The sequence below is a fragment of the Sorghum bicolor genome, chromosome 10 (assembly GCF_000003195.3).
Source record: "Sorghum bicolor cultivar BTx623 chromosome 10, Sorghum_bicolor_NCBIv3, whole genome shotgun sequence".
Lineage (NCBI taxonomy): Eukaryota > Viridiplantae > Streptophyta > Magnoliopsida > Poales > Poaceae > Sorghum > Sorghum bicolor.
This window is the reverse complement of record NC_012879.2, coordinates 2,534,831-2,671,710: the sequence shown is the minus strand read 5'-3', so window position 1 is coordinate 2,671,710 and position 136,880 is coordinate 2,534,831. Positions and strand designations below refer to the sequence as shown.

The 136,880-nt window shown below is 43.9% G+C and overlaps 19 protein-coding genes and 1 long non-coding RNA gene across 39 annotated transcripts in view; 10 read left to right on the top strand and 10 right to left on the bottom strand.

Moving 5' to 3' along the window:
• Window positions 23,013-26,563, bottom strand: LOC8070722 (pre-mRNA splicing factor SR-like 1). Of its 2 annotated transcripts, none has more exons than XR_002448670.1 (5): window positions 26,363-26,563; window positions 25,971-26,271; window positions 25,532-25,612; window positions 24,568-24,896; window positions 23,013-23,958 (listed from the first exon to the last, which is right to left on the bottom strand). XR_002448670.1 is itself a non-coding variant. In XM_002436413.2 (5 exons), exons 2-5 carry the CDS (start codon window positions 26,256-26,258, stop codon window positions 23,221-23,223), a joined length of 1,179 nt encoding a protein of 392 aa, XP_002436458.1. In that variant the 5' UTR covers window positions 26,259-26,271; window positions 26,363-26,557; the 3' UTR covers window positions 23,013-23,220. The 2 variants fall into 2 exon arrangements, 1 of the variants encoding a protein (XP_002436458.1); XM_002436413.2 differs by having other exon boundaries at window positions 24,825-24,896; window positions 26,363-26,557.
• Window positions 30,252-35,233, bottom strand: LOC8070721 (palmitoyl-acyl carrier protein thioesterase, chloroplastic). Its single transcript, XM_002436412.2, has 7 exons — window positions 34,956-35,233; window positions 33,449-34,018; window positions 33,210-33,343; window positions 31,797-31,910; window positions 31,514-31,700; window positions 31,362-31,430; window positions 30,252-31,087 (listed from the first exon to the last, which is right to left on the bottom strand). The coding sequence occupies exons 2-7, from the start codon at window positions 33,959-33,961 to the stop codon at window positions 30,818-30,820; spliced, it is 1,287 nt and encodes a 428-aa protein (XP_002436457.1). The 5' UTR covers window positions 33,962-34,018; window positions 34,956-35,233; the 3' UTR covers window positions 30,252-30,817.
• On the bottom strand, window positions 49,891-53,319 carry LOC8068761 (superoxide dismutase [Fe] 2, chloroplastic). Its single transcript, XM_002436411.2, has 9 exons — window positions 53,151-53,319; window positions 52,418-52,501; window positions 52,120-52,308; window positions 51,797-51,968; window positions 51,597-51,670; window positions 51,477-51,503; window positions 51,388-51,411; window positions 51,109-51,265; window positions 49,891-50,385 (listed from the first exon to the last, which is right to left on the bottom strand). Exons 1-8 carry the CDS (start codon window positions 53,238-53,240, stop codon window positions 51,140-51,142), a joined length of 786 nt encoding a protein of 261 aa, XP_002436456.2. The 5' UTR covers window positions 53,241-53,319; the 3' UTR covers window positions 49,891-50,385; window positions 51,109-51,139.
• Window positions 54,720-59,847, top strand: LOC8070720 (probable 1-deoxy-D-xylulose-5-phosphate synthase, chloroplastic). Of its 2 annotated transcripts, XM_002437765.2 has the most exons (11): window positions 54,720-54,979; window positions 55,114-55,312; window positions 55,450-55,569; window positions 55,666-55,830; window positions 55,932-56,082; window positions 56,580-56,848; window positions 57,033-57,312; window positions 57,709-58,013; window positions 58,133-58,411; window positions 58,764-59,048; window positions 59,276-59,847. In XM_002437765.2, the coding sequence occupies exons 2-11, from the start codon at window positions 55,148-55,150 to the stop codon at window positions 59,423-59,425; spliced, it is 2,169 nt and encodes a 722-aa protein (XP_002437810.1). In that variant the 5' UTR covers window positions 54,720-54,979; window positions 55,114-55,147; the 3' UTR covers window positions 59,426-59,847. The 2 variants fall into 2 exon arrangements, with proteins under 2 accessions (XP_002437810.1, XP_021305269.1); XM_021449594.1 differs by lacking the exons at window positions 54,720-54,979; window positions 55,114-55,312 and having other exon boundaries at window positions 55,450-55,564; window positions 59,276-59,843.
• On the bottom strand, window positions 60,674-64,422 carry LOC8070719. Of its 2 annotated transcripts, XM_021449648.1 has the most exons (3): window positions 62,217-64,416; window positions 61,832-62,084; window positions 60,674-61,052 (listed from the first exon to the last, which is right to left on the bottom strand). In XM_021449648.1, the coding sequence occupies exons 1-3, from the start codon at window positions 63,852-63,854 to the stop codon at window positions 60,796-60,798; spliced, it is 2,148 nt and encodes a 715-aa protein (XP_021305323.1). In that variant the 5' UTR covers window positions 63,855-64,416; the 3' UTR covers window positions 60,674-60,795. The 2 variants fall into 2 exon arrangements, with proteins under 2 accessions (XP_021305323.1, XP_021305324.1); XM_021449649.1 differs by lacking the exons at window positions 60,674-61,052; window positions 61,832-62,084 and having other exon boundaries at window positions 62,593-62,797; window positions 62,875-64,422.
• LOC8070718 (baicalein 7-O-glucuronosyltransferase) lies at window positions 63,967-65,604 on the bottom strand. Its single transcript, XM_002436409.2, has 3 exons — window positions 65,444-65,604; window positions 65,155-65,234; window positions 63,967-64,430 (listed from the first exon to the last, which is right to left on the bottom strand). Exons 1-3 carry the CDS (start codon window positions 65,602-65,604, stop codon window positions 63,967-63,969), a joined length of 705 nt encoding a protein of 234 aa, XP_002436454.2.
• LOC8068760 (protein arginine N-methyltransferase PRMT10) lies at window positions 65,203-68,347 on the bottom strand. Its single transcript, XM_002436408.2, has 8 exons — window positions 68,085-68,347; window positions 67,793-67,985; window positions 67,457-67,562; window positions 67,170-67,359; window positions 66,504-66,686; window positions 66,328-66,411; window positions 65,719-65,900; window positions 65,203-65,546 (listed from the first exon to the last, which is right to left on the bottom strand). Exons 1-7 carry the CDS (start codon window positions 68,289-68,291, stop codon window positions 65,724-65,726), a joined length of 1,140 nt encoding a protein of 379 aa, XP_002436453.1. The 5' UTR covers window positions 68,292-68,347; the 3' UTR covers window positions 65,203-65,546; window positions 65,719-65,723.
• Window positions 70,873-73,609, top strand: LOC8068759 (putative cytochrome c oxidase subunit 5b-like). Its single transcript, XM_002437764.2, has 6 exons — window positions 70,873-71,078; window positions 71,163-71,248; window positions 71,354-71,404; window positions 72,804-72,870; window positions 73,073-73,152; window positions 73,243-73,609. Exons 1-6 carry the CDS (start codon window positions 70,940-70,942, stop codon window positions 73,315-73,317), a joined length of 498 nt encoding a protein of 165 aa, XP_002437809.1. The 5' UTR covers window positions 70,873-70,939; the 3' UTR covers window positions 73,318-73,609.
• On the top strand, window positions 73,757-76,039 carry LOC8070717 (probable receptor-like protein kinase At5g20050). Its single transcript, XM_002437763.2, has one exon. It carries the CDS (start codon window positions 74,399-74,401, stop codon window positions 75,770-75,772), a length of 1,374 nt encoding a protein of 457 aa, XP_002437808.1. The 5' UTR covers window positions 73,757-74,398; the 3' UTR covers window positions 75,773-76,039.
• Window positions 77,272-82,889, bottom strand: LOC8070716 (mitotic checkpoint protein BUB3.1). Its single transcript, XM_002436407.2, has 9 exons — window positions 82,515-82,889; window positions 82,265-82,395; window positions 81,357-81,439; window positions 80,377-80,643; window positions 78,977-79,052; window positions 78,167-78,247; window positions 78,008-78,086; window positions 77,820-77,920; window positions 77,272-77,728 (listed from the first exon to the last, which is right to left on the bottom strand). Exons 1-9 carry the CDS (start codon window positions 82,641-82,643, stop codon window positions 77,644-77,646), a joined length of 1,032 nt encoding a protein of 343 aa, XP_002436452.1. The 5' UTR covers window positions 82,644-82,889; the 3' UTR covers window positions 77,272-77,643.
• On the bottom strand, window positions 85,295-91,067 carry LOC8070715 (putative pentatricopeptide repeat-containing protein At1g77010, mitochondrial). Of its 17 annotated transcripts, none has more exons than XM_021449677.1 (5): window positions 87,815-91,067; window positions 86,231-86,297; window positions 86,006-86,072; window positions 85,745-85,825; window positions 85,295-85,613 (listed from the first exon to the last, which is right to left on the bottom strand). In XM_021449677.1, the coding sequence occupies exon 1, from the start codon at window positions 90,888-90,890 to the stop codon at window positions 88,830-88,832; it is 2,061 nt and encodes a 686-aa protein (XP_021305352.1). In that variant the 5' UTR covers window positions 90,891-91,067; the 3' UTR covers window positions 85,295-85,613; window positions 85,745-85,825; window positions 86,006-86,072; window positions 86,231-86,297; window positions 87,815-88,829. The 17 variants fall into 17 exon arrangements, with proteins under 17 accessions (XP_021305352.1, XP_021305358.1, XP_021305349.1 ...); XM_021449683.1 differs by having other exon boundaries at window positions 87,989-91,067; XM_021449674.1 differs by having other exon boundaries at window positions 86,006-87,891; window positions 87,989-88,057; window positions 88,442-91,067.
• On the top strand, window positions 92,241-93,132 carry LOC110431057 (probable ribosome production factor 1). Its single transcript, XM_021449686.1, has one exon. The coding sequence runs from the start codon at window positions 92,263-92,265 to the stop codon at window positions 92,752-92,754; it is 492 nt and encodes a 163-aa protein (XP_021305361.1). The 5' UTR covers window positions 92,241-92,262; the 3' UTR covers window positions 92,755-93,132.
• LOC8070713 (early nodulin-93) lies at window positions 95,032-96,167 on the bottom strand. Its single transcript, XM_002436404.2, has 3 exons — window positions 95,789-96,167; window positions 95,623-95,684; window positions 95,032-95,484 (listed from the first exon to the last, which is right to left on the bottom strand). The coding sequence occupies exons 1-3, from the start codon at window positions 95,850-95,852 to the stop codon at window positions 95,263-95,265; spliced, it is 348 nt and encodes a 115-aa protein (XP_002436449.1). The 5' UTR covers window positions 95,853-96,167; the 3' UTR covers window positions 95,032-95,262.
• Window positions 97,361-98,258, bottom strand: LOC8068758 (early nodulin-93). Its single transcript, XM_002436403.2, has 3 exons — window positions 98,068-98,258; window positions 97,919-97,980; window positions 97,361-97,827 (listed from the first exon to the last, which is right to left on the bottom strand). Exons 1-3 carry the CDS (start codon window positions 98,129-98,131, stop codon window positions 97,606-97,608), a joined length of 348 nt encoding a protein of 115 aa, XP_002436448.1. The 5' UTR covers window positions 98,132-98,258; the 3' UTR covers window positions 97,361-97,605.
• LOC8068757 (early nodulin-93) lies at window positions 104,948-105,916 on the top strand. The gene is made up of 3 exons (XM_002437762.2): window positions 104,948-105,175; window positions 105,261-105,322; window positions 105,460-105,916. Exons 1-3 carry the CDS (start codon window positions 105,112-105,114, stop codon window positions 105,679-105,681), a joined length of 348 nt encoding a protein of 115 aa, XP_002437807.1. The 5' UTR covers window positions 104,948-105,111; the 3' UTR covers window positions 105,682-105,916.
• Window positions 106,888-107,826, top strand: LOC110430963 (dapper homolog 3-like). The gene has a single exon (XM_021449267.1). The coding sequence runs from the start codon at window positions 106,888-106,890 to the stop codon at window positions 107,824-107,826; it is 939 nt and encodes a 312-aa protein (XP_021304942.1).
• On the top strand, window positions 110,617-112,109 carry LOC8068756 (thaumatin-like protein 1b). Its single transcript, XM_002437761.2, has 2 exons — window positions 110,617-111,537; window positions 111,637-112,109. Exons 1-2 carry the CDS (start codon window positions 110,741-110,743, stop codon window positions 111,788-111,790), a joined length of 951 nt encoding a protein of 316 aa, XP_002437806.1. The 5' UTR covers window positions 110,617-110,740; the 3' UTR covers window positions 111,791-112,109.
• Window positions 114,518-115,516, top strand: LOC8068755 (early nodulin-93). Its single transcript, XM_002437760.2, has 4 exons — window positions 114,518-114,746; window positions 114,899-114,960; window positions 115,056-115,131; window positions 115,260-115,516. Exons 1-4 carry the CDS (start codon window positions 114,677-114,679, stop codon window positions 115,403-115,405), a joined length of 354 nt encoding a protein of 117 aa, XP_002437805.1. The 5' UTR covers window positions 114,518-114,676; the 3' UTR covers window positions 115,406-115,516.
• Window positions 117,121-118,469, top strand: LOC110430754. Its single transcript, XR_002448117.1, has 2 exons — window positions 117,121-117,737; window positions 118,244-118,469. It is a non-coding gene; the product is annotated as an uncharacterized LOC110430754 (long non-coding RNA).
• LOC8068434 (early nodulin-93) overlaps window positions 136,453-136,880 on the top strand; it is a 1,098-nt gene continuing 670 nt past the window's right edge. Inside the window, exons 1-2 of the mRNA XM_002437759.2 lie at window positions 136,453-136,631; window positions 136,788-136,849. Coding sequence (XP_002437804.1) covers window positions 136,562-136,631; window positions 136,788-136,849 — 132 coding nt within the window. The 5' untranslated portion in view covers window positions 136,453-136,561. The remainder of the gene's footprint in view (window positions 136,632-136,787; window positions 136,850-136,880) is intronic.

The window sequence follows — 136,880 nt, the reverse complement described above, 5'->3', positions numbered from 1 at the left end:
CTTGGATCCAGAATGAAGATTCCTAAACCTGCATGTCTTTCTTCCAGAGATTCGTCATCAGAAACAAGGGACGCATTTGTGTAGCATTTTGCCCCTTCAAGCAAGGAGGGGAGTTGCTGTTCAACTTGGCCGCTCTCAGATGTCACCATATTGTGATTCTCGAGTGCACCTACACCATTATGGTTACCTGCAGAACACAAATTCTTTACCTGCGATGGGGTGCTCGTTTGTGCCACAACCTCATGTATTTGCTTATGCTGATCGCCTTCATTTTTGAAAGCAGAGATCATGGTGTTGATATGAGCTTGAACTGCATAGTGGACCTACATAACTGACCATGTTTTGGGGGTACAGCTGCACCCCATGCACCTAGGCCTTGTTTAGTTTCCAAAAAGAATTTGCAAAATTTTTCAGAATTCTCGTCACATCGTATCTTGCGGCACATGCATAAAGCATTAAATATAGATAAAAGAAATAACTAATTACATATGAATCTTTTGAGCCTAGTTAATCCATAATTGGATAATATTTATCAAATACAAAAAAAATACTACAGTGTCCATTTTACCAAATGCACCCAAATCTTCGTTGCTTTCATCCATGTGCTAGCAGCTAGCTATTTAGAAAGAAGAAACGGAAAGGAAATGAAAGCACAAAAAAATAGGTGTGAGAAAGAAGATTTTCACATATGTAGCGACACTAAATAAATTTGATCTATTGGAACAAAGTATATATATACTGCCATCAATTGAATTACATCATACTAGTACGTGTTAACTAGTTTGCTTATGTTGGCCAGCACCGTTGGTTGGCGCCAAATTTGTACAGTAGAATTGGAAGCAAGTAATAATTTCCTCTATGTTGTTCAACCACGCGTCAACACAAGCCCTCCTAGCCCGCTTAATTCATTCCCTGCTGCCAGTCTGCCACCGTCCACCATGCTCACTCTCTCGCTAGCGTTGGCGCCAACCAACGGTGCTGGCTAAAATTCAACTGTACAAATTTGGCCCGTACCACACGTTTATACCAGTGGATCTTGTTTTCCTTGCTTCCACATGCACTCATGAAATCGCATTGTGCTCTCTTTGTCAACTGGATTCTGATGAAACTCTCTTACATTTTTCTTCCATTGCCCTTTTGCAATGAGTTGCTGGAAACACCTTTGGTCTTGCTCCATTTGTGCAGAATCATTTACTTCAAACCGTTTCTGTACTCAGAGACCTCATTCATAAGCCTTTCTACATGGAGATCATTATATCTATGATGTGCTGGTCAATTTGGTCTACTACTCGAAATGACCAATGTTGGATTTATGGCTAGAAAACTTTAATTTGTTTAATACTCCTGGTTTTCTTTGTTACATTCTTTGTGTTATGAATCTGTATTACCCCAGACCTGTATGTTTTTTTTTTCAAAATTTTAATAAGGACCAGCCTCCTGTTTACTCAAAAAAATAATAATAATTGAGTCTTCTCCCAAGCAAGCTAAACTGAGATGGCATGAACTCATTATCATTCAAATTTGGGCCTACTACTCGATCATGAATAGCAAAATATTATAATCACATGTACACATACAGATGCACGAAAACCGTTTTCTTTTTCTTCTTATTTATACATGGTGGTGAATATCATCAAGCCACTATTACTTCTTAGAATTAGAAAAAGGAATTCTTTTCTGTTATCTGCATATGTTATGTGTACGACCATTTGTTATTTTTACCATTTGTTATTTTTAGATCCCGCCTCCGGCTTCGATTCTAAAGCAAGCTTTCAAAAACAAATTCTAAGAATAGACGAGCAACTTAATGGCTAACCTATATTCCTGTAAATGGCAACCATCCTCCATCCATCGACTATCTATGGATCGGAGCATGTGCGCTCTGTATGCTACATGTCTCCACCATTGTTTGCTGCAGGGTACGTCACGATCTCTCCCTCACCCTTTATTCTGCCTTTGATCTATAGAAGAAGCAAGCCTTTGCGGGCGGCTGCAACTGCAAGCATGCACACTGTCCAGAAGGGGATCCAATAATGCAGACTGTTGCCCGGCCCCTGTTATCTGGACGGACTTGCCGGCTCAATCGTACAAGTGTAAACTACAGTTGCAGTGTTGCATGTGCGCGGCTGCAGCAGAAAAATGGATTTCTTTGTATCCTTACAACTTTTAAACTCCTTACTTATTGCTTTACGGTGGCTAAAGAACATCAACAAACAGAAACGGGAAGCAGCAATTTTCACTTTGATGCAAGAATAGGATGCCCATGGCATAGTTACCGGCCTCTTTACGGTTGCTAAAGAACATCATTCTGACACTGATTTTTTTTTCCAATTTTTTGGTTCTTGTTAATGGACATTGGACACACAGGATCCATGCAATTAGGTCGAATGATGTTTCAGCAATATGTGCGCATATATATCTAGAAGATGCTATTGTTAGAAGATCCATGCAATTGGCTATATACTAGCAGCTCATGAGAAGATTCTGGGTATCTAGAAGCACACAGATGGCCACAGAGATGGTGTGTGCAGTTTATCATCGGGTCGTGTAATCATGTATACTAACCTGCTTGTAACCGAGACCTGCTGGAGTGCTAGTAAATATTATATGTTACTGTGTTGATCGATAACGTTTTGAGAAGAAAAAAAGATTCATCTTCAAAGCAAACCATTCCTGCTGATCGTTGTAGAAGTTTGAAAAGTCGGTGTTTACTTTATTTGTCCTCGGTTGGCATTGAATGCATCACTCTCTAATTTTTTTTGACAATAGCAACTTTATTAGTTCAGCAGCAGATTGCTGCAGTAACAGTACAGTCATTACATAGGGCAGTGAGAACTGCTTTGAGGGGGCAAGTCGGTACATGATTCATGTTTGAGCACGATAATACAGGTTGGCCCCGCATCAGATTTGAAGCCGAGAAAGCGCTTTTAGCTAAAGCATGAGCTTTGTAGTTGAGCTTTCTATCTATTTTATGGACCGTGGCCGACACCCTGTCTCTGTTATTGAAAAAAATTTGGGCAAGAGGCCTGATTCTCCAATCCGGAGACCCGTCTATATTGGCTCTTTGTAGTAGATCCGCCAGGGTTTGATTATCTGTGAAAAATTTAACTTGGTTGAGCTGAAGCGCAGCAGCAATGGATGAGGCTATGGATAGTCCTGCAGTTTCAGCCATAAGGACTGATGAACAGTTCCTTATTTGGGCCGAAATTGTGATCAAGGTATTCTGAGAGTTGTCTTTGAATAGGATTCCAACACCTGCTGTCTCCGGTGCTTCAGGTCTTGCTACTGCCTTGATAGCTGCATCAGTGAAGCAGACAACCCCTCGGTCTTCAATTCCTGCAAGATCAAGCTGATTTTGGGTAGAACCCAAATTCTTTTGAGTTTTTCCATTCACACCTGTTTGCATTGACACTAGATCATTTGTGCGTCTGTGTGCCTGCGCTGCAAAGTGTACCTGCAAAATAGACCATTTCTTTTGTCTAAAGCGAAGCTCATTCCGAGCTTTCCAAATAAACCAAAGAGTTGTGATGATCATGATCATAATGTTGTCCTGAGTATTTGGAGTTATTAAAGCAGTGAGTGCTTCTTGAACTCCGTCCTGTTCGCTTGGGAGATTTGACGTTAGCAGAGGCGGGTTTGCTGAAAACCAGACAGCCCTGGAGAAGTTACAATGGAAAAAAAGGTGGGAATCATTTTCAGTCATACCGAAGTAGTCACAATTCCTACTGATTTTGCTGGAAAGGCTTCCAGCACGTTCACCGGTGGCTAAGCAGTTACGCAACATTTTCCACATGAAAGTCTTGAGAACCGGGGCGATCATTTTGTTCTTCCAAATCCTGCAGAGGATATTCAGAGCCTGCATTGAAATACTCCTTGGCCCATTAGTGGGCATTGTCACCTGCACTTGGTTATTAAGAAATCTGAAGGCTTCTTTAGCAGTACACTCTCCTTTGTTTGAAGGAGTCCAAATGACTATGTCATTTTTATCAGAATGGACAACAGTTATGTTTGAGATTTCTGTGGATGCTGACGAATCAAAGATGTTAGAGATAAGTTCTTTGTTCCAGTTTTTATTAGGTTCCCACAAGTCAGAAACATAACTTGGAAGCCTGGGAATCATTAAAGGCAGTTTTATGTGATCGTGGATCTCTTCCCAGATGGAACACCATGGAGAAGACGAAATGCTAGAGTTTCCTTTGTGAATTTGTATCGAACAGTTTTTGATCAAGGTATCTTTAACAGACATAATAGATGACCAGAAGACTGATTTGCATTGAGAGTTTCCAGCTTTCCAGAAAGAAGTGTTGGGGTGATATTTAGCTTTTAGAATATCGGAGAGGAATTCGTTCTTACCTGTAGCTACCTTCCAGGCTGCATTTGTTTACTGTGCCTAAATCTCTGATTCCAAGACCACCCTCTTTTTTTTGGCCTGCATATGTCCTTCCATGCCCTTAGGTTGAGACCTGCACTTTCATTGTTATCTGGAACTCCAGCCCACCAAAATTTCCGCATGATAGAGTTGATTTTGGTTATAAATTTATTTGAGAAGAGAATGGTGGACATGTAATAAATAGGAATGGGAGCAAGAACAGAATTTATGTAAACCAATCTTCCTGCATGATTAAGTTTTGCTGCCTTTAATTTTGTGAGTTTAGCTCTGAATTTATTTATGATGAAATTGTACGCTTGAGCTCTATCAGAGTGACGAAAGAGCAAAGGGTGACCTAGATAAATAGAGTTGTGAGACATTTGTGGAACAGGAAAGACCTCTTTAACTTCTTTAATACTAAAAGGGTCAGTGCATTTGCTGAAAACAATGGATGATTTAGAAAGGTTAGGAGTTTGACCCGAGGCAGCACAAAAGGAATGTAAAATATGATTTATTCTAGACGCTTCAGATTTAGTAGCCTGACCACAAATAATGAGATCATCCGCAAAAAGAAGAGCATGAATTTTAGGGCATCCAGGGCCAAGAGAAATACCTTGAATCTCATGAAGATCCGAATTAAGCTGTAAACAGGTGGCCAGTTTATTAACAGCAAGAATGAAGAGGTAAGGAGAAAGGGGGCAACCCTGTCTGATACCTCTGCTAGGGTGAAAAGTAGGCCCAGGTTGACCATTTATTACCACAGCCATCGAGGTGGAGGAAATACACTTATAAATGAGATCCACAAACTTATCCTTGAGTCCCTGCCTTTTGAGAGCCGAGACTATGAAATGCCACTCAATTCTATCAAAAGCTTTAGCAAGATCAACTTTAAGGAGAAAAGCTTTATGTTTCCAGTTTTTTAGGTTAAAGCTGTGAAGGATTTCTTGAGCAATAATGATGTTTGAAGCTATGTGTCTACCTTTTATGAAAGCAGTTTGAGATGGGTGAATAATATGAGGCAAATGAGATTTGATTCTTTCAGCAAGCGATTTTGCAATAATCTTGTAAACAACATTGCATAGGCTAATGGGTCGGTAATCTTTGGGAGTCATTGGATTATTGATCTTAGGAATCATAGCAATGTGAGTCATGTTGAGTTCAGGTTGCAGGTGCGCATTATTATAAAAATCGGAGACAAGTTTAATCACATCTTTACCTGTCCAATCCCAGGAGGATTTGTAGAACTCCGCGTTCAATCCATCAGGACCTGGGGCTGCATTGCTTCTCATATTCTTGACAATGGCAAATAATTCCGTCGAATCTGGCACGGAGTCTGTGAATGAGCTATCCTGGATTCCTGCATCAAAATGATTCTGGGTTGTCCAGCAGGACTCATTTAATCTGCTATCTGCATCAGAGGCAAAAATTTCCTGGAAATAGTTGTTAGCAACTTCAGCAAGTTGGTTCTGGGTTGTGGCATAGGATCCATCAGGCTTTTTAAAATGGGAAATGATATTTTTCCTAGCTCTTTTGAGAATAACCTGGTGGAAAAATTTGGTGTTTCTGTCACCAGCACTGGCCCAGTTTTTTTTGTATCTTTGTCTATGGTAGGCTTCTTCTTTGGCTAGAATTTCTTCATGCTGAGCAGCTAGGAATTTTTGGAGGGAAATGTTGCTTTGGGTGGGCGGTTGAGATTGGGCTTTGAGAAGTTTTTCCTCAATCCATTTGAGTCTGGAGGAGTTGCTAGGCTTGGACTTACTCCATTTTCGAAGGTCATTAGCAAGGTAGTGGGTTTTTAGGTGGAAAGGCCTCGCAGCAGATTTGGACCAGCTTGCCTTAGCAATTTGGCTGTAATCATCAGTTAGCAACCACCAATTTTCGAACCTGAAAGGCTTGCTTATTTTCCTGCACACAGAGTTAGTAACTGCCAGAATAGGAGCATGATCACTGTAAAGCATGGGGAGGTGATAAACAGAAGTATTCGGAAAATTTGAGCACCAATCCGTATTTGCAAAGAATCTATCGAGTCTCTCATAAGTAGGAGAAGAATTGAATCTCTTGTTAGACCAAGTATAAGCCGGGCCTTGGTAACCAAGATCAAAGAAACCACAATCTTTAACTAAACAACAAAAATTAGATATTAGGCGCTCGTTGGCTGGTCTGGGACCCAGCTTTTCAGTTACATGCATAATGTTGTTCATATCCCCCATACAGATAATTGGAAGATCTTGGTTGTCTGTTACAAAATGCCTGATTTGTTTCCAAATCCAGGCGGTGAGGCGACGGTGAGGGTCCCCATAGACACACACAAGACCAAACTTTTTCATAACATGCTTATGATAACAAACTGCTAAGAAATAGAAATTACATGAATCGACAACCGAAACTTCTACTTGATCCCTAGATAGAAGCCACAGACCACCCGAAAGACCTTCAGCTGAAATAGTATAGGCATTGTCAAGATTAAATTTATTAAGTAATTCAGTCCTGGTTATCTTAGAGTTCCTGGTTTCAGAAATAAAGATTACATGAGCATTGGTGGACATGATGAGCCTGGCGAGATGGCGCATTTTTGGACTGTCAAGGCTCCCGCCGACGCCCTGACAATTCCACGCCAGGAGACTCATGGCGCCCGTGGCGCCTTGAGGGCTGGCGCCTTAGCCCCTTGAGCATGTTGTAGAACTCCTGTGTCTTGTAGTAGATGAAGGGGAAGAAGGACACCCCCGGTGTGTAGATCACTGACGGGAGTGGAAGCTTGAAGCTCCAGAACAGGGCCTCCCCCTTTTCCCTTTCCATTGCTGCCAGAGCCAGTATTGCTATCCATTTCCCGGTGCACCACATCCTGATGAAGAATCTGAGAAACACACAGGTTCAGTACTGAGCTATCCACCTCCATTTCACCATCACCTGCGCACTGAGCTTCTCCTGACTGATGTATTGGCCCTTTGACAGAATCGCATATGGCCTTGTTAGCAGGAACAGCCACACTGTCTCCCAGATCCCCCCTATAAACAGAGCAGTTGCTAAGTGGAGAAACGTGTTGGTCGGATTGCTGAACCATTGCCTCACGTTCGGAGCAGCGAAGAAAGAGTAGAGGCTCCCCTTGCGCGGTGGGTTCACAAACTCCACTCGGCCGTTGGTCCCACCTTGAACGGCGCGACCTAACCCTAAACCTTCCTTCATCTTCTTCTTCATGTCCTCTGGCAATGGAGGTGGCGTAGGAGAGATTCTCTTCTGAGGAGGGTGAACGAGGGCGGCGAGTACCAACATTTTTACCTTGACCTTCCTCCAAGCTGAGCCCGACTTCTCCTGTTGCTTGTCCTCTGGGGTTGCTTCTTCCTCCTCTGCCTCTTCCAGTTCGTCCTCTGGTGATTATTCTTCCTCTTGAGAAATCCCCATCTCGAGGTCCGCCGGGTTCTGAGAAACCTGAGCTTCTTCCTCTATCTCCGTCAGATCCGGCAAGTCTGGGGAAGAAGCCAGCAGATCGGCTATCCCCATTTCCGGGTCCTCCAGAGCTTCGAGGATGCCCTCCATGGCTGGTGGTGTTGTGCTGGGGGAGCTGGTCGAGGAGATTGCAGCTCCGGTTGGTGAGAGGTGGAGAATGGAGCGGAGAGCAAGGGTTCTGAGGAGCAGGGGGCGGAGTGGATGGGTTATGGGGAGGGGTGGTGGAAACATTTGCGGTGGCCGTAGTTTGTTTGTTGCCATCAAATATCGTCGTTGATTCATAGGCAGCGATTGATGGAGCATCCGCAGGCCTGCCATGAGAGAGAAGAGCTCGCTGAGGTTGCGTGACGGCAGGGGTGTACAGAAGCTCAGCAGCCTTGTGTCCAAGGGGCCTCACAAGGGTGCTGTTCACACTAGCCTTCTCAGGAGCCCTGGGGTGGAGCTCAAGAACAGCAGGAGAAGAGTTAGAACCCCCTCCTAAATTTTTGAGATGGGAGGTGGAAGAAGAACAGGGATAGATAGAAGGCCCCAAGCAAGAATGAGGACTTCCCACAGAAAGAGGATTTACTTGGGAAATGCGGCCAACCAACTCTTGGGGCAGGTTAACTTCACCAGGGTTATGGGAACCCCGGTTGCCCTTGGCATCCAAGGACTGGGGTGGGTCGTCACCCACGTGAGCATCATTGAGGCCCGAGGGAACCTGTGTAGTAGGTGCAGGATGTGACGGTATAGAGGCAGTGTTTCCTCGGGCAGGTTCCTCCTGACCCGTTGCTTGACTTAGCTGAGGACCCGTTGCTTTGGCAAGCATGTTAGTGGCTACAGCGGTGGGAACAGTGGTTGGAAAAGGTAAACAAAGTCGGCTCCTATCACCGGCGCAAATAGGGCCGTCAGCAGTAGCACAGTGAGGCCCAAAAGATGAATGAATAGTGGGTTGGCCGTCATGCAAAGCCTTGTTTTCAGGCATGAGAGCAGCGAACTTCTGCCGGACATGATGAAGCAAGGAGGGAACAGTGGTGGCCCTAGCAGCCGCGGCATTGACCTGGGAATTGACCTGATCAAAGAGATTTGGGTCATCCAAGGCCCATGAACAATGAAAGGGATTTCAGCAGCAGTGTCTTTAGGGGTGGAGAGCAGTTTCCTCTCTCTAGCAAGGCAGCTGGAGGCATTGTGGAAGAATGCTGCGCAGAAGGTACAGATTTTCGGGATTTTTTCGTAATGAACAAAGATGTTGACAGAAGCATCGGAAGAAATAGCAATCTTAACTCTGTCAACAGCTTTTTTGGCAACGTCAATCTTGGCTCTCACCGGGACGAATAGGGGATCGCGGTTGAGAGGGCCATTGGTGAGTTGATCATAATCAGAGGGAAGAGCCACCTTGGAAAGGATAGTGTTAATGAGGGGAACAGTTCTAAGGTCGGAAGGGACACCATAGAGCCTAATGGTAGCATGGATGAACTGGAAGGTATAGCTTGAGATTGGTTTGGTGGGATCAAACCATTCAAAAATAAGAATGTCCCTTCTACCAACTATCCAAGGTTGGCGTTTGAGCACATTCAGCATTTTACTGTGAGTCTGGAAGGAAGCAAGGAAGAGGTTGCTGTGTACCTCGTTAATGGCCAAATAGTTGTCACCCCAAGCTTTCCTCATATCCTCTCTTATAGCATGGAGAGGAACTCGCCTAGCTGGAACCGAGGGAGCAACTTGCACCAGCAACGAGAACTCAGATTGAACTTCATCTTCGAACTTTGTTTGGGAGGATATCTGAAGGGACTGCATAGCACTGGAGAGGTCAATTTCTGGCGAGTCATCAGGCGGGGCGAAAATGGCTGGGTCAGGAGGATTGGGAGGGGGAGGGGGGTTGCTGTTTGAGTTGGAGGGAATCAAGTCCATGATATTAGTTTGTGTACCTAGAACAACTAGCATCCAAAAAAAAAGGTCCAGTTACTTGTTCTTTCTCCCTGCATGTTTGCAATTTGTATCACATAGGTATTATTTAGAGCTGTGTGGTACAGCGTGTCCTTTAGCTTTTTATTACTCCAGTATCATAGACGATATATAAGGGTATGTACAACGATGGATGTCACACCACATAGAGACATACAGCCTTTTCATGCGTTTTACCCTTATTTTATTATGATAATGTGTTGTTACCCCTCTTTTAGTTACTTCAGTCGCGCGTACTACTATTCTACTGCAATGACGTACGTATCATTTCTCTTGATCAACCGCTTGATGGAACAATAGTATCATCTGCAATGTTAAGATAGCAGTGCTAGTAGCATTGCATTACAAGCTGAAGCAGCACACAGGGGACAGGAAGCACAAAAGAAAACACAACACGCAAGGGAACGAAGACGCCGCCGAAAACAAGGACAACAAGCTAGATGCAGAATGAACTCAGACGAAGAAGAACATGATGAAGCCCGCGACCATGACCACCCACACGCCGCCACGGGCCGACGCGCCGCCTGGGACAAGGTGGAGCACCGGCGGCTCCACTTTGCCCTTGGACCCGGGCACCGGCGGCGGCAGCGTCGCGCGGCGATGTGCCGGTGACGGAGCAAGAGCAGGGTGGGCAGTGGCGAGCGTCGGCTTCGGGAACGTGACCGGCAGGGTGGGCAGGGCGGAAACGTTGAGCGCCGTGGCCATCCCACTGTCGAAGACGAACTGCTCGCCGCCGGCAGCCGACGCCGCAGGCAGCAGCCCGCCGAGGCCGAGGAAGAGAAGCAAGACGAGGTGCAGGTGCAGCGGCATGGCTGTGCTAGTGGGAGTGGGACTGATGCTGCTGAGCCTTGGAGCTTGGACGTCGTCAGGGCTCCCGGTGGCCTCTTTATATTGGTTAACGCGGGCGGCCGCCGTATGCGTCTTTAGCTTTTGGGGTCCTTTGGCAGTGTCAAGTGCTGACCAGATTCGCACGTCATCAGAGAGTAATAACCAATCCTTGTAGTGAAAAAGTCAGAATATTTGCATTGATAGAGAGACCAGAAGGTGTCTTAGAGGAAGAATCTGTACTACTCGTCAACTTAAATTGAGCACGTACACACCTATAATTAAATAATCGAAGAAACTGTAACCGTGAACTAAAACTGCAACAGCAACCGATGATTCAGGCCTTGTTTAGTTCCTGAGGTGAAATTTCAAGTTGTCGACCCTGAGGAGGATTACACAACATCGACTAGGAGGCGGACCACGAGGACTAGGAGCCACATGAAGACTTACGGATTTGCTGGAAGAAGTCACTAAGACATAAGGTTTCGACTGCGGTTAATAAGCTTGCGTGTGGATTAGAGTATCACTACACTGTCTGTTGTAGTATCTACCACCCTATTGTAATAAATTGCCGCTTCGCAGTAGTAGAACCTCGCTAGTTATATAATGTCTATGGCTATGATATTTGAATCTTAACTATTGTAAGACCGTACTTTTAATATCAATAAGCTCAGTATTTTACATTAAATATGTGTGCCATTTCTGTTATTTTTATGCGTACGTATTTGTGCTTGGTCATGGTGCAAATACAAGTGCACTTGGACTCTCAAATGAGGGCCCGACACCCACCATTCCCCTAGGGTGGCTCTGCCCCTGCCCTAGTGAAGGGCGACAAATCCGACAAAGGGCGGCAGTGTTTGGTGGCGGCAAGAGTGAGTGTTCTGGCCTGTTCTCCACTTAAAAATTTTTCATTCATCCCATCGAATCTTTGGACACATGCATAGAATATTAAATGTAGATAAAAAAATAAACTAATTACACAGTTTGGTTAAAAATCGCGAGACGAATCTTTTAAGCCTAGTTACTTCATGATTAGCCTTAAGTGCTACAGTAACCCAACATGTGCTAATGACAGATTAATTATACTTAATAGATTTGTGAAACAGTTTTCTGACGAGCTATATAATTTGTTTTTTATTAGTTTCAAAAAATCTCTTCCGACATCCTTCCGATGTGACACCCAAAAAAAATTTTCATCCTCAATCTAAACAGGGCCTAGACATTACATAACTAGCATTAGGATCGGGTATGGTACAACTAGAATGTTATTAAGAATAAGAAGAGGAAAGAAAAAGATAGATAATAAAGAGAGTGAATTGAGTCTTTGATTTTATATGCGCAATGAAGCGAAAGTTGGAGTGCCACTTGCCTTTCCTCCATCTTCTAGTAAATTTATGGTAAAGCTTTTATCATATTCACTCACTTTTAAAAAAAAGTATAGATCATTTTTTTTCTAGAGTTGATTAATATTAATTTATTTGAGTTTATAGATAAATAGTACCATCCTAAATATGTTTATATTATATTAATGTGAGGATATATCGATGCATTGACCGAGTGAGTACTTGCTTTATTTCTAAAGAAAAATTAGCAACGTCCAGTGTTTTTGGCTTGGACATGCTGACTGGCCAGAGGGGTTGATGAAAAACTCAACCCGTGGCAAGTTCAGCTGGAGATAGGGCGTAGTAGGATTGCGGAGGTGAGACAAAACAGGAGTACTAGGGCAATCGATGACGAGCAGGGTCATCCCTCAAAACCGTTGCGATGGTGGCTCTAGCTAGCTCCCATCCGAGCTGCACTGTGTGCCAGTGCCACAGAGAACAAATATAATATTAAATATAGACTAAAAATAACTAACGACACTGATTGCAACTATTTTGTGAGACATATCTTTAAACCTAATTAGTCTGTGATTTAATAATATGTTGCTACAGTAAATTTACAATAGACATGTGCTAACTCGTGGAGTACTGAGGATTTATGTAATTTATTTTATTATTACTATCTAAACACTACCATGTGACACTCTGATGTGACAGCTTGTATAACGCCCTCAAACTTTACACCCTAAATTTAAACAAGCGCTAGACTAGCAATTGTAGACTAGCAATTGTAGCCGTGCCCTGCCCTGTCCAAACGAGAAGTACTATGCAACTAAGTGTTGCGAAAAATAGTTCATGTTTAACCAAATTTTTAGTAAGTACTATTCATATTTATGACTCTTTAAATTAATTTATTTATAAAATATATTTTTAATCAATCTAATGGTATTTATTTCATATCATAAATATTAATATTTCTTATGTATAACTAATCAAACTTGAGATACTGAATCATGACATTGTGCTACAATTACATGTTTTTCTAGATGGAGGGAGTACTACATTACGTGCTTGGCTTTTTGAATTTCCCCGGCCAACACCAAAATCTCATCCTCCCATTTCTTGTTATTTTGGATCCAAATAAATCTATTCGCCGCATATAAACCAAGAGAAGAAGAAAAAAACAGAGAAAGGGCACACAAGTGATGCATGTTGCCACTCTTGGCATAATAGCTATTTTGGCCCTGAATGATTGTTTGGGGCTCAATTTCATTCTTGAATTTTTAAAATGGCCATTTGAATTCTCAAACTTTACTTCTGGACTCTACTTCTTTTACAAAACGACTAAGTGCATTTTAGTCCCCAAACTTTATTTTTAGCTCAACTTCGCCTCTTATCGCACTGTTGTGCCTGGTTAGATCCAACACAACTAGCGGTTGGAGATAGAAAGATAATAAATCCTACTATATTTTTTTAGTGGGGCATAGATAAATTAAAACAACAGCAATCTATAGTTTCTTCCCTTATTTACTTCTAACGTTAGGCTCAACTAATGACCAACTGTGGATACAAATAATGTTTTGGTCCGTCCGTCCGTAGCCTTAACAATAATTCAAGAATATTGATGTCTATATTTATATTCATTTTAAAATATATAAATGTTGAAAGTGTCCTATGTAACTAGGTAGCTACAATAACGCCAGGAACAATGGTAACTAACCCTAACTAACCTCTAACCATGCACGACCGTCCATTTCAAATCGCCGAAGATGCTAGAGCTGACGAGGTGTAACAACTCAAGGGACAAAACTGAGGTAAAAAGAAAAGTTTAAGGACTAAACATACTTTGACAGTTTATAGATGAAATTGTGCCTAAAATGCAAAGTTTGGAAAAAAAAAAGAATCTGTCTATTGTAAATCGGTCACTTTATAGTGGTTCTAGGATGAAACTGAGGCCTTGTTTAGTTTCCAAAAAATTTTGCAAAATTTTTCAGATTCCTCGTCACATCGAATCTTTAGACACATGTATGAAGTATTAAATATAGATAAAAATAAAAACTAATTATACAGTTTGGTCGAAATTGACGAGACGAATCTTTTAAACCTAGTTAGTTCATAATTGGACAATATTTGTCAAATACAAACGAAAAAGCTACAGTGTCGATTTTGCAAAATATTTTGGAACTAAACAAGGCCTGAGTCTAAAACAAAAATTTCGAAGACAGAAATAACCATTTAAAAATTTTAGAGACCAAAGTTAGCTTTAAAGATCGAAATGAAAACTTGTGTTTGACTTTCGTCAACTAAATCCAAGGTGCTGGAGTCAATTAAAAAAACGTTGATATGACCCTGCTGCCTGCTGTGGTCATCGATTGCCCTACTACTCTTTTCTGTCTCACCTGTTTCTATAGCTTGCCCTAGCTCCGGACGAATAATAAAACGTCGTATATGCAGACGAGATGTGTTTTGTTGAAATTGTTAAAGTCTAATAGTTACCGTAGCTCTTTTATTTTATTTGACAATTAATATTCGATTATAGACTAATTAGGTTTAAAGAATTCGTCTTATAAATTACTCTCTAACGATATTTTTAGTTTCGTAAATAATCTATATTTAATACTCCTAAATATATCTAAACGGGAGTTAGGCCTTGTTTAGTTCGCAAAAATTTTTAAGATTTCCTGTCACATCGAATCTTTGGTCGCATGCATGGAGCTTTAAATATAGACAAAAATAAAAACTAATTGCACAGTTTACCTGTAATTTGTGAGATGAATCTTTTGAGTCTAGTTACTCTATGATTAGACAATGTTTGTCAAATAAAAACGAAAGTGCTACACTAGCCAAAAACCTAAAATTTTGCCAACTAAACAAGATGGAATATTCCGTTCCCATCATCATTTTGCCCTTAAGGGGACGGCCAATACAGCACTCTCCCCACTCACTGAGCTCCCCAGCAACACAGCACTTCTCTCCCGAGAACACTCTCTCCGTGGGTCGCTCTCTCCCCAGTCCCCACTCCCTGAGTCTCTATCCAGTACAGCAACCGACGTCAGTTTCGTTGTGCGTGAGGAGCATATTGATTTTTGGTGTAAATTTCCTTTCTTTTGCTTATGGGGAGGAATTTGAACCTATATATTTGGCTCTTTGAGACATTGGACATTGCAACTTCATATATCTTGCATGTGTGTTGTAGTTTTTCATCATAAATATCTAAATGGGATGAGAACTTTGATCTTGCTTTAAACTAAAGGGCTGGCTTATGTTTTTTCTTTCCCAGCTGCGTGCAGATGGCGAGCGCGTTCCAGAAGGCCGCCGAGGAGCTCTACGACCTCTGCATGTACCACGCGGGCCTCTTCATCGTGGGGCTCGCGCTCACCATGGCGCCCCAGAAGGCGCTCAAGCCGACGACCGGTCCGTGCGCCGAGTACCTCTACATCCACTACGAGCTGGTGGTGCGTCTCACCTTTTTCTTTGTTTTTGCGACGTTTTGCACGGCAGCTATCACCAGCCACGTCAAGCGCCGCGTGCCCGACGCCGGTCTCCAAGGCGTCGCCACCGCCAGGGTGAGGGCGCTGCTGCGCCTCAATGCAGCGCTCGGCTGTGTGCTCAGCGCCGCCGCGTCGGCCCTCTCCACGGCGGCCTGCACCTTCCCGGTTCAGGTCAAGACCGGCGCGTGGCAGTGCCTTCCGACGCCGGTGCGCTCCGGGGCATCTACGTTACCTACGTCGTAATCATCTACGTGATGGCGACGGTCTACTACCACACCGGCAGGTCCATCCTCCTGGCCAACTAGCTAGGGGCGTTAGTTTGTGGGTGTGACTGACCTCGTCATCTTCTCGATCGGCTTTGGATAGCATATGCTTACCAGCTAGTACGTTCCCGTTGATCGCATCCCTAGATGTTGGCTTGTCTTTAATTTGTGTACTGAGCAGTCGTCGGACCTAGCTTGTGTTCTTAGTTGTTTCTTTTGCTAGCTGTTCCAAGTGCATGCAGTGTTGCATGTCGTTCCAGTTGTGTAATAAGCAGGCAGGGTGTATATATATATTTAGTGCATTTTCCGTATTCTCTACTACCATCTTCAATACAAGTGTAAACTGCAGTTGCAGTGTTGCATGTGCGCTGCTGCAGCTGAAAAAGGATTTCTTTGTATCTTTATAACTGTTAATCTCCTTACCCATTGTCTTACTTTACGGTTGCTAAAGAACATCAACAGAATCAACAAAAAACAGAAATGGAAACCAGCAGTTTTCGCTTTGATGCAAGAATAGGATGCCTGGCATAGCTACCCTCTTTGTTTAAGAAAGGATCCTCCACACGTTTTACGATCAGATGGTCAATTTGTGCTCTCGTGTAGTGAAACAAACTGAAGGCAAGTAAATATGAGACAAACCAACTTGTGCAGAGTAAAACAGGCACTTAACTGAGAATTCTTGTCATCATGAAATTTGTGGTTCTTGTGAATGGACATTGGACACACTCACACACAACACAGGATCCATGCAATTAGGAGTTGCTCAGTAGTTCGATTATTGATTTCCTACTCTAAAAGGTAGTTTTACATGCTATTATTTCTTGCTATGGATTTAAGAGGAAAGTATGGTGTACATAGAAGGAAATGGGTGTTTGGTTAATAAAGATAGAGGACAGAGAAGCTGAGGACGTCGAACAGCTTATATTTTAGTACAAATTTTGAACTCTCGATTTCTTATATTTTATTTAGGATAGAGTGAGTATTCTATTCTTATTACTAGGAGTATTATTAAATATAAGTATGATTACCAAAGACGCTGGCTTGGTGGGCCATCAAGCATTAAGCCCCCCATGGAAGAGCGAAGTGGGTACGGAAGCCGTTTGTCCAAGGCCAGAAACAAAGCCCAGGCTTTTCCAGCGAAGCCCCGACGAAAAGAAATGGATCGCCAAGGCAAGGCAAGGCCCATTTCAGTTACCTAGTCTTTACGCCTGGCTCGGTCGTGACGTTTCGGCTAAGAATGGAACAGCCTGTCATTTGAGCCTGGTACCTTAAATTGCGAGGCACCTGAGCGAGCCTAGATGCATTTTTTTCTTTCTCAGAAAACAAAAAATAAATAAAAATAAAGTGTCAAGTCCAGTTAAGTCTCGGCCCATCCAGCAGCGAAGAATACCAGCTAGACTGATATGGAGCAAAGTATAACGGCACAATCTAGTCTAGCGACAATAACACGAACAATCTAATTTCATTCGTGTTGGCCCAAAATAATAAGCACCACGAATGAATAATGAATTCAATCAATTAGTTTTGTATTTCTTAATTGATGTTATCGACCAATGAGCCAATCCTCCAATCAACGACTTGTGGCGTCTCATCTCATCTCACACCTCGAAAGAAGCAAAAGACCAGATCGTCACAAATGGACTCTAGCGAGAACGCATGCATGCATAGCAATAGTTAAGATGGCTTAGTGGTTATAATATTATACTTTTAGTGGTAGACGATTCTTTTATCGACAACGAGGTAGAGAATCTAACCATCCTACTTCCTCCGCGATACGAGCATGAACATCATCTCCAGTTCAGAGGCTTACAAGCTCTGCGTGTGCCCTCAAAAGCAAATTTGACGATGTTCCTTCCATATCGCAGTTTGCATTAGTAGTCGGTGCAGCATTTGTTCTTTGTGTCTCTCCTCATGAAAGGTGTTCAGTTGATCACACACTGAGGATGATGGCTGAACAAGAAAACTGTGTGATGGAACGATGAGGAGCTCTCACCAGCTGACCAGCCTCCCACAGGCCCATCTCACAGCCCAAGAAGGCTTTACCTTCGTCTTCCTCGTTTGGAGCCGGCCGACGCGATGCCCAGCCGGAGGTGGCGAGAGTGGTGGGCAACATATAGGGATACGACGAATCGCACAGGTGGCGTCCGTGCGCGTAGCGAGTGGCCGGCACGGGCTGGGGTTGTGACGAATTGCACGTGCGGCGTCACCACTGCGTACGCGAAATGCTACTTGGAGCGATAGCGATGCCTCTCTTCCTGATGATTGTGGCTCCAAGCCAAACATGGCTTGAGCGACGGCAGCAGCAGGAGCTCACCGTACGTGGCTAAGAAGCAAGACGCGGCGACGACAGTGTGTCTTGCCGGAGGCGGTGCCGCAAAGCGCGCCAACGGCCGTATAATATTAATGGAGCAAGTAGTCCTCTACTGTATTTGCTCGGGGAGCAAGGATTTGGTACTGGTAGAAATGAAGCTGGATACGCAGGATGCCAGCAACGACCATGCAATCGAGCATTCTCTATCGCATTAGCTTCGGGAGCAGCAACCAAATAAAATCGGAAGAAATAAAACGGCGCTCGACGGCGCAGGGCCACGGCAGCCTGCACGCGGTGATCTGGAGGGCGAGCAGCTGTTAGCGCTCGATGGAGCAGGGCCGCAGCCGCTTGCATGCGCCCAGCTAGAGGGCCGCGCGGACGTCAGCGCTCGACGAACAGGGCCACGGCCGCCGCGATATCGATGGAGTAAGGTCCGCGACAGCTAGCGAGAGTCTCTGACCACGATGGCTATCTCAGCGTTACAGCCTTGCCACGAGACGATAGAGGAGTGGCAACACCAAAAGAGCGGATCGACCCTGCAGCACCGAAAGAGGAGGTCCCGGCACCAGCGACGGCGACGGCGACCAACTGCAGTGAAGACGGCGCAGGAAAGGACTCGACTTGCACATAGCTATTGTTTTCCAAACGGGCGGTCCAGCGAGGCATGGCATGGGTACGACAAGCACGGCGGCATGCCTGATAGTGCTAGCGCGTGCCGAAGTAACGGCCCAGGCACTGCACTATCAGCCAACAGCCGTGCTGTGCCGTGCCACCAAGCACGATGGCACGTCAGTGCTCGTGCCAGCCCAGACACTAAACCGATTCGACAAGTGACACAAACAATAAGTAAACAATAAGTAAATATTCATGATCTGATCCCAGAAGCAATAATCAAGGTATGTAAAAGCTAAATTGGACACAAAGACACAATATTTAACATGAAATGATTAAATTGGGAGCTTGTGCAATGGCTGCATCATTAAAAACCCACCTAGTTAAAACTCACCCTTGTGACATAAAACCCTAGGTAGGAAAAAAGTACAACTAAGCTCCATATGTTCTTATTCTTACATCATTCATCACAGTTTCACAGTCCAAAGTTGTCATATCACAAACCCAAAGTTCTAGCAGAAAGTAAACCAGGAACTCAAATGTGATACAATACTAGTCCCAGGAGGCTAGTAACACATTTATTACATCAGATAAGTTTCATCGCAGTAGTCTCGATAAGCGTGGACAATGAAGGCACGCTATAATAATAAAACACCAAAATACAACATAGGTCCAAAGGACCCAGAAACAAACGATATCACAACCGAACATCTGACAAGTAAGTCCCAATGCCACAGGCTTAGTTGGGTGCAGACACGACCTTACTCGAACGCCACTTCAGGATCGAAGTCTGGATCTTCCTCTGTTTAATAAAGCAAGTGTGAGTACAAAGTACTCAGCAAATCCAACCTTACCCTACGGAAGGGGATAACAATATATATACATATGGATAAATCAAGGATGATGCTTAGTTTTATTTGCATAAAGCTATCTTTTTACACATGCAAGGTTTCATTTTACAAATATTGTTGTAAAAGAACTCTTTTTCCACATATTTCTGAAAATGGAGGTTTGATCACAATTTTAAGTGTTGTTGAACCTTTGTTCCCACAACACAATGGCAGTTAACCATTTATTTCCAAAATCACACTCACTCTCATGTTTTCACTCATCCCAACCCATCTAGTTGTTGAAACCAAACCATAACCCGTCTGAGACCGTGGACACGACTATCCAGATAGGTTTACACTCTGCAGAGGTTGTACACTTTTCCCACAAGTAGGATACCATAACTTACACCGTCGTGCAAGCACAGATCCATCAAAGTCATTACCCTCCATAGCTAAGTAATGGCGCTCACCACAGGAACACTAAGACCACATCTCATGATACCACAATAATTCAAAAAAGCAAGCTCTGGTCAAGGGCGCTCGATCGTCGCCTTTGACAGTGTGGTTTTGTCAGTGGCGGACCTTAGCTGGCCCAGCTGCAGTCATAGCATTAACATGGTATACGTAAAAAAAAGAAAAAGAAATATGCCAATCAGGCAATCAGCTGTGTAGCTCGGACGCTCGGTGATTGGATGCCTCTTCAGAAACGGCCGCAGCCCGCAATCCCGCATGGCTGCATGCACTGTTACGATTAGTGATCAACCGTTTTTTAGAATACACCTCTTAAAAAATGTCTTTTCATATATATATAAAGCTAAAAGAGTGGATATTATCTTTTTAAGAGTGGATATTATCTTTTTAATGCGACAATCGCTACATCGTCCTGTCTGCCTTACTCCTCCGATCCTGCCTCCCCTAAGAAAGTTACGACCAGCACTCCTTCATTCCTTCTATCCTGCGAAACAAAATTTGAAAACATCGTTGTCAATCGCAGTCAATCGCCCTACTCCTTCTATCCTTTTTTCCACCGCGGTCCTTCCCTCCCCTACCCCTGCATCTCTGGGCGTGCAGCCACTCCGGCGAACTCCTTGCGCCAGTACACTCTCACAAGCGGAGGTTGGGGAGGGAGGATTGTGGATGGGACTCTAGTGATAACAGTGATATCAATGTGGAAGAAGACAATGTTTACAGTAATGATCTTTATATCGATATTTCGTAGTAGTATTGGATTTCTTAGGGTTCCATCCAAGCAAAGAGATTGCTTTCTTGGGCAACCACTTCGATGGGTTTGCTTACTACCTGGGTACCTCCAAGTTGCAGTACCTAGGGAAATTTACACCAGTTGGATGCTGCCATATGCAGGTCGCAGCTACACATGAGTCTTTCATATACACTCCATGCATGGATGATCTGCTTCCAGCACACAATACAAACTCAAAACATGATGAGTCAGCTCTTTGTCCATTATCTTCCATTATTAATCATGTAATGCGCTAGGATGATTTTTATATGAAATCAAAATGTGTACACGGTTGTTTCTTGTCTTCTGCTAGGTAGTATTTTGTTCTTTTCTGTATATATATTTGCCCTTAGATGATGCTATCATAATGAACTTTTTTTACAAACTAATAATAACTTCCTAATAATAACTTCTAACCACCTAGAGCTATAGGCTTTTGATCGTGATGAATGCTTAGATGATGAAGACAAAAAAAAACATGTTATTGCAGGAGGAGTGTCGGTGTTTTGCCCCCGGGGGCTAGCACCAACGAGTGAATTTATATGTGTGCTCCCTCTTCCGCACGGTGATGTAAAAAGAACACGGTCGTTTTATCCTAGTTCAGGCAAAGAAGGCCCTACGTCCTGGGGGGAGAGATCTTGTATTATCTTGCACCGAAGTGCTTGTACAGGGGCAAATACAAGCAGATGAAAGTGGGGTTGCGAGGAGAAGGGCTTGGACTTGGTACCCAGCTCCTCAGGGATCAAACAGTATGCGGCTAGGGGTTTTGTTGTATGAGATGTGTATCCGAGCTTGCCCCCTCCCCTGTTCTACGTCCTGGCGTCCCCTTTTATAGGCAAAGGGGAGGCTCAAGGGTACATGGCGTTTAGGGCTAACTTGGACAATGACATGGGAGCGGATGTCGCTCAAGTCGAGGCCGTCGTATCGGTATGGCTTGACGGGTCTTGTAGCAATGTACTTGGTGATGATGGGACCGTCCTTTCCGTATTCGTAGCATCATGGTTGATGGTTGACAGGAGACAAGCGCCCAGACGTGTGTGTACGTATCTTCGCCTGCATCGCATCGGGAGTCATTGAAGCGCTGACCGATCCCGTAGGATCCTTACCTGGGAAGGCGATCTATGGTCTCGAGGCCTGAATGGATTAGGTCGTACCCCCACAAAAGGCGGAAAGAGCGTTGACCAATGCGTCTCGAGGGGGTGCCTAACGGGGCCCTATACCAGGCATGAAAAAGCTGGCCTGTACCTCTCTCTCTCTCTCTCTCTCTCTCTCTCTCTCTCTCTCTCTCTCTCTCTCTCTCTCTCTCTCTCTCTCTCTCTCGATTGTAGGAGGAGTGGTTGTGGAGGACACGGGCGATGATGAGGACCTTGAGGTGGAGGATGGAGATTTTGAATACTTGGAGGAGGAAGATACTGATGAATACGTGGGCTCTTGATGCTAGCTATATAGAAAAAAAAATACCTAAAGTCTACTGTTAGTTACTTAGCCAATTGTCAAAGCCTTTTGTTTAATGGTTTCGTGAATGCTCATTTGTACCACCATAATGTTAATCATACTAAAAAGGAAAACCAATCAGGGGATTTAGGGATGCAAGCGGACTTGTCTACAAACCTGCGAAATATTTTTTTCATAAAAAAGTCTACATAACCCCTCAAAGTATCTGGGGTGAAATACTTTATCCCCAAACTATAAAACTAGATATTCTACCCCTTGAACTTTCAAAACCGGTCAAATAACCGCTTCAGTGGTTTTAGAGGGTCGTTTTGTCTTTTTCTTTTTTATTTATTTCTGCTAAATCTTTGAAAAATCATAATAAATCACAAAAAAATCATAAAATAAAAAAATTAATTTTGTTGGACTCCTGATAATTAGATCTACATAGTGAATATATAATATGATATACTTTAGTACAAAAATTTTATTGTAGCTTTAAATCTATGTTTTTCTATAATTAATTCGAATAATCCATATATGTAGTTCCTATGTTTCAATTGTGATAAACTTTTTATGGTGGGCTCATTATTGTATACTTGAACTATGGTAAAAATTTTATACTCATTGGATCACGTATAACTTAGTTATAAATAAAGCATAGATTTAACAAGAATAAAGCCAAAAATTTCATACTCATTGGATCACGTATAAATCTATAACTTAGTTATCTTGTAAAATGACATAGCTCCAAAAATGAACCCGTACATTTTCCAGTTTGAGCTAGTCAGCCAGAAAGGCTACATTGTGCTTTTTTTCAGAAGGAACATAAGTTGAAAATATACACATGGTTATTGCGTCATTCTGGCGTGGTTATCACAAATATAATGTGATGAAAGATACAGCAATACATAAGACAGTGAATGGCAATAATGTCAGAGCACATTCTGTAGCACCAACCATTGGCAGATAAGCAACAGAACTTCAACATAAAAAAGATTGACAGCATAATAATGGGGGAACTTCAGAGTAAATATTTGAAATTACAAGTTCAAGTTAAGACATACAGCCCATCATTTCTTGGGTAATTTCTGACACTAATGATGTTTGGATTCATGGACCTGCCATAACATGAGATTCACCTCCACCTTGCCCCTCCCAGTCGGATTACCTCTTCTGTTCCAGAATCCCTGTGAGCTCTATCATCACCAGCATCATTCTTTGTGTTTGTTGCATCACCATACAGATCCTTCAGCTTTGCCAGGTTGGATGATTCTGGTGCCCTACCAAATGGACTGGAGCGATGTTTGTCACCGTCAGTTCTGCCACGGACTGGACTCCTGCTCCTGCTCCTGCGGGAGCTTGAATGTCTATTTCGGTCAGAATCCCTGTCCCTCTTTTCACGGCCCCGTCTTTCATCATCCCTATCTGAATAACTCGACCGATGATGATCACGGTCTCTGTGATCACGAGCATAACGATCATGCTCCCTATCCTTATACCTGCCACGATCACGATCTGAACGGTCCCTCTCAGAGTCATGATCACGCTCAGAACTCCGACTTCGGCGTTTCCTTGGTGGCGATTTTGCACGGTCGCCATCATAACTTCTTTCCTTGTCCTGTTTGGAAGGTAATGTTCTTCGGACTGGGGAAGAATCCCTTGTGGATGCACGGTGTGGAGCACGCTGACCAAAAGAGACAGACAAAGAAGCCTTTACAGAAGGAGGTCTTCTGGCAGTATCATTTGATTCAAGCCTATTGGAGTCCCCAGTCATTCCTGACTGCTTTGTTGGAAGCTTCAGCTTCTCAAGATGGCTAGTGACCTGTCGGAGAATTGGGAGAGGCACTCGTGGAAGAAGACTATCGAAATAGTACTGCAAAAAAATAACAAATATCATTGACACTTTGTTTTAACATGTGACAAATAATAATCTCAACTGAAACTTATCTACTAGAGTAATATATTAAAAAAGAAAGAAAACACTGAGGAATTGCATCAGAATTGTAATACAATATATCAGAGCACCTGCCTGGGAACAAATGTGGTGTCAAGCAGCAAAAAAGAAAAATTGGTTTTACAGTTAACTATCAAATCCGTATCAGGAGTACTCATCTTTCTTTTTTTTTAGTAGCATTTCCCAAAAAAAATCCAACTATAAGATATTTAACGCACTGGAACCCTTTCACTTTTCTCTAGAGAAAACAGACCTATTTCCTCGATAACATATCACACTCCTTCAGCAAAGAATCATGTCTGGATGAAAAAGAAAATACTAGTAACTCTTGCCACAAGAAACCAATATGGGCAAAAGCCCCATGGGCATACATGTTCCATATGATATAATCCTCAACAAGTAAAAAAAGGAGTAAATTATCTTGCAAACAATTTCAAATGTTATGAATCCTTCAACCACTTGAAACATAGGTTAGACTAGCGAAAAAACAGTGAAAAAGGTACTTTTGAGCAACACATCATGACAAACCTTATACAGTGATGTTACTGGCGGAAGAGATGATGTCTCCTCTTAAAAGCAACTCCACAATTGAAATTTCCCCTCAGTATGCCAAATCAACAGGTGAGTGATTCAAGAAAGACTAATGGCATTTAGGTTCAGAAAAGAATACGGTTAATGATCTCTGCCCTCGGATGCAGTTGGGTAACTAAGGAGACACTGTGATAGCAGCTCAGGATACTTTTTTGTTATATGGAAGAATTGTGAAATAACTTCAAGAGATATACCTGACCAAGGAGAAGATCACGCACATAAACGCCCATTGTAGTCGATTTACCATTTGAGCCAGGGGCAAACTCCTGAAAGTGTAGGGCATTAGATTAAAGACATGGACACTGGAAAGAACTGTAACCAGGTTTTTTTTAATTACATCGTAAAGAAGCATAAATATTTTACAGCTATAAACATGGGCAAATCAATGTTAGTATAGGCATGAAAAGATTTTTTTTCACAGATAGATCCACATGGCTAAGCAGTTAGTTCATAAGTGTGGACATCGTTGTGTTCCAAAGAAGTAAAAGCTAGGACAGGAATGGCGGATTCCAGGGAAACACCAATTTTGCTTTGAAGATTGCACATTTCAGTATATCCTTCAGTACATGTTTCAAACATCGGTTCTTTTCTGATTGTAGACTAGGATACATACATAGGAACCAACTATTGTCCCGCCTTCAGTTTTTTACAACTATATCTGATTCTTTCTAGAAGCACTGCTCTTGGTACATAGCAGGTGCCAATATCAAAAGATGATCTTTGCTTATATTACACAAGTTTATCATAGTACCATTTAAGTGGAAACAATGCAGCAGAAACTTGATGATATAATTCAGAAACTTATGGTTGAACACGTGAACTGCAGTTGTTCTTTTGCTGCTTAATTTAATGCGAAACAAATACAACAGGCGCAGAAATGCTAATGCAATAGAAACAATACCTCGCCATCCTTGATATAGGGTTCGTACCAAGACCACAGCGTCTTCGGTTCTGCAACATATCGCAGGTAGAGGAATCCAATCTGAAATAAACAAATTATTATTAGACTCTGATAGCCAAATTCATTTGTTTGATAAACTGAAGATTTGAGACACCGACAAGCTAGTGCCATGTGTGGATGGGCATATATGTATCACTTGGCCGGTTCCATGTAAATACAGCCAACTAAGTCTATCACTACTACTGACTACTACATGTACTACTACCGGAGAAGCTTTAGCTAATGACAGGACAGTGAGGGCCATTTCTAGTCCGATTCCCTAACTAAATCCTCCAAAATTGTAACAGTCCGCATGCAACAACTTGTTCTAAACCCAGAAACAGCAAACAGATCATTGAAATAGAAAACCAAATACTAGGGAGGCCAGAGATTCACATACAGCTCTGATGTAGGGTGAGTCCTGGTGCTTGAGCAGGCCGTGCATCTGCTTGACGGTGAGCTTCATGGTGAATAACTTGTAGAGGAGGCAGAAGGCGGAGGAAGGGCCGCGGCAGTTGCCGGTCATCCAGGGCTCGACGTGGTCCACCTGGTTGTAGATCTCGTCGACCACCTCGTGGTAGGTCTTGTACTTGAAGAGCTCCTTGAAGTAGTCCGAGGAGAGGATGTTCACAGACAGCACCTTCTCCATCAGCCCCTCGATGGACCGGCCAGACGACTGGATCTCCATCCCCTCACCTCCTCTGGAATGGAATCAACAGGAATCAAATTCGAACCACGCCGCAGGCCGTAAGGCGCATGCGCGGGTAGCAGAGAGGAGATTCGAAAGTTTACCTCGTCTCTGTTCCACCGGAACGCGAGCTGAGCTAAGGGCGCACGGGGAGACGCCGCCCCGGCGGCGCGGCGCGGCGTGGCGTGATCGGGACGGCGGCGGGCCGGAGGAATCGCTTTGGATTGGGAGGGTTCGGTCGGAGAGGGGACCTAGCAGACGAGAGGCGGAGGAAAGGAGTCGAGCCCGTGTGCGTGCGTAGGTTGGGTTGGGTCAGGCGTCAACGCGTCAAGCCAGAAGCCACCCGGGGTGACGCGCCTAGTTCTCAATCACATCAGGGCCGTCGGCTCGATGATCTACGGACGGATCGTACTGGGCCACAGGGGGCGTGCGGCCTCGGGTTGAGTCGGTTTGCTCTGTCACGGGCTGTGCCAAGGGCTACAGTGGAAACATGAAACCCATTCGGAAAACCGTATTTACTTGGCTCAAAACAATTGAAAATTAAGTTAAAAAAAGCAATTGAAAATTGAATATTCATCGCACATCCATACATGTACTCACATGAAAAGATTAAGGTACAAAATCATTTCAAAAAGTAATTAACAAATTTTGAGTGCATGTGCCTCATCAGGAATTTTTATTCCGTTCGTTTATCTTCTAAGTCATTCTTCTATCGTAATAAATCAGCAAACATTATTCTTAGTCATGACTTTTCAGAAAGGTGAACAGACTCTTTGTCTTCTAGCAAACAATAGCTCCAAAATTTAGTCTTTTTCTTATGATTTTTTTCAGTTTCAGTTTACATTTCAACCTTTGCGTTTGGCATATGAGGATGCACTACGAATACGTCAAGTTTTAAAAAAATTTTGACCGAAATAGGGTTTTGAATTGCTTTCTTGGTAGTGTCATAATATTTTTCAGCTCGGTACCAATCTTCTATCTTGAGTCCAACTGAAAATATGGAGATAGAAAAATAAAACTTTATTTCGTATACTGTTGTTTCAAGCACCAGCTGTGAAATCAAGCTTTATACAAATTCATCACAAGTTTCTTCGGGGCAGAGGTGTTGTTTCTGAATTCTCAATGCGTCGTTTATTTGTCCATGGTGTTGCCTGCCTTATGCGGTGCCGAGCTATGCACTAGCGTTACAGTTCAATTTGACTGTATAGTGCTACTACGGTGAACAAATGTGTCGGAGGAAATATCTTTTCTATTTTTTGCTTGTGGTTTTCAATTTACACGGTATCCGTAACTCTTCTTTCACTAGGCTTACCGTTGACTAGTGCTCGTAGTTGACAAGAGGCCAAGAGTAGGGTAGGGGTTTCTTTTTTTGCAATTGTATACCTGTGGTTCGCAATCGCACGAGTTCAGTCTTCAGTGCAGACGTGCACTTTCTTTTTTTTTTTTTTTTGAATCTAAGCGGGGGCAGACGTGCACGTTTGTCCTGTGGAACACGCTTTTTTTTTTTTTTCTTTCTTTAGCAACTCCTGTGGAACACCGATGACCTGCCGATACATTCTCATCCGGCCTGTGACGAAAATTGCGCTAAGGCAAAGTGTGCAGGGCCGTTGGGCCGCGGTTGTCAAGCAACAGAAGCCCACTCCGTTCCACCCACTACCAGTCACCCCACTCACTTCCTCAGTCTTTAGCACCACCTCGCCAGTCCACCCTCCACAACACCAGCTTAAATATCCGTTGGGACCGCCCGCACTCGCCGAGCTCTGTAGCGGGAGCTTGTGACCCGAGCGGGGGCAACAAGGTGGTGTGGATGCTGTGCGACGGTTTCTCTGGGCCTGGGCCTGTGGTGTGCCTTTGCTTGCTGGCCTGCCCGTCCCAAGTTGGTAGTGGTTGGCGGGGCTCTTGCGAAGGCTTGGGCCTCTCCGAACCTAAAGCGGCAGGAATGGCGTGAGGCTGGCTTCACAGAGCAGCGATCACTGCCCGCTTCCAACGGTGGGAGGATAACAGGCCGCTGCACCATTAGCCCAACTTAGGGCCCAGAGCCTCACTATAGCAGACCACCATCTTTTTTTTTTTCTTGGATTGCTGTGTCATTTGGCTAGAGCCCAACTTTGGCCCAATAGCGGAATCTCTCTAGACTCGAGTCCATAGCAGCATCGCTATCTTTTTTTTTTTCTTTCGCCCAGTCTGTCGCACTGCTGGCTCTTGTCCAAGGAAAAAAGAAAAAACTGTTCTCTGCAGCCGATACAGGACGGGCAGCTGGGTGAGTAGGTAGGCAGGCATATGCGCAGGATGAATGCGCGAAACCACCCATTGCTGTGCGGCGCGGCAGGCGGCATGGGGGCAAACAGTAGGCCGGCGCCCGGGCGATCCGATCGTACTGGTGCGTCGCATCCACAGCACGGCCCTGGCCCCGGCGGTAAGGGAAGCAATGAATGCGCTCTCGCTCGGTCCCCGGCCGCGCCATCTAGCTGGCTACCTCCGCGCGGCCCATGCATGTGGCGCGCGCAGGGACGACGACGACGGCCCGGGGATCGACATACATCCGGCCGGCACGCGCGGCCGCTGGGTCACCGGAAAAGGCAGCTAGCGTCGCGCCATCACTGGCCGGGGCTCCCGCAGCGGCCGGGCGGCTCAACTGAACGAACCAGAGCGTCGCCATCAGAGGCCCCCCGGCCGCGGAGTAGTCGTGGTCATGCGTGCCCATCTTGGCTGGCATGGCAAGTAGCAACGTCTCCTATTATGTCTCCGCGTATATATATGCTTGCTCATGCTCCCAATCGCGTGAGATTTTTGTGTAATAATGCTGAAAATGGGCAAATGGCCATGTTAACCCTGTTCGCTTCACTGACTCGCTCGTTGCCTCAGTCCTCACGATTCCCCCCCCCCCCCCCCCCCCCCCCCCCAAAACGGAAGTGTTATACTGTGTGCGGAGATATGATGGAACCCATTTCCGACGGCGACGTCGCGCGCATGGCTGGGCTGGTGTTGTCACGGGGCCCTTGCTCCAGCTCCAGCTCGAGAAGGAAATGCAGGTAGCTGGTTCGGTTCGGTCCAGCAGCCCCTTCCGTCCTCCCGCCGGGCCCTTCCCGTCGTCGTCCTGCTTGCCACCACCCACCGCCAGCCAGCCAAACTTTTGCGTTGCCTGACGCGTGACGACACCTCACCGCGCTGAGGCCTGTTTAGTTCAAAAACTATTCGCCGTAACATCAAATCTTGCGACACATGCATAGAGTATTAAATATAGACGAAAACAAAAATTAATTACATAGTTTGACTGTAAATCGTGCGATGAATTTTTTTGAGTTCTACTTAGTTTATAATTAGACAATATTTATCAAATAAAAACGAAAATACTAAAATACCGAAACCAAAGAAAAATCGGAACTAAACAAGCCCTGCTGTGGCGTTAATATTCGCGTGGCCGCATCTCACCAACACCGCCAGGCAGCTACTGCATTCACGCACTCGTCATCTTCGTCCTCGAGAGGCCAAAGCAATGGTTCCCGTCTCCCTCTCCCACCTTGTTGCTCGAAGCTTCCAAGGACTGCAACTTTCGTTTTCGCAATCGGCCAAGGCTGGGCCAGCACAGCAAAGCAAGCCGCCAAGGCAAGGCAGTTCCAAGAATTCGGAGCTGGTTGACCGTCGCTGTGCCTTGTTCCAAAGCACAAGCACGGCCGTCTTGAATATGCTTCACGGTTGAACCTTCCGTGGACAGAAAAAGGACAGCAAGATTTACCACTTGACAGGGCAAACTTCTTGCATCAGGAGGGAAGGAATTCCTGCTCCTTGTAAAAGATTCTGAATGGTTGGATATTGCAGATTTAGCACTGCATGAAAAAGGCCCCACTGCAGAACAAGACATATATATATATATATGGTCCCAGAAGGTTTGCACTGCACCGGCCAGTAACAGACGTCAGGACTGCTGCCGGCCTCCGGAGGTCCCAAAGCTTCCGATTCCACAAATCACATAACAACATATAATACCTGTCCTTGGATGGATGCAAACGCAGGAGGTCTGCGATTCATTCGATCAATCAATAAGACAAAGATGGTAAGAATGTACAAATTAGGCTGTTACAAAGGGGAATGCCTCCTACACACCCAACCTGGCCTAACCTACTACATCATCGTCATCATCCCCTGCAGAATCTTCCACTCCGGCCTCCTCAATCAGCTCCTGTACGCGTCCTTGTCCAGCAACCCACAACACAGACTCATCCATCCTCCGTCCTGGGACCCTTAGAGCAGCACTCACTGCGTTCCTCTCTTCACAACAACTCAGATCGGCTCTGCTTCCTCAATCCTGGCCTCCTCCTGGGCTCCCCCCACCATACATGCCAGTGCCTCCAAGCCTCCCGTCAAACACGTCTTGGCCAATTCCCCAGGTTGGGTGGGTAATGCGGCGTTCCCCCATGTGCCAAACTTCTCGCGACCAACCAAAACCACTCACTCAGTTGCGTTAGTGTACCCCCATAACATAGGATTTGTGCTTCGCAGGAGCTGCCCCTCCACGATTTTCTTTGCTCGGCCAGTTCAGCTTCAGGGGGGAGGGGGGTTCATGCGCTCTCCGCCGGGAAAAAGCCCATGTTCCCTTCACCACCGTGCGCCCGCTTCGGGCGCCACTCTGTGTGCGCCTTCACGATGTCGGCTCCTGATTCCAGCTGCAGCAGGTGGTCACACTGGATGGTGGAGTCTGCGTGGCCGTCCACACATTCGCCTGCGACGGTGGTGAGCGACTGCAGCACGCTGTCACGGCCACACTCCTTCCTGTAATCCAGTGTCATGCTTGCAAGCTCATGCTTTTCCAGGATTGAAATCGGAGCACTCTGGAAAAAGATAACAAAAAAGGATTCAGGCATTTTGAGCAGCTTTATACTATTCAAAGATTAAGAAGCTCAATAGATATCACTGTACTAGCAGTGTTTGCTTTCCAAAGACAGATCACCAATTGATCATTCATTAGAAAGGAGTTATACAAACACAAGTACACAAAGCTTTATAAACTTTTAAGTCATGCCAATGAGATCTCCAACCACCACCACATGGCCAGATCAGCGGCCATTGAATAAGATGAAAAGAGGCAGGCCCTCAAGAAATTACCTCAAGAATCCAACCAATATACTTGACATTATTCACATGCTGGTTGACATCAAGGTCGCCCCACCTAGGCTGTTCAATGAAATGGAGCCCCATGAGAAATTTATATTTGACAACCATGGTACTAAGAAACAAAGCATGGTTATCCTACTTACAGTGAGACCCTTTCTTATGAACTGTTTCATAGTATCACCATCAGAAGTGCTCCCTGGCTTAGCCAACTTCTCACTTTGCTCATCTGTTATGGCTGAGCGGCCATTGAAATACGGGCCTATCTCAGCCCTAACTTCATCTGGCATTTTTGAAAGCCTTCTAGTGTTCTTATTCATCATCACCCAAACACTGCAAGCAAAAATTGAAAAGGTATGCAAATAATAAGCAAAGATCACACATCAAAGAGACAAAAACAATAAATACAAAAGCAGATGAAATCCAAACCTTGTAGCTCTCAAGATTGTACGTCCAGAGTTATAGTCACGAACATGCCAGTCTCGACGCATGCCATTTTTTCCAGCAGCAGCTACCCATGTGTCCACTTGAACCATATCTCCCCTAAATTATAGCAAGTTTTTCAACAGATATTCAGTCAACTTTTCAGCCCATAAGCAAATGTCACAACTATATCTGAACCCAAAAAACAAAAAAAAAAACAGTTCAATTTGTTCTCCTTTTCTCCAACAAGGTATACTCCCGAATTGGACAACTTGCAAAGTTGTAACTTTACGAAACGAAAATTGTAGCAGGTGTTGATTTCTGAGCACTCAAGTTATTTGCTCAATAAACAAATTAAATGTAGTGAGCTGACGAATCCAGATCAAAGACATCTTCGTATGGCAGCCCACACCATTTATTTCTTACGATGAAATCATTTATTCCAACAATAAAGGCCAGCTCTGATCTCTTGAGGTGTACAGCCTGTCAGATCTTTGTGATTCAAGCATTCAACGAATGCATGGACAAACGCCACTTAATTCAGCAGTTCTAAGCTATTAATATATTGTCTTACCAAATAAATAACTTCCAATACTTTGGTCACTCTATACTCGACTATGAACATAACAAATAGTGACACTAAACCAAGGCGCATATCAGTGTTTTTTAACTCCGCTTATCCGTGTTTTGGTTGGGTGCAACCATCCATATTAAGGTGTTGCCTGCTGAAACTGTCCAGGCTATGGAGTCCCACTCAAAGGGGATATAGGCAATAAACTTGTTCTCTGTGCAGAATAACAAAATCAGAAAATTGGCAGGGAGGTTGTTTTCTTGTGCTTCTGATTGATAGTTAGAACTATTTTATATTCCAGTGTTATTTAAGCCTGCACCGCTGATACACATTTTTCATCTTTGAGAGCTAAAGTAAAGACTGAATCCTTAAACCATAGAAGCACTGCTCCTAAAGGCGTGAGTCCTGTTCTTTTTACCAAGACATCACAGCTCAACAGACTTTAGACAAAGATGTCTAAATGTTTTGCTTGTGCCAAGGCTGGATCATGCGGACTGTTTGTTGCTAATCTTCAAGTAATACTAAGTGCATACCTAAAGACTTATACAGGACGTTTTCATGCTATACAGCACAAGCCAGTTAGATTATAAAGCTTCATTATCCATAAATGGCATGCACAAACTATCAGTCAAAATCAGATGCTAGTAAATTAGTGAAATGACCAAAATTTAGCTAGTAACACTTCTAGTGCATGCAATACTCAATTTTTGAAAACGCATGTCCCAAGGGGCAAAACAGCCAATTCCACAAAGAGTGGAAAGAGTAACAGTTATAAATTTGATTCAACGCGAGAAGGATGGCATTTTCCAAGAAATGGATAAGGGTTGTTACTGTTTGCAGAAACATACCACGAGGGATATTGCTCAACAAGAAGCTGAATTTTGCTGACAACCCAAATCAGGTTTCGCTTGCTCATCTCTGGCGTGGCGCCAAAACCATCTCCAAGAAGGCCAGCTGTCTTCACATGGTTAAGAGCTGTTTCCTGAAAATTTCAAAATAAAGTGAGCCACAATGAAACAAGATGGACCAATAGTAAATAGAGCAAAAAAGGATGAGAAACTTAAGTTTTGTAGTATCATTGTGTCACCTGTAAATGGTTCATTAATGTCTCTATAGAAGCCGTACGATCAGCACCAATCTCATAGGACCTAATCAAGAAGTTCTGCCTAAACACCAGCCCATCCTGGATGATCCTACCAAAACCAAATGTATCAACAAGCATGTCGGGTTTCTTCGGCTTCCAGTCAAGCAGTGTCCACTGCTTCTCTGCTGCCAGGAAGATGGTAGTGACAGCTGCAAGAAGCATGCTCCAATCTGGCAGTTGGTTGTAGAATGTTTTAGGAGCAGTGTAGGGTATCGCCTCCTCTTTGTCTGTGCTTGCACTCTTGAGGTTAACCTTGGTGCCATTAACCTTGGGAAGAGCCTGTGCTTGAGCCTTCACTTGCATGTTGCCCGAAGGGGCGTTAGGTTTTGCAACAATACCACGGACGCTCAAATTATCCGGTAATTCACCAGCCAAGTTCTTTGATGTTTTGGCGGATGCTGCCGGAGAAGCCCCTGGACCAGGGAAGAAGGCTGAGGCAGCAAGGGAGCCAGCCATGGCTCAACCGTGCTTCAGGATTCAGAGAAGCCGAGGCCTCACACTCCAAATGCCAACCTGAAGAAAGAACCAACGAAAACAGAAGGTTTTGTGAGAAGGTGTATATATTCACCATTTATTTAGACAACAAAGCGCCACTGTTTTCCCCTATTTTCCATCGCATTCTCGTGAGTAAGACCTCGAAAGGAACATGGCTATTGTGTGACTGTGATGGTTAAAATTCCAAGTTTGGGGCTTCCAGAATCGTGATAGCTACAGTACAGAAAGGATAAATGAACATTTCCATTTTTTATACAGAAAATATGAGAACCGCAAACAATTTTCTGAAATTAATTAGGAGTCTGGCATAGGCCACCGGATCCAGGCATCCAGCAGCTAAAAGATGTAACCTTTTCAGGCAGAGGAAGGCCACCACCAAAGAATACTGAAACCAGTTGAGCCCCTACGAATCAATTCGCAAGCGAGGGTCACTGCCCCACCATCAGAAAGCATCTCAACTACGGCCACACCACATGTTTCGGGGGGCGGCAAACAAATGCATGCCTACTAGCCCAGAGAAATCCAACCAGCCTTCTCTCTGGATACAGCTCAAGCCAGTTGGACCATGTTTCCAACCGAATAAGACGAATCACATCCCTAGAAAAGCTCCAATTTTTCAGCGATGAACAGAAACACATTGCCGGCAAATCCACAGCAACCCAACACCCAAACCTGCGCCATTGTTGATGCCCAATTCAGGCCAGGCACAACACCACCTTAAAATCCATACATTTCACCCGTGACCCCCCGTTAATTTCCGCAAATTTAAACACAAAAAGCCGACGGATTAAAAAAAATCCCCCAGGCATTAGGGCACCGACAGAACTCCGCACGAAACCGCCAGATCTACCCCGCGAAACCGGAATGCAGCCCGAAATCCACCACCCGAGCCCCCCGCCGCCCCCACGCCCTAGAAACTCGCACCACGCAGATCACCGGGAAGGCGGGCACTCACCGTGCGTGCGCCCCCGCGAGGAACGGATGAGCCCGAATCAAGCCCGACCGCGCCGCTGCCCCCTCTTCCTCCTCCTCGTCGCGGCGCAAGAACGGATTAGATACGGGCGGATTGGACTTGTGGCCTCCGCTCCCTCAGGCTCGCCACCTCACACACAAGAGAGAGAGAGAGGGAGGTGGGGGGAGAGAGAGAGAGAGATGAGTTTTTTTTTGCGTTTCCTCCCTCTGTTTCTTCTCTGAAAGGCGGCCACGGAGCAGAGCCGTTAGGCAACCGCGTGGAGATAATATATATATATACAGACGCGGGTACGGCTCACGGGGTACGTATGCCGGTATGCGTAGAGCATACGGGGCAGTGAAAGGACGAGAGTGCCCCTAGGGCCGGTTTGGTCAGTTCAGGGCAGCGGAACCTGTGGGCCCGGGTTGCATTATTTAGACCAGTTTTTTTCCTGTTCCTTTTTTCCTTGTTCTAGCTGTCCGACGGTTCTACACGAAATTTGGTTCGACCACACGTACTGCCGTACTGGTGGATGGTAAAGCAAAGAAAGAAAGCGATGTATCTCGAGCGTGACACGGCTATAAGAGCGTTTGGTGATTGTTGTGGATTGTAGAAGTAATTAGTTAGTTTATTTGTACATCATTAACTCATTATTTTATTTAGAAGGTATTCATCTTTAAATTACGATATAGATCGCTTTAGATTTGTCTATGTATTTTTCTTATTTTTATCTGCCTTACTATTAATGTGACAAAATTTTCATCGTATTTTTTCTATCTATCCCTATAAGTTACTTGTTTTCTACTCGTCATCAAATTTGTTTTTGTTCTGCCTCTCCCTTCTTGTTCGGCTTATGGGTTCATCCTTGTTTTTTTCTTGGTAAGTACGAGCGACCACCTATACATATTCAGAAGTTCTAGTGACCATTCACACACATGTGAAAATAAAATGCTAAAAACAAAAGCTAAGCAGGGATCGAATCCAAATCTTTCAATGTTTTTGTTCTGCCTCTCTCTTCTTGTCTAGCTTTCATGTTCGTCCTCATTTTTTTCATGGAAAGTCCCAACGACCACCCACACACATTCGGAAGTCCCAGCTACCACAGTAAAAGATAGATGTTAACATGTTTTGCCAAGAACCTTTAATCTAAGTTAGAGATGGCAAAGTTAAAGAGAGCTTATAGTTTAGAGAAATTTGGGATCAAAAATATTTGCATCTATCTTATACAGTGGCCTATTCTAGGAGTTCCTTTTCGTATGATGGAATACGAAACTCGTAGAGAAACCAAACCTTTCTTAGGAGTAGGTTTCCTTGGGACAAGCTGAAGATGCTCTCTCGGCTTGTGCTATTTGCTATTTGCTGGTAGTTTTGGATAATTTTCGAATACATCAAATAGTAGGGACATATCTCTAAGCATATAATCACCAATGACTATCCAATTCTAGGATAATCATGCCATAGCCTAATTATCTATGGTTGTTTATCTAACATGTGGGTCTAATCATTAGTCAATGCAGGATATTGCATATATGCGACCAGTGTGTAGCCCACATGTTTACATGTGCTTAGCTCCTAATTCTAAGGTATAAAATGTGTATGCAAGAAGTAACAAGAAAATAATAGAATTGATACGTAATATATATGTAACTTTGAACTTTCACAACACAAAGAGGGAGAGAGGTCGTATAGTAGTTCCTGATTGGCAACCATACTTCTCCAACTCTTACTTGTCTTGTAGCCACCAATATTTAGATTTGCTCATGTCTCCGTGGATATGTTACTCATCACATACCACGTCTTTATTTAAACACCCGCAAAACCTTAGTTCAAATGTTTTACAATTTTCTATTCGATCTTCATAGAAATCTGATCGACGTTCCATCTTCTTCTAGATATAAAGCACGTCTTTATTTAGAATGCAAGGATGGATAAGGAATGTCTTTGTTTAGAATGTGAAGATAGAAACACAAAAAATAAATGTTTCATGTAAATCATGTAAAGAAAAGGAGGATTCACGAACTAAGACAAAAATAGGCATTTTGATTTAATTTACTCAAAAAAATCAAAGAAAACTTTAATTTGTCTTAGAATCCAACACATCATGCTGCCCTGAACTTCTTTTTTCTAAGGGTGAGGATGTGTGTGCAGGGGTGGTGGTGGTGGGGGGTGATAATAAAGCCTTGTAGATTGGTGCTAACTGCTAATAGCTAGAATCCTTCAAGAAATGCTGAAAATGGATATTTTCTTAGACTCTGAAGCATTTTCTTCCAAAAAAAAAAGAAAAACAAAAATGTCTAGAGAAAACAAATATTTTATTTTTGAAACAAAAAAACAAAACAAATAAATGGTCTACTCCCTCGGCTAAAAAGAGGGTGCACATCTGTGTCAAAGTTGCGTCGCAATGTACTAGTATGTATATATCTGCTCTCTAGAAAGTAGCAACACACATATTTAGTGACGTAAAAGCGTATATACTCCACTGGAGAGTATTTACCGTGTGTGTACATATATATATATATATATAAAATAATTTATTTGAGTAGGGATGTTCCACTAGAAGAAGGAGAACATTAGGATGCAATTATTCAAATGTACTCTTTGTTCGCTTAAATTTATCAGCTGAATCTATTGGTTATTCAACAGTATTTTTCTCTCATAATAAATTAATCAATAATATTTTTTTTTTGTCATGGCTTATCCGCCGAAGCAACCAGGATTACTACACGTACGTAGTGACGTCAGGATCGGTCGAAGGTGCGTGACCAACCAGCAGACGCCGCTAGCTGCACACTGTTGACTGTTGAACACGATCGTCCGCGCGCTTCATCTGACGTCATCACGATCGTCCGCGCGGCGCACCGATGGAAAATGGAAACGGAACGAATCCGTTACCGGCGATCTGCGTCATTCATAGGCCTCGGGACCGTCCGAGATGACGGGCGGGCGACTTGACCCGCTCCGCTCCGCTCCGCTCGTGGTCGTGGCGCTTCTGGTCGGCACGGCGCCACCGCGGCCAGCCAGCCCAGCTGCCCGGCCGCTGGCTGACACTTGGTAGGGGCAGTTTGGGAACGCGTGGTAGCTTCGCGAAGCTGGTGGTGGGTGTTGGAGGGGAAGAGAACGGAAACGGAAACGGAGGACCTCATGGCTGGCTGCGGCAGGTGGCCACGTGCACGGCGCCCCGGGCCGGTGGGCCGCCCGTCTTTCAGGTAGGGCCCAACTACCTGCACCAAACCGTGCTACAAGACCACGGTCGATCGACGGAGCTGGTGCATCTCTTTCCTTCTCGAGAAAACTCGCTGTCTATTGATTTATTATAAAATAAAAATCTGTTTGTTGAAATAGTTAACAAATTCGACCGAACGTCGTCACATTTCATTCACGATGAAACGTTGGATTTGGATTGTTTTTGTTTTTTTTTTTTGAAACTGAAACCGGACGATCGATCGTGTCATGCGAATATGCGATCGATTAGCCGCATCGGATTCGGATTCATCAGAATGCGCTGGGCGAGCCAGAGTTGATCGGCCTTGTTTAGTTCGCAAAATTTTCTGTTTTTGGATACGGTAGTATTTCGTTTTTATTTAACAAATATTGTCCAATCATGGAGTAACTAGGCTCAAAAGATTCATCTCACAAATTACAGGTAAACTGTGCGGTTAGTTTTTATTTTTGTCTATATTTAATACTCCATGTATACGACCAAAGATTCGATGTGACGAGAAATCTTGAAAATTTTTGCAAACAAGTCCGGCAATCGAGAGCCGCCCATGCAGCAGGACGCAGCGTCACGCTTTTTTTTTTTTGTTTTGTTTTGTGTGTGGCTGAAATACTTGTTATTTTGTTGAGGCTCATACGACAACATCGATCGGTCGCAGCTCGATCTGTCCATGTACAATTATCCACCAGATGACAGAGTGTTATAGTTCTTCTTTCGAGCTGATTCTTCTTAATATTTTAATTATGCATCGAAATTCGCGACAAGCTAGTGTCTATGGTTGCCTCACAAGGATAGTCTAACTGTTTTCTTTTTCAATATTACAGTTAGATTGTGACGAGCTTTTCATATCTAGCGTCATCAATCAATACAAACCGTAGCATGCACATGGGGGAAAAACTTGGCAGCCTTTGAAACTTGAAAGGCGACCAGAACAGAACACACCCGACTCTACGCTTGAATTCTGCCAACTTTGACGATGCTGGATTTGTCAGCGCCGTGCACAGGCCTTGTTTACTTCCCATCAAAATTCAAAAAGTTTTCAAGATCTCCGTCATATCGAATCTTGCGTCACATGCATGAAGCACTAAATATAGACAAAAACGAAAACTAATTATACAGTTTGACTATAAATCGTGAGACGAATCCTGTAACTCTAGTTAATTTATGATTAGATAATATTTACCACAAACAAATAAAAGTGCTACAGTAACAAAATCCAAAAAGATTTCGCATGCCATAGGCACACGGTCGAGCTTTTGTCATGATCATGGTCGTATATATCCTTCTGTAGCCAGGCAAAAGCCAAGTCAATTGGATCCGGCCCATGGGGAGGATTAAGTAAGAATCGATGAAATGAAACTTTGGTCCGGTACTGCTGCGTGCTGCCTGTCCACTCTGAAAACTGAAATAAACGATGCCACGAGTGCGACCGTGCCCTCAATTGTCAATTCACTGGTGCCATGAGAAGGCGGAAAGTACATACAGTGCGACTTGTTGATAACGATGGCATGCACGGATGGGAGCGCTCCCGTATATCTAATTCCTTTTTAAATAAAAAAAATGCACCAAAGAAATATACATACACAGTACATACTTCATAGTGTACCTAACAAATCTTGTTTGATACGAGACATATGTTTATATGTATTTTTTAAGTCTTGTATATACACACCAAAACATGCATGTAAAAATATGATCAATTAATTAAAACAATTTACAATTTGATGAAACTGGAGAGTAGTTACGTAGGTCGTTGACACGCAGGAGGTTTGTTCTTAGGATTATTATATTACAATTATTAAAATACTCATTCAGTTCGGAGGTGGGTACTACTACTTTGGGTTGTTTGGCCGGCCGCGATCGGTTTATGGAACAGCATGAATGAAATGGTCCAAATAGGAAGGCTGGAAACAATTGTTAATTGAGTGGCCTTTCAGTTATTTTTTGGTCTAAATCGACGGGATTACTCCTGCATTACATGCATGTATGGAAGTCTAATTAAATTAGTACGGAGTAATAAGTAGCGTTGGATAGAAATGCATGCAGCCAGGCTTGAACTATCCGGGGACTCTCTAGGTACTTTGGTCAATTCTTGCGCGGATTCTTCTGCGGTCTTGGTATAGTTTTTCTTTTCTTTTTTTGTTCGTGAGAAATGGAAAACACGTTTTATAGTCGATCCATTACTCCGCTAGGTACGTACCGACTATTTACATAGAGCGCTTGTTTCTTTTTTTTTTTCGAATTACACAAGTACGCATAACTCTCACCCGGTCACCCCTACGAACACGTACATAGACCCTATCTCTATGTATATATGCTTTATACACAAGTTTATGTATAAAAATTAAGTGATTAACAAACATACCAAACTTATAAGCTATAGTTAAATTTGATTATATAATCCAACAGGGCAAACAATAGAATCAGGACCTTTGTGCACAGGACTTGTCGTTTCCCGGCGACAAGTAGGTGAATGCATATGTGCTGTTACACTGTGAACTCTGCTCGTCACTCGTGGCTCCCAGCCGCAGCCGGTCCCATGGTTTATTGGCGGCAATGCAAGTAGGTAAAAAAAAAATGAAAGGGACCATACTGATGATAGTTAGGAAAGTAAGTAGTAGTAATGAACATTTTGTACTGCACACGTGGCACAGCTGTGTATGTGTTGTGTAACAGCAGTAACTCCTTTACTAGCGATCGAGGAAAGGAACAAATAAAGAGAGAGAGAGAGAGAGAGGACAATTGCTATTGCTATCACAGAATTCTAGTTTACATAGAATTTAATTTGTTTACATATACGGAAAAGGGAACCCAAAAAAAAAAAAAGACGCAGTGGGGCACTTGTTAGCAAGGTCGTGGGAGCTGGCTTTGTTGTACATGTATATGCATGTATACGTTTGTACTTGTACCCTACCTCCGGATATCGTCGACGTACATAGCGAGAAGTCTGAAGAAGAAATGCCAAAATGCATGCCTGTGTGCCTCGTCATTGTCGTTGTCGACGACGATTACTAGACGACAAGCCTTGTGAATTTGCATTGGTGTGATGGACAACGCAACAATGCCGAGTTTGTGCAGGCATGGCAATGGGCAATTGGCATGGGTAGGTCATAGGTGGTGGCCTTGAATTGATGTGCTGCTGGAACGGCATGGAGTTCATCGATCGATCGATCGATCGATATGGAAAAATGGAACACTGTGGCTATGTACAACAACAACTGTACTGTACTCTCTGAAATCTGAATGTCACAGACAGTATTATGGGTAGTGGTATGGAGGCGGAGTGGAGACCGACCAAACAGGGCAGTCATCAGTGTGCTCTGCTCGTCTGCAGTTCCGAGGACGACGAATCTTGTTCTGCTGTGCCCGGCCGGCGTGCGTCTCCTGCCGGGCCGCCTCCTCGCATGCAGATGCAAGTGCAACGCAGCAGCAGCAGCAGCAGCAGGCTCAGGCTCCTGGGCTCCTGGCACGCAAGGAGTCGCGCCGCCCCGCCCAAACTGGAGAGCCCAGACCAGACCAGCAGGCCCAACTGCTTCGGAAGACAGGCACCGCACGCGCCTGTTTGATGTGGCCCAGAGAGACTCTCTAGCGGCAATGGCAGCGTCAAGGAAAAGAAACTCCAGCTTTCCTCCCGGCCCAACGTCACGTGCCTCGCAATGTCTAATCAAACATTCCAGGATCCTCCTTGAGGTGGGTCCCACTCCGCAACGTCACGTGCCTTCTATGCACGCCATCTTCTCTAGTTTTTTTTTTAGTTTGATAAAGTGTATCTGTATTTCTAGATAAGAAAAACGTACACAAACATGAAATAAGGATACGTATAAGGATACATGGACAGCTGTCCCACCCATCTTGCATAAAGGCCCCTAACAAAAACAAAAATTACATAAAAGACCCAGGGACCTGTGCTTCTCGAAGCCTCACGAACACCCCGACTCTAGCCGCCGCCGTCTCACCACCGGTTGTCGTCGTGGAAGCAGAGGCGGATCCAGATCTAGAGCAGAGGAGCCCCTTTCGCACAAAGGCTTTGATGTGAGGCGCAAAGAGATGGAGTCACCGCCGGATGAACCTCGGCCGAGGACACACCCTAAGCCCCTCTGTTCCCGGATCGAAGCTCGCCGTCGCCACCATAGCATCCTTCAAAGACAGAGCCGCTAGATCCATTGCCTCACTGAGACAACAAAAGACTGTTGGGCTCAATCTCGTGTACAAGATCCGACCAAAGCGGACCTTACCTCCATGCGCTCGTCGCCAACACCGGAGAAGAATGTTGCCGAGACGAGGAAAAGCACAAGAGGATCTTATTCCAACTGGGCGCCACCGTCTCGCCGCCGCCGCCCCTGGAAACCTAACCCTAGATCTACTACTACTAGGACCTACTCCGACCGGTGAGAGCGCGACGGTCTCCACCACCTCCCCGGGGCCCGAAGGCCAGCGGAGGCAAGGAAGACCGCCGACGGAGACCGGAGCGCCCGCGACCGCCTCTCTCAACTGTTGGTGGGAGAGGAGAAAGGAATTTGTTGCCATCTTCTCTAATTGGAGAGACTACTATGTAATAATAATAATAATAATAATACACTTGAAATGTGCTAATATGTGGCTTGTGTTTGGAGAATGTGGAGGGAGAACGGTAACTTTGGTGGAGAAGGAAGAACAGCAGAGGACGAATCTCAGAGGAATGATTAGGGAGTATTTAGAAGAGTTTACAATTTCCTGGTTACCCTCTTCCTCACTTCTCATCTGTAGAATAAGTATCCTCTCTCACACACAGAGACACTCCAGGGCCGTGTACCAACGGGTTGGGCCTTCGGTTCGTCTTGGGCCTGAACTGAATGCAGCGGACGGCTGAAAGGGGCGCGCTCTGGTTCTTCAGCGTCCGCCTGTGCTTCTTCTCAATTGACGGAGACAGAGAGAGTTGGAGCAGGGTTGCTGACAATTTCTTTATTTGGTTTGTGGCGTGCTCGTCGTGCCTTGTTGATAATGGTCGCCAGACGCTCGAAATCAATAGCATGGTGCCAACACAAGCAGACTGAATTCAAGGCACACACACAACACATCAAGCATTTTTTGGTCGTCTCTGTCATTGTCGAAGACGATTACGTATTAATTAAACAAGTATAGTACAGTATTCTTGGTGACTGTCTACCTTCCATTTCAGATGCAATGGTCACGACGTCGGTCAATAATGGACCACTGGACGTCTGGACCCTGTCCATGTCGATGCTGATGAAAGAAAGCACGTCGACTGGATGGTCACGGTCAGCAACGGACGGAGACGAGAATCCTTACAGTTGCAATGACCGGGAGTCCGCGTTCCGCTGCCTCTTCTAGTATCCTACTGGCTACTATCTCTACGGTCTACGCAGCCTTAATTAGGAGGAGTACTCTTCTCTCATCTCTTAGCCACTAAGCAAAATCACTCATTCATTCATTCATTCATTCATTCATTCATTCATTGAGATGAGACGATGACAACACTCTATCTCTATCTCTTGGAGATATCATCTGACCAGTCAACTGTCACGTCCGTTGTCCGTCAGCACACAGTAAAATATATCGAAACAACGACTCCATTTTTTCGAATGGAAATACTTGTACAAGGATTCAGCGACATTTACTTTATTTATATAATTTTGGCCCCCTTGATGATTGCAGACAATCAGTTCGTGGCAAGCCGTCTACCAACCTAACACGTTTGTAAGTTGCAGAGGATGGATGCACTGCATCGATTTCCATCACACGATTACAATTCAAATGTGGCAGTTGCAACCAGATTACCAATTAAAACCAGGGGTCTGTCTATTCAATCCTTTTCATTTCAGGATACGTATACGGTACACGATCACTATCTGAAACCTTCGATCTATCACTGACCAGCCCGATCCTATGAATGAATGCACCCACCTTGATCAGGGATATTGTATCTTCAGCTCACAGAAACCTCTGACGAGATACCCTGACAATGAATCCTCTGCAACTTCACAAAAGAGTCCCATACGTATGTTTAGAAGAAAATTAACAGAGCTTATTGACATCATGTCTGATACTCCTAATAAATATTGCACCTTATTATCCAGGCATATCTTGAGCCCACAGAAATCTCACTCAAGATGTGCACATTAATTAATAACACCGAATCTACTTACTGTAAGATTGGCAAAATTAATGGCCCCATGCATAACAGAGGAAAGAGCAAATGACATCATGAGATGAGCACGTATAAAGTGAAAAATGTGAGTTGAAACCTGGAACACATGCTACTATATAAATGCAATCGCATCCTTTTCTTTGCTGACCCGGGACACACATCCATTACGCCAGACCTTGAGTGTTGTCTCCATCTCTTATATAGATAGATATACATATCTTATAGATATATCAAAATGACCTTGGCGTGCAAAATCTTATAGATACTGTGTGTAGTATCAAAATGGATTGATTAGCAATAAATGACCATCTATCGCGTACTACAAACCTTCGATGCTAAGGAATGCCTATGCCTGCAGAAATACCGTAGAAACAAAACCAAAACCAAAACCACCTCTCCCAGTAGGGGTGAAAGTGGTGTGGATAATTCTCCGAACCGATTCGATTCGAATCCGAATTTTGAGGATATGGAGAAGAACTTTTAACATCCGTACGGATACGGATAATCCGAATCCGATTGTCTGCGGATACGGGATAGGATATGGAATAGGTAAAATCCGGCGGATATGGATTATCCGCAAATTTTATACGGATTATCCGATGTTTAAAATAGGATATTCGAAGGTTTCTCTTCCAAGACTAAAGAATTTAGGATTTTAAAAAGTTTGTTAGCTAAGGAATTTTATTTTATGATGTGGTTGTTTAATGTTCTAATTTTTAAATTAAGAAATTTGCTAGATGCTATTATTTATTGGCTAACAACTTATTATTTTTATTGAAGATATCATGTTAAGTGTTAATTATTAGTGTGAGAGCAGCAATATGGAATGCAATGCAAGATTATTATCTATTGTCTATTTCTTGTTCTGTACTAAATAAATTCTTGACAAGCATATAATTCTCTATGTATGCACATGTTACTCGACTATTAAAATCCGTCTCCGATCCGTTTCCGCTCCATATCCGTACCAATTCCGACTACCGAAAAAAACCGTATCCACATCCGCATCCGTGTATTATCCGCTCCGCACCGAATCCGATAAAGAAAAGCGGATTAGGATATGGAAAAGACATTATCCGCACCGATCCGATCCGTTTTCATCCCTATCTCCCAGCCACCTTTTTCTTGTCGCATGTGAACTGTGATAGATGCAACCAAGGACTCTTCCAAGGTGACGCGCCTGGCATTGACGAATGGTGGCCTCGCTGCTGCCTTCTGTCTATAAATAGTACAACCGCGCCTCTCTGCATCCATTGCTGTGCACAAGGTAGGAAGACAACTGAAGCAGAAGCTGAGGTCGGTGAACACCTGCTGCTGCTTCACCACCGTGCCTGAAGAGGAGAGGAGAAGCCAGCCAGGCAGCGAGCCAAGATGTATAACGCGCCGCCGCCGCCGCAGGACATGTCCTACTACGAGCACTGCCAGAAGCGCCACGAGGAGAAGGGCTGCCTCTACGGATGGTGAGTGACAACCATCTTCTTCTTCTTCTTCTCCTTTTCCTCCGTTCAGTTCAGTTCAGTCATGTTGCCATGCTGGATTGCTGGGGGGTCGGGAATGGGGACGCCAGACGCGGTGTGTTTTTTTTTCATGCTTGGTGGTTTCGTTTCTGAGTGAGCTAGGGAACTGCGTGCAGTTCAGTCTGAATCAGAACACTGGTAGTTCGCCAGCAAGTTGAGCACAAGGGTTAGATTTAAATTCAGTAAAAAGCATGCATCTGCATATCCTTTTTTTCATGTTTCGTCAGACGAAGGATTGGGATTGGCCCATGTCATGGCATCAAACAGTAGGAGAGAATCTTAAGTAGCTCGCCAGTAGATAGATGGCGACATGGCGAGTTGGAGTTGTTGGTGGCCTTTGCCAGCATCATTTTCCTGGTGGACAGGCAAAGGGGGAAGAAGAAGGATCTTGCACAGTTGCACCTGATTTTACCCACTCTCTCTCACACACACACAGGAGTAGAGGACGCGCAAGCGCAATGACTGAAACGGCTGGCCGGCTACCAATTGCAACTTTTTGTTTATGTGCTACTGCTAGCAGAGTGCTTCTTTCTGCACTCTTTCCCAGACTACCAGGAATTCCGAATTAGCTATATATTCCCTATTCACGTAAGACCAGTCCTAATAGAGTTTCATCAAAGGTTTATAAATATTAATTATAAATACTGTATTAATAAAGAAAGAGATGATAAGAGTTTTACGATGATAAAACTTTTCTATATTGTTTCTGAAATATAGATGCGTTCGAAACTGTGAGATGAAATCCCTCTTGAGTTCTGCCTCTCATGTTCCAAGAAAAGTCTATGAATTGAAACTAGTATCCTGAATTCCTGATCAACCAAAACAAAGACTGAAAACCGAAATCTTTAGTCCGGTATTCACGGTACTTGATCTCCATATACTATGCGCGATGAAATGTGTCCATTTTTTGTTTTCTGTGTCAAATTCATGGGGCGGATTTTCCGAGTACTTAGGCCTTGTTTACTTTGAGAAAAATTTTGGATTTCGCTACTGTAGCATTTTCGTTTGTTTGTGGCAAATATTATCCAATCATAGACTAACTAGGATCAAAAGATTCGTCTCGCGATTTACAGGTAAACTGCGTAATTAGTTTTTCTTTTCGTCTATATTTAATGCTTCATGCATGTGCCGCAAGATTCGATGTGACGGAAAATCTTGAAAATTTTTAGAAACTAAACAAGGCCTTACTCCGTATAATCTATAGATAGAGTCTCGGGTAGGGTGGAAAACCACAGCAATAATTGTACAAGACGTTGCTGGCAGGTGGGACCACGGAGTCCTACTATCAAAGACGCGACCATCCCTTCGTCCGTGCGCCTTGTGGCGCCGGTGTGAAGAGCGACGGCTAGCCGCCGGTACACGTACACCATTTCCCTCTTCTTCCCCGTCTATAAATTCTACCCACAACTAGCCATAGCAAGCCAGCAGCCCACCACTCATTTCACCAAACCAAGCTAAGGGAGAAGAAGAAGATCAAGAGAGACGAAAACCTTGCTCATTCATCAGCTAGGTTACTTCACCACCACAGCTTTGGCTCGCAACCGCAAGGCAGCAGGCAGCAGGCGAAGAAGATGTACAACGCGCCGTCCGCCCAGGAGATGTCCTATTTCGAACACGTGCAGAGGCGCCACGAGGAGAAGGGCTGCCTCTACGCCTGGTGAGTTAGTCAGTCAGAGGCTTCGTTCCTCTCATGAGTGAGTTCAGAGAGAGAAGAAAAAAGAGGGGTTTAATTTGTTCCGTCGTCAGCAGCTCAGGTTTAGTTGCCATGGCCTGGATCTTGAGCTCACTCACAGATCTTCCTTCGTAGCTTCTCCGCTAGTTTGTTTCCAGTGTTCTAGTGTCTTGGATCGTCGATCTTTTTTCTTCACAAGAAACCCAACGCGTTTTTTTTCCTCCTTCAAATATCCGTATCTGGACTCTTTTGCTATCTGCTCTGTTCTGCGTACGTACGTCAATTTCTCCAAGTCCTTAATTTCTTTGTCAAGAGAAAAACCGGCACAAGTCCTTAATTGTACTTACACTTGTAGATCCATGGAGAACAGAACCATGCTTGCTTTGCTTACATCATCTCCGAGTGTCAAATTTCTTATTCAGCATCCACCATACTCTTTTTGTTTGCGTGTGAAATACATCTTACTTTTCAATTTTCATCAACCCGAGTTTTAATTGTGCCTGAAGAATGAAGATCGCTTTCTGCTCAACTAATTAACTGACTCTTGTTTCTCTCATGTCATGTGCAGCATCTTCACGGCGCTGTGCTGCTTCTGCTGCTACGAGACCTGCGAGTGCTGCCTCGACTGCCTCTGCTGCTGCTGCAACTAGCCTGACTTCCGGCTCCAGAGGAGGATCGACATGCAGATCGATGGAGATCGCCTCCGTCTCTCTTCTACCTACCTAGTGATGATTCAGTAGCCTGCTTTCCTTTAGTCGCCTGGTTGTGCAAACATAATAATAAAGCATGCATGTCGTAGCGCAAGAGAGATTTACTACTCTGTCAGTTTGAGCATTCGTAAACCAACCATGGTTTGAACCACCGCGTCTTTTGTTACTGTTGTTGTTATCAGTTCATCCAATTCCGATTCTCAACACAACGCATTCGCTTCGCGCAATTTATCTGTAACTGTACTGCTGCTATGCGTTCTGATCCGATGGAATTTATTCTTCATGTTCTCTTTTTATATATATGTGCAAAAAAGGTGCAGTAATCATGGCAGAATTCAGGTTCTGGGGAACCCTGTTCGACTGGGGCCGATCTTTTCATGTCTGAAAAACTATCTATCACCAGCAGCAGCGTCTGGGCTGCTGCACCAGATCTTGCCTACACAACACAAGATAGATCAACAACAACAATGATCTGAGACCAGAAGATCAGTGGCTGCTCTCCACTCTCCAGTGACAGGTTGAGCAGGTTAACCTGCCGTGCTGCTCATCAGCTTGGACTGATGCAGAACAGATCTTTTCGGTGTCGTCCTTTCTGTTTGCAGTTGGTGCAACCACCTGCTGTGTGACACAACATGTGCAGGAGGAAAGCCTTTGGTTGGCGTCATTCGTCATTGTCCCTGCACAAGATGGATCAATGATGATCTAGGACCATGCTGACAAAAAAGCCTTCGACCTTCAGTACTGCAACCGTTTGTTTGTACAGACTCGAGCCCAGCACCTTTGCTGCAGTACAGTCATCTATGATTGCAACAATTACCAGGGGGGGGGGGGGGGGGGGGTAGGGATTCAACAATGAGCAGGCCTCGCCTTTTTACAATGGGTGCAGAGAACATGGCATTGATCGACTGCTATCCAGTCTTGGACGTGCAAAATGGATGTCAAGGTCAGGGGAAACAGACCAACTGGGAAAGATTATGGTGGATGCTTTGTCAGCTAGAATATCTCAGCGACAGTTCATCGTATCGAATTCGCCGGGAATGTCTGCTCACGACCTTCAGTGTGCTTTGTCTTATGCTGATGCAGCAGCAATAAGGATGGGGACGGTGCTCTTCTAGATGGCGAGACAAGGCCAGGGATAGAATAGAATGCCTAATGTCGTACCTTTCAATGCTGTCTTGATCACGATGTTGTGATCTTCACTCTTTAAGCGCTATGCTGAGCGTGCACATGTAATTTAAACAACAGCCGTTTGGGGCATATTAATATATTTCAGGTGGGGACCGACTCCCCTCCGTTGACAATAAAAAAAAAACCCACGGTTCTTCTCTAGCGTAACTAAATAAACTAAATGAAAAAAATAAGGGAAGAAATTGTCTATTTAGTTCATAAACTGCACATCTCCTTTTCAGCTAAACTAGAAGCGCATATTATCTTTCACAGATGTTAGATCAACCACTGCTACAATTAGGTAGTGAATAATCAGCTTTGTAATCCTACCCTAGGCTGTGGTAGTGAGCGCTCCTCGCGCATATAAACTGTTGTTTGCTGTCTCCTTATTATTAATCAAAGCCACCGTATCTTTCCAGAACAAAAAAAAAGATCATTAACTGCCGCTGTAATAAATTACATAGTTACACGGCTCTGAAGGTCTGCAGATTTTGGATGGCTATAGCATTGCATTCAAGTTCTGAAGTTTTAACTTCCTTTCTCTCTCAGTGTTTGATACACGTGAAAGATTTCCCTATAATCCAAAACTGTTAGGATTCCTCAACCAGTAAAACAAGCATATTGTTCCATTCCGGAATCTGCTACAACAGAACATTAGGATGATGAAGTCATGAAAACACACAACCAAGATTATTCTAACAACACTATGGGCACTCGTTCTGAAGCATAGCAGTCTAGAGAAAGCGTCATGGCTTCAAAGCCCAAGTTGGATCACTGCCAACTCCATAATCTACCAGCTCCAAAGCTTCTAGAGCTGCTTTGTTGCATGTCTTCAAACTGGATGCTGACTAGTTATTTCCATGTAGCAAAACCCAGCAGCTTATCTTTACATTCATCGCGTGTATGACATTACAGTGATAAGCATTTCTTATGAGAGATGAGACTTTGCAGCTCTCTGGTTCCTCCAGCAGCAGGATATGATCCGATGTATCCAAAGGATACCTATTCAGTGGATGAAAACAAGGGATCAAACTCTTAAAAGCTACACACCAAACAACATGATAGAAGATATTAAATATTTGCTTTTAGATGAGGTGACAAGAGGGAAGATAACTGGACCATTTGCCATCCTCTGTAGGCCTGAATAATTAATGTTGACATACAAGTATAGTGGATGCAAGAACATCGCATCAACTAGCTAAATGTGGGATCTTTTTTTATTTAGTTTGTGAGGGACTGGGTGCTTTATAGCAGTATTCCTTGCCAATAAAGATCGACCTAGTGCTAATAATGTGATAGCGATAGGACAGCATCTAATTGTCATCTCAGTTCAGTTGCAGGTTAAGCCTTGGGCACGACTCTGACCTGGCCTTAACTAAAACAGAAAAAAGAAAACCTTTGCATAAAACCTCCATGTAACCTGATATGTAATGGTGCATGAGCATGAATCTCGATACTAGTATTCTGTTTCCTCATGTACTAGTTTTCCAAGAAAAAGTTTTGTTGTGCCATGAGAGAGACAAACCTATGGTTGTTCTGAATTGCATTTCCATTAATTCTACTACTGAAGGTTACTCGTTAGCTGGAAAAAAGCACAAAGAAACTAAACAGTGCCCCCGTTTCTTGCGTTGAAGTACGTGATTAATATATATATATATATATATATATATATATATATATATATATATATATATATATATATGCATCAAATTACTGCATTCTTACCTCATGATGATAATTAGGGTGTATCTGTAGCTCATGCCTCCGGGATAGTTGGCTCACCAAGGTTCACAAAAGACTCTGCACGCATCATGCGTAGAGTGACAGTATCCCAAGAGATGAGATGGTCCATAAAGTTTGTAATATATGCTAGCCTATCATCCTGAAAAGTTGAAAAACAAAGAAGCACAGAAGTTTTCTGCTAAGTTATAACTAACTTGTCAAAAATCAAAATTAGGTGTTAAGCACAAAAAAAGAAAAAGAAAAAAGAGAACTAGAGCACACCTTGTAGTCTAAGTAGTAAGCATGCTGGAGAGAAAAGGAGAAGTGTCAATATTTGGCACAAAATAGAATCTACAAACTCATGTCCTTACCTCCCATAAGTCTAGGCTGATGATTGGCTGCAATTAGAGAGTATGGGGTCATTGCAAAGTTTATACTAAAAAAATTTTACAAAGCACATCAAGGGGAAAAAGGGAGTCTAGTAAACATACAATATCGCCAAAAGCAAGTGGGGAGATAGCATTTCGTGTATGAACCACTGAAAGTTTTCTCTCATTTCTCTTCACTGCAACAAATATTCAGTGGAATATAAACTAAACTTTAGAAATTAGCTTTAGAAAGAGCAATTCAGGTAATTAGTAGCTTGAATCAGTGCTGCCTGTACTTCAGAGAAAATGGAAAGGAAACTTACAGACAAGCCAAACCCAACCAGATCCCAATAGTTGTAAAGCTGAGCGGATAAACTCTTCCCTAAAATTAGTAAACGAGCCAAAATCCTTTTCAATCTGCTGCAGCACACCTCCCACAGGTACGCCACCACCTTCTGGTTGCATTGATTCCCAGAAGAAGTGATGGTTCCAGACCTGCATGTCAGAAGACAGAAGGTTGGAACTCCAAAAACCATCCTACTATTGGTGAAAGCATTTGCAGTTTTTCTTTTTGAAAGAAAACAAATGACAGGCAAAAGATTATCAGTGCAAACAAAATATAATGAACGGAGTATCATCGAGTTACCTGTGCTGCATTGTTATACTCTGGTAATGGATTGCCATTGTTGTAGGCTTCTTTTATCAGATCCTCCAGAGTGTATCCATACAGAGGGCTGGTAGCCAGCTGCTTATTCAAGCCATCCACGTAATCTTGATGGTGCTTACCCCAGTGAAGTTCAACTGTTCTCTTGCTCATATAAGGTTCCAGAGCATCCTGAACATCATACCACAAAACAAAGGCAAACAAAGTTAAAATTTGGACACTCCTTTAATGACAGTTGACAGCACACAAATCTTTTGAAACTGAAGTCAAGCTCACGAACCAGTTTATATGGTGGAGTTGTGAGACCGTAATAGGACACAACTTTCGAAAATCTTCGAGATAGTCCACCCTGTCTCTGTATTCTCTGCAATAAACATCAGGCACAAACAGCACAAAATTTCAAAACACATGTCTGCACAGCAATTTCATTGTTTTCCACATGCTTTAAAATATGTGAAGACGCAGCAGAAGCTCAAACAAACTGGGACTTACTAAACCAGCAATCAATTGACTTCAATTCAAGGCCCAAGTATGCTCATTGAATAATGAAAATTTAATTTATTAGCCTCTTAAAAAGGTAAGGTCGTGTGTACAATCTAGTCTCTTAAGAAGGTAAGGCCATCTAACTGCGCAATCAAAATGCCGTTGGTTTCCAAGTGACATAAAGTGAGAGTTCATATGCATGTGAGAACACACATCGACACACGCGAATCCTCTTATGCCAGAGCATTATAATGGCTAGGCAGCCCGGCAAGCCTACTGGACACTACAGTTAACGGAAGAGACTTCTCGGACCGCTCCATACTCTCCACTCTGCCAAGTCGCGGTGCAGCGCCGCCATGGCGGGCAGCGTATTGAGTCCTGGGTAGGGGGAGCACACGGGGCAGCAAGCCAGCAACCCCGGTAGGCGTGGCTCCGCCTCTCGCACAATCGAAACGAAACAGGAATGCAGCGACAAGGGACTAGAAGAAGAAGAAGAAGAAGAAGAAGAAGGGTGCAGTAGAGGGTCTCACGGGGCTCAACGAGCGCAGCTGTCGCTGCTGAAGCTTCACACTCGCCGGCGGCGAGGGGAGGAGGCGAAGGTGGAGCGCGGAAGCCGCCATTTTTCCTGCGCCGAGCTATCCAAATCCACCCCGCGGAAGCCGGAGCCGGGAATTTCACCGCAAGTTTGCAGATCAGCCCAAAACATTTTCTAAAAGACCCCTGTCGGATCGCGACTACTAATCTCGATCCTGCGTTTTTTTCCAAAAATACACCTAACTTTGATTGGGACTATCAATCACGACCCATATATTTTCTAAAGACCCCTAATTCAGATATCGAGCAATTAAGGCCCTCCACGGCTTGCATGCGTGCATCTATTAGCACTAAAAATTATAATTAATATTAAGTATCAATGGATCCTAATAGATTTATTAATAAAATTATTAATTGTTAATAAAGGACTGCTAACTATTACTGCTAATAGTTCATATAAACTTTTAAATCACTATCCAACCACCTATTAGTAGGTTGATCTAAACAATCTTCTGTTAATAAGTTAGTAGCTATTAACTATTAACTAGGTAATTTTTAGTCATAAGATCCAAACAAGCCCTTAAAGTGATGATTCAAAAGAATAGGGAAGATTCGGACATCACAGTGTATCGATATCCAATATAAGGCCTTGTTGTTTAGTTCATCCCGAAATCCAAAAACTTTTCAAGATTCCCCGTCACACCGAATCTTAGGGCACATGTATGAAGCATTAGATTTAGATGAAAACAAAAACTAATTACACAGTTTGTCTGTAAATCGCGAGATGAATCTTTTAAGCCTAGTTAATTTATAATTGGATAATATTTTCCATAAACAAACAAAAGTGCTACAGTGCCGAAATCCGAAATCTTTTCGGAACTGAACAAGGCCTAAGAAAACTAGGAACAATGTATGTGCAGGTCTGATGCCCAGTGAGGCAGTGACTAAATACTCTCTCCATGAAAAAAACGATCTCTATCTCTAAATAAATTTATTCCTAAAAATTATGTCAGTGGCTAATTTTATAAAAAATGAGTAATAATATATGTGATATGAAATGAGCACCTTCTAAAAATATATTCTATGATAAATATAACAATACTAATCTAATGCTATAAATCTTAATATTTTTTAATTAGCTTAAAACAACTTTAGAAATATATTGATCTCTTCGTCTCCTGCTCTCTCACGCCATTCATTATATATTTGCTTTATTAAAAAATATTTTACTACACCTTTTTTCTTTTTGAGAGGAAGGTAGGCATATATTACTCATTTTAAAATGTTTACATCAAAGAATACAGGAGGGGTAGGCGATACCTATCACTGCAGCCCAAAAGGAGTTATGCCTTTTCTTAGTTGGATCACCTTTTAGTTTCAGGCACCACCACTAGCACATCGCGGTAATCACGACCCAAGAGTTTTTTTTTTTTCATGTTACCCCCAGTTAGATTTGTACGACGCAAAATTTTCTCAGATTAGCCCCCGCGTAGGGAAAAGTCGCCGCAAATTGACTACAGTTGAACGCACTAACCAAAGAGCAGACGTGGAGAGGAATCATCATTACTACAGTGAGATGAGATTAATCAACTCTATGCTATATCAGGACACAGAAAAAGATGGAAACTTTGCGTTCGGGATTAGCCTCTCTGTCATGTCGCCAGTACAGCGCGACGCTCCGCATCCACCCAAATCGGAGTAGGGCTGCCTTGCCGCCCCCACACCCTCAAGGCGTCACTCAGTAGCCGCCGCATCCGGCCGCCGGTCCCGCTCCCGCGCGAGGGGAGGAGAAGATCACGGCGGCGGCGTCTTCTGCTGGTTTGAGGTAGCTTTCCGTTCGTGTTTAAGCTAAAATCTGTGCGGTTGATTAAGAGGGGAAGAAGGCGCTCGCTCGTCAGATTCAGCTGTGTTGCTCCGGTTCGGGTATTCTTTTCTTTGAAATGGATAGTCAAATTGCAGGATTTGGGGACATCAGCTGCCGCCAGGCTCCATCATGGACACGGCGTTTCTGCGCCCTCCGCTCGCTCGTAATCTGGTTTATGACGAGTTTGCCGTTCTGCACCCCACAAGCTACCCTTTTCACACTCTTCGGTATTTGAGATGCAACCCGATGTATTCAAGACCGCTGCTAACAACATCACCAGCTTCACCATCAAGGGTATGCTCTTCCCGAAGCTGCAAGGCATAACAGAAGGAACTTCTCTGAGTTTCAGAGTTGATTTTTAGCTCCAAACTTCACATATATCGTTAGAGATGTACATGAACGCTGTGATCTGATACGGCAACCTTGTGCAGGGCTTGACTCAGAGAATGGCCGCACTACCTGATGTTGATGATTTCTTCTGGGAGAAGGATCCTACTCCGATCCTGGACACAATTGATGCACCCATCCATTTGAAAAATTTATCTAGTAAGGTCGTCAGAGTCATACTCTCTGGGCTTTCATTCTCATAGTAATAATGCATAAGATTTGAGACAATTTTGACGCTTGTATACCTAAACAAAAAACAGGAGCTCAAGCAGTTAGCCGACGAAGTTCGTTCTGAAATAGCTTTCATAATGTCCAGAAAATGCCAACCATGTGGTCCTGGTCGCTCAGTTGTGGAGCTGACAATTGCTATACATTATGTGTTCAATGCCCCAATGGATAAGATACTATGGGATGCTGGTCAACATGTAAGACATCTTTCTGTTACTGTTTTCAAATGTAAGATATCTGTTTTGCTCAACTTTGTCATCTTCATCCTTTTTTTCGCTCAATAGTTTTCTTGCAACAGGCGTATGCGCACAAGATTCTCACAGGAAGGCGCTCTCAATTTCATACTATTAAACAGAAAAATGGCCTTTCCGGGTTCACGTCGCGTTTTGAGAGCGAGTATGATCCCTTTGGTGCTGGACATGGATGCAATAGTCTATCTGCTGGCCTTGGTACTTCCTCTATTTTTTCATTACTGTCTTGCATGTCAAATTGTATCTATGTTATTGAACAGAACTGTTCTCTGCAAGTGGAATGGAATTGACATGATTCTCAGAGTCACTTCTTAGTGATATTTTCACGTGTATGCTTTTTTAACTAATGGCTTGTCTACTTGAAAAATTCAATAATGTTGGATTTAATTTCTGAATCCAATTATGTATGCAGCAGGAAGAGATTTTCTTTTTAAGAAAAGACAGAGCCTGATCTAAATTATTCTGCTCAGTGCTTTCAGTTCCTGTTCTTTATTTTTGTGTGAAATTGCACGGAATCCTCACAGTATATGATGTTTACAGCCAACAGATTAATCATCACAAAACTTTACACATCATGATAAAATCCAAGCTCTGTTCAGTATTTCCTGAATCTTGCTTCTTTTATACAGTCTTTTAAAGTTTCATTTCCTTTCTATATATATAGTTTGAGCCTTTGAGGAGTTACTTCTTATCAGGGATGGCGGTTGCAAGGGATATAAATGGGAGAAAAAATCGAATAGTGACAGTAATAAGTAATTGGACAACCATGGCTGGCCAGGTGTACGAGGCAATGGGTCATGCTGGTTTCCTCGATTCCAACATGGTAGTTATTCTAAATGATAGCTGCCATACCTTGCTTCCTAAAGCCGATGGCCGGCCAAAGATGTCAGTCAATGCCTTCTCTAGTGCTCTCAGCAAGATTCAATCCAGCAAAGGATTTAGAAGGTTTAGGGAGGCTGCAAAGGTAAATGTTTATATCCTTGAGAATGTATTGTAAACACAGCATTGGACCTTTTAGAATGCCTGTAATTGTATAGCTCTGATTTCTTTATCTAGAAAATCAACTTTGTTTTTGTTACTTTGGGATTTATTGTGTAGTCTTATGGATATGAATATTCCCATTTTGATATTTGAATTTTTCTTCCTAGGGACTTGCCAAATGGTTTGGCAAAGGAATGCATGAATTTGCTGCCAAAGTTGATGAGTATGCTCGTGGTATGATAGGTCCTCATGGAGCAACTCTTTTTGAAGAACTTGGATTATATTATATCGGTCCTATTGATGGGCGCAACATTGATGATCTCATCTGTGTACTAAAGGAGGTTGCAAGCCTAGATTCAACTGGCCCAGTACTTGTACATGTAATTACTGGGACTGAAAGTGACACTGATGGAAATATTAGAAGTGAAATAACTGCAAGTGAGGAAGGTTTGTAATACAGGTCACTATCAAAATATGCATGCTGTTTTACTTTTCTTTTGCTGAATTAGGAGTCATGTGTCTGCACTGGGGTTCCTCCTCTATGGGAGGAAGAACCATGGCAATGCGAGGAAGTGTCAGTACTCATGCCAAAGAAGTTTCTTTAAAAATATGCATATAAGTCATGCTTAGCAACTTAGGCTCAATGTAAGTCACAACTTTTACAGGCTCGATTAAGTTGACACATTCTAACACACTAAGAGTCTATGGGTGCTAATGTACTGATCCTTTTGCAGTCATGGTACACTATTGCCCTCTTAGAGTCCTTACTGGCTGTATTTTTACATATACAATCTATATAAATTGAATGAACCTTTTACAGATTAATTTTTTTACTGACAACAGGGCCTTCAAATTCGAGCAATGATCTTCTTAAATTTTTAGAAACTGGACTTTCTAGGACATATAATGACTGCTTTGTAGAAGCACTAACAGCAGAAGCAGAGAATGACAAGCGCATTGTGGTAGTTCATGGCGGCATGGGAATGGATCGGTCACTCCGCTTATTCCAGTCTAGGTTCCCAGACAGATTTTTTGACTTGGGCATCGCTGAGCAACATGCTGTTACCTTTTCTGCTGGTTTGGCCTGTGGAGGTTTAAAGCCTTTCTGCATAATTCCATCCACATTTCTTCAGCGAGCATATGATCAGGTGCCAACACATACTGCTGTTAAATTAGTGTGTGCATAATCTCCAATTAGTTCACTAAATCTGCGAGGCTGCTTTACTGCTATGTACATTACATTTCATAAAGCTCACATGTATGGCAGATAGTTGAAGATGTGGACATGCAAAAGATACCAGTTCGATTTGCTATCACAAATGCTGGTCTGGTGGGATCTGAGGGCCCAACTAACTCAGGACCATTTGATATTACATTCATGTCATGCTTGCCAAACATGATTGTCATGTCACCATCTAATGAGGATGAACTTATTGACATGGTGGCAACAGCTGCAATGATTGAGGACAAACCTATTTGCTTCCGCTATCCTAGGGGTGCCATTGTTGGGACTAGTGGAACTTTAACATATGGGAATCCGCTTGAGGTAGGTTCCCTTCAATGCTCTAATCAACATACTTGCAAATAGTACAACCCTAACATTTCAAGCACATGTACCATATTGCTGTGCTGCACACAAAGATATCTAAGAAATCGAAGAACTCATGTTCTTATTTCAACATTGAATTTATCACCGGAAGAATAACAGGCAGTGTACCACTTCTGTCTTTCTTACCATTAAAAAAAATATAAAGCAATCCATTGCTTTGAAAACAAGAAAGATGTGCTTTGTCATCTGGAAAGTATATAAATGTTCCTTTTATGTTCTCACTTGTCACTATGTTTTGAGATATTTTGAAGTGTAGGTAGGTTGTGATGTTCTCCGTACCCTTTTTCAGATTGGTAAAGGAGAGATTCTTGTCGAGGGAAAAGAGATAGCTTTTCTTGGCTATGGCGAGGTGGTCCAGAGATGCTTGATTGCTCGATCTCTTTTGTCTAACTTTGGCATTCAGGCGACAGTTGCAAATGCGAGATTTTGCAAGCCACTTGACATCGATCTAATCAGAACGCTATGTCAGCAGCACAGTTTTCTTATCACAGTTGAAGAAGGAACAGTTGGTGGCTTTGGATCACATGTCTCTCAGTTTATTTCACTTGATGGTCTACTTGATGGCCGAATAAAGGTACCTTTGCCACTTTGCGGTGCTGTTTGTGACCTCTACCCAGCACGAAGCTTGTTCTGTGATCTTGCAATGGAGGCACCGACCTCATGCTTCACAGCTACACTTTCCACTTTCCAGTGCTCTTGATGTGTTAATTGGTAGCAATTTTAGGCTGTGTTTAGTGATCTACTGATTTTTGTTATTTCTATGTGCTAATCTCAAGGTGCCCGTTTCTTTGTAACTTGCAGTGGAGACCCATTGTGCTACCAGACAGGTACATTGAACACGCTTCACTGGCGGAGCAACTTGACTTGGCTGGCCTAACTGCCCATCACATAGCTGCAACTGCATTGACCCTCCTAGGGCGTCATCGTGATGCACTTCTGTTGATGAAGTAGGGGAAGGAACTGCCAAGAAGAACGGATAGATAAAGGCAATTTCTGCAAAAGTTCCATACGGAGACCACTTGTCATGCTGTTCCATTCACGATTGTGTTTTCTGGATAGAACTGAAGTGTGCCATGGGAGGTGGCCAAATGCACAATCCCGAAGAGGGACGGCGAAGCCTATAGCATTATAGTGACGGTGTACATACTATAAACACTATTTTGATGATGATTAGGTGACCCTGAAAAGAATTTACAGAGCGGTGCTGTAACGTTACTACTGTGCATGTTAATACTGAAATTCTGGTACGATGCCAACTGGTGAGATGAGCTGGAGCTGCCATGTATCAGTTCATGTAATAAGGCTACTGAGTTTTGTATGTACCAATTCCACTCTTAAATGAAATGAAATAAGTGTAAGAATTGGGTTTTGTACACTGAATGAAAGGAACAAATGACAATGGCAAGATTGGGCAGCATTTGCCAGTTGGGCCTCATGGCTGAGCATGAAGCGCATCAGAATCAAGGCAGCGCCAATTTTGTCGGCGGGTTATGATCATCTGGAAACTGAAACTGTTATCCAATTTTGAGGAATGAAGGCAAAACAGACGACATTGTCCAATTTTGGGGACGAAAGAGCCGAGGCTTGAAAATCATGAGGACGTCGGCGACGGTACCGAATAAATCCCAAGGAAACTGCAGTGCTAACAGAAGCATGGTCCTACGATCCCATAGCTTTCAGAGATTTTCATGACGACGACCACCACCATCAAGTTTCCAGCAAGGCATGTGGCCCTGTTTACGTGTAAACATGACCTGATCGCATGTCCGGACTACGCTCTAACAATTCATCAAACTCCTAAATATACTTTTCTAGGACCATATTTTCACGATTCCACTAAATATATGGTTTGTACAGCATATTTTCTATTTTTGAACCTATATCAAATTATCAATAGGATCAAGCAACTAGTAAGTCTTATGTGACTACAACATGAAAAGGAACTTCCATTAGGAGTAACCTAGCTAAAAGAACATTTTTTGTCTGCTATAATGTTGTTTTGAGTTATGACAAGCTGCAAAGTATTGACATTTTATCCCGCGTAAACATTGTGAAGAACATGATTTTATCACGGTCGCTATTTAGAATACTGACCTGATTTGGTTTGGAACTCATGAGCGTCATGTATAGCAAAAGATGGACCATATTGATAAATCCATATATATGTTCAAATCAAAATATTATGTGATCCTAGTAATGTGAAACGGATCTCCAACAAACACAGTTAAAAGCAATCATAAAGTAGTTCACACAAGAACAAATAAATAACATTATCTATCTAATTTTACATCACTTGTGTCACAATCCTTGCCACCTAGCACTTAGGAAATCTGTATCCAATCAGCTTCGTCACCATCATCACCATCTGGGCAGTAGTTAAGGTAGATGGCACCGTCTTCCACACCATGGACCCAATCTATATCTAATCTACAATCTTCGATGGCCCGATTATTGGTATAGAATTTTCGATCTGATTCATAAAATAGCTTATCAAACTCGTCAAGACCGTGGAAACTCTCCGTAGCTGGATGCACAATCCTGTTAGCTCGATGCTCACAGTACACGCAACGAGGTTGTTCTGCCATACATATGAAAAAAACACATTTGTACACTATAATTAGTAAGATCAAGAATGATGGTGCAACACATGTGATCTTCAAATAGACTCGTTCTTTCAGATAAGAACATACTATAATTAGGTTATTAATCACAACTGACCTCTCAAAAGGGTTAATGGAATTCTAAGCAATTAACTAACATGTGAGTAATTAAAACAGCAAAAGGTAACTTCCGAGCATAATAAACTGCACTTGCATCATAACAAAAGGTGCAACAACAGACAAGAAGTCTACATTATATATATGTTATGTCCCACAAAATGTAATCCTAAGTCTTCAGCATTTGTTCTTTAGCTAATGCTATGTTTTTGAGATTGGTCCTTGATTGATTTCTATGGTGCTAGGAGTTCAGATCAACGGCAGAGCAGTGGCAAAGTAGTGGTTTAGCTAATAAGAAACATGATGATACTAGAAATACATGCCCAATGATGACATTGCATTGGGCTATGGATCAAAACATGAATAATACCCACCAGTAGCTATTAATTAATTAAACACGATCTTTAGTTAACCCATAAGAAAAATCTTGATAACATGTGAACAACACAAAGATACATTATGGCTATTATGCTGATATTTGGATGAAATTATAGGTAGTTAAACAATGAAGACTGCAAAAAATGATATACATATATAAAAAGCTAAAAGACCTAGATCTATTTGAAGGAAAATATTAAAAGAATGTATATTATATTAAAAATATTAAAAGAAAAATCACAAAATTAGAATTAGAGCATACCAGATTTTGGTTGCTGCGGAATTATAGGGACACACCAACAGGTATCAGCGCCATCTTTGCCACATTCAGCAAAGAAGATTGTTGGAGGATCATATGGGCGGTCTTTGCATATTGCCAAAAAGTTAATATGGGTGTGAGAATATTTGTCAGGAGTCCATGGATTATAGGCTCCAACTTTCTCCTTGCTGTGCACAGGGCCAGATACAAACTCATTGAAACCAAAGATAATATGAAGTTCAAACAAGCGACCCTCCTTCAAACATGAAGATTAAAGAGCGTTAGATTGGAAACCAGGCAGCTTATTTCAATAGTTAACAAAAATGTATAGAAATATGACATGAAGTAAAAAAATGCAGATAAGTTAAAGTAAGAAACGAAAACTAACCGCAACAGTCTTGTTGAATTTGTCCAATGCATCTCCCACCATAACAGTAACTCGCTCATGCTTACCCCAAAACCTATGGCTGCTTTGATTCATATGATAATACACTAAGTTCTTGACCATTTTAGGGGCTATATCATGTTGCTGGTGTGACTTGCTATTAGGCGAGGAACAACTTTGTAATATCCCCCCGAGCAAACTAATATCTTCAGAGGAGAGTGGACCACCATCACGCGCATGCAACACCTCTAAGGCAGACCCAAACCCTTGATGTGCAAGAAACTCTGGGTGTGCAAGAGGGACAGGGTCAGGAGAGGAGTGAAATGCAGCTGTGGCCGCGGCAGTATAAGCTTCAACAATGCTGGCAACTCGTGTGCTTTCTTCAGCTGCAGGACTGTCAGGAAATACACTGGAATCCGAAAAATCTAGAGGTTTTTCTCTGTCAGCACTAAGTGTAGCAGAAAGGTTAGAATCAGCCGCTTGCAAATCGGCTCTGGTCATGAGCAGGCATTGCACGGCTTCATCAGGCGTGAGACCTTGACGTCGAGTGCAGAGAAAGGATATGAGGCCATAGAGTGACCGGGCTGCAACACGCCACAGCATCTGAGTGCTAACCATGGATACTGAAAATTGTTTGCCCGTCGGGAAATTTTGCTCGTACCAGATTGTATTGACGATGATATTAGATACAGGATCCAGCGGGCCGTAGCAGTAGCCGCCGAGGAGCAAGCTGCGGTGGTACCGACTGCGCAGCTCCGCCGTGGGCAGCCTGCCCAGCGCCTGCACGTAGAGCCCGTGGATTGTTGCAAGCAGCATCCGCTTCATGGCTGCTCGGACAGGAGGCAGCTCTTTCGACGGCGGTGCTGCATAAATCTTGGAGCTTGCTGCCGCAAGACGCCCCTTGGCGAGGTCCCACGATCCCTTCAGCTGAAGAACATCCGGTGCCGCCGCGTCGAGCGCGCGGCGGACTGCATCGCCCAGCGTCTCGCGTGATGGCGGCGCAGCAGGGTCGCCGAGCGCTTCCACGGCAGGCGAGAGCACCTTCTTCCAGGCCTGCACGAACCACCGCGGGTCAGGGTGCTTGGCGGCAGCCGCAGAACACCTGAGCGCGACCTCTGCTGCCGCCTCGGTGATCGGGGAGCACAGGTCGAATTCATCCTGTATCCCGCGCCTGCTGATGATGACGAGGGCGGCGACGAGCGGGTCCAGCTCGGCAGCGTCGAGGTACGCCAGGGCCTCCGCGTCGGGGAGGTAAGGGAAGAGGCAGGTCAGGAAGGCGATGAGGCCGTCGAACGACCGCTGGGCCATGTATGCACGCGCCCTGCTGCCGTTGTCCTCCTCCTCCCATCCTCGGCGCCGCCGGCGTCCTGCGTACGCTCGCCGCGGCGGCGGCAGTGGCGGCGGCGGAGGGGCACCTTCGGAGTTGGAGATGACGCTGTTGACGAGGATGTTGGTGGCGGGATCGAAGAGGCCGAAGCACAATCCGTTGTCAAGCTTCACCTCGTCGTGGATCCTCTCGATCTTGGCAAGAACGGGTCTGATCTCATCTTCCTTTTTGAAGATGCGGAAGTTGTCCTTGAAGTTTTCCGGGCCGTAGATGCGGATGCAGCTGCCGCTGCTGGTTGATGTGTCGTCGGCCATAGACGTCTGGCGTTCCGTGCTTGCTGCGGGGGAAGGAAAAAAAAAAGACGCGTGCTTTGAGAACGCCGGCGTTGCCTATTTGAAGGAGAGGGAAACTGAATACGACTCAAGCTCAAAGTCGTTCGGTTTCCGTATAAGCAAGCGGAGCCGGTTTTGGGTCGGAGTGGGTCACGAAGCCGCCGACGGCAGGGTTGGCTATCGAGGAGATGTCCTTCTGCGGCGCCCACTTGGGCCACACCAGACCCCTGTCCTTGGTCCTCTCCAAGAACCCTTCCGGGAGCAGCTCGTCGAGGTTGGCATCCGTCGGGTACGCCGTCTTCGAACCGGCCGGCGGCGGACCACGGAGTACCCACAGGAAGCGGTGACCGCTTTGCTCGAGGGCGTCGGCGGCGATCTCTCGGACCTGCGGCGAGGCGAAGCTACCGCCTATGCTCCCAAAGCAGAGCAGCACGACGGACGCCGGCGGCTGTGCGTCGAGCCACCTCACGCACTCGTGTACCTGCTGCTCCTGCTCGCCGCCGTCGCCGGACGCGGGCGGCTTGAGAGCCAGGACGGGGCCTACCGGGTAGACGGCCCCTAAATCAATGAGGTTTCCAAGTGGTGGATAAAAAAAAAAAATTGAAGTATATTTCTTGAGCTTTTGCAACCGTTTTAAAAAAAATCTCGCTTTGAAAATATAGAAGACAATTTTACATTAGAAATTCTGAACTATTTTCATAGTAATTTTTTATAGAGAAGAACTTAATGGCACTACGTAAAAGAAGATGATCAGCTCATGGCAAGCAACTAAGTAGCCAACATGATTACATCTGTTGATCTTTCATCAGTTGCAGTTTGTGATGGCGTAACTAACGTACGGAGTAGTATTCAAGCTTACTGAGTGTAGCATTTGGATTCAGTGATGGCGTAGCTTAAACTCACACGTGCATAAACATATATTGGCAATTGGTTTACTCCCACCCTGTAATGTTTTCGCTCACTTCCTCTTATTGAAAAACCGGGCTCAATGTCCAATCGAGAAAAAAGCAACACTAGCTAGCAGGAACGCCAACGTATTGAGGCTGCAACACAGCTAGGAGACTCGCATCGGGTCAATTTGGCGAGGAACGTAGCCTGGGGGGCGCGGGAGCATGGAATCAGAGATTCAGAGCCGGGTGTGCGCGGCAAACTAGAGCAGGAACAAAGACAACGGCAACAGCCCACAGCCCCATACAGCCAGCTAAATGCAAGGAACAAGTAACATAACCCAGACAAAATTAGGTTCGTTGAAAAGGATCTCTCACCACGTGGCAACACTCACCACTTAGACTAGTTCCTGGGCACAGATGAACTGCATCATGCATCAGCCTTTGGACAAACTGAATTGAATTCAACAAAATTCTGCACTGAATGTTTGTAGTAACTGTAACGTCGGTCAATATCTGCTACCACATTAAAATGTTGTGAAGCAATTGCTCCTCCCGTTACTTGAGCAATCAAACAATAAGATATTACCAATACAACAGAATCTTTGGCATGTCAACATGCCTCATGGTCTCAATGTACACATCATGGGTATAACAAGCACACAGGGGCCCTGAGGCACTTACATATGCTCAGCTTCTGAGCAAAGGTTCAGTAACAGTGCCTGATGGCACATGGAAGCCGGTTCCGTCTTTTCATTTAACGATGATGAATCAGGCCTAATCAACTCTGTCACAGCATAAATGCAAAAAGAACGAGGGTTAGATTGAGCAGGCTTCATGTCCATGCCCACGTGAACCAGAGTGGCATATCTTCAATAACCCCCATGCATTTATATATGATCTATCTACTACTAAATTTTTTGAATAAATTAAATTCATAAACATATTATAATCCGTACCTTGTCTACTCTAAGTACATCTTGGTTGTGACTGCTGGGTGCTTCCTTCCAGATAACTCATGCAATTCATAGGTGAACTCCATATCCATAAGTCGATGATTTTCCTTTGAGCGAACCATCGAGAAGGAGACATTAACATTGTCTCCTTTAGTCACACTCAGAGGTGGAGTCAGCAAGAATACCTTGAATAGGGGGAAAAAGGTTCTGATTAATTTTTCTAGACCAGTTAACTGTTTTATGAGCAGTACGCATTTCAATAATGGAAAAAATCAACTGAAGGAGTATCTTGTTTTACAAAAGTTAACACCTCAAATAAAAGCATTCATTTGTAGAACAATTTTGGTGAAATTAACATGTTTTTTTAAGTTCCTTTTCCCCTTCTTCTCTTCTTTTGCTTTTCCAAGAGAAGGTTTGCACTCGGCCTATATAAATTCAGAAGGGAAAAGAGAGAGCTCTTTTCCTTCTATTCACAAAATTTCTTTTGTTAGCAGTCAATATTTACAGGTTGACGGATAAGAAAGTATTGAAAAATTAGTAACTACAGGCTATAGCTGGTAACAGATTCTAGGAATGACAAGAAAACAATGCAGTATAGCCCAGGAAACCAACCTGCTGACCCCAATGAGTTCCACCATGCTCATCTGGCGCTGTAGTTAATTCAATTTCCTCCACCCCAGGGTTTTGAGCACTACCCTGAAAATTATCACAAACATAGCAAGCACCATTCTTAAATAAAGTGTAGTTCAGACATAGCATTTAGTGGGTTGCAGTTAAGTCTGACATACTCGAAAATGAACATCAAACCATCCAGCCAGTGCTGATAATCTAGCATCCATTGTGAGTGGCAATGTAACTTGTGCTCTGACTTCTCGGATCTCATCAACAGTGGCTGTCAAGCAATCGATTTCCTTGATAGCTGCAGGTTGACCGATAACTTGGTTTGGATGAAGATTGTTCCATATTGAAGACTGCAGCAGAATAAAAACATGTGTACATTTAAGTGTGGAAAAGGAACATGAAACACAGTCTTAGTCATTCAAAACTCTTGCAAGCTGATTTCCCAGCAAGAATCTATTGATTCCCTCGAACAAGTGCAGAACTATCCACTCAAAGTATACCCAGACTTTAGGATGAAACAATCTTGGGTTTGGTTCAATGTGTAGGCTAAATTAATAAAGTTAAAATTTCAGTGGAGATAAATGTAGGCTGTACAACTTTGTAAGCAACAGTTCATCCAAAATACCGCTACAGGTTCAAAGGATCATTGTTTCTCAAAATTGAGTACTGTAATTGCTTAGGAAAGTGCAACAAAGGACATTATTATACTTAAAAAGACATACATTACCATAATAACAAAATACAAGTCATTCATAAATCATAAGCTGAAATAACCTGAATTTTACATTCCAAGACTACAGTCATGAACTAGAAGATAAATAAGGATGGCATACCTTCAAATAGTATTTCTCATGTTCTGAACGATATGCCTTTGTCAAAGCATTCATGTTGACCCCATAATAAGTTTGAGTGTCCTGAACAAACAGGCTCCAGTCATCCATAGCAATATCAAAATCTTCCCTCTTTTTGTCACCCAAACCAGTTCTTATGGGTGCTAGCCACATCCTAGCATGGCTAGGATACCTGCAAACGAATGATCTTAGGCTAAGTAAATCTGTGTTCTGCTTGCCACTAAGAAATTTGGTAGTGCTTCTTAACATAACTTGCAGAATAGACTTACATTACACCATCTGGCTTCAACCAGCGGTCACGTGCAGAAATAACAGAATCAAACATGGACTCTCTCAAAAGGAAGTAGCCCATCCATTCTGAGATAATGACATCAACTGCCATCACAAACAACAGACAGAAACAGAGAAGTCAGTAGTCTGCACATCATAACTTCCATGTTCAGATTCAAAATTTCAACTTTTCTCTTGATATAAGATTATAAAGTGCAGTACACTCTGTCACTAACATGGTTGGAGTAGCATTCCAATTCCAATTGCAACAGAAATTCATTCCTTTTACCATCGATTCAGTAATCAAAGGACGAGCATCAAGAAATCAGCCTCACCTTTCTCCGGAAGCTCAACGTCTTCCACGGTGCCCTGAATCACCTCGACAATGTCCGCGACGCCGTTGGCGCGCGCAAGCTCGCGAGCGTGCTCCGCCATGTTAGTCGCCTCGACAGCGTACACCTTCCTGGCCCCGGCCTGCGCGCTCCAGATGGCAAGGATGCCGCTCCCGGTGCCCACGTCAAGGACCACCTGACAGATCCACATCCACCGAATCAACCAAACCGGACCCCCAAAATTGCTGGAGAGAATGGAATTTTAGAGGGGTTTCAGTTCAGGTGGGTCCCCCACCTTGCCCTGGAAGTGCGGCGCGTTGCGGAAGACGGCGGAGTGGTAGGCGTCCATGCGGACACGGTCGCAGAGCATCTCCTTCTGGTGGTAGAGGTAGGCGTAGGTGCAGAAGTAGTTGGCGAAGTCCACCTCCTTGTCCACCGGGCGCGCGCCGGAGGAACCAGAGGCGGCGGCGGCGGCGCCGGCGCCGTTAGGGAGGGACGCCATTGGGGTGGAGGCGGGGGATTGCGGAGGGGGGTTTTGGGGGTGAGAAAGAAAGTTGCTTTGTCCGCTAGGGTTTATGGAGTTGTGCGTTTTAAAGGGCGATTTCGATGAATGCCAGCCGTTGGATCTTGTTTTGAGTTTCGTGCTCCAGTTGATTGTTGCTAAATTTGGAAGCTGACGCAGGATAATCGTTCAGTCTACTTTCGAAGTTTTCGTCACCTGAGGCTGAGGCCATTGCCCAACGCTCCAACCTGGAGTGGTGCCCCAACTTCCAGCTATGCAACTCATGTCCAAATCATCACTAATATTAGTTTTAAATAGTATCAGATTCTCCTACAGAAGAAGTATTGGCTTGCACTAAGGGCAGCCCCAACGCAGGCTAATAAGAGTATTAGCCTCACATAAAAGTAACATGCCATATAGACTAAGCTACAACTAAAGATGTTATTTTGCTACCATGCAAGCTATAACATATCCTAATTTTGTAGGGTCCATACTTTATAGCCTACTCTATATTTTAATTGTATATGAGATGTGGTCCTAAGCAAGCTGATGTCATCTTGAAGCTGCTCTACAACACGTGTTGAGTAGGTGCTTCCATCTTTTGTCAGACGAAACCATCGTAGCCTCTGCAGGCATCTCCGGCCTCCTACGAGGCTGCTGTTGAGTGTGACATGGCCACTTGATGCTTACATGGACGTTGGGGCAGCACTCTAGCCTGGTGCGTTGTAGAAAGCCTAACAAAAAGTTAAAGCAGCACTATATCTTGCCTTGTGGCACACATAAAAAGTTGAGAAACTCTGGCTAAAAGTTAAGCTAGTGTTGAACCATAGTAGAGGCAAGATGTCGCTTGTGTTGAGAGAGTATCGGCTCCAACTCATTTAAGGACGAGGTGGAGCATAATTTTATGGTGAAGCTAACAATATGTGGTGCCTGCAGTGCGTGCAGCTTTTGTTTAGCTCGTGGTAAGAAAAGTTTTTTTTTGTACTGAATCGTATTTGTAACTATAACAATTAGTATTTAATAATAAATTAATTAAGCTTAAAAAATTTTATCTTATAAAATATATATAAATTATACAATTAGTTATTTTAATCTATATTTAATGTGGTATGCATGTGTCCAAATATTTGATATAATACGATGAAAAGTTTTTAGGTCGAAACTAAACATGGTCTGAATGATTGTCATGTTCACACATCTAAAGTGCCCCAACGTCAGCAACACATTACAATTTTCACTTTTGGACTAGTATACTGTAACAAACAAGCATGGGTGACATCATAAAATTTCGGGCACTTGTCATGTCCGGCCTTGTTTAGTTCGTAAAAATTTTCAAAATTCCTCGTCACATCGAATCTTTGGTCGTATGCATGGAGCATTAAATATAAACGAAAATAAAAACTAATTACACAGTTTATCTGTAATTTGTGAGATAAATCTTTTGAGCCTAATTACTCTGCGATTGGACAATGTTTGTCAAATAAAAACGAAAGTGCTACAGTAGCAAAAACCAAAAAAATTGCAAACTAAACAAGGCCTTAAAAAAGGTAAAACAGAAAGATAAAGGATTATCACCTTTATATGAGCAAACTTTAGAGTCCTTTTTTAGGGAGTTAGAGTCCTTTCTCATTAAAAAAATGTTGGTTTGAATATGTTTCAAAATTCTATTAAACCTTTAATGCTTTATAATTATATTGGTTCCAAATATAAACATAATATTTATCTTTAATGCAAATGAGCTAATAAGTCTTTTGTTGGGTTAACCTAATTTATCACGTATTTTCAAATAAAAATATTTATTACATTATGATATAGTAGTTGATTTATGAGTGCCAACGATATATATAGTTACTGCTCATTTGAAGTTAGTCGATATCATTTTTGTGCAAATTTTCTCTAGACTAATCTAGCAAGAGTATCTTCAAGTGTTTTTTTTTTTCTAAAAAACTCACTCTCTAAATTATCACTTGAAGATCCATTTGAATTTCCACCTTCCAATAGGTTTTTTTTATATCTTGCGCATTCTTTAGAACCATTCTCACGAAAAGATGATAAATGTATTTCAAAATCTAACTAAAGATATATTGAAGGATATTTTGTTAGAAAAATCTCTATTTCTATCGATTAGGAGCAATTAGAAAGAATCAAGATACTTTTGGAGTTGGTCTAATACTATTTTAAAAAAGTCTTTCGAAGCCCATTGTATTTGGGGCCTATGGTAGTACTTTAAGCTTATTCGCTGGTTAGAAAAGTCATATTTAAAAATACTGTTCACTGATTTATTAGAAGAGGAAAATATCGTTATTGAGTTAAACACGACCTCGGCATCGTCTTTTGTCCACTTTGTTTTCCTTAAAAAAAGGTCCACTTCGTATAATATTAATTATTTCAAAAGTCCAGTCATTAGTCGCAAGTTGCAAGTGCAAACTGATCGCCAATAAATTGCTGTTTCGGAGTAAGTTTAGAAATATTACAATTTTTTACGGCTTCTTTCTAGACATTTTGCTGAAATTTGCAAAATTTTACACCACAAGTGGGTCCCCCCACACCGGCGGTCTATAGGCCGAAAACACCCAAGTTGGCCGGATTCTGTGTGTAACCACCATCTCTACCGCCCGCTCGTGCCGCCGCTGCCTCACCGGCCCGCCATGTGGAAGCGCGCCACCTCCCTCCTCCTCCGCCACCACCGCTCCGCCCTCGGACCCCGCTCCCCGGCGGCCTCCGCCGCCGCCGCTTCTGGCCTCTCCCGCACGCAGGCGCCGGCACCCCTCTTCTTCTCTACTCTCGGTGACGACTCTTCTTGTGTTCCTCACAAGTCACAAGCTTAGGCGGTACCCCCGATTTGATGCGAAGGCTTGCGTTTCTCCTCAGATGCGGCGGGGACGAGGACGAGGGTGGAGGACGTGATGCCGATCGCCACGGGGCTCGAGCGCGAGGAGATCGAGGCCGAACTCCAGGTCCCCCGCATGGCTGCTTTGCCGCCGCTTCATTTCTTACTACGGGGTTATTTCTTTGTCAAAAATATTAATTTTTTGTTGGATTTGGTTGTTTTTTCTATTCAGGGGAAGAAGAGGTTTGACATGGACGCGCCCGTCGGTCCCTTTGGCACCAAGGTGGGTGATTTCGGTTTGATATCTTCTACATTTCATTTGGAGCGTGAGCAATTGGGATTTCTGAATTGATTGCTCAGGATGGGGTTGTAACTCGTGAGTCGTGAGAGTGTGCCTACATGGCAATGTGTGGTCATCTGACTTGCACTTGTGGATGACATTGTTTGTTTAGATTTATTTATTTGTCTGCCTAAACTGAAATGCTGTTTGAACGTAGACCGTAGAATTGGAGAAGACACATTTTTAGATGTTGGGATAAGAGCTGAAAAGTCAATGGAACTGTTTTGTTTCTTTGGGGAAAATATGTCACAGCTCACATGTATAGATCGTTTTCTTCAGTCATGGCTGTAGTTTCGAGGCCAATGAATCATTTTTGATCTATTAAGTACTGCTTGGTGATTAAGTACATGCTCATAGTTGTGGGTTGGGTTGGCAACTGAGTTTGTTGGGTGCGTGCCAATCCAAGTTCCTCAATGGCAATTTGTTATCTTAACTCTTGCTTTGACTCACAAAAAAGTTTCTAGCTCGGGACCCTTTCTTCATGACATATAATAGTGTTTGCTTACACATTTTTATCAAATGGTTTTTTCTTAAAATGGTCTTATTCTTTTTGAATCCACAATAGCTTTAGTAGATCAACTATATTAGCATATTATATCATCTTTTTAGGTTCTCTGTAACATACTGATTTGGAAACACTGATTATGGCACACTTATTCAATTTCTAATACTGCAGGCAATCTTTTTTGTGAAGGTGCTTGCAGGCATCTTGATTTTGCTATTTGAGTTAATTACCTAGTGCTTCTTGGTCTGCTTACTGCTGTTTATCTTTGTGTTGTCGTTGTTGCCTAAACAATTCAATTTTAAGGCTTGTATCATGAATGATGAATCTGTAGTTTAACTCTATGGCTGAAGGTTATATATGTTTCTTCATGTGTTCCATGTCCATGTGAGCCTTGCTGTTATGAAGAGCTATAGTGAACCATCCTTGATGTTGCCCTGTTTGTCATGGTGAATACATAATATATAAGTTGCTCTGCTTCAGCAGAATTTGTCATTTCTTAGTTGGCTTTCTTTTTGCATTCTCAGACTCTGAGGTTGGTTATCCTGATTTTGGGCAATGTGCTGTGTAGCTGGTCTTTGTATGACTGAATCTTCGTGTTTTATTATTGTAGTGACTTTGTCCTTTGATTACATCACTTTGGAATTCAGTGAGCTTTACAGCTGACCAACTGATACTAGGTTCCATTTATCTTCAGCCTGTCGATGAATCACTTTACTAGAGTTCTATATGAATTATGATTTTTGCTTACATGTGTCTTTTGCATCATTATTCAGTTATAAATTCATTTTGATTCTTGCGTGGTTCATCAGGACTAATATCCATTGTTCCCTCCATTAGGAAGCTCCTGCTGTGATTCAGTCATACTACAACAAAAGGATTGTTGGTTGCCCTGGCGGTGAAGGAGGTACACTACTGCTCTGCTAAATATCCCCCCTAGTTTTTTCCAGAATTTGAATCCTTGCCTGTATTTTATCAAGATTTTTTTTTCTAAAGCCTTGGTTTTTCCCTTCCCCACACCCCACTCAGTGGTAGCCTCCAGCACTGGGTCTACCCTTTCAGTCTAACTTGTCTAATTGGCCTATACTGCACTTGTGAACCTTTCACAGAAGATGAACATGATGTGGTGTGGTTTTGGTTGGAGAAAGGCAAGCCACATGAATGCCCTGTCTGTACTCAATATTTCACGGTATGCTGTTTACTCTCGACATAAGGTGCTTGCATTCCAAGAGTAGTTTTTAGCATGATGAGATGCTGTATCTTCATCTTATTTCCACAGCTTGATGTGATTGGGCAAGGAGGATCTCCAGATGGACATGATGATGACGATGACCATCACCACCACCATCACTAAGGTTCTGCAGCGCATGGCAATAAAATGCAGTGCCAATACCATTTTGGCCACAGCCTTGTGAAGCTGTGCAGAACTTCAGCCTGTTGGCCTTGTAGTGTTCAGTAGACCTGACCATGTCAACCTGTTTGCCAATTGCCACACAGCTAGGAAGCTGGAACATCACGTGGTTTTTGTTACATGATCCTTACAGAAACTCGGCTATATAAATAATGGGATTCATTACACAACGGTGCCCTTTTGCTATTCAACAACGTTCTGTTGAAACAAGATAAAAGAAAAACTTATTTATCAAGATGATTATATATATATATGTTCCCCTGTCGCCCTTACCAAATCTGTTGAAACAAGATAAAAGATAAATTTATTTATCTGAATATTGCTCACACCATGATCTATTGAAATTGCAGCTGCAGTTGAGAATGTATCAGATAAGCAGTGGCTTCAACGAAACGGTCAAAGATAATTTTTGTGTCCTTTATTTTGAGAAGACCAATATTGTTTCTCATTGATCCATGGTTTCCAAATGTCAATGTGGATGAATCAGTGATGTTGCTTAAATGTTGAATCGTCATGGACGAAACATTCAACTTTGGATTTGGCCAAAATACAGACACCGACACCAAACAAATCTCTATACACTGATGTCATTCTTGCCGTTGAATCAGTAGTATGCTCTTTCCTCAACTTGACCATGGAAGTGAACCAAAGTGATAGTTTCTTCTATGCAAAACGAAATTTAGGAGTAATTCGCCATGACGTGGTACCATCTGCACTGACATTTAACCCAATTCTTCATCTGAACCGTTCTTCTACCTATCAGGCTACCACTATCCTTTGGCTTTGTCTGATCGAGTCAGTAGTTTGCAACTCCAATATAAAGGCCACTGTTCCGCATTGGGTTGGTTGAGACGTCACTGTCGTTAAATTCGTCAAAGCACTGCATAACCTTTACTTATCTCTCTATATTTACTAAGCATTACATCAAAGCTAGTCCGAACACGACGACGAAGTGCAAGAACGGAAGGTCAAGTCAGTGGCAAAGCCGCGACGTCGCCGGGCGGTGATGGCACTGGCGTGATCTATGGAGGGCAGGAAGGCCAAGGTCCTCGCCGGCGCGGCGGCCGTCGTGCTTGTGGCTCTCGAGTTCACCTTGTTCCTCTGCTTCCGCTTGTCGAGGCCGTTCTACCTCTCGACGGCGGTCATCCTGTCGTCCGCGCTGGCGGGCACCGTCACGGTGCTGCTGCACCACGCGCTAAGCCCCCATGGACGGGCCGAGCGCATGGCGCGGCGCCCGGTGCTGGACGGCGGCGAGGAGGTGTCGGCGGTGCGCGTGGAGTACAGCTACTTCCGCAAGGTCGCCGGGCTGCCCAGCAGGTTCTCGCTGGAGGCGCTGTCGGCGGCGACGGACGGCTTCCAGTACGTGGTGGGGCGGGGCTCGTCGGGGACGGTGTTCAAGGGCATCCTCGACGACGGCACGTCCGTGGCGGTGAAGCGGATCGACGGGTCGGCGCACGTGGACAAGGAGTTCAGGTCGGAGGTGTCGGCCATCGGCAGCGTGCAGCACGTGAGCCTGGTCCGTCTCCTCGGCTTCTGCCTCGTCCGCAACGGCCCGCGGTTCCTCGTGTACGAGTACATGGAGAACGGGTCCCTGGACAAGTGGATCTTCCCGCAGCACGGCGCCGCCGGGCGGTGCCTGACGTGGGTGCAGCGGTACCAGGTGGCCGTGGACGTGGCGAAGGCGCTGGCGTACCTGCACCACGACTGCCGCGCCAAGGTGGTCCACCTGGACGTGAAGCCGGAGAACATCCTCCTCGACGACCGCCTCCGCGGGATGGTGTCGGACTTCGGGCTGTCCACGCTGATGGGGAAGGAGCAGAGCCGGGTGGTGACCACGGTGCGCGGCACGACGGGGTACCTGGCCCCGGAGTGGCTCCTAGGCGCCGGCGTCACGGAGAAGTCGGACGTGTACAGCTACGGGATGGTGCTGATGGAGATCCTCGGCGGGCGGCGGAACCTGCAGCTGCAGGCCGAGCCTGGCCCCAGCGGCGGGTCCCGCCGGTGGTCCTACTTCCCGAAGCTGGTCGCCGACATGGCGCGGGAAGGGCGCGTGGTCGAGGTGCTCGACCGGCGGCTCGTCTCGTCCGCGGTGGACGAGGCCAGCGTGAGGCGGCTCGCGCACGTCGCGCTGTGGTGCGCGCAGGAGAAGCCCGGGGCGCGCCCCACCATGGCGCGCGTCGTGGAGATGCTCGAGGCCAGGGGTGGCGGCGCCGCCGCGAGCGTGGACCCGCCGCCGCCGTCGGACATGGTCCTGGTGGACCTGTTCGCGCTCGACCCAGGCGCCGGCCCGTTCGGGCTGCCCGCGCTGCCACCGGGACCGGGCTCTGCGGGGACCGCCGCGTCGTCGGCGATGAGCATGGGCGAATCGTTCGCGCTCTCCTACCTGTCCGGGCGGTAGCGCACGCCGCGGCAATTCCGTAGCGATCGATCAGCCATTCAAGAGTTCAAGACTCCCGACTCCACCAGGATGTGTGCAAGATGCTGCGACTGGACTACCCGAGACCGAGAGTGGAGTGGCAGTGGCTGTGTGCTGACTTGGTGAGTGGTTTCAGACTTTTCAGGCTTGTTTGGCACACATCAACTTTACTGGGCCTGTTTAGATTGGAGATGAAAATTTTTTGGGTATCACATCGGATATGTCGGAAGGATGTCGGGAGGAGTTTTTAGAAAGTAATAAAAAAACAAATTACATAGCTCGTCAGGAAACTGCAAGACAAATCTATTAAGTATAATTAATCTGTCATTAGCACATATGGGTTACTGTAGCACTTAAGGCTAATCATGGAGTAACTAGGCTTAAAAGATTCGTCTCGCGATTTTTAACCAAACTGTGTAATTAGTTTATTTTTTTATGTACATTTAATGTTCCATGCATGTGTCCAAAGATTCGATGGGATGGATGAAAAATTTTTGGGTGGGAATCTAAACAGGGCCTAAAGCTGTTTTTTTAAGAAAATAGCTTCATGAGTGACTTTCTAGATGAAGCTGAGCTGTTTTGGAAAAAATGTTTAGCAAAATAGTTGAGAGAGAAATGAGAAAGAAGCTACAATAAGCTACTTTTTTTTTCCAGTTTCATCCCAACTTATGTCTCTGTGAGTGGAGAGAAAAAACAGCTTCACCCATGAAGCTGTTTTGGAAATAAGTGTTTGAAAAAAAAAACAGCTCACAATAGCTCATGAAAGCTGTACCAAACAGCCCTCAATCTGACAAAGAGTGCAATCATCATTGAAACGAAGGCGCAGATCGACCTCGGCAAAGCCAAGTTCAGTTGCACGCTGACTGGCGACACTGAAGATTGAGATGCAACTGTGGAAGAAACTGAAATGCCATCAATGGTTATGCACATAATACGATTCTAAGTTTTTTATTCTAATTTTTAATGTAAAATTCCAATTCCAAAAAATGGCTAGTAGCTCTTCATTAATTCCAATCGGCAATTGGGGCAGCAGAGATGAAAACGGATCAGATACTGACAGATATCACCAATATCATATTAGTTTTCATATTTCTGGTCAGATTCCGATTCAAATACGCATGATATCAACCATGATGAATTTGTTTCCGTATCAGCCACATTATAAATATACAATTTAAGTATTCAAATACAAGTACGGTATCGGATGTTGAACATTTAAACTCGAATACGGAAACAAATTCAGTCTCGAATACTATCGGAAAATATTCTTACCATTTTTATCCCTAGGGGCACCCCATTAATCCATGATGCTCCAACACCATCCAGCTGCAAAGGAGTGTCTTGGGTGGTTTGCTGCTGAGTGATGACAGTGTCACAGAAACGAAGCACTTGAGCAGATCACAGAATTGATGGAATTCAATTCAAGGACAATAATCTGTTAACTGGCCGTTTGCCTGCGCGGTACAAGTCCTTCCCTCCACTTTCCAAACTTCAACTCCTAATAAATAGGCATCGTTACAACAAAGCCAGGAATTACAAATACTCCCCTCCAGCATAGTTCTTCCCTCCAGGTTCCAAGCTTACGATTACTTAAATATTTGATAAATAAGGTCAACGAAGAATCGAATAAACTAAAACATAATCTGTCTCAGAATATACAATCAGCTGGAACATGATATGTTTCCACGGACAACTAAAACGAAAGATGAAGGACCAGATTAAGAAACAGACGTTTCACTTCTTTCCACACAAACAAGCTCTGCGTCAACTAATGCAATTGACATCAACTTTAGACTCTTAGAGAAGTACGGGTCATCTAACCATGTGACTGATACCGCCACCAAGTCACAACACTACTGGGGGGCAGCCAATGCCTTGGGCTTCGGCTTCACCTCGACTTCATTCACTGTCCGGATAAATATAGCGTCAGGTTCATGCCTGAAATGCACAAAAACAATGGTGAGTCAACATTTTTTTTTCTTAATCTTATGTAAACAAAGATTTGTCAGATGAAGTAGTTCAGTATTACGTTTTTTCTCCCTCTTCATAGGTGTAGCTGGATGCCACAGCAAGCAGATGGCCATCCTTACTGAATGATAGAGCAGCAATGCTTGATGCGTACTTCGAGTACTGCAATCAAAAGTAGGGAAATCATGAACACAAGAAAGATTTCAGACAGTAGCATCCCAATGAAGCAAAACTCTTCACTTGGTTTACCTGATATAGCCTTTTCTTGTTAATGCCATCCCACACATTCACAAATCCATCACACCCTCCAGTGGCAAATGTTCCATATCTGCACAGGGGCAACAAAATGAGAACTAATATTCCAGTGAGATACCAAACTACCAAGAAATTGGAACAGCAAGGCTTTACATGGGATGGAAAGCAATTGCATTGACAGGATAAACGGTGTCCCTGCCAGCTTCAGATTTCCGGTGACACTTGAAAGCATACCTGCATGAAAAATTGCCCACGATCAATGGCACTAGAGATGAAAGTGGATACCAATGACCCAAAACAAGTGGAACATACATCCCTAGGTACTACTGTTCAGTCTAGGTTTCCAGAAGGTGTGTGTACACTAGTGTCATTTCTACTTTTAGTAACACAAAACATGTAGTTTGTATTTGGTACATATCCAGTGCAATTTGTAACCACTAACCAGACACGATCATACAATCCACCTTAGCTTAGGAAACAACTAGAAACTGCCAGGAAAAGGATCAATTTACTTTCTAAGTGATAATCTCTTTTGGGAGATGAAAAACACAAACTTCTAAAAAGTGTCAAAATAACAGGAAAAGGAAATAGCAAGGTTACTGTTTGCAGGCAATTTTGTTTTCATTCTTCTAACACTTTTTAGTTTGAATTGGAATTATAAAATGTTGACACAGATACTACATAGATTGCACCAATCTTTCTTTGAATAACATAAACAAATTGACCAGCATTCCAACTGAATTGCAAGCATGTTCAAGCGTAAGTATGAGCACAGATTGCCATAAGCTTCAAAAAATATATATAGTGAATTGTCAAGGTGTGTTTGCAAATGAAGTTTCACTATTCATTGTTCCAATTGGTGCTACAGGAACCACATGTACATTTAAGTTATAGTATGATGAAGCAATTATAAGACATCAGACATGTGCCCATCTTTTGGCAGCTAAGGTGCAGAAAACATACTTTTTAGACTGAGCAGACTCGGATAGATCAAAGAATTCCATGGAAACTCGCCCTTCAACAGAACTTAGAGCATATCCTGAAGTAAGACACAAAAGACTGAGATCAGCATACAGCATGGATATTTGGTTTATATACATCATATACAATAACTTGAAAACTAAATAAACAATATTGAACAATAAATGTACAGCATACTATATGCCTATAATTATTAAAAAAGGCCAGACCAGTCGTCCAACCTGGAAAAACTAAAACTGAAAGCTGTATGCCCGCACCATACTACTTGGACCATTACAGAGCAGCTAACAGCAATCAAACTGTAGTTGAATCAGCAGGTTTCCTGTAAACAAGACTCACTTGAATTGGCCACCCAACCCTCGACGAATATTTTGCAAAAGTGACAAACACATGACTTTTCAAAGCAGGGGTAACACTTCCCAAATACACATGTTTCAAGTAGTAACTAAATAGAACAAGCCCTTATTGGTAGAAGTAAGGGATGTAATGCCCTTTTAAGAAAAGGCTAAATAAGACGGTGCATCAAACAATCAATATACGAATTCATTATACAGACACTAGTTTACAATTTTAGTAGAATGTAAATAAGTAATTATTGTTGAACTCGGAAGAATATTCTGAATTCTAATACAAGAAATCAAGAGTAAGCTCTCACAGCATGGTACCAAGAGTGGCATAGTTATTCTGGATTATTACTACCATGCTTTGGAAGATAGATCATGGAAAGCTAGTATGAACAATAACTAGAAGTGAAAAAATAAAACAAAGTTGCAACTTGAAATTTCAAGGCGCGGACAGACAACAGAGAGCACCAGAAAACTCTATTCACTGAAGTTAAATCAACAGAGAAAATTCCAATACCCCAGCTTAATATGTGACAAAAAAACATACTATAAAAAATACAGAAACAAATTTTAATGCTACATTTTTAATAGGTTTCCTTATCATTCATGTGTAACAACTTAAAAGACACTAACCATGCTGTCCAGATTTATATTATTTGATTTTGTAATTAAACATACAGAGCAAATTCAATGTCTGAACCTATGGAACCTACCCAATAATCCTCAACTCAAACTCATAAATAAAGATTGAACTGAACTTATGGAACCTGTCATGGCCCTGTATGGTCCATGTCCTTGTTGGGCCATGACAGAATCTTGAGGCGCCCCTAATCTTTATTCTAGATTAAAGCCCCCATCACAAATAAAGACAACCAAACAAGTATCGACAGAAACGTTGCACTAGCAGACTAAAAAAGAGCTAAAGGAAATCCATGAATGCAAATTGATTATTGATATATTTACTGTTGCTCTACTATATAAACAGAATATACAATTAGTGTTGTCAACTAGCAACCTAATCAAGATGGAAGCAATTACCAGTTCCGTTGGGGAAACATCGAACACATCGTGTTTGGTATTTCAAAGAAGAGTCTCTTTTTTGCTCAGGTTGAGACATATTGCGCAGGTCATAAATATTTACATGCCTTCCTGCTGTTGCAACAACCAACCTGTTTCCTACTAATGAAAGAGAATATACACGTTCAGGTTGAGCATATGTCCCAACAAGGGTACGCTCTGGTCCACTCACTCCTCTTGGATCCCAGCATTTTACAGTTTTATCCCAGCTGCCAGTGATGACTTGACCTAAATAAAACAAAACAAACAGTATAATACAGACCCATTAGGTAGTCACTGATAAAGCACAACAGATCAAGTACAGTATGTAAAAGAACGCCAAGTGCATTATATAGTTTTTCATTATTTAACTTCAACTACCAGAGATTTATTGAAAGCACAACAGAGCATTTCATCAGCTTAGAAAACTTCATTTAGTTTAGTAACATAATTCCTTGAATAGCAAGGTAACAACTAATCTCACATGACCATAATCATCATAGAACAAAAACATGCCACGATGGACAGAGATTGTGATTAAATTGAGGACCGTGCGTAGTTAATTTGCTGAGAACTGAAATACTACAAAATGTTCCAAGACAAAAAAAAAGGAAACAAAAAAAACTAAGTACTAAAGACATGACTTTGACAAGGACATCTGTACAACTCTCAACACAAATTAAGAGACAAAGGTTCTAATGCACTGTGGCATTGTAAAGTGTAAACTATGCAGAACCAAATCCATGTACCAGATCAAGTAATAGGAAAATAACTTGTCCCTTGTCCTAGGATTAAATACTTTAAAAAACATAACTGCATAACTATATATAGTGTTATCTGAATTCAAGTACGAAAATAGTTATTTACATAGTTTTTAACTGCATCAGGCTGCACAAGTACCTTGTAGAAGAAAAGTAAAAGCTACAATGGAAGTCCGAAAGCAATTATGGGAATAAAAGTACCTGCAGCGTAAGAGTATTCCACGCAACGAACCGGACCATCATGCCGCCCCAAAACATCTTCCTTGTTCGAGCTAAATACCAACCTGAAATATATAATTTGCGCCCATTACTTGTGCTCACAATCACATACATACAAGAAAGGCCAATCTAAGCGTATTTGCATGCAAGCTAATTATGGAACGAGTAACATTCATTAATCAGATATTCTGATTTCCATTTAAGTGGATCCCAGAAAAATGCAAATGTAAGTTTATTTACAAGCTACCAATTATGAAACTAGTAACATTCAATGAGACAAACTATGCACAATGACTGTCCATCTTACATGAAGAACTCGATTCACATCCAACAATAAACATAAACACTAACATTTGGTTTCATGAACAGTTGGAAAAATTTAGAAGGACGGGACCAGATATTTCCCAACTTAAATATAAACACAACACAACTGTATAATTCTAGAACAGAATCCTGTGAGTACAAAATTGACTATAAAATTCTTTGGTTAATTATTGCTATGGAAAATCATCAGTGGAAAAAATCATAGAGCACAACAAGTCGCCATCTTTTCTAATTTATGTGAAAGGAAAGAAACATAAAAATCTACTGCACAGCAAGTCGCAGAAAATAGTGGATCTAATTTCGAAATCAGATGCACCACAAAAGACATTTCAACAGGAGGAAATAATAATAATATTCTCGAACTACATGTGACACAGCAAACCCGATCCCCCAAATGGATAACAAAAGTGTGATCTCAAAGCACACAGCCGCATGGAATTTCGCAGCTGCAGTGCTTGTGCTCCACATCACCAACCCGATCCCGAAATTCGACACAGAGCAAGGTGTGCAGTAAAGCAGGAATGGAAGAGACAAAGATAACAACACATAAAAGAAAAACCGCTCACCTCCGCACGGTGTGGTCGGCTCCGGCGCTAAACCCCGAGGAGTCGTCGTGGAAGCAGCAGTCGAGGACGGCCCCGGGGTGCACGAACTCCCCCTTGAGCACGTTGGCGTCGGCGTCGTAGAGCCGCACCGTCTGCAAGCCCAAACCCAAACCAGGTCATAATCAGCGGGATCAAAGAGCTAGCTAGGGTTTAGTAAGGACGAGCGGGGGAACGGGAGGGGAGGCGGCTGGGCTGACCACCACTGACCGACCTTGTCCCATGAGGAGACGAGGAGGTTGTTGCTGTGGTTGGAGAAGCGGAGGTTGGAGATCCCGTCGGCCGGCGGGTTCGCAAGCTCCTTGCCGCTGCCGACGGCAGCTGGCGCGGCGGCGGAGCTCATGGTGCGCGGCGGGGGCAGGGGAGGAGGAGGACTAGGGTTCGGGGCGTAGGAGGCGGAGGAGGGGGTTTGAAATTTGAACGCGCAACGAGCGAGGCGAGCACGAGGGGAGGACGATTGGACGGTTTAAAGAAAGGGGAGAAACAGAACCGGAAATGCTTGGGGAAATCTATCTTTCTGGATTCGAAATTTGAACCACGGCCACGGGAAGCGGAGTGGGGAGTGGCTGCTGGGATGGGGAGAGGAGGATGGAGGCGAGAAGGTTCCACTTCCACTGCCACGGCGTGGGCGTGCCTCCCCACGTTAGATCGGATTGGGCCGAGACGCAACTTGTCGGCCTGCCCTTTGCTGGGCTGAGGTGAACAATTTTCTCCTTTTTGTTTCATTTCAGAGCTAGGAATACCTCGCTCCGCCTCTTCTATTGCCACAGCGTTGACTTTAGGGGCGCCCATGTTTAGACCATCTTTAGGCCTGGTTTAGTTCACCCTAAAAACCAAAAAGTTGATTCCCTATCATATCGAATCTTTCGGCACATGCATGAAACATTAAATATAGATAAAAATAAAAACTAATTGCACAGTTTAACTGTAAATCACGAGACGAATCTTTTGATCCTAGTTAGTCCATGATTGGATAATATTTACCACAAACAAACGAAAATGCTACCGTAGCGAAATTCAAATTTTTTTCGCATCTAAACAAGGCCTAACAGACCTCACCCAAATACAAGATACATTCCTTCCTTTGGGTCTTGCAAGAAAAAAGGGTCACACACACAAACCTTCTAGTTTCCAACAGCAGACCCAAAAGAGGATAGCCCTTGCAACGGAGCCTCCGAGTGCCGAGCAGATCCCGCAGGTCCCCGCCGAGCCACCGAGCGATGAGCCTCCACCGTCGCCATCCACGCCAAGCACCAGGCTGCGCCACCAACCATCATCCGCCCTCGTGGCTCCTCGTGGGCCTTCCTCGGCGTGGCCTCCTTCCCTCCCTCCTCTGGAGAAATGCGGCGAGCAAGGTTTGGATCCTCGCCAGCGACTCCCTCCCTTGTGCGGCCTCCCTGCAAGATCCGGCGAGCGCCGGCAAGCAACTCCCCCAAGCCGCCCTGCTCATCACCGGCGGCGGGGGAGCGATCCTAGCCAAGGCCGGCGGTCCTGCTATAAGTGCATGTTTAGATGAGCTAGAGCCAGTGTTCGCCTAAACGGCCGATTAAACGGTAAACGGTGGCAAACTGTTTTGTTTAGGGGGTAAACGGGAAATTAAACCGTTGACCGTTTAAACGGTCAAAAAACGGGAAAAACGGTCTAAACGGCCTACACGGAACGGTTGTAAACGGTGTTAAACGGCTGTTTAAACGGCCGTTTAGGCAAACACCAGGTGAATCTAGTTGAATTTTATATTAACAATTTGTATACTTAAATTTATTATATTTATAAATATATAAAATTGATTTGTTATATGCATAAATATGTATATTTAAATATTCTAACATGCATAAACATATATACATAATAAAATAAATGGATTTTAGTTGCATAAATATGTATAAATGATAGAATGATTGATTTTACATTAAAAAATATGCACATTTTTGTAATATTGTGTAAAACCGTTTAGACCGTTTTAATCCGTTTAAACAGTTTAAACGCTAAACGAAGGGTGACCGACTGTTTACCGTTTAGCGTTTAAGATAACATTGGCTAGAGCTAGTTACTAGCTAGGCTAAAAATTATGTTAAATTAGTTAAGGTTGTCTAGCTAGTTGGAAGTGTACACCAAAATCCACTAATAACAGAATCAGCCAAAAAAAAATACACATTTTACAATGTCACAGGGAAAAAGCATATGTGTTATTCGATTACATGTTATTTTGGAAAAAAAAAGACCATGAGCATGGAAGATGTACGTTATTTGTCAATGTTTCAGGGAAAAACATGTACGATCTCAATTACACTGAAGAAATTGCTATTTGCTAAACTTTTAGTCAATATATAGTCATAGTTCATCCAAATAGGTGGACTAATTGAATCTTTTATAAGGCGCACAGCTATTTGATTACTATCCAATTATCAAATATATTCCTATCCAATTATTATCATTATTAGTTTATAACACACATGTCTTTTTGACCAAATAGGTGGACTAAAGTTCTAGGACTGGAGCACCTCGTGTGTTGTATGTGCCTTCATTTGGGGTCTGTTTGGGAGCCAGTCTCGCACCAGTCAGCCAGGCCAGCTTTGGCCAGGCTCAATGCATGCAACACCCCTTTGTTTGGTTGCATGCATGAGAACAGTCAGGCTAGCTCCAGGTGGTGTTTGGTTGCCTGCATTTGCTTTTATTCAAAAACTGGGCAGCAGGAACTGTGTTTAGTTGCCTACACCAAGGTTGATATGGTCACCAGTTTACACCTGTGATATGCTTTCCACAATAATACACAAACTGGCATGAAACTGATAGCAGGAATGAAAAATCACAGCCTAAGACCTTTTGTTCAAAATTGACAGCATGCATGAAAAAGAAGCTTCAAGAGCTAAAATTTGGTCAAACTTGAGATGCTTTGACTCTCCAAGATTCTTGAAATGACTTATAATTTGGTATGGAGGGAGTAAGTTTTTTCTTTTATCTTGTTTCAACAGAATGTTGAATAGCAAAAGGACACCGCTGTGTAATGAATCCCATTATTTATAATAGCCGAGTTTCTGCAAGGATCATGTAACAAAAACCACGTGATGTTCCAGCTTCCTAGCTGTGTGGCAATTGGCAAACAGACAGGTTGACATGGTCAGGTCTACTGAACACCACAAGGCCAAGAGGCTGAAGTTCTGCACAGCTTCACAAGGCTGTGGCCAAAATGGTATTGGCACTGCATTTTATTGCCATGAGCTGCAGATCCTTAGTGATGGTGGTGGTGGTGGTGGTCATCGTCATCGTCATCATCATGTCCATCTGGAGATCCTCCTTGCCCAATCACATCAAGCTGTGGAAATAAGATGAAGATTGTACCTCAGTGAAAGTGAGGGCGCATTCATCACAACAGGTACAGCATCTCATCATGCTAAAAACTACTCTTGGAATGCAAGCACCTTATGTCGAGAGTAAACAGCATACCGTGAAATATTGAGTACAGACAGGGCATTCATGTGGCTTGCCTTTCTCCAACCAAAACCATCACCACATCATGTTCATCTTCTGTGAAAGGTTCACAAGTGCAGTATAGGCCAATTAGACAAGTTAGATTAAAAGGGTAGACCCAGTGCTGGAGGCTACCACTGAGTGGGGTGTGGGGAAGGGAAAAACCAAGGCTTATACAGGCAAGGATTCGAATTCTGGAAAAGACTAGGGGGGGTATTTAGCAGAGCAGTAGTGTACCTCCTTCACCACCAGGGCAACCAACGATCCTTTTGTTGTAGTATGACTGAATCACAGCAGGAGCTTCCTATGGAGGGAACAATGGATATTAGTCCAGATGAACCACACAAGAATCAAAATGAATTTCTAACTGGATAATGATGCAAAAGACACATGTAAGAAAAATCATAATTCATATAGAACTCTAATAAAGTGATTCATCGACAGGCCGAAGCTAAATGGAACCTGGTATCAGTTGGTCAACTGTAAAGCTCACTGAATTCCAAACTGATGTAATCAAAGGACAAAGTCACTACAATAATAGAACACGAAGATTTAGTCATACAAAGACCAGCTACACAGAACATTGCCCAAAATCAGGATAACCAACCTGTCTCAGAATGCAAAAAGAAAGCCAACTAAGAAATGACAAATTCTACTTGAAGCAGAGCAACTTATTTTTTATGTATTCACCATGACAAACAGGGCAACATCAAGGATGGTTCATTAGAGCTCTTCATAACAGCAAGGCTCACATGGACATGGAACACAAGAAGAAACATATATAACCTTCAGCCATAGAGTTTTTCCAAATTAAACTACAGATTCATGATAAAGATAAACAGCAGTAAGCAGACCAAGAAGCACTAGGTAATTAACTCAAATAGCAAAATCAAGATGCCTGCAAGTACGTTCGCAAAAATGATTGCCTGCAGTATCAGAAATTCAATAGGTGTGCCATAATCAGTGTTTCCAAATTAGTATGTTACAGAGAACCTAAAAAGATGATATAATATGCTAATATAGTTGATCTACTAAAGCTAGTGCGGATTCAAAAAGAATAAGACCTCATTTTAAGAAAAAAATTGATAAAAATGTGTGCAAGTATGTTCTTTGGGAGCCAGGCCCTGGAGGAGTTTTTGCACGCGCTCAGCCAGGCTCAGGTGCAAGACCAGGCAACCAAACAGGGACAGGCTGCATCCTGGGGGCCTGGTTCACCCATATGCGGGCAACCAGACAGCCCCTTGACGTTTCCCATAGTCCGATGTGGCCGCGCGCACATGTACAGTGGGCGCTCTCTTTGCTTGATGCCGGAGTCTGTTTCTTATGCCCAGTGCGCAATGATTTCAGGTCGTCCGATTAATCGTGATTAATCGCGATTAATCGTCCAGGTCGCTCCTAGGATTCGATTAGGAGGTCCGACTCGATTAGTTCGACCAGAAAGCTGGTCGTCCGATTAATCGGACGACCAGGTAAGATGGACGACCAGGCTTCTGTTTTTTTGGGCCTTTTCTAACTGGGAGTGGGCTAATGGGCTTTAAGTTTTTGGCCTGTTAGGGTTTAGATAGAATAGAGGGGCTGCAGGGGGGGGTTTGGGACAGCAATATGGACCTCTGGACAGTGCAGAAAAGAGAAGAAACCAACTCCCACAAGTAATTCACTATCTAAACACTAATGTAGTCTTGATGCTAGCTTGATTGTGTATATTATATAGTATATATAGAGTTATATATATAGGCATATATGCCTTGAAATAGCTGGACGACCAGGTGGACGACCAGGGTCGACCAGGGCGATTAATCGCCCTGGTCGACGATTAATCTCGATTAATCGCCTGGTCGGTCCTAGAGCGACCAGCTTCGACCAGTCGACCTGAAATCATTGCCAGTGCGCACCCCAGACTCCCAGAGATGAAACACGCTTTGGCCGCTGTAGGTAGTCCAGCGGTCCAGCCTCTCAAGGGTTGCTGAAAGAAATAAAAATTTGGATCCACTTTCACATAAATGTCTGAATTGTTCATAAAACAACTATTCTGGAGAATTGATCAACCTCTATGTCTTCCAGAAACAACATATTCCACGAAATTACTCTTCGGGAGCATCCATGAGCCGAATAGAATTGCAGAACTGTGATTGAGTAAACACAAGAGCCTCCTTTGTGCATGCATAACTAGCATTTAGGGTCAACCAAAATGCAAAAGGTGCTCTTCAAAGTACAGCTTACCTGGGCTAGACCGCGTTCTTTATTCAACTTCAGAGCTCTTCCTTTCTCATCTTTAGATCTACAGATTTTCTGAATGCAAACAAATAATTATTTTAGAGTTCTGACCATGTCTACATGGCTATCTAAACAAAATACAAGTACTGGTGATTGGTTTTCAATCAACTTAGAAATAGTACAATATAAAATGTCCAAAGCTTGTGATTGTTTCAACAGTAATTCTCAAATATACTATTCTACACCTAGGGTGCAGCTAGAGCCACCTAGATTACTGAACAGAAAATTGAAAATCACTCAATGTCATAAGCAATCGTTATTGATGATCATTACTGAAGATGATTACCGAAGTGACAGTAATCCTGATCTTTTGGTTCCATAATCTTCAAGGTGTGCAACAACACAGCCATACAAACTAACCTATGAATAACATTAGAAAATTATATGCAGAAGGCTTACCTTTTCGGTGGTCGACACATTTTCAGTACAGTCAATTTTGATGTCAAAGATATCAATATATCATGGAGAAAATCATTGGCCTGCACACTTTGTGCAGAACAGACAAAAAGAAGCTTTAACACTATTATTACACCAAAATACAATATTTACAGATATCAATATGTGCATGATTCTGCTTATATTAACCTGTGCATGCTTCAGGAATCCTCGTCCAAGAAACCGCCTCATATAGTCCAACTAAGCAATGATCAAAAGCACATATTTTAGCAGGATCATTGTTTGTTACCACTACCTGACTAGCGGAAAAACACATTGAAGAAAGCCAATAGGGAGAGGCCCAGAGGAAAGAGACGGGGATGCCTGTGGGAGGTGACATTAGTAATTTCCTCTATGCCCTGTCAATCCAACTGCAGCCAGCGTTCTTTGAGATTCTTCTGTCATGCATCATACTCCTAATCTCTGCTGATTTGTCCCAATCCCCATGAGCTGCAAGTGTGCTCGACAGCTGCACATACAAACTAGAATGCGGTGACAATCCTGTTTCCATCAATTTGTTTGCAACCTTGTGCAACAGAGCTTCATTGCCCTGGGCTTTGCATCCTCCAATAATAGAAGTCCAACTAATTGCATCAGCTTTGAAAGGCATGTTCTCTATGAACTCAACTGCTTCATCCAGTCGGCCTGCTCGAACTAACAGGTCAGTCACACACGCATAATGCTCAGCTGATGGACTCACGCCAAAATCTTCCTTCATCCTGTAAAACCATCTCAGTCCCTCTTCCACAAGCCCAGAATGGCAGCATGCAGAAAGGACACCAACAAATGTCCGTTCACTTGGTTTCAGACCCCTACTTCGCATTAAATCTAGAAATTTCAGTGCCTCAAGTCCATACCCGTTAGAAGCATAACCTATAAGCATTGAGTTCCACAAGACTTCATCTGGATTATCAATTCCATCGAATATCCTGCATCCATTGGCCAAGTTGCCACATTTGCAGTAGAGGTCAATGAGTGAGGAGACTACAATATGGTCAGACTGCAGGCCAAGTGCAATAGCAAGAGCAAAAATCTGCTCACCAAAACTTATAGAGCAGATGCTGCCTGATGCACTCAGAACACTAGATACAGCTACATTGTCAATCTGCAAACCAAGCCAATGCATCTCACAGAACAGCTCCATTGCATCAAGAGCATGCCCGTTTTGGCTGAACCCAACAATCATAGAATTCCATGAGATGACACTCTTGCTAGGGATCATATCAAAAACTCTTCTAGCCTCATCTATTTGGCCACAGTTTGAGTATACAGTGATCATCGAGTTGAGCACAATGGTGTCATGATGCCTAAGTTCACCGAAAGCTTGGCAGGCATCTGCCCAGAGGCTGCATTTCGAGTAGAAGTCAATGAGAGCACTTGCTGCTATCAAGTCATTGACAGCCCCACTCTTTAAAGCACAAGCATGTGTCTGCTGCCCAGGCTTCAGCATGCCTAAAAAGCCACACATGTTCAGAACAATGGCATAAATTGAAGAGTTAGGCAACATGTCTGACCGCAACATCCTTACAAAAAGAACAAAAGCACTATCTCCATGATAAGCAGGGACACAGCCACTGATAAGAGAATTCCATAGAGCAATGCTGGGGTTCTCCACCTTGTCAAAAAGGCACAATGCCTTGTGCAACTGTCCATAGGATGCGTAGCCATAGACCAGTGCAGACAGTGAAATTTCATCGACATGTTTTAATCTATCAAGAACAAGGCGAGCAGAGTCCAAATCCCTACACTTGCAATACATGTCAATCAATGCGCAAGCCAATACCGAATCGATTTCGGTCTTGGCAACCACCAACCGGGCGTGAACTTGCCTCCCAATCTCATACTTCATCCGATCAGCACAGGCACCAACCACTGTGGTAAGCACAAAGGGGTCACTCCATGGCGGGATCACATCAGGATTGCAATGCGAACCTATCCTCTTGAGCAGAGCAAATGCCTCATCCACTCGGCCACAGCGGACAAACCTATGCAAGACAGCGTGGCAAGCCACAGCATCCTTCACGGGCATTTCTTCCAGCAAGTCGCGCGCAGTGTCAAGATCCCCAGCACCAGCCAGGCCAGTTATCACCGCATTCCAGGAGAAGGTGTTCCTGTCAGGCATGGAGCGGAACACGCGGAGCGCCGCGCGGTGGTCTCCGGACTTAAAGAGGGCGGTGATGAGGGAGTTGTACGAGAAGCAGTTCTTCGTGGGCATTTCGTCGAACAGGCGGTGGGCGTCACGGGAGTAAAGCGGAGAGCCGCGCACGTACATGAGGAGGACGGAGTTGGTGGGTGGGAGGGAGGAGGGGACGTGGCCAGATTTGAGGAGGAGCTGGTGGAGCTGCCGGCCAGCGGCCGCGCTGCAGGAGCGGAGGAGCTGGATGCAGGAGGGGACGTCGACGGCGACGGCCATGACGGCGACTGTAGACTTGGCCACTTGGGAAGAGGACGGGCATTACCTGCCCGCGCCTCGAACGTGTTGGCCGCCGCCGTGCCCTGTGCCGCTTGACTCGCCTCGCGCACAGGCACAGCCCCGCTGGACAGGGCAGCTCCTCGCCGTCGCAGCCTCGCACGTGGTCTCCCCCGCCACCGCGTCCCGCGCCGCTCGACTGATTGCTAGGCTTATCTACGGGAGGGGGAAGTTGGATGCGGCCGCCGAAGCCTAGCTCGGAGGGCACCAGGCTGGGCTGCGGCGGCCCCGGCAAGACGGGATAGCGGCGAGAGAGGCGGCGGCTGCGGCGCGAGCGCGGGACGCGCAGCCTGATATGATGTACGGCGGCGATGGACGCTGAGCAAGCAAGGAACGGGCAGGATTGTCAGTGGGATGAAGCTATTATGTTTCCTACTAATTTTAAGAGCATCTGCAGGAGTACTTTTAAAACCAACTCTCGAAATCATTATTTAGAGCATCTCCAAGTGTTTTTTTAAAATCATTTTCTATATCATCATTTAGAGCACCTTCAAGAGTTTTTTAAAACATTTTGTAAATCATCATTTAAAAGCTATATAAATAAAATTGATTCTTCATCCTTCACTAACTTTTTTATATCTCATGCATACTTTAAAGAGTCATCTCTACTCTCTATTTTTGGCTAGTGAGAAATTAAAAATAAGAATGATAATATTTAGAAACACAATTAGAGAAGCCGTTGAAGAATATTTTTTTTTCACCAGAACCTCTATTTATATTGAATAAAAAAGGATATAGGAGTCTCTTAAAGTTGCTCTTAAAAGGCCAATTGAATAAAAGTGTTCTTTCATCCTCTGATAACTTGTGCACGATAATTTAGAAAGTCATTTCTGTTCTCTATCTTTTGCTAGCGAATTCAAATTAAAAAAAATGTTGGAGAATAATTTTTTACTAAAACTTCTATTCATATCAATTTGAACAAAAATATAAAGGGGCTCTAGAAGTTGCAAGCATTTTTAGTGGAAATGATGATTACACGTGCATGTATGACGACAAAAGTGCAAAAGCCATTGCACGTTTAAAAAATGGGTCAAATTGTATTTATACTTTGTTTTTTTTTCATAGCACATATCACCTGAATTGCATTGAAAACAGCATACCTAAGCTATTTTAAGGATGTCTATTTGAGATCTAGCACTTTTGGTGGGATATGATGCCAATAAAAGGAGTTCATCCAAAATTAGCCTGGCCTCCTGTATCATCTCTGGTACGGTGCCATGCTTGCATCGATCATATCATATGCATCCGGATTAAAACATCTCGGAGAGAGCAGTGAACAATAAGAAGATTATTACTGACTATATCACATCGAAGGATGAGCAACCTACCGTCGCACCTGACCAGCCTGCAAGTGCCCCGCCGGGGGGCCGTCGTCGTCGTCGCCGGAGACGTGGACGCGGTGGACCCCTACGACGTCCCGCAGCCGCAGACGGCCACCTGCTGCACGGCGCTGCAGCGTGGCGTGGCTTCCGACGGGCTCGCGCAGCCGCGGTACGCGCCGCTGCGGACGCTAGCAACCGTCGACGACGACGACGAAGAAGAGGATGATGGCGATGACCATGATTCCAATAACGGCAAGGACGACAAGCAGGACGACGACGACAGCGCCGCCGCGATGACGACGACCACGATGAGGAGCGACAGCAATAGCAGCAGCAGGAGGAGTAATAACAAGAAGATGGTGCGCAAGTGCAAGTCGACGGTGGATGAGTTGAAGGTGTCGCAGCTCATCCAGGGCCCCCGGCTCCGGCGCAGCGTCGGCATGCGCCGGGATTGGAGCTTCGAGAACCTCGGCAACGCCGCCTAGCTAGTTCGCTAGCTACAAGCTCTTGTAGCTCGATCGCTCCCCGGCTAGCTAGCTGGCCCCCCACAAGGCGAGGTTTCCATTCCATGGCTACACCCCCACAAACTCCATGCGTAGATCCGATCCGCCGGCCGGCATGGCCCGTCCAGCAGCTTTATTTCTGCATACCACTATATACTTTACGGTGCTACAGTACACGTATGTAAATACATAGTACATTCTTGTGTACATGCTGGCGCAAAATTCTACCTGCAAGGATCTAATGTTGCACAATTAGTAACATCTACACGATCCGAAATCTATACATATGTATATACATTGTTGATGTGTATGACCGTTGTAAAAAAAATGCAATTATAAAATAGAGCTGAGTCAAACTGTGTCCTGAGTCTGACCAAATTTATACAAAAAGTTATCAATAATTATAGTATCGAATAAGTATTTTCATAATGTACTTATGTGATGTAATAAGTATTCATGCTACTTTTTCACAAACTTGGCCAAAATTACAAAATTTTAGATAATTTTATCAATTTAATTTTAGATAATTTTATAATACACTAGAATTGTACTCCATCCGTCCCTCCCAAATTATAAGTTATTCCACCGTATACGTATTCTGCATAGTGTCACAACTAGCATGCATGGTCTACATATGGTGTTTCTATTATATCCCTTTCTAACACTGGTGCTGCTGTACAGTATTCCTTCCATTTTTTATTAAGTGTCACATTTGATTTATCTTAAGTTAAATATTGCAATCTTTGACTAATGATTTTGAAAAAATCTTATAATTTCACAAAATATGTACATATTATGATAGTATTTCTCATAAAAAACTAAAAAATAAATCTTATGACATGAAACTATATAAATTTTTAAAAATTAATGGTCTCCTCTCTAGCCTGCCGAGGAAGCGCAGTCAGTCCCAAATCCCAATGCTCGCGCGCATCTGATCCTATTTGTTGATTAGGCCCATGTGTGAAAGCCCGTTCGGGCTCTGTTCATTCGAGTTCTGTTATTTAACAGTATTTTTTTTTCTTTCATAAGTTATAATAAATCAGCGAACATTATTTTTTATTGAGGCTTTTCAGCTAACGCCTTGTTTAGTTCATTCCAAAACCAAAATCTTTTTAAGATTCCCCGTCACATCGAATCTTGCGACATATGCATGGAGCATTAAATATAAACGAAAATAAAAATTAATTGTACAGTTTATCTGTAAATCACGAGATGAATCTTTTAAACCTAATTACTCTATGATCGAATAATGTTTATCAAATAAAAACGAAAGTGCTACAGTTCCGAAAACTTAAGTTTTCCGAACTAAACAAGGCCTAAGTAAAATAGGGTGACACGACGGAGCTTTGGGCATCTATGGCCTTGTTTAGATCAAAAAACTTTTTGGATTTTGACACTGTAGCACTTTCGTTTTTATTTGATAAACATTGTCCAATCATAGAGTAACTAGACTTAAAAGATTCGTGTCGTGATTTACAGGTAAACTGTGTAATTAGTTATCTTTTTTATTTATATTTAATGTTCATTGCATGTGCCGCAAGATTCGATATGATGGAGAATTTTGTAAAGTTTTGAGTTTTTGATGCATCTAAACAAGGCCTATGTTTCTTTCTTATCGTTGGGCCCATTCGCGGCGGTGCGCTGGGCCGGTGCGAAACGGACTGGCTCGCGGAATCCACTGAAGTAGCACCCGAGAGAGACTGCATTGATTTGCCAACGCTTGATCAATTTGCGCTAGTAAAGGAGAGACTGCTTGCTTGCTTCTAATAACTGTATCAATCGAGATCTGGAAGTATGGTCGGAGTATTAAATATAAATAAACAATAATAACTAACCGCACAATTTACATGTATTTTAATAGACGAATCCTTTTTACGAACTAAACAACACCTTGGAATTGCCTTTCACTGCGATGTTTGTCAGGTTGTTGATTCATCCAACATTAGCTAGGCTCGTTCAAGGTGCTGCTGTAGGAGTGGCGCGCCGCGTCTCTCGGTCTCTCTCCGTGGGCCGCCTGCTGCTGGTGACTGCATATATACGTGCTCCCCACTGTTGATCAGAGGTGTTTATGATAATTTTGTACCTTGAATTTTTATTTTATGATGAAGGGGTAGGGTAAAGGCTCTGTCTAGTCTGTAGTCTCTATAGTTAGTGATACTAGTAAGATAGTATTTTTTTTCCCATGTAAAGGCAATATATATGGCCACTAACGGTAAAGATGATGTTTTTCACAAGAAAACAGCACATAAAGTTGGTTAATTTGGAAGATAAATTAAATTTGCATTCATTCTGAAATTGAGTACCACAAAGTAATTACAGCGCATATATACTAGTATATACGTACTACTAGAATACTATTACTAGTACATCGATGATTAGTGCGCGCGCTACGAGACCGTACGTCCGCCTCGCAGTTTATTCAGACATCGACAGCATCATCTCCGGTGCTTGTACTGACGAGTGTAACTCGACACATGTTTCCTCTCATTCTCATGGCCTGAAGAAGGCCGGGTGTGGCCTGCCGGTGCCCTGGAAGGAGGTGTTCTTGAGGTGCTCCGGTGCGTTCTCGAACGAGTGCCGCCTCGCCAGCGACAGGATCTTCTTGTCGGCGGCGATGAAGTAGGCCATCCCAGCAACCGTGGAGATGATGAGTGCCTGTCCGGTGGGGTTGATGTTGGCCTTCGCCCATGGCAGCATCCTCACGCTCGCCAGCTGAAGAACCGCAGCAAAACGATCAGTTAGAGACGTATAGGTGTAGAGTTTCGCGATTACGCGTGTGAGCCAGCTATAGCCTGCATCTCATCTCATCTCATGGAAAAACAGCTGAAAATTGTGGTTGTGAAAACTCACGGTGGGAATCGCGGAGGCGATCGTTGCCACAGCTGCCGCCTTGGCTCCGGCAAGGGTCGCCTCTGCATACGATCCAGCGTCAGTCAGGTCAGTGTACATACACTGTGCTTGTTGTTTGATTCCAGCCAGCTACTTGCAGTATGTGTAAACTAGCGCACGTACGTACCTCGCGAGCAGCGCTTGGCGAGGGCAAGCTTCTGTTCAAGGGATGCACGGCTCACCGTCGACATCTCTCGGCTCTTTGCGGTTGCAGACTTGAAAGTTACAGTAGGATTGTAGGAAACAAAGGCTGGATGGCTAGTGAGAAGAAGCAGCTCTTTTAGCAGTGAGTGGCACGCACGCTGAAAGCACAAGGAGTTTGTGAGGACGAGGACGAGGACGATGGATGTGTGTGTTGCCGAACGCAGGGGGGAGGCCGGCCGAGGATTTTATAGGCGTCAGCAGGGGACCCAAACGATCGGCGGCGGACGGGGGAAAAAAACCGGCGGGCGAAGGCGGACATGGTTTTGGAGCTCATGCTCATGTGTGTGGTGTGGCAGCCGACTGGCCGGTGGAGATCAGGGGATTGCACGCAGTTTTCAGGATAGATAGATGCCGTTGCTGCCGTTCACCTTCTCGATCGTTCATGGTACCTGCAGCTGCAGGGGACCACGCTTCCCTATCCACTCCTGAGTCCTGGTCGGCATGGAGACAGGCGTCGGTTGACACCACGTGCATGGGACTAACTTCAATTCACCGGCCTTGGAGTTGGAGGTCGCGGTCGGTGATCGATCCTCATGAAACTACTCCAACCAGGGTTTACTGTTTAGCCTTTAATTAAGCCTAACCACGTGCAGGTGAAGGTTAGAGAAACCCGACCCAGGGATTATATTTATATATCGTGCTGTCATGTGGGGTTACTACTACTAGCTTGGGCATCTGCGTGCTATACTAGAAAAAAAGGTTGAAAAGAAAAGAGTAACAAGTCACCAACCGTGCCAAGCACTACCGTGATGAGTTTGACAGGCTAATGGGAGCCACGGCACGCGTGACACTGGCCTTTGACACTGCTGCATGCATGCATGCGCAGACCAAGAATTCTGAAGACATTTGTCAAAATGGTAGTGATGGTCATGTAGTTCAAATTTAGGAATTATCTTATATGGCAACGGATCTAGTGCAAACTCATCTCACGTGCAAACTGTGCAAACTCTAATCTGGACCGCAGGATGTTGATCCAAAGGCGCGGAGAGATTGGGTCATTTTGCACTTAACCGCCCGCTCTTAATCACACTTTTACAAATCCCTCCTTCCACCTCTCTCATGCGCTCCCTTGGATTAACATCCTGCGGTCCAGATTAGAGTTTGCATAATTTGCACGGAAGATGAGTTTGCACTAGATCCGTTGCCGTTACCAATTAACCTACTTTATGTGCCCTTTTTTTTGTAATATTACCATCTTCATCAAAAAAAATAGTGGCCATTTACATTGTAGTTGCAGAAAAAAATTATGGCAACGGATCTAGTGCAAACTCATCTCACGTGCAAACTGTGCAAACTCTAATCTGGACCGCAGGATGTTGATCCAAGGGCGCGGAGAGATTGGGTCATTTTGCACTTAACCGCCCGCTCTTAATCACACTTTTACAAACCCCTCCTTCCACCTCTCTCATGCGCTCCCTTGGACTAACATCCTGCGGTCTAGATTAGAGTTTGCATAGTTTGCACGGAAGATGAGTTTGCACTAGATCCGTTGCCATTGGTAACAGAAATTAAATTTGCATTCATTCTGAAATGAGCACCAATAGTAGAAACTAATTACAGCGCGATATATAGTACTAGACTCCTATTACTAGTACACGCACGATGGTTACTACAGTACGCTACTAGCGTCAGAGCCTAGCAGTTCAATTATTCAGACAGCCAGACATCGACGGCATCGTCTGGTGCTTGTACTGATCGACGATGAAGAAGAAGTAGGTCGACGGATGATGTCTCATAGGCTCATGGCCTGAAGAAAGCCGGGTGCGGGCGACCTGTGCCCTGGAAGGAGGTGTTCCTGAGATGTTCAGGAGCTTCCTCAAACGAGTGCCGCCTCGCCAGCGACAGGATCTTCTTGTCGGCGGCGATGAAGTAGGCCATCCCGGCAACCGTTGAGATGATGAGGGCCTGGCCGGTGGGGTTGATGTTGGCCTTCGCCCATGGCAGCATCCTCACACTCGCTAGCTGAAGAACCCGTAGCAAAACGATAAGTTAATGCGTCTAGTTAATCTATGGAAAAGAGCTGAGATTTAGGGCCCGATGGAATGGAACTCACAGTAGGAATCGCGGAGGCAATAGTTGCCACAGCTGCCGCCTTGGCTCCGGCAAGGGTCGCCTCTGCAGACATACAAACAAGCGTCAGTCAGAGTCAGTGTACATATAGTACATAGCGCTTCAAGAAGGCTTGTTTGTCCATACACAGACCTCGCGAGCATCGCTTGGCGAGGGCAAGCTTCTGGTCAAGGGATGCACGGCTCACCGTCGACATCTCTCGGATCTCTCTGAGGTTGCCGACTTGGCTTGGCTAGTGAAAAGAAGCAGATACAGTATGTCAGCACCGCCGGAGGATGTGAGGAGTGAGGACGATGGATGTGTTGCCTCTGATGCAGAGGAGGGCGAGGATTTATAGGCGGCATCAGAGCACCCAAACGATCGGCGGATGGGGGAGAAGCGGCGGGCGGGCGCGGACGTGGTTTCGGAGCCCACCATATCTGCAGTGCAGGGGATTCTTTCCGGGGGGACTTTTGCTATCCACTCCTGGCTGGCCTGCACTGCAGAATGCAGATAGACAGGGCATAGACAGACGTCCGTGCCTGGCATTGCCTCCCAACAGTGGTTGGTAACTTGTTACTCTTCGCTTTTCAACCTTGAGGCGTGAGTTGATTAAAAAAAAAACTTGAGTCGTGGGTTTTTGTAACCTTCACCTGCACGTGGTTAGGCTTCAAAAGATCCCTCTTCCCTCCTGATCTAGCTAGTTTCGCTAGGATTGATCGATCGAGCTCCAAGGCCGGTGACGTGGCAAGTGCTAGAACTAGTAGTAAGAGTTTGTTTGGCACTTTTTTGCTCCATATTTTCTAGCCTTGCTCCAACTTTGTTATGCCGAACCATCTCCAACTTCTAAACTTCTGCTCTAAGAAAAAGGTGAAGTTCAAGACCAACTTTACATTTTTCCTCGAACACCTCAAAGGATACTCTAGAAAATCAGGTTTTGAAGCTTCTCGTGGAGTTGTGGAAATATTACCAACCAATGTCACTCATTACACAAAGAAAACAATTTCTTTCTTTCTTTAGTTCTTTCTCTCCCGTTCTTCCCTCTTGCGAGTCGCGACTCGCCTGCAACACTTCTTCCCCACCGCACTCGGTCGCGCTGGCCCTCATCGTGCTCCACCGACGAGTAGCACCTCAACCACGCTCAGCCCCACTACCACCAGCTAGCGACACCCTGGCCGCGCTCGCCCCCTCCGCTTCCAGCGAGCGGTACCCCAGCCACGCTCGGCCTCTCTGCCACCGGCGAGCGGACCTCGGTTGCACTCAACCCCACCACCACTGGCGAGCGGCACCCTAGCTGTGCTCGCCCCCTCCGCTAGCAGCGAGCGGTACCCCAACCACGCTCGGCCTCTCTGCCACCGGCGAGCGGACCCTGGCTGCACTCAACCCCACCGCCACCGGCAAGAGACACCCTAGCTGTGCTAGCCCTCGGCCACGCTCGATCCCATTGTGACTCACTTGCAGCCTCCTAGGACAACCTCCACTTGCTTGCTTCCTACAATGGCCTCCAAATCCACAACTTAGTGCTCCAAGAGAACCAAGGATGGCTACCCAGTGCACTCCATTGGGTCTGGCGAGCCCAAGTGAGTCGGAGAACCTCTTGGGTCATGGGCGTCCGTGTTACCACGTATATGGCGATGGAGATGCCGATGATGGATATGCTAAGGGTATAGAAGGACATCCACCAAAATCTCATGTCACCAAAGGTGGAGCAGAGCTGCATGCCAAACAAAACACATTTGCTTCAAAAATTCTACAGTAAGGCCTTGTTTACTTCACCCTGAAAACCAAAAAGTTTTCAAGATTCCCCGTCACATCGAATCTTGTGGCACATGCATGAAACATTAAATATAGACGAAAACAAAAACTAATTATACAGTTTAGCTGTAAATCACAAGACAAATTTTTTGATCCTAGTTAGTCCATAATTAGATAATATTTGTCACAAACAAACGAAAGTGCTACAGTACCGAAAAGTGAAAACTTTTCAGAACTAAACAAGGCCTAAAACTGCTCCATAATAGAGTTAGTGAAACAGAGTAGTTTCAAATAGGCCTTAAAGTTGGGCCCATGCACATGGTGTCATGCGCGGTGGTGGAATCAAACACGGCCTAATGTCCACGCCTGAAAAAAAAAACGGGAAAAGGTCGGTCAGTGAGTGACGTCGCTGGCTGAAGTTCCACACCAAGAAACCCGAGTCCCCCACACATGTACGTAACAACGCAGGAGGTCGATGCCGAATCTATGCAAACAATGCAACACCGCAAATCCATTGATGATGTAATATACTAGCAAATTCGTCTTGAAATTTGACTACTAGCAGTGTCGAAGATCGATCTTTGAAACGTTGTATTGCACTAACTAAGCCGGCCGTCTTAGTAACTTCGTGGTTACGGGTATCTCATCAAAAAGTTCGTCGTCCCTGGTCAATAAACAGATCGATGTATATACATATATATTGTGCTGATGCGCCATACGCGCGTTAGCTAGTCCACGTACTAGGCCTTGTTTAGATCAAAAACTTTTTGAATTTTGACACTGTAGCACTTTTGTTTTTATTTAACAAATATTATCCAGTCATGGAGCAACTAGGCTTAAAAGATTCGTCTCGTGATTTACAGGTAAACTGTGTAACTAGTTATCTTTTTAACTATATTTAATGTTTTATGCATGTGCCGCAAGATTCGATATGATGAGAAATTTTATAAAGTTTTGAGTTTTTGGTATATCTAAACAAGCCTGAGCACAGTTTTCTTGGGCGCTTTCCAACCTTTTACTCGTAGACTAGCTAGAGTACTAGCTAGACAAAGATAGTAGTTTGGTGCTGCTGATACTGCCACCTAACTCCCCCACTCGATCACGATAGATATTCGGTCATACTCATATATCATTATCATCTCGGTCCAACAACCAGGAATCACAAAATCCTGTGTCTCTGCTAACCACAGTTTTGTATGTGATTGTGACGACTGACGACGACAAAGCTCAAAGCTGCCGCTCTCCTACTCCCAGTTCAGCAACATATATACTCCGGCCGTATATATCATTCACACGCCTAGTATAGCCACTAAAGGCATGCAGTTTGGCCAGCAACTTTTCACCACTTGAAACGGGTCCGCTCGGCTGCTGGGTTTCCCAATACTGTGGCGTCGATGCCTGCCTGGCCCTGGCTCAGCCAACTGCAGATTAATTGACGGGCATGCTAACAGAGAGTACTGTAGTATTTTTTTTAGTGAAACTGGAGAGGTTTGCACCCTTACAGAAAAATTTATTAATGAAAACGAAGTTTACAGACAAATAAGAGATAAACTTGCATTGTGCCAATGTAGTTTACCTTGTGTTTGCGGTGCTCCAAATAATAAGCGTGTATATAATGAGAAGTACTGCGGCGCTTTGTGTTTCTGAACCATGAAACTCGGCATAGTCTATAGCGTTTTTTTTTCCGTATTTTATTTGGTGCTTTTAAACGGTTACGATCAAAGGTAGGTCAGTTGGTTGACTCGTTTACTCTTTAGAAGAAAGAGGCAGTCCTAAAACCATGAATAAACCCATAGAGACGCAGATACTTATATATAAAGAAAAATTTATTCAGTACATATTATTTTTTTTAGACCCATATAGAGCCGCAGATACTTAGACCTTGTTTAGATACAAAATTTTTTAGGATTTTGGCACTGTAGTATTTTTGTTTTTATTTAAAAAACATTGTCCAATCATGGAGTAACTAGGCTTAAAAGATTCGTCTTAGGATTTACAGATAAATTGTGCAATTAGTTTTTGTTTATCTATATTTAATGCTCCATGCATATGCCGCAAGATTCGATGTGATGGAGAATTTTGAAAAATTTTTTATTTTTAGGGTGAACTAAACAAGACCTTATATATAAACCTTCGAAAGACTGAGTTGTATTGCTAGTTTTAAAACGAAACAAAACTTAATAACAAGCTGCACATGTTTAATCAAGCATCAGCCTACTACTGTGAGTCTGTGACTGCATCTGAAAATCACAGGAGACAGCAGAGGATAAGCTATCCGTGCCGTACTCATTGAGTGTGGGCGCAAAAGCACGCAACACACAGACCGAGACGCCACGGTGCCCCAGCCCCGCCTCCGCCCAGCCGAAAACTGGGAGCGGCGAGTCCCTGATTTGCAACCCAAAACCAAAACTGCATCGGACATGTAGTAGTACTCAAGCATCTGCATGCATGCCCCTCTCTGTCCAGTGTCCCTGCACGACTTTTACGGTTTCAAGCCTACTACTTACGGGCAGTTACTACAGTCATGCGTGTCGACTACTGTAGCTGGGTTTGTGGGCCTTGTTCAGTTCATCTAAAAACCAAAAACTTTTCTAAATTTCTCGTCACATCAAATCTTACGGTACATGCATGGAGCACTAAATATAGACTAAAACAAAAACTAATTGCATAGTTTATCTGTAAATCGCGAGATAAATCTTTTAAACCTAGTTACTTCATAATTAGATAATGTTTATCAAATAAAAACAAAATTGCTACAATCTCAAAAACCAAAAAAAATTTAAACTAAATAAGGTCTAAAATTCTCTGCCGACAAGTCATCAAACTGTCTCGGTCGTACTGGTTGGTGCGACTGTTTTGACCCTTCACTCCATGTCTCCATCCATCAGTAGAGCATGGTTTTTCTTTGGCCTTGTTTACTAAAACCTAAAATTTTTCAAAATTCTTCGTCATATTGAATTTTTAGACACATACATAGAGTATTAAATATAGACGAAAATAAAAATTAATTGCACAGTTTGATCAAAATTTATGAGATGAATTTTTGAGCCTATTTAGTTCATAGTTGGACAATAATTACTATAAACAAACCAAAGTGTTACAGTGTCACAAATTTTTTCCTTCCAGAACTAAACACGGCCTTTCTCTAGGTTTGAGCACATGAATCTAGGCATGAGAGTTTGGGCATCTAACCGGCACAATAATCCAGTTTTGTGAAAAGCAAATCGTTGGTCATTTTGAAAGCTGAAACAGTAAAGAAAAATAGAGAATCTAGCAGCGTAGATATGCAGAACAGTGTAGCTGAGAGAGGAAATTTTGTCAAATTAAGTGCGAGACTAGCGAGTAAGGGGATGTTTGGGACTGCTCCACGAACTCTGCTCCATAAACTTCGTCGTGGAGCAGCTCCACAAAAAATTGGAGTTCGTGGAGTACCTATTTAGGTGCTCTCACAGCTCCACTTTTTTTTTGCGTGGAGCTGAAACCGTTTGGCTAAAAAAGTGGAGCAAAGCTAAAAAACGTGGAGCAGAGCAGTACCAAACACCCCCTAGCATATCGCTAGCGGGATCGGTGCTCTTCCTTCTCAGCGACCAATAGGTCAGATTCACATGTCTCCAAGGCCTTGTTTAGTTTTAAAAAATTTTGCATTTTAAAAAATTTTGCAACCAAAAGTTGAATCTGTATAGTTCTTGATCATTGTACATAATCTCTCTATTCCAAATTATATGTCATTTTAAAAGTCTTGGAGAGCTAAAACATCTCTAAGCTTTTTATAATAAGTACATTATTTTACTACTGTATTTTGTTAGTTGTTAGGACCTATTTTAGAATTTAGCACAAGGTCCCCATTTATGCCGGGACGGCCCTGGATAAATATTGTTCAATCATGGACTAAGTAGGCTTAAAAAATTTGTCTCGCAAATTACAGGTAAACTGTGCAATTAGTTTTTTATCTATATTTAATATTTTATGCATGTGCCGTAAGATTTGATGTGATGAAGAATCTGAAAAAAAATTTGCAATTTTTTTTGAACTAAACATGGCCCTAATCTCTTAGTAAACTACTGGCCTTGTTTCTTGCACGCATTTGTTTTCAGTTTCTCTGTACTCTGGAGTCTGGACGGTGATGACAAGTACCACCTAAAGCGGTACTGGAATCCCAAGATACATGCACACCACCACCTAAAGCTACGAATGGATAGCAAAGAGGCAACAGCACATGGGTTTCGTTTCGCCCAAAACCAAAACCAGGTTCTAGATACAGTATTGTATATCTCTTATTCAGTTTTTTTTATTAATACATAATTTGTGATGTAATATATCTGTTAATATAACTTTCCTTGCTAGTGAATAAAAATGATAAGTTCAGATAGAAAAGATATATGAGGAGTCTTTGTACGATTTTGTTTGTGTATTCAATTATTTTGGACGAGACCTACGCAACGGAAACACAACAGAAAACACACCAAAAAACCGAGGGTACAGCCACGGAAACACATCAGATCACGTCAGTGGTTTCCTGCTGTTGCTCGCCGAAAACTGGGAGCGCCAGCCCAAGAAGGCAACGCCGGCAGGGCCTCACGGAAACACACCAGATCGCCATCCTCGGGGGAAAAAAAAAGTCGATTTTTCACTATGTTCAGCCTGTTTTTCACAATAAATCAGTAAATACTTTTAGTTACTACCACCCTGCCAAATGTTCGAAATATAACCAGTGACTTTTGGTCTGCGCAACGCATGCAGGAGCGTCATAGGACTGACCGTGCTGCATGTTCAGCCGTGCCTTGGCTCCCATTAGCGTGTCAAACTCACATATAGTAGTGGTCGTGGTTGGTAACTTGTTAATTTTTCTCTTCAACTTCAATTCAACCTTGAGTCGTAGCTAGTACGTACTAGTTAGTACCCACATCACAGCATTGTAATTAATCCCTGGGTTGGGTTTCTGTAACATTGACCTGCACGTGGTTAGGCTTCAAAGCTAACTAGTTTCTCGAGGGATCGATCAATGCAAGCACCAAAAGGCCGGTGACGTGGTTAGTGCCATCCCATGCACATGGTGTCATGCGACGTCTGTCTCTGTCCTGTCTATCTGCAGCTGCAGGCCAGGCCCCAGGACCAGGAGAGGATAGCGAAACAATGGTCCCCTGGAACGAATCCCCGCCCTGAAAGCTGAAAACCATGTCCGCCCGCCGCTTCTCCCCGGCCGCGTCCGCCGATCGTTTGGGGGTCCCTGATCGATGCCTTGCCACCTATAAATCCTCGGCCCCCCTCTGCTTCTGGCAACACATCCATCGTCCTCACATCCTCGCTCACTCCTTGTATACTTTCAGAGTTTCAGTGCCCCTCACCTCACTGCTGAGAGTGCCAGCTGACGACAGAGCTGCATCTTTTCACTAGCCAGAGAATTTGTTTTGCCAAGTCTGCAACCGCAGAGAGATCCGAGAGATGTCGACGGTGACCCGTGCATCCCTTGATCAGAAGCTTGCCCTCGCCAAGCGATGCTCGCGAGGTCTGTGCATGCACAAACAAGCCTTCTTGAAGCGCTATGTACTATGTACACTGACTCTGACTGACGCTTGTTTGTATGTCTGCAGAGGCGACCCTTGCCGGAGCCAAGGCGGCAGCTGTGGCAACTATCGCCTCCGCGATTCCTACTGTGAGTTTCATTTCATTCCATCAGGCCCTAAATCTCAGCTCTTTTTCCATAGATTAATTAGACGCATTCTTGTGCACGCGTACATCGGAAACAACTCTGTCTCTAACTTACGTATCGTTTCGCTACGGCTTCTTCAGCTTGCGAGCGTGAGGATGCTGCCATGGGCGAAGGCCAACATCAACCCCACAGGCCAGGCACTCATCATCTCAACAGTTGCTGGGATGGCCTACTTCATCGCCGCCGACAAGAAGATCCTCTCGCTGGCGAGGCGCCACTCTTTCGAGGGCGCACCGGAGCACCTCAGGAACACCTCCTTCCAGGGCACCGGTCGCCCACACCCGGCTTTCTTCAGGCCATGAGAATGAGATGAGACATGCATGCGCCGAGTTAATTACCTCTTCAATTCGTCGTCAGTACGAGCACCAGAGATCTCGTCGATGTCTGAATAAACAGCTGCTAGGCTGATGATGCTCTAGCATCGCACTAAACATCGATGAACTAGTAATAGTACTTAGTGTTGTAATTACCTTGTACTATTGTTGCTCAATTCAGAAAATATAATGAATGCAAATTTAACTTCTGTTTAGTTACCAATGAACCAAATTTATGTGCTACTTTCTTGTAACAAATGATCTCCAAACCAATAGTTAGCGGCCATATATGTAGCCTTTTTTTCGAGATCACGACTTCACGTATTTTTCATTAAGAAGAAGAGCCGAAAGAAACGGCAGGTAATCCAAGGATTACCATTGAAACCCAAAACACAAACAAAAGCAAGAAACATGAGGGGGCCTCCACCTAACAACCCCAACAGCTAAGCCAAAAACAAGAAGAAAACCCAACACCTAGGTAGTCAACAGTGTTCGGAGCCGCAACAGATAAGGGGCAACTGACGGCCATGCATCCGTCCTTACCTCTGCAACCTCAACGACCAACCCAGCCGGAGACGCGTCCTCAGTGGCAAAGCGAACCAACCGACGGCCAAGCATCCGTCTCCACCTCAGCAACCTCGACGACCAACCCAGCCGGAGACGCGTCGTCAGTGGCAAAGCAACCAACCGACGGCCAAGCATCCGTCCCCACCTCAGCAACCTCAATGACCCACCTGCCGGAGATGCATCCTTGGTGGCAAAGCAACGCACCTCAGCGGCAAAGCATCCGCCGGAAACACCTCGGTGGCAAAGCATCCACCGGAAAGAGCACAACTGTACAACAAACACTAGTCAGCAAACCTAAGAGGAGTGCAGCAAGAGGCATGAAAAGGCTCGGCACGACGCCCGAGGGGCTGCGCGGGCAGCAGGCCACGCGTAGAAAGAACTTCAGCGACAACGCCTTCAAGAGGGGAAGCGACGCAGGAAGCGCCGCCATTGCCGGCCCATACGGGCAAGGCTTTCACCTAGAAGTTCGACGCCGGTTGGAAAGGGGGCGCAGCGACAGATGCCTCCAAGAAGGGGAACGGCGCTAGAAGCGTCGTCATCGTCGGCCGAAGGCCAGGCTTTCGCCAAGCGCCCCCTTCCGAGTGCAGAGAGCCCGTGAACGGGCGAGGCAACGCCACCCACACCACCATGGCATCAATGACGCACCGCCAACTTGGCTACCCACACCACCACGGTGCGGGGCAGCACACGTTGCGGCCTCTGCAGCGCCCTAGCCCTCACAAGGCCACCGGGGCGGGACGCCGGAGTCGAGCGAGCTCAGCCCCGGCCCGACCAAAACCTCTCCGGAGGTCCTGTTCTTGCTGTCGCGCCGCCTCGAGCCTTGAGGACGGCGAGGAGGAAGGGGAACGCAAGGCTCTCCTCTGCTCCGGGCCGTCGTCCTCGAAGTCGCTCCCGGAGCCGTCGTCTGGCTCCTCCCAGAAGACGTCGCTGTCGGAAGAGGCGGCGCGCGGTGGGGGCGCACAGCATCCGTCGGGGTCCGCCGGCCGGCCCGGGGGAGGAGCACCGCCGAGCCAGGCATGCCAGCGCCGGGTTGGGGGCGGCGAACTCGGCGCTGGACCAAGCACGCCGGAGCTCTGCGCCTCCGCGCTCTGCTACGACCCGGCGTCGCCGTGCCGCGACGCGCGCGACTACGCGGCGGTGGCGACGCTCGCCGCCAGGCTCCTGGTCCGCAACGGCACCGCGACCAGGGACACCGTGGCCGTGGCCGCGACGGCGGCGCCTCCCCGACCCCCGGCCGCCGGGACGAAGCCTGAGCGCCGCAGGGTGGCAGATCCGGCCGCCGCCCACCGGATCTGGCCGGCTGCCGCCTGCCGCCGCCGGACACCGCCGGACACGTCGGGGGAGAGGTGGAGGGGGGGAGGAGAGCGGGGGAGGGGGGGGGGGGGAAGAGACGCGCACGGGGCCACTTCGGGGCAGCCGCCGCCGCCGCCGCCACGGGATCACGGCGACGGCGGCCGGGGAGGGCCGGAGAGGAGGGGGGGGAGCTGGGTGGCGCCGTCGCCCCCCGAGTCGCCCGTTGGGAGGGCGCTCGAGGGTCGTCCCACCTGTATTGTGTTACATGTTTAGTTGCAGGGAAAAAAAGATAATATACTATCTTACTATTACTAATGAGAGAGACTTGATAAAAACATTACAAAAATATCATAAGAAAGCTCTATTAAAATTATCTTATAGAGATCAGAGACGTCCCACCATCAATCTGGTAACGTCTAGAGACAATAATAGTTGTAGGATAATTCTTATTATATGTCACTATAAAAAAACAACATAAGATAATCCCTAAATTCAAATTTACATTACCACCTCTGCAACTTTTAAAGATAGTCTGGTATCTAAAATAATCCTACTATAAATCTGTATATAATTATCTGTTTTTACCATTACAATAGATATAAGCTATCCCTCAGTGGGCAGCACTTGTGCAGTCACCAGCAGCCCAGAGACACTCAGATAAACTGCCGCTGCCGAGCTGAAAACCCAAAACTGAGGGCAAACACTGACAGACAGCCACCAACCACCGTCATTTAGAAAACACTTTGTTTCTTTTTATTGGTTTTTCCATGAACTGGTGAACAACGATGACTATAGGACTCGAAACCATTTCATTCCAAAAAAAAAAAGGAAGAGATGTGCGCTAAACGCCCTCTGGTCACCACTGGGCCTTCCACTCTGGGCCGTAGAAGCGAGCGTTCCTCACTCGAGCCCGCTCCGGTCTTGAATTACGAAGCCCACCTCCTGACGGAGCAGCCACTTGCTCTGTTGTCGGAAATCCGTCAGGCGATGCCTCCGGAGTAGGCCCTGACTGCAGATTACTGAAGGACTTAATTAAGCATTGATGCGGGACCAACATGGTGACAACTATCCTTGAAACTTCAGCTAAAGGCACTGCACCTTTTCAATAATGGAGCGAATTGTATTAGCTGGTGTCCCTTTGTTTTTCGTCGGGATTTTGACTGAATGAGGACAGTGCTTTAGCATCAGTGCACCCTTTTTCATGGAAATAATGGTCGTAATATATAAGACTGCACAAAAGCACAGGACTTCTTTCTTATGAGTTAAGCATTGAGCATACTAATAAAAAATGGTGCACAGTTCCGCATGGGCATACTTTTTATTTGGGTAGCAAGCAGACTTAGCCTGGTTTTTTTTTTTTTTTTTGAAAGAACAGGAGGGGCATGGAAGCCCCTACTGAAGACTTAGCCTGGTTTTGCAAAGCATGTGCGGGACAGACGGACAGTGGACTCTTTGGTTTTCTTTTGAATTCGATTAAAGCTATATTACTCCAGTACAATATGCCGAAAGTATATGGAACAACAAACTTCGCCTACATGACCCCGAGGATGACAAATATAATAATCTTCTTTAATTGGTTATGATATGTTAGAAAAAAATGAAGCCATCTCCATTGCAAACAATTTCCAAACCGTCATTTACTCATTTTTGCATTGTTGATGGCTTAATATTGCCTTTGCTCACATAACTATTGGGACTTTGGTTATGTACCTTCTTGCACTCTATTATACACGCGTTATTAAATATTAAAACAAATAACATGAAAATGGGAGCATTTAATTTAATATTCTACGCCATATACCACAATTGAAACATGCACATAGGCGAAAGATGACATATTGTCGTGTTAAGACAATTATTATCACTACTACAGAAACAATTTTAGGAGATAAGGTGTTTTATTTTAAGTGGCCGTACTTTTATCCAACTGCATCTATAAATGATTCTATGAGACAAGAGATCTAAGGAGACACTCAAAGCATATCCCGCCTCTGAAAATAGATTTTTAGAAGTGGATCTCTCTTAACTTGACCGCCTCTATAAATGAGCATTTACAAAAAAAAAAAAGCTATGTTTAATTTAAAAAATGGCTATGTTAAAAGGCTTGTCTTTAAAAACCCCAAGGACATCTCAAACAAATTGGATGTCTAGCTCAATGTGCTTGGTTTTTCAAAAGTGTATGGCCAGGACTCATGGACATGAAAACCGATGAGATGATGTGATGTCATAGAATGGTGTAAGGCCTGTTTGGTTCGTGTATGAACTCAGCCTGACTCGCATGGAAGGAGCTTGGCTCCCAGTAGCCAGGCCCAAATACATGTAAGAGTATGGTGTTTGGTTGCCGATTTGCACGAGTCAGACTGTTCTGAGATGTTGTTTGGTTGTTCCGCAGGAATATATTTTTTTGACAGAATGTTCCGCAGGAATATGTTAATTTTATTTAATATATGCTAATAATACATTAGTAACATCATTAGATGAATAATATATTACCTGCACCACGCAAGTCAGGCCTGGCAGAAACGATGTTCCTTGCACGTGCAGAGTTTGGCCTGTCAAATACGTAGTAAACCAAATAAACCTCTGTTCTCGCATCCGTAGAGTGTGGCTAAGGCCTGATGTAGGTAACCAAATGCGTCCATATAGTAGTTGTTGGAGAGATGCGTGTGCATGCATACGTGAGCGTGTCTTAATGTGATTGTGAGCGAAAAATAACGGACCGACAACAACTTTCATCCGCCGGTGGGCTAATACATTGCCATGCATGAGGCCGAATGCAATCACAAGGCATGTGTGCGCGCATATTCTATAATATCACGTAAATCGACACGCACTGAACTTTGATTTGATTATGTAGTATCTGTTATATAAAATTTTTGGGGAACTAAACAAGGCCAAAGTAATAGCACACATGAAAATAGGAAAGGCGTCTTCGTTACAATAATCACGGGAAATGCCAACGTCCCAAGCACTGAGTCCCCATGGTGTGACCGTGTAGGGAGAGGCCAGAGGGAGAGAGCACATACTATAAGTAGAGGACCGGGCCGGGGGACGGACGACACACCTACGACTCATTAGCAGCGCAGCACCAGTGAGGTAGCACTCGCCGCCATTGCCAAGTTGAAGCTGAAGCTCCTCACGTACTCTTCTCATTTGCCCCTCACTTAGTTGACTACTGTAGCTTGCAATGTCGTCGGGCCAAGCACGCCAAGCTCCATTCGCCCTGCTCCACGTCGTCCTCGTCATCGTCATCTCCTCCCGAGTTGGAGGTGTTTCCTCGACGAGAACATTGACCATCACGAACCACTGCGGGCACACGGTGTGGCCGGGCATCCTATCCAGCGCGGGCTCGCCGGCGCTGGAAACCACGGGCTTCGCCCTAGAACCAGGCCAGTCACGGTCGCTGCCGGCGCCGCACGGGTGGTCGGGCCGTCTCTGGGGCCGCACCCACTGCTCCACCGACACGTCGTCAGGGCGGTTCGCCTGCGCCACGGCCAACTGCGGCTCCGGCCGGCTGGACTGCGCGGGCCACGGCGCCAAACCGCCCGCGACGCTGGCCGAGTTCACTTTCGACGGCCACGAAGGCCTCGACTTCTACGACGTCAGCCTCGTGGACGGCTACAACCTGCCGATGCTGGTGGAGCCGCACGCACCGCACGGCGGCGGCGCCAACTGCCTGCTGACGGGGTGCGTGATGGACCTCAACGCCGCGTGCCCCGCCGAGCTCCGCGTCGGTGACCGTGGCGACGGCGGCGGCGCCGCCGTGGCGTGCAAGAGCGCCTGCGAGGCGTTCGGCACCGCGGAGCACTGCTGCCACGGGGAGCACGGGAACCCCAACGCGTGCTGGCCGACGGCGTACTCCCAGTTCTTCAAGAAGTCGTGCCCGCGGGCGTACAGCTATGCCTACGACGACGCCACCTCCACCTTCACCTGCGCCGGCGGCGGCACGTCGTACGCCATCACCTTCTGCCCGAGCACGACTAGGTGATCGACGCTGCAAATTGTATATATCCACATGCAGTGTAAGAAATTAAGAATGTCGCTAATCGATCGTCTGGTTTTTTGCTTCATTTTTAACTGCAGTGTCAAATCGGTGGAAACAGACCCGCAAATACGAGCGGCCGTCGGCGGTGGCGGGCGAGTGGCGTCGTCGTCGTGGCGCACCATGCCGTCCATTATTGAATCCAGCCTTGTCCTCCTCGGCGTCGCCATGGCGGCGCTTTCGCATGTCTTTTAATTTAAGAAGTATCAACCGAGAAGGCAGGCAGCCAGCAGGCAGAGTGGTTTCAGTGTTGCACACATGGGAAAAGTGAAGAAAGAAATAAAGAGCCTAGGGGCAGGCTGGTTCATCCCATTTTTCTTAATTGATTTGTCAATCTGGACCATCATCCAGAGATTAAAAACATCACAACCGAGTAGTCATCAAATGGAATGAATTCATTGATCTATAAAGCTTCACACAATCTCTCACTGTCACTGTCCATAGAATAGAGAAGCTACTGAATCAGCCTTTTTCATTTTGCTATATATATATTACTCAAAGAAGACACCACCTATATGCAAGTTCAGTCCTATGTATGATTTGGTGATCCAAGCGTGTTTGGTTCACGGATTGAGCTCATTCGGTATGAGTTGCTCCAGCATGCAAGTAGAATAAGCAACCTTTTCTCGAACTCGCGCTGCAAACCAAACAACGCCGCAGCGCAAGAATCATCCGGACTTCAGGAGACATAGTTTAGTTTTTTCTTTGGCCGTACTATAAAGAGATATAAGCTAGTAGCTTGACTTAGGTGAGTTTAGTGAGTGAGTGTAGTGTACACATGTGAAACTTAGCACTAGGTAGCTTAGTGAAAGCCCAAGAATCAAGTGGAAGTAGTGTCATTCACAAGAATGAGCACTCAACAACTGAATGATACTGGACCTATATGGACTTTGTTGGGCTTCGGATTCTCAGGCGGGTCTTATAGTATGTCCGCTTTCAAAAATAGACGGCTGCCTCCGAAAATAGAATATTTTTGGCGATCGCTTCCGTAAATCGATTTACGGAGGCTGCTGTTACTTGACCACGTCGTAAAAAAAATGATCGCCTTGTTAAATTGATTTTGCGTGACTATCATTTTTTGTTGCCTCGGTAAATGAAACAACTGCCTCCATTAATCCGTCGGGCATTTTGCATTTTATGAGACAATTGGTTTTTTAACCACCTTAGTTAATAAATGGGTACCACCTCTCATAATCATTTCTATAGTAGTGTGGCTAGGTCTTGGTGTTGGGGATATTTATACTCCTCAATCTGGTTACACTCATTGGTGAGCAAGGAGGAGTTCAAGCTTAGTGGAGTGATGGGATTTGCTAATTGCAAGATTAAGGGCTCCATTAGTGCTTGCAAAGTATCAGGTGTGCATCCTCTAGTCTCATTAACCTTGTTTAGGTCAAGTGAGAGTTTGTGCTTGTTACTCTTGGTGATCGTTATCACCTAGACGTCTTGGTGGTGATTGGGACCACAGAGTATGTTGGTAGTTAAGTAAATATGTGTTATTGCTGAGTAATGAGGCGTGTGCATGTTAAAATTATCCATACCACGAAGTGTGTTAAAGAACATGAAACAATCACCAAACAAGTCTCATCAACAACTATTGCTTACACCTATGTTACCACAAACCGCCACACATGTACCCTCAGTGACAAGAAGTTATGTTATGACAAAGGAACACACATGAACCCTCCCCGACAACAAGCGACAAAAACCTTCCCTACTTCCGTACACCCCCTAACCTAGAAATGGAATAATGTTTGGAGTGAGACTACATACGTTTCCGCACTTGCTGGAGTAGGTTAGGGGTTGTACGGAAGTAGGGAAAATTCTTGTCGCTTGTTATTTAATTTATAGTAATCTTCTTTAAATAATTAAGCACAGGGACAAACCCCCTTCACTCAATAACCCATCACGCAACGAAGACAAAAGAAAATTAAATAACCAAAAGAACTTGAGATAGATACAAAAAAAATATCTCGTGGATTGACCAAAGTACACATATCCACCCGCTCTAACAACAAGCGCAAACACCTTGCCTATTTCCCTGCACGACCAACCCTGTGACAAGGATTATAAGCTCGTCCTCACATTACATATATGGAATTGTTATCGTAAAAAAGAATGAGTGCATTCTTTTTTACTATTAAGAAACACGAGAAAAATCATGTTTTTTTTTTACCTTTCCATGTGAGAGTCTGCTCACGTTTAATTCGTTTATACAGTTGAAAGTGTGCAGTTATACTGAGCGCTGATAATTCCCCGCCGTTTATTTGCATAATACTTTTACCTTTTACACCAGCGGCATGGCCTGTCCTGTGTGTAGACCGGCACTTCACGAACTCAATGACACAACGCCATTCTTTTGGGTTTTGGCGCGCTGTTGGCATGTCTCCCCCGTTGCATGCACCCTATCATCACATCTTATATCATCACATCTTACAGATGCCACTCTAATCCATAAGCTTATCTTTCTGATACTAGTAGGCAGCACACAGATGCATGCCCCTGAAAACCACAAGCTTTACCTTCCTTTTCCAATCAAAACCACGTACTGTACGTCCCCAATGGTCAGGCGCTTACGCTTAGGCAACCGACCGAGAAAAAGGCAGCAAAATCTCGTGTGAGAATATGCAAACAAACAGCAATGCATGCCGAGCAGACACCACCGGCGAGTTCCTACTGATAGGAAAAGGAAAGTGTGCAGCGGACGTGGCCGAGGACGACGCGTGAACCGCGCGCGCGCACCCTGCCCGTGTCCGGGCGGCCGGCGGGCTACCACCGTTTCTGCTCACGCGCCGCGCGACGCCCAGAGCGCCTTCTCAGACCGTGATCCGGCCATCCGGACGTGCGTTTCGTCTGCGCCCCCCAAAACCTCGTCCGCGCCACGGCGGCGGCGACGCGCGCGCCCACCGGCTCCCGTCGCCGCCGATAGTTTGCCGGACCTGTGTCGCCTCCTATAAATGGACAGCTAGCAGCCCCCCTCCAGCATCTCCTGCATCTATCGATCCCATCTTTTCCTTGGCACTACACTCAACAGTCATCACAACTGCGAGGAGCGACGCTACGACCTCTGCGCTCAGGATCACCATGCCGCCGAACACCGTGACCTCCGCGTCCGTCGACCAGAACCTTGCCCTCGCCAAGCAATGCTCGCGAGGTATAGATTCAACCACAATAAGCATCTAAACACTACACTGTGGACACAAATTTGGTGATGCTTTAATTTGCTTATTATTATTAGACGACGATGATCGATTTCTTTGTTGCACTGAGATCCTTGAGTACATCGATCATGTCTCCATGATGCAGAGGCCGCCCTCGCTGGGTTCAAGGCAGCAGCTATCGGGACCGTCGCCTCTGGAATTGCCACCGTGAGTGTTCATCTATGATCTTTCTCAGCATGTAGATCTGATCGTGATAGCATATAATAAGCCTGTATGTGATTTTGATATCCTCTGTTGTTCAGCTGGTTAGCGTCAGGATGCTGCCATGGGCTAAGGCCAACATCAACCCCGCTGGCCAGGCCCTCATCATCTCCACAGGTACATGTACATCTCACTCCCCCTACAATTTAACAACCTAGATGCCTTCACATGTCATCAGTGAAATAAACATGTTCTTCTACATATAACTGATGCCTGTTTTGCTCCACGAAAACTGGATCCGGCAGTTGCTGGCATGGCGTACTTCATCGCGGCAGACAAGAAGATCCTCGCGCTGGCGAGGCAGCACTCCTACGAGAACGCACCTGATCACCTCAAGGACACCTCCTTCCAGGGCACCGGCCGTCCGCACCCAGGGTTCTTCAGGCCGTGAGCGAGGAAGCTATATATGGCCCTGCTGGAAGCACTAGTATTCTCAGCCGTCGATGCAGCATGTCCAAACAATAATCTACTACTACTAGCCTAATAAATAAATAAATAAATATATATATATATATATATATATATATATATATATATATATATATATATATATATATATACTACTACTACTAGCTAGTAGACATCGGCGATCGATGTGCTCCGAGAAACTGTAATACTCCTAGCTTATAGTGCTCCAGTTTACTGTATCTAGCTACCTTCCATCATATAAATGATATGCTAGCTCCTATTTTTTAAGGCCTTGTTTAGTTCCAAAAACTTTTGCAAAATGTGAATAGTACCAATTTCGTTTGTATTTGATAAATATTGTCCAATCATGGACTAACTAGGCTCAAAAGATTCGTCTCGTCAATTCCGATCAAACTGTGTAATTAGTTTTTGTTTTCATCTATATTTAATACTTCATGCATACGTCTAAAGATTCGATGTGATGGGGAATCTGAAAAATTTTGCAAAATTTTTTGGGAACTAAACAAGGCCTAAGTATACAACTTTTTGTGCTATATGACCGCAAAAAAACATGCATGATGGCAAAAGGCTTTTCCTCTTCATATCAATCATCGATGTTGTACACTGTGCTTCTGTGCCGCCCGTGTGCCGTCCATGCATGTACCGCAAGGGGGTTTGCACAACACGATGGTTTTTAGTTATACTCCATCATGCATTCATACACACATTCTCAGACCCCTAATTAGATACAAGTGGCTGGTGCTCTTCTCTAACTATGCACACAAGCTAAACTTCAGTATTTCCAAAACCTTTTTTAACTTCAGAGCTAGAATAAACAGCAGGCAAGCACAACAGACGTGGTTGGGATCAACTTGACCTAACAAAACCTAGCCTCTTTCGTCGACGGTTCCACTTCTACAAAATAACAAACCCCCAATTTTCCACTATTTTATTAAAATTCAAATAAATTTTAAAAATTTAACATGGTTGGCGTCTCCTAACATTTAAAAAAATCAACTTCTTGGCTCCATCCCTGCAAGTCAGGGTCGAACCCCTTACTCATCTCATCATGCAACGAAGACAGAAAATAATTAAGAAAAATATACAACAAACACAAATTAAAACAGTGCATCATTGATGGACATCTATTGCTTATAGTTATGTTATGAACTTAATGACGATGATCACTACAAGAAATGAGGCTTTACATGACGATTTCTGGTGACGTTCTAAGAAAGCATCATAGAATTCTATTATCTGTGACGTTTTATTTCTGAGATGATAAATCTATGATGACTGGTTTAGTTGTCATCACTGATGGATGTCACAGATGTTATTCCCTTACAAAATGATGCAAGATCAAGAGTATTGGATATCGAGCCCAAGACATATATATTCATTTTAGATTGGTAAATTAATAAAAATAGAAATAAAACATTTATTCATATTAAATTGGAGTGATAATGACACATTTGTCTTAATAAAAATTTAATGCATGTTTACTTTTTTGTCACAACCTTGGCTATGTGGTCACACGTTTGCCTTAATTAAGTAGCTAATGCACTTTAGCTTGTTGAACTAAATAGCCAAGGCAATTAAACTGGTGATTGAAATGGTAGGCAAACATGTAAACACACTTATATGACTTGCCTCATCATCTTATATTGCTCCGAGGTGGACACTTGACAACAGTAGCCCACAAAGGCCCATTATCGACTTCAGTATATGTTGATTTGTGAAACCCTAAGCCCAACACATCATCCCCACGCCCTCCGCTCCTGCAGCCGCCGCCCAACCAAGGATGCCAGCTGCTGCTTACGGCGTCGCTTCTCTCCCCGTCGCGAGCGCGGTGCCGGGCGCTGAAAGACCTCCGATCGACACCCAGCCCCTTCTCCATGGCGCGCTGCACGTAGAACTGGGTCGTCATCGACACGCTGCGTCGTCACCATGCATCCTGCCGACAAGCGGGGCGCCATGGCTCGAATCCGGCGGCCTCCCTCAGTCTTCCCTCAGATCTCACAGGTACGGCGAGCTCCCTCCCTCTCCCTCGGCAGCTAATCAACGATGGGGTGGTTGTCCTTCTTCTCCCTTGTTGGATCCATGCCACAGTGGCCAGATCGACAACATGGTGGTGGCCACGGCATCGAGCGGGCGGGCTGCACGGGTATGTTCGTGTGTGGTACTCAGCAGATTGGCTGCTGACTCCAGGTGACCAGTCCTCCCTCAATCCCTCTCCTCCAACCCCTGAGCCCCGATGCCTGGCCTCAGATCTGGCAGCAACGATATGGGGAAGGTCTCTGCTGGATCTGAATAAGGTATGTTGTTTCCCTCTCCCATGTTCAATTGGATTGGTGCATGATTTGTGGTACATTAAGTTTGGTGCCACTATACTGTGTGATCTGTCATGTTTGGTTTCTCCAACGATGCAGATTTCCCTCAAATTACAGAGTATAAGATTCTCAAACTGCTGGAGCATGGTGATGTCGCTTCCCCTCATCTAACATAGAAATCTGAATCAGGAGGCATTATAAGGCCCATATCTAAAATTTGATTCCATTCCGTGCTTGATATGTGTTGCTGCCAATTCACTTACTAAACTAAGTAGATATGTGTTGCTGCCAATTACTGCTAACTACCAAACCTACTACTGAACTAAGTTGCCAGTTGCCTTGCTACCAAACCTGCCTTGGTCAGTCTTGGAAATGTTGATATGTGTACCAACACTCTGTTTTTATTGTAGATAACTTGATGCCTTGTTCCTTGCCTACGGTTTAATTTACCTACATACTCTCATGGAGAAAACTACATGTGTTATTTTCAGGGAGACAACTACAGAGACTAGGACCATGATGCAATGGATTTTTTGAAGGAGTGTCACCATACAGAAAAAAGTTCAAGCCTATGCACTAGCTACTAGAATGCTATTGTAATAGATGTGAAGGTCGATAAGGACCTATTTTGTGTTTCCTTGTGATAATCAGAACATGTTATGTTAATGTACTGGAAATTGAGTTACTAAATTGTTGGGCTATATGTGATTTTCATTATATGATTTGTGATGGTCGATTTTGGTGAACACATAACACTTACATGACAAATCAAATCTATGATGGAAAGCATCCTACGTGTTAAATGGCTATGACGGTCAATTTTGTCATACACTATTGGGCCTAATCTGGGCTAAATGGACTTCCAGGGATTCTATGACGAACCTAAATGTCAATTTGTGACGGCTTAATTTGATTCAGCAAATTTATGACGTGAGATACATGACGGTTTTTTCTTTCGTCATGGTAAGTTAACCATGACGTATTTTTGACTGTTTGTGACCAAAGTAACCGTCATGTAAAGCCTTGATTCTTATAGTGATGGGCCACGTATGAACCCATCCCGACAACAATAGACAAAAACTTTTCCTACTTCCGTACACCCCGTATATAACGTTTCTTATCCGTAACATAATTTACTTCTAGAAAAATTCATAGGAACTTTTCTTGAATGCAGGGGCAAACTCATTGCATATAGTTACGTTACAACAAAAGGCCACACATGCACCCACCCCAACAACAAGCGACAAAAACTTTCTCTACTTACGTACACCCCACAAGTCCAAAACCATCGGACCGAAAAAGGACCCTACATTGCTCCCACATGAGCGACATGGGAAGCGACTCGAATCTACACAGTCACTTCCTTTCCTCCTTCCCTCGCGTCGTGCCACCACTGGAGTAGGCCGCTGTCATGGTCGTGCGGCTTGCCATAAGGGCGGCGGCAGGGGCCTTCTTTGTGGTCATGGGTGCGGTGGTCAAGGGCGAGCTCATGTGTGGCGTCATGGGGCCCGTGTAGCGGCGGTCTAGTACTGCTTGCTCATCTTGGCATCCGGATTTGACGAGGCATGGGTCGGATCCATGTAGAACTAGGTGTTGGGCGACGGTGGCTAAGGCTACAACCCTCGGTTCAGCGTCTAGAACATGCGTGGTGTGGCTGTGTCGGCCTAGGACACCAAGGGCGGGCCTCATCCTCTTCTGTGCTTGGCTATGGTGGCAACGTGCGTAGCAGTGGACTAGCGAGGCATGCACTCGCATGAGCCACGTGGGGCTCGATGGGGCCACCTGCTAGAGCCGCAGTGATGCCGCCCAGTGCCCGTGCTGGTGTCGAGTAGTGACGGGGGGCTTCTTCATCTTCCTCAACATCCTTCTTTTCCCCTCGACCATGCATCCATGGTGGACGCGTCAACGTCAACGGAGGAAACTGGGTCTGGTGCCCTGTTGGCCAAATCCGACACCCCCAAGGCAAGGGGTAGCGCTTGTGGTGGAGCATATGTGCCTGACGGTTGCTGCAGGAGATTGGCAGCATCGACGACAGGTGCTCAGCTAGCGACGGCTACTGCATGTGGTAGAAGGACACGTGCGATAGGGTGAGGCTGGTTCTTAGCATGTTGTCTGGTCGATGGGGGTCGGCGACGCAGTTGTGCAGCTGCTACGAGTAGCTGGTACGTTGATGCCTCTCTGGTGAGGCTTCTATAGGATGACTGGTAGTGACGATGGCGGCGACAGTTTGGGGTCTAGCATTTAGTTTGTTGGGGGACACCTCAGCTCTGGCGAAAGCCTAGCAATGGTGATGCATGCGGCACCGCTTTCCCTATTGGGGCGTCGTGTCTCTGGCAACATCTTCTGTATGTGAAAACCAGGTCCATTCCTAGATGAGCGACGACACACACTGGACGTTGTAACCTTACTAAAGGCGTTACTTGAGAAATTTCGACTCGATCATGATGTCTCGAGTGGCGGACACCCTCCGCTTCTCAGTGCCTAGTCAACCTCTTATTCAACAGTTGGGTTTGTTTCGGACGCTTGGCATTCGCCACGGATGCGGCAAGAGGATCAAGGCTGGAATTCAAAGCTGCTCTTCGCGATGTGGTTGAGCTCGGCAATGATGACTTGCTATAACCTCTCCTGCTTGGGGACCTTCAGTCTCACATCTTAGTTGGGTTGTCTGTGAGCTTCCATGGGAAGTCGAAGCTACTGGCTGCTTTGCAACCATGCTTGGCAGCTATGACTCTTGGTGATGTGTTCTCTGTCGCGTTTGCATGGGTGGGCTAGCCTTTCGTGATGTGTTACACAACTGTTTGGCTCCAATGCTTTTATATAAAGTTGATGTCTTCTTATCAATAAGAGCCGGTAACGGATATTTCAAAAAAAAAAACTTATGTACACCCCCTATAACGTATCCTAGGCCTGCAAGCATGGAAACGTATGTAGCCTCACTCCAAATATTTTTTTAGTAACATTTCCTCTCCATTACATAATGTATTTCTAGAAACAATTATAATATTTTTTCTTTAATTAATGGCGCTGCCGAGTAAACCTATCACTCACCTTATCAGGCAACATGAACCAAAAAAATAATTGAAAAACTGTGGCAGAACCTCCTGAATTAAGTGGCCCACATGCACACATCATTGTCCCAAAGACTTCTGATCGACGTGCACGAGTTCCAAATGACTCAAGAAGTCTGTCGGGTGTCCTCGGGAAACCCGAATCATCCACGTAACATTCTTTTCAGGAATTCCCTCATCAAGCATCACAGTATTACAACATTTCATAGATAAGAGAAATCAGAGTAAAAGCGGAAAGGTTACATAACATAGATTGAAACTTAAGTTCATAGTTTACAAACCATAAGTATTTGATACATAAAAGCTTCGGAACTTTATATTACATAAACCATAGATCACACAACAAATTTTACTTGCCCAAAGTCACTCATCAGATTCATCATCATCATTACTCTCCTCCACAAGAGTAAAGTAACCATGACCATCAAAAGGATTATCAAGAGGTTCACCTGCAACATGGGTTAATAAAACCCTGAGTACAAAAGTACTCAACAAGACTTAACCGACTATAAAAGAGGTGAAGACTCAGGTATGCAGGCTATGGGGATTCAAGGTAAAGCTTTAACAAGATCAAAGCATTTCTTTTTGCATAAAAGCTTACTAAGAGTAAAACCTACTTTCAAGTTTTAACTCAAGGTCATCATTTATGACTAACCAAAATTATCATCAAACTTTCATAATCATACCACCTCTTTCTTAAACCAAAGATTCACTTATTACTACGATGATGGTACGAGGATTGAGGCTCCATATCCGAGGAAACACGGCGATTCGAATCGATTAAACCCAGCTGGGGATTCAGTACCACACGACATATGTAGAACTTAATCTTGCATATGTCAACCTTTTCTATAGATCCTCCCATACAAGAACGGGTCCAGCGTCACCCGAGAGTACAGCACACCACCATCCTACAGCCAATCTAGATGTTTCCCGGTCATCTCAGATCCGTAAGGTGGGTACACGCTACTCTCGCCATCTCTCCACTCCCAGTACGCGGTTAGCCGTTCTCAAGTATCGGAATAGCTATAGGTAAGGCTTACCAGCGCATGTGGGCTGTACTCAAAGGTCTCAATCACAACAGGCCAATCAACGGTACGGTCCTTAATCGACACAGTTGGAGACACTACTTTAAGACTCCATTCTTAAAGCAAGTCCACCGACCCGTCGCAAGTTTAAACATGATTAACCATAAAAGTATTCCACAACAACCCTTCAAACTTTCTCATTTGAAAACTTATCTAATGAGCAGGGCTAAGCATACTAAGCATTTTCATAAAGCAAGTATCAAGGTTAATATTGAAATCATCAAGGTAGATAATGCAGCAAATAGGATTCATTCAACTCCTATTCACCTAATGCATCATATTAACTCAAGTGATATAAATAACTTTATGAAAATACAAGGATAGGGTTTAATGTCCGGGGCTTGCCTTGACCGGAAGGGAAGTTCGGCAACTCAACAACACTCGAAGGATCCACAAACTCGGAAGAAACCCACTGGGGATCAGATTCTTCCGGAGCGTATTCTATACGTAAAAGTGCATATGCATGATTATGATATACTCATGGCATGGTAAAGACAGGTTACATGTTCTTGGATGACAACAATAAACATAACTATCTCGAGTACAATTTACCTTCACGGTATAGAAACAACTAACTTAGCTACCCAAAAACATAGATTATTTCTAAACAAGTTTTATTATTTTCATTAAGCAATATTGGGTATCTATCAAACAATAAAGATCATATATATAAAATAAATCATAACCAGGGAGCATATCATGCTAAGTAACCATTGGTTGCCAATCAATCTAAAATATCACACAAAGCCTAAAGGAATAATTATTTCTATTTCTTTTATAATTATTTTAAATAGCTTTATTAAGAGACAGAGCATACTTTATCAAACAGAGCTGAAATTATTCTTGAAGCTAGATAACAGTAACATAAGATCACATATTAAATTTCATAATTTTTGGATATACCCATAATTTACTAAAAATCATGGAAGGTTTATTCATTAATAAACAGAGGCAATTTATAGATACATGCAAACTAACATAAAATAAAATTTAATATTTTTCCTACACTCTTTACATTCTCTGGAACCCACACAAAAATTTTCATAATTTTTGGATCAGCACAAAATTTACTACACAATTTCAAATATAAAACAAAAACTGCATAAAAGAAAAAGAAAAACAAGACAGCACTGTGCCACTGCGGCCCAGGAGCTCGGCCCACGCGTTTGGCCCAAACCAGCTCGGGAGAGCTCCCCCGCGCGGACCGCGCGCTGCCCCTCACCTCACGCAGACACTGATGGGCGGGTCCCGCCCGTCAGCTTCGCCTTCTACCTCGCGCCACCGCTCCGGCGACCTCCACCGCAACACCGGTGAGCTCCCGGCTTCCGCAGCGAGGCGCGCTAGCTTCCCCAGATCCTTGCGCACCCGTAGACCTCCTTTACACCCGCTCTCCCCTACCCTAGCTGCCACGGCCATGGACGCGGCGGACGGCCACCCCGGCCGAGCCAATGCCGGCCACTACGCTTGAGTAGAGCGCGAATTGAGCAGCGCAAGAGCATCAGTGGCTCACCGCGATCCCAAAGGAACAAGAAGCAGCGTCGGAGAAGCTCGGGGTGATGCTGGCCACGGTGAGGTGCTCGCGGCGGCGTTTCGGCCGGAGATGGAGAAGATGGTGACGTCCCGGCGATTGAGAGGGTTATGGAGTGAGCTTGGTGGTGCTCTGGGTTCGCAAGGAGGTGGCGGACATAGTGGACAGCTCAATTTGATGCGAGGAGGATCGAGCACGGCCAATTTGGATGGGGACGAGGTGCTGCTCCTTGGTGCTCCGGTGGCAGAAAAGAGGTCGGTGCTCGCAGTATAGAAGGGCACGTCGTGCTCCTGGTTGCCAGCAGGTGCTCCACATCGTCACGGACGTGAACACGCGCGTGGACGGGGTAAAACGGTGGCCATGCGCTGGCATTCACCGATCAACTCTCGGCTGACCACCGCCATGAACAGGAGCCAAAGCTTATCCCCCCCTTTTTCCCAAAGTACTCTCTGTCTTTTTGTGAAATGCAACCAAACTTTGAATAGAAGTCAAAATTTCATCAAAATAAAAGTTGTACAAAATTTTGTGAGCTACAAAACATCTTTTGGTGGCCAGAGCCAAATCTGAGTGGAAACTAGTGAATTTACCCAAACAATTTTGAAATTCAAACTCAAATCAAAGAAATTCCAAATTTTTGAATTGGGGCAAAACAGAATTCCCAAAATTACTTTTGATTTCGTATAACAACTTGAAAAACTCCCAACATGAAAGTTGTTCAACTTTTCAAGCCCTACAACTTTCATGTTGACCATTTTGCAAAATTCCAAACAGATTTTGAATTGGGGATTTAAGTTTGAAAAGGGGACACTTTCCGGAAATCTGTATTTTTAAAATTACTTTGGATTTTGTACTGAATCTTCAAAAACTCAAAACACCAAAGTTGTACATCTTGACAAGATCTACAACTTTGCTTTTGAACTCAACTTCAAATTTTGCTTGGTTTTTGAATTGCACAAAAGGGGACAAATCTAGGGTTTTGAAAACTAGGGTTCCCCCCCTAAGTTTCACCCAAGGTTTTTAAACTCCAAAATAAACATCCATACATAAATTAAACACACTTTAAATTCTTAAGCACATTCAACCAAAGTTAAACTTATTTTAAGTTAATGCATCAGGGTTTACTTAACAATAAACTATGCAATGCTCATGATGACATGTCATGTTTTAGTTCGCTTAACACGAGAGTGTTACAGCTCTTTCCCCCTTAAAGAAATCTCGTCCCGAGATTTAACTTGAAGGCTAACTAATGGAAAAGGAAGTTTATCAAGCACTTCCAAAACCAACTTTTACAAAAACAGGGGTAGATCATAACACTACAGATTACAAGGATAGCATAGAAGAAAGGAACTCAGGAAAACTTTCTAAGAGAAACTCTTCGGATTCCCACGTGGCTTCATCTTCAGTATGTTGATTCCATTGCACCTTGTAGTATTTGATAGTTCTTCTACGAGTGACTCGATCTTTTTGATCCAAAATCTTGATAGGATACTCTGAATATGTTAGATCAGGCTTTAACTCAATTTCTTCAACATGAATGATATGATCAGGCACTCGAAGACATTTCTTTAATTGAGAGACATGGAACACATTGTGTACTGATAACAACTGTGGTGGTAAATCTAGACGATATGCCACCTTTCCACATCTTTCAAGGATTTGATATGGACCTATATATCGAGGTGCCAACTTTCCTTTTACTCCAAAACGAGTTACTCCTTTCATAGGTGACACTTTGAGGTATACATAATCACCAGCCTCAAAGGTAAGAGATCGACGTCTCTTATCAGCATAACTCTTTTGCCTGGACTGTGCTATCTTCATGTTCTCTCGAATGAGCCTGACTTTTTCTTCGGTTTCTTTGACTAAGTCAACCCCGAAGAGACTATGTTCTCCAGGTTCTGACCAATTCAAGGGTGTTCTGCACCTTCTGCCATATAAAGCTTCCAATGGTGCCATCTTAATGCTCTCTTGATAACTATTATTATAAGAGAATTCTGCTAAAGGCAAACATTCGTGCCACTTCTCTGAATAACTGAGCACACAAGATCTTAACATATCTTCTAAGATCTGATTGACTCTTTCAGTCTGACCTCCAGTCTGTGGATGATAAGCTGTACTATGCAGAAGTTTGGTACCCAAGGACTTATGCAGATGCTTCCAGAAAGCATTCACAAATTGTGTCCCTCTATCAGATACAATAGTCTTTGGAACACCATGTAGACTCACAATTCTGTTAAAGTATATCTTAGCATAGTCAGAAGCTCGATAATCCTTTCTTACTGGAATGAAATGGGCCGATTTGGTTAGGCGATCAACAATGACCCATATGGAATCAAACCCTCTCGATGTTCTGGGTAAACCTACTATGAAGTCCATACTAATGTCATCCCATTTCCAAGATGGAATTGGCAACGGTTGCAATTCTCCAGCAGACCTAAGATGAACTGCTTTCACTTTTTGACAAGTATCGCATCTAGCCACATAACTAGCAATTTCAAGCTTCATCTTAGTCCACCAGAATCTTTGTTTTAGATCATGATACATCTTATTACTACCTGGATGGATTGAAAGTCTTGTTGCATGAGCTTCATCAAGAATTTGTTTTCTGAGTTCAGGGACTTTTGGAACTACTAAACGATCCTTGAACCAAATCACTCCAGCTTCATCTATTCTGAACTTAGAATTTGGTTCAGACTGAACCTTTCTTTTCAAAAAGATTATACCCTTATTTTCTTGCTGGGCTGTAATAATCTGATCTTTGATAGATGACTGAACTGTCATATTTGTCAAACTCCCTTGTGGAATCATCTCAAGACCTAACTTTTCAAATTCATAACATAAGGTAAGGTCTATAGGCTTGACTTCCAGACAATTGCAATGACTCTTTCGACTGAGTGCATCTGCCACCACATTGGCTTTGCCTGGGTGATAATGTACCTCAATATCATAATCTTTTATCAGTTCTAACCATCTTCTCTGGCGCATATTCAACTCTGACTGAGTAAAGATGTATTTCAAACTCTTATGATCAGTATATATGTGACAAGTATTGCCCAATAGATAAAGTCGCCAGATCTTCAGAGCATGGACTACAGCTGCCAACTCTAGATCATGGGTTGGATAATGCTCTTCATGACGCTTAAGTTGTCGTGAAGCATATGCAATGACTCTGCCTTCTTGCATTAGTACACACCCAATGCCTTTGCCTGAAGCATCACAATACACATCAAAAGATTTTTCAATATCAGGTTGAGCTAGCACGGGTGCAGTGGTCAACAACTTTTTCAAAGTCCGAAAAGCTTCTTCACACTCGAATGACCACACAAACTTGGTATCATTCTTCAGCAGTGTTGTCATTGGTTTAGAGATCTTGGAGAAGTCAGGGATAAACCTGCGATAATACCCCGCTAATCCTAAGAAACTCCGAACTTGATGTACTGAAGTTGGTGACTTCCAGTCAAGAACTTCCTGAACTTTGCTTGGATCTACTGCAACACCTTCAGCTGACAGGACATGACCCAAAAATTGAACTTCATCTATCCAGAATTCACACTTGCTAAACTTAGCATATAACTGATGTTCTCTCAGGCGAGTCAACACTATCCTGAGATGCTCTTCATGTTCTTCTTTAGTTTTGGAATAGATGAGAATGTCATCAATGAATACCACCACGAATTTATCTAACTCTGGCATAAACACTGAATTCATCAAGTACATAAAATGTGCTGGGGCATTTGTCAGACCAAAAGACATGACCAGATATTCATACAGACCATATCGGGTAGTGAATGCTGTTTTCGGAACATCTTTTGGCTTGATCTTAATTTGATGATACCCAGATCTCAAGTCTATCTTCGAAAATACCTTAGCACCAGTTAGTTGATCAAAGAGAAGATCAATACGGGGCAAAGGATACTTATTCTTGATTGTTACTTCATTCAAAGGACGATAGTCCACACATAGCCTCAAGGTATTGTCCTTTTTCTTCACAAAGATTGCCGGACAACCCCATGGTGATGAACTAGGTCGAATGAAACCTTTATCCATCAATTCTTGCAACTGAGTTTTTAGTTCTGCTAATTCTTTTGGTGGCATTCTATAAGCTCTTCTGGATATTGGTGCTGTCCCTGGCTTGAGCTCTATTTCAAACTCCACATCACGATCAGGTGGCAGACCAGGTAAATCCTCTGGGAACACATCAGGAAACTCACAGACCACTGGAATGTCCTTGATTTCCTTGACAGAGATAGCACATACTTGCTCAACTGCTCTCTTAAGGGTAGGAAGATGGATAAGAAGTTGAGACTTGCTATTAGGTAAGTTGACCTTGATGGTTCTATTTAAGGTGTCTATAACTGCACCTCTCTGACTCATCCAGTTCATACCCAAGATCACATCTATACTTGGATCTTTTAACACTATCATGGATGTTGGAAATATATATCCACCCAAGTCTATTGGTACCTGATGTACCATCTCCTTAGTGCATAGTCGACCCCCAGGTGACTGTATAAAGAACTCATCTTTGGTTGCACCAATAGGTATATTATGCTTTTCCGCAAATGCTCTATTCATGAAAGTATGTGATGCACCAGAATCAAAAAGTGTAAGCGCTGAGTGTTGGGCAACAGGGAACATACCAAGCATCACTGGTTCTCCCTCAGGTATAGCTTCAACTTGAGTATGAAAAACCCTTCCTGTTTTCTGAGTACCCTTACCCTTCTGCTGATTCTGGGCATTACCTTTGTTTTGATTTGCTTGCTGATTTCCAACTAGTCTTGGTGCATTGACATTTGGGACATTTTGCCTTGGATATGGACATTCACGAGAAAAATGTCCACTCTTCCCACAATTGTAACAAGGGTTGTTTGCAGCTTGTGGCATTGGCGGACGAATGGCAGGAACATTCGGCTGACGCTGAACATTGAATGGCATTGTCGGCCTTGCAAAATTCCTCTGCATATTCTGCTGCTGAGGCGGCTGATAAGAAGGACGATAAGATGGGCGGAACTGCTGAGCTGGATGATATACAAGCCTCTGACGCTTCTTGTTGCCGCCAGATGATCCAGACCCTGAGACAAAACCCCTCTTCTTCTTAGCCTCCTTATGTTTGCGATTCTTTTCTTCACTGGAGATAGCAATGTTCACTGCCTCATGATAAGATATATTGCCACATGATGCCATCATTAGCTGGAGCTTTGTATTCAAGCCTCTCATGAAACATTCCTTCTTCTTTTCATCAGTGTTGACTTGCTCAATTGCATATTGGGACAGATGATTAAACTTTCCAATATACTGCATGACTGTTTCATCCCCCTGACGGAGAGCTAAGAACTCTTCGAGCTTCATTTTCATAACTCCCTTGGGAATGTAATGAGCCCTGAAGGCTTCCTTGAATTCTCCCCAAGTGATTCGGTGGCGGGCTGGTTGAACAGCCAGTAAGTTTTCCCACCAAACTCCTGCTGCTCCTCTCAGCTGCTGAGCGGCGAAAACTGGCTTCTGGGTTTCAGTACAGTTGATGAGACTGAACTTTTGCTCCATAGTGCGAAGCCAATCCTCAGCTTCGAGAGGTTCATCAGCTTTTGTGAATACTGGGGGACGAGTATCTGTGAAGTCAACATATGTGGTTTCTTCTCGGTTATTTCGACCACGGCCACGCTGACCAACATTCTGATTCTGTGCTAACAAAGTTGTTGCATTGACCAATGCTGCAATTGCATCAGCCAAAGAGGGTGGAACTGGTGGTGCATTAGGAAAATCATCCCCACCCTGGGAAGAACTAGCTCCATGGTTGTTAGCAGACATCTGTTTAAAAACACATCACACTTCGATTAACATACTTACTTAAACATCATACATCATGGCTTACATAGCACAAACAGTTCATCTTATTTATCATACAAGTCCGCTCCTGGGCAGGACTACCGAAACCACTATCTTACACACTTCCCATACTAGAGGTTTTCTGACTAACTAAGTTACAAAGTCAGAAGATCACACTAGGTCATACTTCTTGCCTTCTCAACACCTAGTCGTCATCCATATCCGACTCACTGGTGGTAACATCCTCATCTGGAGTGGGGGTTCCTGGTTCTTCTGCTTCATCCTCAGAAGTATCACTATCCACTTGGATGACAACTGGTCCTTCCTCTGCTGCTTCAGGAGCCTCAGGTGGATTGAGGGCATCCTGCAGCTGGTGCACTTCCTCATGGAGGATGTTGGTATAGGCCTCAAGATTGACCACATACCCCGCCATATGGTACAGCTGAACTTCCATGTTGATGTTGTCAGTGAGCATCAGGCGCATATCATTCTTCATAAGCCTGTAGGTCCTTGGCGAAGGAGGACCTCCGCTGGTGTCACTCCCGTTTCCATCGCTGGAGTTGTCAGTGCTGCTGTCGCTGCTGTCGGAGGGTGGCGGATCCCTTGATGCCAACTGGTGCCTTGGGACACGACCTCCGGTGGACTTGCGAGCGGTTAGGCGGGTACGAGCCATCTGCCAAAATATTTTTATTTTGAATATTAGAACTATATATGTTCCAAGGTTAAAGGATAGAGTTTTACAATTAGATAAACATATTACCTCTAATTATTAACAACTTTAAGGAGGAAAGTCTATTACATGTTTTCAATAATGATGCATGAAACGTACTTACGAACAAAGCATACATCAAACAATTAATTAGCTTTAATTTAGTCACTTAACATAAAAGTGCATAAACTTTCTTTTCATAATTAGGGCAATATTATAATATTATAAGCATCGTTCCTTGTATATAAATATCACCATAATTATACTAAGAACATATCCATTTAGAGAGAAGGATAAGTCTAAAGAATGAATTGAGACAAGTTAGAAGCATAAGACGAGCTTAGAAGCAATTTGGACTCAAACTAATTTGAAATTTGGTTTGACTCAAAAGCTTTTGAAATTTTTAAATAAATACTGTTATACTTTCTAAGGGAAACCTGCTCTGATACCAGCTGTGGCAGAACCTCCTGAATTAAGTGGCCCACATGCACACATCATTGTCCCAAAGACTTCTGATCGACGTGCACGAGTTCCAAATGACTCAAGAAGTCTGTCGGGTGTCCTCGGGAAACCCGAATCATCCACGTAACATTCTTTTCAGGAATTCCCTCATCAAGCATCACAGTATTACAACATTTCATAGATAAGAGAAATCAGAGTAAAAGCGGAAAGGTTACATAACATAGATTGAAACTTAAGTTCATAGTTTACAAACCATAAGTATTTGATACATAAAAGCTTCGGAACTTTATATTACATAAACCATAGATCACACAACAAATTTTACTTGCCCAAAGTCACTCATCAGATTCATCATCATCATTACTCTCCTCCACAAGAGTAAAGTAACCATGACCATCAAAAGGATTATCAAGAGGTTCACCTGCAACATGGGTTAATAAAACCCTGAGTACAAAAGTACTCAACAAGACTTAACCGACTATAAAAGAGGTGAAGACTCAGGTATGCAGGCTATGGGGATTCAAGGTAAAGCTTTAACAAGATCAAAGCATTTCTTTTTGCATAAAAGCTTACTAAGAGTAAAACCTACTTTCAAGTTTTAACTCAAGGTCATCATTTATGACTAACCAAAATTATCATCAAACTTTCATAATCATACCACCTCTTTCTTAAACCAAAGATTCACTTATTACTACGATGATGGTACGAGGATTGAGGCTCCATATCCGAGGAAACACGGCGATTCGAATCGATTAAACCCAGCTGGGGATTCAGTACCACACGACATATGTAGAACTTAATCTTGCATATGTCAACCTTTTCTATAGATCCTCCCATACAAGAACGGGTCCAGCGTCACCCGAGAGTACAGCACACCACCATCCTACAGCCAATCTAGATGTTTCCCGGTCATCTCAGATCCGTAAGGTGGGTACACGCTACTCTCGCCATCTCTCCACTCCCAGTACGCGGTTAGCCGTTCTCAAGTATCGGAATAGCTATAGGTAAGGCTTACCAGCGCATGTGGGCTGTACTCAAAGGTCTCAATCACAACAGGTCAATCAACGGTACGGTCCTTAATCGACACAGTTGGAGACACTACTTTAAGACTCCATTCTTAAAGCAAGTCCACCGACCGGTCGCAAGTTTAAACATGATTAACCATAAAAGTATTCCACAACAACCCTTCAAACTTTCTCATTTGAAAACTTATCTAATGAGCAGGGCTAAGCATACTAAGCATTTTCATAAAGCAAGTATCAAGGTTAATATTGAAATCATCAAGGTAGATAATGCAGCAAATAGGATTCATTCAACTCCTATTCACCTAATGCATCATATTAACTCAAGTGATATAAATAACTTTATGAAAATACAAGGATAGGGTTTAATGTCCGGGGCTTGCCTTGACCGGAAGGGAAGTTCGGCAACTCAACAACACTCGAAGGATCCACAAACTCGGAAGAAACCCACTGGGGATCAGATTCTTCCGGAGCGTATTCTATACGTAAAAGTGCATATGCATGATTATGATATACTCATGGCATGGTAAAGACAGGTTACATGTTCTTGGATGACAACAATAAACATAACTATCTCGAGTACAATTTACCTTCACGGTATAGAAACAACTAACTTAGCTACCCAAAAACATAGATTATTTCTAAACAAGTTTTATTATTTTCATTAAGCAATATTGGGTATCTATCAAACAATAAAGATCATATATATAAAATAAATCATAACCAGGGAGCATATCATGCTAAGTAACCATTGGTTGCCAATCAATCTAAAATATCACACAAAGCCTAAAGGAATAATTATTTCTATTTCTTTTATAATTATTTTAAATAGCTTTATTAAGAGACAGAGCATACTTTATCAAACAGAGCTGAAATTATTCTTGAAGCTAGATAACAGTAACATAAGATCACATATTAAATTTCATGATTTTTGGATATACCCATAATTTACTAAAAATCATGGAAGGTTTATTCATTAATAAACAGAGGCAATTTATAGATACATGCAAACTAACATAAAATAAAATTTAATATTTTTCCTACACTCTTTACATTCTCTGGAACCCACACATAAATTTTCATAATTTTTGGATCAGCACAAAATTTACTACACAATTTCAAATATAAAACAAAAACTGCATAAAAGAAAAAGAAAAACAAGACAGCACTGTGCCACTGCGGCCCAGGAGCTCGGCCCACGCGTTTGGCCCAAACCAGCTCGGGAGAGCTCCCCCGCGCGGACCGCGCGCTGCCCCTCACCTCACGCAGACACTGACGGGCGGGTCCCGCCCGTCAGCTTCGCCTTCTACCTCGCGCCACCGCTCCGGCGACCTCCACCGCAACACCGGTGAGCTCCCGGCTTCCGCAGCGAGGCGCGCTAGCTTCCCCAGATCCTTGCGCACCCGTAGACCTCCTTTACACCCGCTCTCCCCTACCCTAGCTGCCACGGCCATGGACGCGGCGGACGGCCACCCCGGCCGAGCCAATGCCGGCCACTACGCTTGAGTAGAGCGCGAATTGAGCAGCGCAAGAGCATCAGTGGCTCACCGCGATCCCAAAGGAACAAGAAGCAGCGTCGGAGAAGCTCGGGGTGATGCTGGCCACGGTGAGGTGCTCGCGGCGGCGTTTCGGCCGGAGATGGAGAAGATGGTGACGTCCCGGCGATTGAGAGGGTTATGGAGTGAGCTTGGTGGTGCTCTGGGTTCGCAAGGAGGTGGCGGACATAGTGGACAGCTCAATTTGATGCGAGGAGGATCGAGCACGGCCAATTTGGATGGGGACGAGGTGCTGCTCCTTGGTGCTCCGGTGGCAGAAAAGAGGTCGGTGCTCGCAGTATAGAAGGGCACGTCGCGCTCCTGGTTGCCAGCAGGTGCTCCACATCGTCACGGACGTGAACACGCGCGTGGACGGGGTAAAACGGTGGCCATGCGCTGGCATTCACCGATCAACTCTCGGCTGACCACCGCCATGAACAGGAGCCAAAGCTTATCCCCCCCTTTTTCCCAAAGTACTCTCTGTCTTTTTGTGAAATGCAACCAAACTTTGAATAGAAGTCAAAATTTCATCAAAATAAAAGTTGTACAAAATTTTGTGAGCTACAAAACATCTTTTGGTGGCCAGAGCCAAATCTGAGTGGAAACTAGTGAATTTACCCAAACAATTTTGAAATTCAAACTCAAATCAAAGAAATTCCAAATTTTTGAATTGGGGCAAAACAGAATTCCCAAAATTACTTTTGATTTCGTATAACAACTTGAAAAACTCCCAACATGAAAGTTGTTCAACTTTTCAAGCCCTACAACTTTCATGTTGACCATTTTTCAAAATTCCAAACAGATTTTGAATTGGGGATTTAAGTTTGAAAAGGGGACACTTTCCAGAAATCTGTATTTTTAAAATTACTTTGGATTTTGTACTGAATCTTCAAAAACTCAAAACACCAAAGTTGTACATCTTGACAAGATCTACAACTTTGCTTTTGAACTCAACTTCAAATTTTGCTTGGTTTTTGAATTGCACAAAAGGGGACAAATCTAGGGTTTTGAAAACTAGGGTTCCCCCCCTAAGTTTCACCCAAGGTTTTTAAACTCCAAAATAAACATCCATACATAAATTAAACACACTTTAAATTCTTAAGCACATTCAACCAAAGTTAAACTTATTTTAAGTTAATGCATCAGGGTTTACTTAACAATAAACTATGCAATGCTCATGATGACATGTCATGTTTTAGTTCGCTTAACACGAGAGTGTTACAAAAACATGAAATGAACAAAAAAAATGTGTCCTGAACAACTATTACTTACAGTTATATTATGACCACACAAGAACCCATTGTGACAACAAGCGACAAACACCTTCCCTACTTATGTAATGTTTCTTCTACATAACATAATTTGTTTCTAGAAACTTTCATAGTATTTTTTTTATAAAAGCACAGGGACAGCCCTTCACTCAACCCATCACGCCACGACGACAACAAAAATTAAATAACCAAAAAGAACATGAGATAGATAAAAAAAGGTGCCTCCTGGCGGACTGACCAAAGTACACGTATGCACCCGCTCTAACAGCGAGCGACAAACACCCTGCCTACTTCCATGTACGCTGTGACCAACCCTGTGACAAGGATTATAAGCTCGTCCTCACATCACATACACAGAATTGTTACCATGAGAAGATGAATGCCTGTTTTTTTTACTATTAAGAAACAGGAGAAAAAATCATGTCTTTTTAACATTTCCATTTGAGTCTGCTCACGTTTAATTTGTTTATTCAGTTCCAAATTTGCAGTTACAGTGCCGATAATTCGCTGCTGTTTATTTGCATACTTTTTACCTTTCATACACCTCAGGCTTGTCTTGTGTGTAGGGATGGAAAATGGAATGGATATTCGGGTTATCCCTGTATCCGCTAGAACCTGTAATATGAATATCTATATTCATATCTATTTCTAATATGGATGCTAAATGGATATACCCAAATTCGTTTTTTAGTGTTTTTCTCAGTATGATTCTAGATCCGTATTCGATAATATCCGACAATATCCATATCCGCAAAGAAAACAAGGTATCATGTACGTACCTACGTATAAGAGCATTCTCTCCATAATGAGTGACCATTTATTTAATTTTATTATAGCTAATAATAATTGAACCCATTTAATAGTATATCACTTTTAATATAAATTGAAAATTATTAATGATACATAAATATTAAATTAATTTTAATGTTTTTTTGATTTAGTTTAACCCACTGCATTTGTTCTTTTAAATTATTTTAATACTTTAGTTTATTTATTTATTGATGTAAATTATTTTATATAAATTTATAATTTCATGATAAGTATTTATATAAATATAATATTGATTGATTAGTTATATATTTAGTTATTGAATATTTATTGATAACTATATTCTTTTTATGTGCTATCCCTGTCTATGTTATATACTATTGATAAAGTAAAATGGCTATTTGTTTTCTACCATTTTTGTTTGAATTTATTATAATATCATCCATTATAATTTAGTTTACTTTGATATTAAAGATTTATATGAGTGTACTTTCTTTTTTTTTGCGAGAATGTACTTTTATTTAATTTACTTTGGTTAACGATGTACTTAGTAGTAAAATTTTATTCATGTATGTTGAATTTAACAAAATGCATTTTGGATTGATTTGAGTAAATATCCAAACAGAAGTCTAAGTCTCAGACATCCGTTTTGTATTCGTATTTGAAAACATCCGAATTGGTATCTATATTCGAATTATAATATGGCAAAAGATGATATTCGGATCCAATTCCATGCGTATCCGATCTGTGTCCATCTTTTTTTTTTCTCCTGATAGCTCAGTTTCTATCCTTACTTTTGTGTGGGCCGGCACTTTTCACACTAGCTTGCATGCAGAGCGCATGCAGTGACATGACAACACAACTCGTTTGGCTGTTAGCATGTCTCCCCGGATCCCCCGTTCCATGCACCGTGTCATCAGTCATCACTTACACATCACGCTTCACGGCCGCTTATCTTTGTGATGATGATACTAGTAGCACACAGATGCCGGCCGCTCGAATCCACAACAAGCTTTATTACCTTCTTTTTCCCAATCATCAAAACCACGTATACGTCCCAATGGTTAGGTCTCGGAAACCGGCATGATTTCGTGAGAACATGCAAACAAACAGCCGCTGATCACACCGGCGAGCAGCGAGTGCTACGACTGCTGCTGCTAGAGAGGAATGTGTGCAGCTAGCGGACGTGAACCGCGCGCGCACCCTTGCCCGTCCGGGCGGGCTACCACCGTTTCTGCTCACGCCCAGCGCCTTCCATTCTCAGACGGTGATCCGGCCATCCGGACGAGCGTTTCGTCTCGGCCCCAAAACCACGTCCGCCGCGCCGCCGCCGCCGACGCGCCCACCGGCTCCCGTCCCCGCCGATAGTTTTACCAGACATGCCTCCCGCCTATAAATGCGGAGCCCTCCTCCAGCGTCTCCTGCATCCCATCTTCTTCATCGGCAGTTTTATATATACTCGTCAGTCACAACGACGACGACAGAGATCGAGCGAATAGCTAGCTCTGCGTGCATCTCAGGATCGATCGATCACCATGCCGAACACCACCGTGACCTCCGCGTCCGTCGACCAGAACCTTGCCCTCGCCAAGCAATGCTCGCGAGGTATAGATTCAAGCATCATAAGCATCTACACTGTGGTCTGTGGAGTGTGGAAACAAAGACTGAATATTTTGGTGCTGCTTTTCGTCATTAGACGCTGATCGGTTTCTTTCTGCACTGATATGATGCTTGAGTACATGATGTCGTCTCTGCATGCAGAGGCCGCCATCGCAGGGTTCAAGGCAGCAGCTATTGGGACCGTCGCCTCCGGAATTCCCACCGTGAGTGTTCATCTAGCTATCTATATGATCG

What these genes read in the sequence shown, in the direction of transcription:
- LOC110431057 (XM_021449686.1), top strand. Translation starts at nt 92,263, where the DNA reads ATGAGCAACCTACCGTCGCACCTGACCAGCCTGCAAGTGCCCCGCCGG.
- LOC8070715 (XM_021449668.1), bottom strand. Translation starts at nt 90,890, where the DNA reads ATGGCCGTCGCCGTCGACGTCCCCTCCTGCATCCAGCTCCTCCGCTCC.
- LOC8070718 (XM_002436409.2), bottom strand. Translation starts at nt 65,604, where the DNA reads ATGGACATGAAGCCTGCTCAATCTAACCCTCGTTCTTTTTGCATTTAT. An exon ending in TGCTCAGAAGCTGAGCATAT is followed by an intron (nt 65,235 to 65,443) that starts GTAAGTGCCTCA and finishes CATTCAGTGCAG; the next exon opens with AATTTTGTTGAATTCAATTC. An exon ending in CCCAGGAACTAGTCTAAGTG is followed by an intron (nt 64,431 to 65,154) that starts GTGAGTGTTGCC and finishes TCATTGATTTAG; the next exon opens with GGGCCGTCTACCCGGTAGGC.
- LOC110430963 (XM_021449267.1), top strand. Translation starts at nt 106,888, where the DNA reads ATGGCATCAATGACGCACCGCCAACTTGGCTACCCACACCACCACGGT.
- LOC8068761 (XM_002436411.2), bottom strand. Translation starts at nt 53,240, where the DNA reads ATGGCGGCTTCCGCGCTCCACCTTCGCCTCCTCCCCTCGCCGCCGGCG. An exon ending in TGGTTGGGTTTGGCTTGTCT is followed by an intron (nt 51,671 to 51,796) that starts GTAAGTTTCCTT and finishes TATTTGTTGCAG; the next exon opens with TGAAGAGAAATGAGAGAAAA. An exon ending in CACTTGCTTTTGGCGATATT is followed by an intron (nt 51,504 to 51,596) that starts GTATGTTTACTA and finishes CTCTAATTGCAG; the next exon opens with CCAATCATCAGCCTAGACTT.
- LOC8068755 (XM_002437760.2), top strand. Translation starts at nt 114,677, where the DNA reads ATGCCGCCGAACACCGTGACCTCCGCGTCCGTCGACCAGAACCTTGCC. An exon ending in TCGCCTCTGGAATTGCCACC is followed by an intron (nt 114,961 to 115,055) that starts GTGAGTGTTCAT and finishes TCTGTTGTTCAG; the next exon opens with CTGGTTAGCGTCAGGATGCT. An exon ending in GGCCCTCATCATCTCCACAG is followed by an intron (nt 115,132 to 115,259) that starts GTACATGTACAT and finishes TGGATCCGGCAG; the next exon opens with TTGCTGGCATGGCGTACTTC.
- LOC8070716 (XM_002436407.2), bottom strand. Translation starts at nt 82,643, where the DNA reads ATGAGCTCCGCCGCCGCGCCAGCTGCCGTCGGCAGCGGCAAGGAGCTT. An exon ending in GGAATACTCTTACGCTGCAG is followed by an intron (nt 80,644 to 81,356) that starts GTACTTTTATTC and finishes TGTTTTATTTAG; the next exon opens with GTCAAGTCATCACTGGCAGC. An exon ending in GCAATTGCTTTCCATCCCAT is followed by an intron (nt 78,087 to 78,166) that starts GTAAAGCCTTGC and finishes GCCCCTGTGCAG; the next exon opens with ATATGGAACATTTGCCACTG.
- LOC8068758 (XM_002436403.2), bottom strand. Translation starts at nt 98,131, where the DNA reads ATGTCGACGGTGAGCCGTGCATCCCTTGACCAGAAGCTTGCCCTCGCC. An exon ending in CGCCAAGCGATGCTCGCGAG is followed by an intron (nt 97,981 to 98,067) that starts GTCTGTGTATGG and finishes GTATGTCTGCAG; the next exon opens with AGGCGACCCTTGCCGGAGCC. An exon ending in TTGCCTCCGCGATTCCTACT is followed by an intron (nt 97,828 to 97,918) that starts GTGAGTTCCATT and finishes CGGGTTCTTCAG; the next exon opens with CTAGCGAGTGTGAGGATGCT.
- LOC8070719 (XM_021449648.1), bottom strand. Translation starts at nt 63,854, where the DNA reads ATGGCCGACGACACATCAACCAGCAGCGGCAGCTGCATCCGCATCTAC. An exon ending in AATTCAACAAGACTGTTGCG is followed by an intron (nt 62,085 to 62,216) that starts GTTAGTTTTCGT and finishes TCATGTTTGAAG; the next exon opens with GAGGGTCGCTTGTTTGAACT. An exon ending in TCCGCAGCAACCAAAATCTG is followed by an intron (nt 61,053 to 61,831) that starts GTATGCTCTAAT and finishes TATGTATGGCAG; the next exon opens with AACAACCTCGTTGCGTGTAC.
- LOC8068757 (XM_002437762.2), top strand. Translation starts at nt 105,112, where the DNA reads ATGTCGACGGTGACCCGTGCATCCCTTGATCAGAAGCTTGCCCTCGCC. An exon ending in CGCCAAGCGATGCTCGCGAG is followed by an intron (nt 105,176 to 105,260) that starts GTCTGTGCATGC and finishes GTATGTCTGCAG; the next exon opens with AGGCGACCCTTGCCGGAGCC. An exon ending in TCGCCTCCGCGATTCCTACT is followed by an intron (nt 105,323 to 105,459) that starts GTGAGTTTCATT and finishes CGGCTTCTTCAG; the next exon opens with CTTGCGAGCGTGAGGATGCT.
- LOC8068759 (XM_002437764.2), top strand. Translation starts at nt 70,940, where the DNA reads ATGTGGAAGCGCGCCACCTCCCTCCTCCTCCGCCACCACCGCTCCGCC. An exon ending in CCTCTTCTTCTCTACTCTCG is followed by an intron (nt 71,079 to 71,162) that starts GTGACGACTCTT and finishes GTTTCTCCTCAG; the next exon opens with ATGCGGCGGGGACGAGGACG. An exon ending in TCTGTACTCAATATTTCACG is followed by an intron (nt 73,153 to 73,242) that starts GTATGCTGTTTA and finishes TTATTTCCACAG; the next exon opens with CTTGATGTGATTGGGCAAGG.
- LOC8068756 (XM_002437761.2), top strand. Translation starts at nt 110,741, where the DNA reads ATGTCGTCGGGCCAAGCACGCCAAGCTCCATTCGCCCTGCTCCACGTC. An exon ending in TTCTGCCCGAGCACGACTAG is followed by an intron (nt 111,538 to 111,636) that starts GTGATCGACGCT and finishes TTTTAACTGCAG; the next exon opens with TGTCAAATCGGTGGAAACAG.
- LOC8070721 (XM_002436412.2), bottom strand. Translation starts at nt 33,961, where the DNA reads ATGGCTGGCTCCCTTGCTGCCTCAGCCTTCTTCCCTGGTCCAGGGGCT. An exon ending in GTTGAGCAATATCCCTCGTG is followed by an intron (nt 31,911 to 33,209) that starts GTATGTTTCTGC and finishes GCTATAATTTAG; the next exon opens with GGGAGATATGGTTCAAGTGG. An exon ending in TCATAAGAAAGGGTCTCACT is followed by an intron (nt 31,431 to 31,513) that starts GTAAGTAGGATA and finishes TTCATTGAACAG; the next exon opens with CCTAGGTGGGGCGACCTTGA.
- LOC8070713 (XM_002436404.2), bottom strand. Translation starts at nt 95,852, where the DNA reads ATGTCGACGGTGAGCCGTGCATCCCTTGAACAGAAGCTTGCCCTCGCC. An exon ending in CGCCAAGCGCTGCTCGCGAG is followed by an intron (nt 95,685 to 95,788) that starts GTACGTACGTGC and finishes GATCGTATGCAG; the next exon opens with AGGCGACCCTTGCCGGAGCC. An exon ending in TCGCCTCCGCGATTCCCACC is followed by an intron (nt 95,485 to 95,622) that starts GTGAGTTTTCAC and finishes GCGGTTCTTCAG; the next exon opens with CTGGCGAGCGTGAGGATGCT.
- LOC8070720 (XM_002437765.2), top strand. Translation starts at nt 55,148, where the DNA reads ATGGACACGGCGTTTCTGCGCCCTCCGCTCGCTCGTAATCTGGTTTAT. An exon ending in TGAAAAATTTATCTAGTAAG is followed by an intron (nt 55,570 to 55,665) that starts GTCGTCAGAGTC and finishes AACAAAAAACAG; the next exon opens with GAGCTCAAGCAGTTAGCCGA. An exon ending in TATGGGATGCTGGTCAACAT is followed by an intron (nt 55,831 to 55,931) that starts GTAAGACATCTT and finishes TTCTTGCAACAG; the next exon opens with GCGTATGCGCACAAGATTCT.
- LOC8070722 (XM_002436413.2), bottom strand. Translation starts at nt 26,258, where the DNA reads ATGGAGATCCAGTCGTCTGGCCGGTCCATCGAGGGGCTGATGGAGAAG. An exon ending in ACTCACCCTACATCAGAGCT is followed by an intron (nt 25,613 to 25,970) that starts GTATGTGAATCT and finishes TGTTTATTTCAG; the next exon opens with ATTGGATTCCTCTACCTGCG. An exon ending in CCTATATCAAGGATGGCGAG is followed by an intron (nt 24,897 to 25,531) that starts GTATTGTTTCTA and finishes CTACACTTTCAG; the next exon opens with GAGTTTGCCCCTGGCTCAAA.
- LOC8068760 (XM_002436408.2), bottom strand. Translation starts at nt 68,291, where the DNA reads ATGGCGTCCCTCCCTAACGGCGCCGGCGCCGCCGCCGCCGCCTCTGGT. An exon ending in GGTTTGATGTTCATTTTCGA is followed by an intron (nt 66,412 to 66,503) that starts GTATGTCAGACT and finishes GATAATTTTCAG; the next exon opens with GGTAGTGCTCAAAACCCTGG. An exon ending in GAACTCATTGGGGTCAGCAG is followed by an intron (nt 65,901 to 66,327) that starts GTTGGTTTCCTG and finishes CCCCTATTCAAG; the next exon opens with GTATTCTTGCTGACTCCACC.
- LOC8070717 (XM_002437763.2), top strand. Translation starts at nt 74,399, where the DNA reads ATGGAGGGCAGGAAGGCCAAGGTCCTCGCCGGCGCGGCGGCCGTCGTG.